The 144179-nt window shown below is 45.4% G+C and overlaps 1 protein-coding gene across 1 annotated transcript; it reads right to left on the bottom strand.

Annotated features, from left to right (window-relative positions):
* Positions 1–31355: 31355 nt before the first annotated feature.
* Positions 31356–127823, bottom strand: LOC138283202 (olfactory receptor 2G3-like). Its single transcript, XM_069221255.1, has 2 exons — positions 127732–127823; positions 31356–32400 (listed from the first exon to the last, which is right to left on the bottom strand). The coding sequence occupies exons 1-2, from the start codon at positions 127773–127775 to the stop codon at positions 31446–31448; spliced, it is 999 nt and encodes a 332-aa protein (XP_069077356.1). The 5' UTR covers positions 127776–127823; the 3' UTR covers positions 31356–31445.
* Positions 127824–144179: the final 16356 nt, after the last annotated feature.

Below are 144179 nucleotides of genomic sequence, written 5' to 3'. Positions count from 1 at the left end.
AAGTACTTGCCAAGCCTAGAACCCCCCTTTTACTACATATAAGTCATCCCTAATGTGTGCCCTAGGTAACCCCTAGAGCAGGGTGCGGTGTAGGTAAAAGGCAGGACATGTACCTGTGTAGTTATATGTCCTGGTAGTGTGAAACTCCTAAATTCGTTTTTACACTACTGTGAGGCCTGCTCCTTTCATAGGCTAACATTGGGGCTGCCCTCATACACTGTTGAAGTGGCAGCTGCTGATCTGAAAGGAGCAGGAAGGTCATATTTAGTATGGCCAGAATGGTAATACAAAATCCTGCTGACTGGTGAAGTCGGATTTAATATTACTATTCTAGAAATGCCACTTTTAGAAAGTGAGCATTTCTTTGCACTAAAATCTTGTTGTGCCCTTCAATCCACGTCTGGCTAGGTTTAGTTGACAGCTCCTTGTGCATTCACTCAGACACACCCCAAACACAGGGTACTCAGCCTCACTTGCATACATCTGCATTTTGAATGGGTCTTCCTGGGCTGGGAGGGTGGAGGGCCTGCCCTCACACAAAGGACTGCCACACCCCCTACTGGGACTCTGGCAGACAGGATTGAGCTGAAAGGGAACTTGGTGCATTTCTTAGAGACTCTTTGAAGTCACCCCCACTTCAAAGGCACAACTTAGTATAAAACAGGGCCTCTGCCCTACCTCATCAGACACTTGCTGGAGAAGAAACCTGAACCAGAAACTACATCCTGCCAAGAAGAACTGCCTGGCTGCTCAAAGGACTCACCTGTCTGCTTTTCTACAAAGGACTGCTGCCTTGCTGTTGGCCTGCTGCCTTGCTGAACTCTTGCCTGGCTGTAAAAGTGCTCTCCAAGGGCTTGGATAGAGCTTGCCTCCTGTTCCCTGAAGTCTCAGGACCAAAAAGACTTCACTCTTCCTCTTGGACGCTCCGTGCGCCGAACTTTTCGACGCACAGCTTGTTCCGCGGCAAGAAAAACGCCGCACACCGACGCTGATCAACGCGACGCCTTCGGGACGACCGAAACTTTGACGCACGGCCTCGCAAGGACAACGCCGCCCGACTTCCCGGGAGAAATCGACGCGACGCCTGCCGTGAGATCAAAACTTTGACGCACGGCCTCGCAAGGACAACGCCGCCCGACTCCGCAGGAGAAATCGACGCGACGCCTGCCGTGAGATCAAAACTTTGACGCACGGCCTCGCAAGGACAACGCCGCCCGACTCCGCAGGAGAAATCGACGCGACGCCTGCCGTGAGATCAAAACTTTGACGCACGGCCTCGCAAGGACAACGCCGCCCGACTCCGCAGGAGAAATCGACGCGACGCCTGCCGTGAGATCGAAACTTCGACGCGCAGCCCCGCAGAACGACGCGCAGCCGGAAAACAAGCAGGAAAATCCACGCACAGACCCGGGACATCTGGTAATCCCCGCGACCCACAGAAAGAGACTGTCCGCGCGCCAGAAAACGACGCCCGACTTCCCCGCGTGGAAAATAACGACGCAAGTCCGTGTGTGCTGGGGAGAAATCGACGCACACACCCTTTTTCCACGCACCTCTTCCTTTGTGGCCCTCTGAGGAGATTTTCCACCAGAAACCAGGTACTTTGTGTTTGAAAGAGACTCTGTTTACTTTCTAAAGACTTAAGACACTTTATATCACTTTTCAGTGATATCTTTACAAATTCATATTGCAACTTTGATCGTTTTGACCTGAAGATACCCAGATAAATATTATATATTTTTCTAAATACTGTGTGGTGTATTTTTGTGGTGTTATGCTATGGTGTTGTATGATTTATTGCACAAATGCTTTACACATTGCCTTCTAAGTTAAGCCTGACTGCTCGTGCCAAGCTACCGGAGGGTGAGCACTGGCTGATTTTGGATTGTGTGTGACTTACCCTGACTAGAGTGAGGGTTCTTGCTTGGACAGAGGGCAACCTAACTGCCAACCAAAAACCCCATTTCTAACATTGGTGATCAGCGGTGAGGATAGGACTTGTGTTTGTGCAGTGACATACAGTAGCTAAGTATTTCACTACCTACCCACAGTTGAAGGTCAACTTGATTTTTCATCTTTTTTGGCTCTTGGTTCTCTGATGTCCTCCTGGATATACTATTGATATTTTGGACTTTGGATTTTGGTTTTTGCTGATAAGATCTTATCAAAATGGGATTGTGTACCTACTCATTCTTTGTTCGTACTGACCACCTCACTAAGGCTGACCTAAGGAAGCTTTGCAGACAATGGGGCCTTCCTGTAGCAAGGAGATCTACTAAAGCGGAGATGCTCCATCACTACATAGTCTGGGGGGAGGAAAGATGGGCAGAGAGAGAGGCAGCAAGAAACCAAATGACTAAGTACCCCTCAGATGCGGAGGAGGACTACGCACATGAGGAGGAAGACTACTCAGATGAGGAGGAAGACTACTCAGAGTTGGACAGTGACCCAGAAATAGATGAATGGCTCCGAAGTCAAAGGCGACAGGAGCAACAATTAGAGGAGTATCTTGCAGAGGTTGAGGCAAAAAGACTCTTAGCCCTGGAAGAAGAAAAGATTGCAGCTCAAGAGCTGAGCTGTAAAGAGCTGAAACTGGAGGCCGGAAGGGCTGAGTCCAGTTCAGATGGTGGCAGCAAAAATCTTGCATCTAGTACTGCTGAAGAAGGGCACAAGCCCAGAGATGTGGTGCCCAACTTGAAGAAGGGAGTTGACACACCCCAGGCAGTTCAAGGGTATGAGGTAGTTCCCGTTATGCACAGGGTCCCTGAGAAGGATTGGGGAACTGGCACAGGGAGTCATATTCCTACTGGGGGGAGGGACACTTTACTGACTCTAGCAGAGAGTGACAGAGAAAAGGGTTCCCCCCTGGTGGACGTCCTGGATATAGAGTGTAGAGACATCCCAGAAGAGTTTGGGTTGAGTGTCAGGGACAGACAGATACTGTCTCACCAGTCTCAGGAGGGTGAAGTAGAGTGCTTTTCCAAGGTTGAGTTACTGGGTGGTTGGGTGAAGGGTACTGTGGTTAATACATGTGAAGGGCAGAGTGATGTAATTGCTGGAGAGCATATGTCTGGTCCTTATTTTCCAGAGCTACGCCAACACCAGGTGGAGTGTGAGTTCTCTGACCCCAGGGAACTTACAATGGAGGCAGACTTCTGGGTGAGTACCAGAGAGTCTGAAGAGGCATTTGGGGGTGCTCCTGAAGGGAGTGGTCTAGGTGGTTCCCAACCGAGTGTGGTGGGAGAGGATTGTAGTGTCCCAGGTAGGTCCCAGGTCCTAGAGGGTTCCATGAGGGAACACCAGGAGGGAAGCCTAGCCTGTACCGTAGGGCCACCTTTTGAGGGAAGCCCTGCAGTGTCAGAAGAACTTGGGGGGGTGACTGTAGCCAGCATCCCAACAGTTCTGGTGTCTGGCAGTACCCCTCCTAGTGAGGGGGTGCAGAAGTCCAGACATAGGGTTGAGAGGGGGTTGCAGACCCCAGTGGAGAACCTTGAGAGTCAGGGGACAGCTCTGAGAGCAGAGCCCCCCAGGAATGACCCAGGTGAAACCGTTTCTGGTTTGGGGGAAACCCAGACTCTGCCGGATGGGCAGAGGTCGGGAGACCTGCGCCAACCAGACTCTTGTGTGGCCCTTGGGGACGGTGTGTCCCTTGTGGGGGGTGAGAGTGCCCCCCAGGAAGTCCTGGCATGCCAGGCAAAGATCCAACCTCAGGGTGGTGACTCTGGGTTGGATACCCAGGTTCAGAGGTTAAACTCTGACCTGGTGGGAGGTAGATGTGCCTCCCAAGAAGTCCTGCTGTGCCAGGCAATTGTCCAACCTCAGGGTGTTGACTCTGGATTGGATGACCAGGTTCAGAGGTTAAACTCTGACCTGGTGGGGGGTAGGTGTGCCCCCCAGAAAGTCCTGGCGTGCCAGGCAATTGCCCAACCTCAGGGTGGTGACCCTGGGTTGGGGAACCAGGCTCAGAGGTTAAACTCTGACCTGGTGGGAGGTAGGTGTGCCTCCCTGGAAGTCCTGGCCTGCCAGGCAATGGTTCATCCTCAGGGTGGTGACTCTGGGTTGGCTAACCAGGTTCAGGGGATAAGCTCTGACCTGTTGGGGGGTAGGCGTGCCCCCCAGAAAGTCCTGGTGTACCAGGCAGTGGTCCAACCTCAGAGTGCTGACTCTGGGTTGGATAACCGGGTTCAGAGGTTAAACTCTGACCTGGTGGGGGGTAGGTGTGCCCCCCAGAAAGTCCTGGCGTGCCAGGCAATTGTTCAACCTCAGAGTGCTGACTCTGGGTTGGATAACCAGGTTCAGAGGTTAAACTCTGACCTGGTGGGGGGTAGGTGTGCCCCCCAGAAAGTCCTGGCGTGCCAGGCAATTGTTCAACCTCAGGGTGGTGACTCTGGGTTGGATACCCAGGTTCAGAGGTTAAACTCTGACCTGGTGGGAGGTAGGTGTGCCTCCCAAGAAGCCCTGCTGTGCCAGGCAATTGTCCAACCTCAGGGTGTTGACTCTGGGTTGGATGACCAGGTTCAGAGGTTAAACTCTGACCTGGTGGGGGGTAGGTGTGCCCCCCAGAAAGTCCTGGCGTGCCAGACAATTGCCCAACCTCAGGGTGGTGACCCTGGGTTGGGGAACCAGGCTCAGAGGTTAAACTCTGACCTGGTGGGAGGTAGGTGTGCCTCCCAGAAAGTCCTGGTGCGCCAGGCAATTGTTCAACTTCAGGGTGGTGACTCTGAGTTGAATGGCCCAGTTCAGAGGTTAAACTCTGACCTGGTGGAGGGTCAGTGTGCCCTCCAGGAAGTCCTGGTGTGCCAGGCAATTGTTCAACTTCAGGGTGATGACTCTGAGTTGAATGGCCAAGTTCAGAGGTTAAACTCTGACCTGGTGGAGGGTCAGTGTGCCCTCCAGGAAGTCCTGGCGTGCCAGGCAATTGTTCAACTTCAGGGTGGTGACTCTGAGTTGAATGGTCAGGTGCAGAGGTTAAACTCTGACCTGGTGGAGGGTCAGTGTGCCCTCCAGAAAGTCCTGGCGTGCCAGGCAATTGTTCAACTTCAGGGTGGTGACTCTGAGTTGAATGGGCAGGTGCAGAGGTTAAACTCTGACCTGGTGGGGGGTAGGTGTGCCTCCCAGGAAGTCCTGGTTTGCCAGGCAGTGATCCAGTCTGAGGGTACAGACCCTGGGCTGGAAGACCAGGTTCAGGGTGTCCCCCCGGACCTGGAGAGAGGGGCTACTGATAACAGTGCCCCTACCATGTTGTCTTCTGAGGAGGCCACACCTAGTTGGAGGGTGCTGGACCCCAGAAGGGAGGGCAGGGGGAGGGAAGCCTCACCCCGGGCCCTAGTCCAACCTGAAGGTACAGGCCCCAGGTTGGATGGCCAGTTGCAGGTTAACAGCCCTGCACTGGTGGAGGAATGGTACAGGGTGACTTCTGTAAGCACCCTGACCATGTTGGACTCTGGGGGTACCGCTCCAGGAGGGAGGGTACAAAGCCCCAGAGGGGAGGACCAGGTTCAGGCTGTCATCCCTGACCTGGTGGAAGGGAGAGTGGTTAAAGGGTGCCCAGCACCTGGGGCTACCGCCCCCCACTCTCCACAGCCACAGTGGTTGGAGAGCTTTGAGAGGCCTGGGGCCTGGCTCTCATCCCTGGCAGCTGTCAGTAATCACTGTGGCTTGCTGTCCGGGTGGACAGAGTTATCCCTGGGGAGGGGACAAGTGTCACACCCCAGGGGTAGAGTGGGCAACACCACTGTGTTGGTCATGGTGGTACTATCCTGCTCCTGGGATACATCTGTGAGCAAAGTAAGATTAGGTGCTGCACAGATGGGATCCGCAGGTAAGGAGAAAGGTTCCCCATGGGTTGGCTTAGTGGGCCCTGAGAGTATGGACAGAGTGATCCAATTGGAGTCAGGAAGGCGAAGAACTGGAGCATGCCCCTGCTGTTGTGGGCCTGGGTCCTTGTTCTGTCGCCTCAAACAGGGAAGTACATCAGGATAGTGATTGTTCTCCCCTGGCTTTAGGCTGGTAGGGGGTCATGTTGGACCTGGCTTTTTGACAGGGACATCCCCAAACTTTTTGCCTCCTTCCTCCTATTTTTTCTGACCTGTTGTTGTTGGCTTTTGACCTCTGGGCACTTTACCACTGCTAACCAGTGCTAAAGTGCATATGCTCTCTGGGTAAATTGTACTACTGATTGGTTTATCCATGATTGACTATTTAATTTACTTGTAAGTCCCTGGTAGAGTGCACTACATGTGCCTAGGGCAGGTAGATTAAATGCTACTAGTGGGCCTGCAGCACTGGTTGTGCCACCCACCTCAGTAGCCCCTTAACCCTGTCTCAGGCCTGCCATTGCAAGGCCTGTGTGTGCAGTTTCACTGCCACTTCGACTTGGCATTTAAAAGTACTTGCCAAGCCTAGAACTCCCCTTTTACTACATATAAGTCATCCCTAATGTGTGCCCTAGGTAACCCCTAGAGCAGGGTGCGGTGTAGGTAAAAGGCAGGACATGTACCTGTGTAGTTATATGTCCTGGTAGTGTGAAACTCCTAAATTCGTTTTTACACTACTGTGAGGCCTGCTCCTTTCATAGGCTAACATTGGAGCTGCCCTCATACACTGTTGAAGTGGCAGCTGCTGATCTGAAAGGAGCAGGAAGGTCATATTTAGTATGGCCAGAATGGTAATACAAAATCCTGCTGACTGGTGAAGTCGGATTTAATATTACTATTCTAGAAATGCCACTTTTAGAAAGTGAGCATTTCTTTGCACTAAAATCGTGTTGTGCCCTTCAATCCACGTCTGGCTAGGTTTAGTTGACAGCTCCTTGTGCATTCACTCAGACACACCCCAAACACAGGGTACTCAGCCTCACTTGCATACATCTGCATTTTGAATGGGTCTTCCTGGGCTGGGAGGGTGGAGGGCCTGCCCTCACACAAAGGACTGCCACACCCCCTACTGGGACTCTGGCAGACAGGATTGAGCTGAAAGGGAACTTGGTGCATTTCTTAGAGACTCTTTGAAGTCACCCCCACTTCAAAGGCACAACTTAGTATAAAACAGGGCCTCTGCCCTACCTCATCAGACACTTGCTGGAGAAGAAACCTGAACCAGAAACTACATCCTGCCAATAAGAACTGCCTGGCTGCTCAAAGGACTCACCTGTCTGCTTTTCTACAAAGGACTGCTGCCTTGCTGTTGGCCTGCTGCCTTGCTGAACTCTTGCCTGGCTGTAAAAGTGCTCTCCAAGGTCTTGGATAGAGCTTGCCTCCTGTTCCCTGAAGTCTCAGGACCAAAAAGACTTCACTCTTCCTCTTGGACGCTCCGTGCGCCGAACTTTTCGACGCACAGCTTGTTCCGCGGCAAGAAAAACGCCGCACACCGACGCTGATCAACGCGACGCCTTCGGGACGACCGAAACTTTGACGCACGGCCTCGCAAGGACAACGCCGCCCGACTTCCCGGGAGAAATCGACGCGACGCCTGCCGTGAGATCAAAACTTTGACGCACGGCCTCGCAAGGACAACGCCGCTTGACTCCGCAGGAGAAATCAACGCGACGCCTGCCGTGAGATCAAAACTTTGACGCACGGCCTCGCAAGGACAACGCCGCCCGACTCCGCAGGAGAAATTGACGCGACGCCTGCCGTGAGATCAAAACTTTGACGCAAGGCCTCGCAAGGACAACGCCGCCCGACTCCGCAGGAGAAATCGACGCGACGCCTGCCGTGAGATCGAAACTTCGACGCGCAGCCCCGCAGAACGACGCGCAGCCGGAAAACAAGCAGGAAAATCCACGCACAGACCCGGGACATCTGGTAATCCCCGCGACCCACAGAAAGAGACTGTCTGCGCGCCAGAAAACGACGCCCGACTTCCCCGCGTGGAAAATAACGACGCAAGTCCGTGTGTGCTGGGGAGAAATCGACGCACACACCCTTTTTCCACGCACCTCTTCCTTTGTGGCCCTCTGAGGAGATTTTCCACCAGAAACCAGGTACTTTGTGTTTGAAAGAGACTCTGTTTACTTTCTAAAGACTTAAGACACTTTATATCACTTTTCAGTGATATCTTTACAAATTCATATTGCAACTTTGATCGTTTTGACCTGAAGATACCCAGATAAATATTATATATTTTTCTAAATACTGTGTGGTGTATTTTTGTGGTGTTATGCTATGGTGTTGTATGATTTATTGCACAAATGCTTTACACATTGCCTTCTAAGTTAAGCCTGACTGCTCGTGCCAAGCTACCGGAGGGTGAGCACAGGCTGATTTTGGATTGTGTGTGACTTACCCTGACTAGAGTGAGGGTTCTTGCTTGGACAGAGGGCAACCTAACTGCCAACCAAAAACCCCATTTCTAACAAGATCGTAATAGTTTATTATTATATGACAGCTACCATCCCAAAGCACTCAGAGACAATTTGCCCTATGGCCAGTTTTTGCGGTTACGCCGCAATTGCAGTAGCATCCGCTCTTTTGACATACAAGCTACAGAATTTAAACACAAACTGTGCGACCGTCACTATCCCACCAGAGTGGTCAATACCGCCTATAAGCGAGCTAAGTACAGTGACAGAGACTCACTACTACATACGGTACCCAGGTGTTCAGAAAATAAACTGACCTGTGTTACCACCTTTACACCATTGTCTAATACCATCAAGGAAATCATTAACAAAAGATGGGATATCCTCTGTAGTGGTGGTGAGAATGTCTCAAAACCGTTATTTGCCTTTAAAAGGACCACCAATCTAAAAGATATATTGATCCACACACGACCCAGACCTTGTGCTTCGCCCAGTAAACAATGGTAATTGCAACGTTTGTTCACTCACAAAACAAATGGATACATTAGATTTAGCACCCATTGGAAATTGGCGGCTACTTAAACACACCAACTGCAACACCAAAAATTGTGTATAATTGATTACTTGCCCTTGTGACTTACAATATGTAGGGATGACCACGAGAGCAGTCAAATTAAGAATCAATGAACACCGCAGTAATATTCGTTGCGGTAGAACTTCGACAAAACTTAGCATTCATTACATTGAAGTACAACACAGCCCTGATGACATGTGGTGGGTTGTATTACAGACATGTGCCCAGAAAGATACTAGGTCCCTCTTCGAATTGGAACAGTGCTGGGTATTTAAACTTGGAACCCATCGCAAGGGACTGAATGATGACATCCCTTGGACGAGTCTCTCCCCTTGATTTAGTTATCAACACTTAATAGTCATGGTGGTTCACTGGACATTAAAGTGCCTCTGAGATAACTTGATTTTATTACCACAATATATGACTACTGACAGCATGACGTTTGGTACAAGAAACAGCTGATAATTGACGATACACGATGAGTCAGGACTCTATTCCTCTTTTCCTTTTCATTACAGTGTGTAAAGAGACTTGCTTAAGCCGTCTGGATTAGTTTCCTGACAGACACTGTTTTAAAATTACTTCGCTTTAAGATGGCCGCCGCTTTGTTCCTTTTACATAGCCAGGACCATCACGAGCCCGTCATCTGTTTTTATTGTCATTTTCTATGAGCGCCGTGCCCGGGACGTATTTTTGTCTCCTAGCAACGCACGCTTCATATGCTGATCACGATTTCCGGACGTATCAGTATTTCTACCCCTGGGTTCGCGCTTCCCGTCTACCTCCGGGAGCGCGTCCAAGGTTAGGTTTAACCGCCCTCCACCAGGTCTATACAAGTAAGTGAACCGCTACGCAGCGCTGTAGCGAGGCTTTGATTGCCGTCAGAACCAGGGTATACTTACATGATCAAAATGCGGCATGCCTGCCCCCTAGGTCTGACCTCCGTTTATGTTTTTTGCTAATGTAGTGGGTTCGGCGGTTTTAATCGTCAATTTACCAGATTAAGTCAAAGTCGACAGGCTCCTGTTGCCTGTGATCAGTTAGCTTTCCGGACCATTCCTATTTAGTAACATCATAAGTGGGTACACAGCAACTGTCTCCACTCCACAGAATTCCCACATATTCGGTCCTTTTACTAGCAATAATGTTTTCTTGCATGTTACCATTAAATGACTATGATGGCTGCATTTTATAGGGGGAAATGACCTTCTGACACTGTGTTTTTCAGCATTTATAAATATCTTTTGAAGTATCTCCATTCTTGGAAGGGTGTGATCTTTGAAATTTTTTAACATTTATATTTGTTCCCTCACTGTATTTTCTTATATATGACAAAGAGTGTGTTATGCGGATCTGGCTTATGGCCCGCGTGATCCCATGAAGCCCTTACTCAATTTGGGAGGGTAAGCATATTTTTGTTTACTTAGCATGGCTGTGTTATCACCAACACTATCACCGTGTGCCACACAGTTTATCGTACGTTCTGCTTTGATTGACTCAAGAGTATTTTGAGACACAATTTATGTTTTGATATTTTCCAGGGTGACGAATAGGAACTAAATACAGGGTCACAATGGACTCGTGTAAGTGACTGACGATACCCTTTTGTTGACTGTCAGCCTTGATATGCAATAGCTAACTTAGCTTGGAATTGGAGAAGTTTTTTTTACATTAGGTCCTGAGGAAGCGTCATTGGATCCATTTTGGACCGCTGAGACGCGAAACATGTCGACCCGATTCTGAGGTGGGTCTTGGAGTTTCCTGAACCCCCGTTATTAGACATACAGTTTGAGAGTGGTTGAGCATCATCTCTATCTCACTCTCCTTTTTTTTATATTTTAACCTTGGCCTTCACCCTACATAGACAGAATAAAGTTAGTACTCAGTAAGGGTCCTGAGCCAATTTTATTTTCTTTCTTTGAACTCTCCCTGTTTTTCTTTCTCCCTACTCATTTGCGGGATAGTGTGGCATCATCGAGAAAAGATCTCCGGCAAAGAGCCCCCCGATGGGTGGTGCCCGTCAGACATTGCAGCGCCGGTCTGACGAGGAGCTTGTCCGATGATGAAGCATGACACCCAACTGTGTGTGTGAGGACTCTTGCTCCTACTAAATAGGATCCTAGAGTACTTTCCCTGTCTCTCCTTGGTCTCTTAGGAACAGTGTATTGCATGAGTAGTATGTTTAAGGTAGGACATATAATAATGTGTTTTACATGTCCTAACAGTGAAATACTGCCAAATTCGTTTTTCACTGTTGCAAGGCCTATCCCTCTCATAGATTAACATGGGGCTGCCTTTAAATATGATTAAAGCATAGATTCCCTTTGGGAGCGGATGGACATGTGGAGTTTGGTGTCTCTGAGCTCACAATTTAAAAATACATCTTTTAGCAAAGTTGATTTTAAGATTGTGTGTTTGAAAATGCCACTTTTAGAAAGTGAGCATTTTCTTGCTTAAACCATTCTGTGACTCTGCCTGTTTGTGGATTCCCTGTCTGGGTCAGTTTGACAGTTGGGGTGTTTGCACCTCTCTATAGACAGTGACACAAAGGCAGCTGGGGTGTAGCCTGCATATCCTGATGGGCCATCTGTGTTAGGAGGGAGTGGAGGATTGGTCACTCACACCTGTAAGCCTACTTCAAAGGCCAAAATGGGTATAAGAAGGGCACCCAAAACCACAGACTTTAGATCACTTCTGGACATCAAGAGGAACCTCTGCCTGGAGGAGAGCTGAAAAACTGAGGAGAAGTGCTGCCCTGCTTGTGACTGTGCTTTGTGGAGCTATCCTGCAGCTGCTGCTTCTGCCTGTGCAAGGGGACAAAGACTGGACTTTGTCTGCTTTCCTGCTTGTGAAGAAATCTCCAAAGGCTTGTCCTGAGCTTGCCTCCTGTTGTTGAAGTCTCAGGGCCATCAAAGACTTCTCCTGCCAGGACCTGGACTCTCTGCTGAGACTCTTGCCCTGCCAAGTGGTGCCCTATCCTGTTCCTGGGGCCTTGGAAGGTGAAGCTGGCAGCCCAAGAGTGAAAATCCACACACAGACTGCCGTGCGGGGAAAATATCAATGCACCTTCTGAGACGCGGCTGAAAAACAATGTGCCACTGGCTTTGCGGCAGAAATCAATGCTCCACCGGCATCGCGACTTGAAAACCGATGCACGTAGCTGGAAGAACGACACGCAACACCTGCTGACGGAGGCTGATAACGTTGCAACCCTTATTGCGCGGTTTTGCTGATACCGTGCGGCAGGATTTTCGACACAAACCTTGCTTGCCGTGGAAAAATAATGCAACGCCTGCCCGGACCCAAATGCTGCCTGGATCCACGCACCACTCCACTGAGGGGAGAAAAAACGACGCACGGCGACCCAACCGGAGAAGGAGAAAAGATGTACTATTTCGCTTGCGGGTGAGAAAGCGACGCACGGCTTACCTTTTTCGACGTACACTGGCCCGTGCATTTTATTTTGACGTTACCCAGTTACTTTTCAATGCTAACAGTGTTTTTACTGTTTTTACAAGGATTTAAGACCCTTTTGCTTTTAAAATTAATATCTTGACTTGTGTATGTTGGATATTTGTCGTTTTGGTCTTGTTTTGATTAGATAAATATTTTCTATTTTTCTAAACCTGTGTTGTGTCATTTTGTAGTGTTTTCCTTCAGTTACTGTGCGTATTTGTACAAATACTTTACACCTAGAACTGTGAAGTTAAGCCTGTCTGCTTGTGCCAAGCTACCAAGAAGGTGAGCGGGGGTTAGCTGAGGGTGATTCTCCTTTACCCTGACTAAAGTGAGGGTCCTTGCTTGGACAGGGGGTAACCTGACTGCCAACCAAAGACCCCATTTCTAACACTGGGTATTCTAGTTTATATTCCAAAAAATCTTGAGTTTGTAATTTGGGTCAAAAATGTAGTCTATATCAGTGGCTGTCAAAGACATTGCCCATTGAATCCAACGTGGATGTAATGCTTTAGCGTTTGGAACACTGGCTTTGGTAACAGCCTCAAGGGCTGGAATTGGAGAGTGGGAGCAAAGCGTTGTTCTGCTGCTGAATACAAATGTGATTTGTATACAATCGGGACTGTCTCAGCCAAGTTGAACGTTACATAGGTGAAACCAATTGAACCAGCAATTACTCTGATGACCAGATGTGTTTTGGTGTCCCTTGTGTGTAGGTGTTGTGCTGCAAGCATGTCTGTTTGCAAAGCTCTGAGAATGCGTGTGTGTTCGACTGTCCAAAATTTATTTGAAAAGTCAGGACGTATCAAGTCATATAAAGGTTTTATACGTGATGCATAATCAGGAATGTAAGTTCTGGCAAAATTTAGAAAACCCAAAAGGGATTGGAGTTTTTTAATGGTGTTTGGAGGTTGTAACTGTGCGCATTTTTCCAAGAATTGTGGCGCTAGGGTCTTTCCTTCACTTGATAACTCATATCCCGGAAAAAGGACGCTAAGGAAGGCTATTTTTGTTTTTTTTCAATTCTATTTGTAGCCGAACTCGGCAAATCCCACAACATTGCGGGCTACTCATCTTAAATGTTGGAGCAAATCATCATCCGTGAGATGAATATCATCTACATAGGACAATGCTTCAGGGTCTATGTTGTGCAATATTGAGGTCACACAAGCTGTGAACAATCCTGGACTGTTCTGGTACCCCTGGGGTAAACTACTTTCTGGGAGCCTAGTGCGCTGAAACTGGTTAAGTCTCTACTCTCAGGTGCTATATTTTGGCAGAAGAAACCATTGGAAATGTCCAGTGTTTTGTATTTTTTGCACACTATGTTGTTTATGAGTGATGTGCTATGTGAGCTTTGTATAGCATATGTGTGTGTGTGACTGTTTAAATGTCGGTAGTCTAAGACTATTCCATATGAATGGTCCGGTTTAGCTACTGAGAATAATGGATTATTCATGGGTGAGACACAGGGTTCGATTACGCCCTGGTACTCCAATTGTGTGAGGATTTCCCTCACGGGTGCTTTAGCATCGTGTTTTATTAGATATTGGGGTTGATTTTTAATAGGGATTTCATGATGGGGGAATCTTTATCCCACCCTACGTGGTTGCGATATAACACGGGTGCCTGCGCCAATGCCCAATCAATGGCGTAAGATTCTGCGAGCTCCTTGGGAACAAGAGGTGAGAAAGAAGGTTTGATAACATCTTCCCCATATGGGCAAGTATGGACAAATTCAGATGGCCAATCCTTTTCGGTCATGAGATTATCATATATGTTTACGACGCGGTCCCAAAAGATTGCATCGATTGTGCGCTCAATGTCTCCTTCTAACTATAACTTTACTTTGTTCACCCTATCAGGCGTGGAGATACGCATGTCCGCAGTTTCTACTTGTAGGAAGTCATCAGTTGCTTTCACCTCCATATGCTCTAGAAGATTCCAGTGAACTATTGGGACCTTTGCCGTGCTATCTAATAGTGCTAGTGCCCACTTCTTGTTCTTCAAGCGAGCCCTCTTCTTGAGTGGCATGTCGAACTGCAACTGCTGCCACCTTTTTCTTGTGAATTGTGTTTTTTGTTGGGGAAGTTTCTCTTCTTTTTTAACAGAAACTTCTGTTGAGCATTGTGATTCCTGTCTCGGTTTTATTTGCTCAGTTCTTCGCTCTGACCGCCCACCTCACTGCGTTTTTCCGATGAGTCCTGAAAGGAACAAGATTGGTGTGTATCAGTATATTGATACCTGTCAGGCTTTTTTATATTATCTCTATTTCTGAGATTATATCTATTCTGTGGGGTCTCCGGAAGCGTAGATTCTCCCCTTTCATTTTAAGGTGTTTGTTGTTTTTTATTCCAGCATTTCTTACTACCCTCAGGAGCTTGCTTGGTAGAATCTTTATTAGATTTACCTTGAAATTGTGGTTTGGTTGGTCTAAATAATTTTGGGCAGCTCGTGTTCTTGAACCTGTGGAGGAACATACCAGAGCTGCATGCGCACTGCTAGAGCGATCGCTTCCCCTTTAAGGTTACTTAATATAATTGAGGATACTGTGGCAAATTTGCCCATTAGTTGCATCCCGAAGTCCAGGCCCGGGGAGCCCGGTATTCATCTTGAATTTGTTTCAACACTTCCGGTAAGTTGGCAAGTGTCGGCGTACCATGTACGGTAGAATAGAGCGTGGCAAATACCGTGCCCCATGTATTACAGTTATCTACTGTGGGAGCCATTCCAAATGGCAAGTACATTGTTAATATTCTATGTTTATCCTGAGGTCCCTTGTGGGGAAATACTGCTTCCAGCGCGTTTATTTTTTGGAGCTAAACAAAACGGAATTTCTTCTCGTTTGGCGGGTACTTTACCCATGATCGAATGTACAGTTGTGGGGTTAATGCCTGGTGTTACTGCATGTGGTTGTGCTGGTGCAGCACGAGCTGGGTTTGTGTTTAATGTTTGCATTACAAACTGTAGTAATCATCTGTATATTGCTGTCAGCTCAGCATATAAGCAACGGACTTCAGCTACCGTTAGGTTCACTGCAGCAAGGTGAGGTGTGTAAGTGGCCAATAAAGGCCAGGTACGACCATTACTACTTAGAGGACCTATCCTAACGTGTAAAATTGTGTGTGGTAGGGCACCATCAAGCCAATTGTTATGTTCTTGATAAGTTAGAGGTATTTATAGATATGAATATGCTCTGTACTGTGCTGGTATGTTTGCAGGTGTATAGTGATGAAATGTATTTATGTTTCCACCAACTGCTGGAAATGTGACCCAAGAATTAAAAAGTTCTGTTCTATAGGCTGGGTGAGCATCAACAACAAATGTGACTGGACCCCCCTGGGCCATTAGGCCATGTGCCAGTAAATGTGCAGAGAGGGGTGGTCTCATATTGACTGCAATTGCTACCTGTTGTGGATTCACCATAATGAATGGTAAAGTTGTTCAGAGATAAAAACACCAAATGGGAATTATCCTTTTAATGGTTCAAGCTTGAACAGCCTACAGTGTTAGTTAGGTACTCTCTACTTAGCTGAGGAGGAAAGTCCTCAATACCACGGATGTCTTCGGCTATAGTACTGAGGTGTCTTTGTATGTAGTGAGACAGAGATACTCAGGAGGACCTGAAAATTAGAGCCTGACCAAACGTTGGCGGCGCCATGTCGTGTATGCTCGCAGAATCGCCTGCGGTGTGGGACACTGAGTCTAACCCACTACAGGTGACATCTGTCACCCCAATCCAGGTTTTGCTCCGGCTAACTAGCAGTGCCTCATCTCTACCCAAGAGTGGGGGCGATTGGGCAGTTGAGCGCATGACACAATTGTCTCCTCAGAGAAATCGTGGTCACTCAGATATCATCCGTTTCTCTCAGTTATGTTAGTCTTACATATACAATGACAAGCAGAGGCAGTATATGTTTCAATGAGGTTTTAATGAAGCAGCTGAATCTTAGATAATAAAGCATGTACTGCAATAACCAGGACGATAAAGCATGACAGGATTAAAATTGTGGCAAGGAGAGTAAAGCATAGAACTAACACTACCATATTGTCGATAAAGTCAATAGACTAATTCCTACCTAGGCTATATTAGAGCACAGCATGTTAAGCTCTAGTTCTGCCCTTCAGGTTCCCCTTGGAAGACATCATCCCCCATACCTGAGCAAAGCCTGAAGTCTGCATAAGCAGCTGTAGCAAAGCGTTCAGCACTCAGCATAAAGTCGTGGTCATCTGGCTGGAATCTCCCTCTAACGTGTATGGGACAGGGAAGTGTTTTTATAATACGTATGGATGTGTATGTTTCTATGAATACCAGAGACAAAATGTTACCCCGTTTACTGGCAACCTATCTTACTGCAGCCTTGAGAGAAGCACAGAGTGAAAGAAATGTCTTGTTTTAAAAGCACAGTGCTGGCCTAGGCAAAGAACAGCTAGCTAGAGAGAAATAAAACAAGACTGCATATATGGCTATTGTTAAAATAATAAACAAAGTTGAATAAAATATATCTAGGTTTAAGTGCACAGCGGGGGCCTAGTGTTCTATATTAACATGCATGCAGCTATAACTAAAATGGCTACACAACAGGGGAACTGTTAAGGTTTAGGGTGGGCATGGGTTTTGGGGTGGTAAGGAAATATTTATGGTTTATAGTGGGCTTGGGGTTTTGAGTGGTAAGGGGATTTTTAAGGTTTAGGGAGGGTATGGGTTTTTGGGTGGAGGGGATTTTTTGTAGTTTAGGGTTGGTATGGGATTTTGGGTGGCAAGGGAATTTTTAGGGTTTAGGATGGGTATGGGTTTTTGGGTGGTAAGGGAATTTATAGGGTTTAGGTTTGGCATGGGGTTTGGGTGGTAAGGGAATTTTTAGGGTTTAGGGTGGGTAAATGTAATCACTTCCTCAACCATAGTTCACTAGCTAACAGATCGAGGCGGGATACAACATTGAAAACCCACTGTGATTTTACATATCTTCCCTGCTAACCATTCTCCAATCCCTTTGAACGCATCAGGACATTTGTACTATTACCACAAGCAAAGTCAGTGCTGCCTGAAGCATTGTGCTGTTCCGGGGGAATCTGGCAATCTTGACAGGACCAATGAAAGAAGAGGGCAGATGTCACTGTTTGAGCATGACATCAGCTTGAGAAGGTAAGCTATTGTACACAATTGAGGGATAAATGGGTGTTAGCCAAACAGCGTTCAGAGTAATTGCAATATGGATTCCATAACAACTGCTTTGAAGCTTGGGAGACTTGAAAATTCAGAAGAACATTATTAAAGAATCACCAGAGTGGTAATTCTATTCTGCAAGACTTGATTGTGCTGGGGTAGGCAAGGTCCAACCATTACTGTCTGCTGCTGGATGATTCTAAACCGACCCCTTCATTTTACCATCAATCCCATCTGTCACTCACATTTTGCAGGCTGAGAAAGAGAAGCAGTCACTGCTGTAGAACACAGCAATCTTCGGGTCTGCATGTGCTAGATGTGCCCACTCACTGATCCATCCCATATCGGCCGACAGTTCTCAACATACTCTGACAAGATTGTGCATTTCATTAGGCAGCATCAGAGAGACCGATTGGAAAGTGGCCAACTTCCTCAGCAACCAAGCACCAACATGTCCCCACCCTCTCTCTGAGCACAACACTAAAATATTGAAAGCATTGTAAAAAAAAATTGAAAACCTTAAACATTGAAGAAATTATGTCAGAAATGACAAAGAAAACAAACAATGAGTTACCTAGAAATGGACTGAACAACAAAATGGCTTTTCAAAATGTTTACATTCTGTGTTTAAAAAAGGAACAGATGACTGGAAATACAATTTTTTAAATTAGTCAAATGCCATCTAGACATCAAAGTGAAAATTTAGGAAAAGCATCTACATTTTAAAAAACAGTAGGCAAAAGTAGTACACAGGCCAGCCCAGTATTAGGATATTGCAGGAAATATGTTTTTCACATTTCAAGACCTTTCTAGAAAAAAATGTGTTTGAAATATCAGTGGAGAAAGGCATTCCACAAGCAAAAAATACTCAATAGGCCAAGAAAAGGATCAATGAAAAATCTTATGTATCCAAGAATGGCGTGACATTCAAAAGGTCATGGCCACAAAGGAGATGAGGATCCTTGTTGAGGTGGGAGGTGCCACAAGACCTGCACTGGGTGTTAGCCCAAAGGAGTGGCCCAAAAGGAACAGCTTGGATGCTAAAGTTTAAGCTCTCTGTAATCTCCTGCTGCAGGATCTGACAATCATGCTTCTCCCAAGGAAGACCCTTGCAATCACAATTGAGAGCTGAAGCATGCTATAAGCAGCTGACCGACAGATACCCAGAAACCGAGGCCAATGGACAAGGAGGGAGACTTTCAAAGGCTGTAGGGAGTGAAGCTGGTGCCTGTTGTGACTAGTATGCTCATATCTGCATGTTGGCCACACAAATGATAGCCATCAATATCAGTCATTAATGTGTAGGTCAGTTTTTTGTGGTACATTGCATCAGAGTTACTACATCACAAGTTTTTCAACATCAATTGATTTTAAATCTGAAATGCCTCTACATCCTTTACATCACTATTAGGTTGGTATTATTTCTTTTATATGTAAATATATATTAGCTACTGGCGGTTGCCAGTAGGTAGTCATAGTTAGGACCTAGTTTTCATAGGAAAAGTGTTTTTTTTGCCATTAACTTTGGGGACGTTTGAAGAGTATTCACAAAATTGCCAAAATTAGTACACCACTCACTTTAGCTGCTGTCTTGAACGTTTTGGGGTGATTTGTCAAGCAGGAACTGAGAACAAGGCTGGGTCACAAAACGATTTTTCCACATGCAATTCCAAAAGGAGTTTTAGACATGACTGCAGACCTAACCACTGAACAGAATGACACCAAATTTGGCAGAAAAGGTAGCTCTTGGTCGAGAAAGAGCCCTTTTTGTGATTTGGTGTAAATCTATTCAGTAGATTTTGCGATATTGAACAAAAAGAAATATAGTTATTTGAGGATGCAGATCCTCAGCTAATCCAACTGTCCAACTATCCCATGCAGATATCTGATTGGCTGCCAACCCTTTAACCAGGAAGTGTTGGCAGCCATTTTGGGACTTAAACTGAGCCGAGTCCCAAAAATAAAGTTAAAAAAAAAAAGGGGGTAAGGTGGGAGGATAGGACTTTCCTGAATATTCATAGAAACCATGGTGGATCTGTGGATCTTGTGAAAAATAAATATAAAAAACCCCAAGCACAAGTTCCCGCACTTGTTTTTTAATCTCCTGGGTGAGCCAGGTCCAGGAGCATGCTTAATATGAAAAAAAGTTGGATGTGGCACACTTGTGGCCCTCTCCTTAGGCTCTTTTGAGCCCTCAGGACCACCACCTCCCCAGGGCTAAATAGAAAAGATTGGGGGGGACATGCAGACCCACCCCTCCTATGGCACAAAAGAGCCCCAGGGACCACAACTTCCCTGGGGCATAAGAAGCATATTAGAGGGAAGCCACACAGACCCCTCCTCTAGGGTCCTGTAGGACCTTGGTGACCACCACCTCCCCAAGGCCAGAAAACCAAATACAGGGGAAAGAGGGGGCCTGTGTGGTCCCCCCACCCTCCTGGGCCATATTCAGCCCCGGGGTCCACCACCTTCATGAGGCTGGCCCATGTCCATGCAACGTGAAAGGAAAGGGGCTGCGCAGCCCCCCTCTGGAAGCCATCATTGGCCCTTGTGACCCCCACTCCAGGGCCTGCTCCCTATCTCCCAAGGCACCCATCTTAGAGATAGCAGTTTGCTTTCACTTGGTTGAAAGTTTGTCAGCTTCTGCCAAGCTAGAGCAAACTGTAAGTCTGCTCCAAGCAGGCAGGAGCAAGAAAACTGATGTTGCCTCTTGGGAGTGGACTTTGATGAAAGGATTGCTCCTGTGGCGAACATTTTTGCTGCCGCCTGTGTGTGGGGGCAATGCCAACTCCTGCTGGATGCAGGGAGCTGGCAGGGAAAGCAGGGGGCTTGAGGCTCCCCTTACAGTCCCTAAGAGAGCAGCACAAGATATTGTGACTATCATGAGTGGCTTAATTCTTGTCATCTCCTGTTGAGACCAGAGCTCATCGCTGTTTGATGTATCCGCTAAGAGTATGAAAAATGGCTTCAAAGCCTGCCCGTTTGGGCCTGTCATATATACATTAGTGGTATGAAACTTTATTCCGCCTTTTTCAAGGATGATGGACAGCCTACTAAAAGACCCCTCAGTACATTTCCAACCGATTTTAGAGATGTGTTCTTAATGCAGAAGAATAAGAGCATGTCTCCACCACATAAAGAAGCACTTACTACATCTAATTAAGAGGAAGTACCATTGTTTGGTGGAGCGGCAACTCTTTGTAGTCTTGTCGTCTTCGCTACATGAAGATTCATGTTATTGCAGATTTCTGCTTAAGAAACAATCATGTTGCCAAACTTACAGACACAGAAGAATACTGGAGACATTATTGATGGGTCCTGTTTGTGGCTGTCATGTGGCATATGAACTATACAGTTACCCAATAAGTAGCACTTACTAATTAGGCAGTAGAAAGTACTCCAGTTGGGTAGACATCTCGCACAAAACTGGAGGCTCTTTGTGGGTAAATAAGCAGGTCAGGATGCATTCTGGCACCGATGCTCATTTCACAGAAATTATACCGGAACGTTCTCCTAGGGTGCATGGGAGGTTGGCCGCAGGGTTTGGCTGCAGGCCAGGCCCTGCGGCCAACCCCCGTGGTGTGGGATGGATGCCAACTTTGAGTGGCCAGGCCCTGCAGCCAACCCCCCCCATCCGCTCGGCCATGCATGGCGTGGGGTAAGGTGGCTCTGGCGGTTTGGCCACAGGGCTTGCGCTGTGTGACGAGGGGCTAGATGCATGCCAGGCCCTGTGGCTAACCCCCCGCTGCATTAAGAAAAACATTGAAAGTCACTGAAAAATACAAAGGTTACAGGGACGATACTGTTAGGAATTAGCATTTAAAAACCTTTAAAAATTCACTGAAAAAAACAAAGGTTATAGGGGTGTTATAGTTAGTTTCTGAATTTACATGCACAAAACCATAGAAATTCAGCTGTTATAATTAGAGTTATTTCAAGTAACTATAACTAGTGCCCCAAGGTAACTATAACTCAAGCCCTTGCCATGCACAGCTAACTACCCCACATTTTACATCATTTATGGCATCTTCTATGGCATTATTGATATTATCACTGCAACATTTGCAATAAAATTACTGATGAGAAAACTGTGCATGGGGGGCACGAGTTATAGTTACTTGAAATAACTCTATGACAGCTGAATTTCTATGGTTTTGTGCGTAAAAATTCGGAGCCTAACTAGGAAGTCCCTGTAACCTTTGTTTTTTCAGTGAATATATATATACATATATGATATTCAAATATATGCGGAATGTACGTTTACTGTTGCCTATGCATGTTTATATCATTTGAGATATATTACATACCTTCTGATTACGAGGTAATTAAATTGATTATTTTGCCATGGACGATACTCTTTTCAGTCTTTGAGAGATGTTGGTTCATATTCTATGTGATTAGCGATGGTGAATATTTTACTAAAGCAATATATTGTACCAGGTCTTTTATTACCAAACTAGAAAAACTGTTCCCGGTCTTTACTGGTGTACATTTCCGTTGGTGCACCCAGTGCAGACTAAGAACTTCAGCCCAAATCTCATAATGAATTCCATCCCATGCCAAGTCAGAGAGTTTTTACTTATAGTGAAGAGGCCTCAAAACTGAAAAATGGAGCAGCAGTATCAAACCTTTGTTTTTTTTAAAGGTGGCACACAGGCCTTCCTTTGGAGATGTTACTAAATTTGCTGACACTATCCTAGACTGCACCAGTGTGCATCAGTGCACTGAGCACATCCAGACTGTGGGGGTGATTTTAACCTTGGCGGACGCCGGAGGCCGTCCGCCAAGGTACCGCCGTGAAATGACCGCACCGCGGTCAAAAGACCGCGGCGGCCATTTATACATTTCCACTGGGCCGGCGGGCGCTCTCCGAAAGAGCGCCCGCCGGCCCAGCGGAAATGCCCCTGCAACGAGGACGCCGGCTCAGAATTGAGCCGGCGTAGTTGCAGGGGTACGACGGGTGCAGTTGCACCCGTCGCGTATTTCAGTGTCTGCTTTGCAGACACTGAAATACTTTGCGGGGCCCTCTTACGGGGGCCCCTGCAGTGCCCATGCCATGGGCATGGGCACTGCAGGGGCCCCCAGGGGCCCCACAGCACCCCCTACCGCCATCCTGTTCCTGGCGGGAGACCCGCCAGGAACAGGATGGCGGTAGGGGGTGTCAGAATCACCATGGCTGCGGAGCGCGCTCCGCAGCCATGGAGGATTCTGTAGGGCAGTGGTAAACCGGCGGGAGACCACCGGTTTACCCTTTCTGACCGCGGCTGAACCGCCGCGGTCAGAATGCCCTCGGGAGCACTGCCAGCCTGTTGGCGGTGCTCCCGTGGTCGGTGACCCTGGCGGTCACCGGCCGCCAGGGTCAGAATGACCCCCTGTGTGCCCAGTTATGAAAATAATGTTTTTCCAGTGCAGATGCCTACTCAGACAGTACAAACAGCACTGTTGCAAGCACAAAAGTGAAAAATATAGCTGCGGTTTCAAACTCCCTCATTGTTTTCTCCTCAGGTCTTGCATTAGCCAAGACCATTAAATTTTACTAAAATTCTAATTTACATACTTAAAGGGGACCATAATGGACCTTGTTAGGGGCTTGAGGGACCACCAGCCCCATAATTCTTTGGCAGAACCAGCCCATGTGGAGAAGGCAGGGCATTTACATCACGCCAAAAGTGTGCTGCATCTCCTACATTGTGGGACCACCCAGACCTTGTTGTGGGCTTGAGGGACCATCAGTCATATAATCCCTTGGCAGCACCAATCCCCACAGAGGAGGCGGGACCCTGATATTGCACTAATAGAGTACTGTGTCTCCCGTGTAATGGGATGCCCCAGACAGCGCCTGGGCAAAGTCTGGGCCCATCCTGCCCCCGTCAGTGACAGGAAGAGACAGGACAGGGCCACCTCTCTTGGTTTTACCATCAGGTGAAGCATTTGCTGTAGTAGGAAGGGCAAAAACTGCTGATCACAGTGAGTACTCCACAGGTGGTTTTGCAACATGAGCAAGGGGAAGGCAGTGGGTCTTGTACAGGGTGCTGGGAAGGAGCCAAAGCTCGCAAACAGACATGCAGCAGAAAAATGTAGTGCAGAGGATATTGACAATCTCATTGAGGAGATAGAGGACATGATAAATAAAGGGAGCAAACAGTCTGGGACACAAGGCTCCAGGCCAAAAATAGCTCAGTGTTCTAAGGGCAAGGATCATAAGGTTCAGCCTATCCTGAAAACCTCCCACCTTGTTGCAACCCCTGATAGCAGAGGCCTTGCCAGTAAATAACACCTTGCCCCATTAACACTGCCTGGCAATTGGCCACACTATGTTAACAACCAACTTGCCCTAACAACTACCACGTCTAGTTCAACATGCCTCAATTGATATGCGCCACTGGCTAGTCCTACTGGTGAGAAGCCCCAACGTCCTAATTCTGTCACAGCACTGGATGAGTTTAGAAGCCTTCATAACATTGATTAGTAATCTGAGGAATTAACTCAGTAGTATGAAATTAGCAGTCCAGTCATTGAGGCAAATAGTGATGGAGCTTTCAAAAACAAAATGATAGCTTATCCCACAGACTTTTAGACCATCAGCTTAGGCACCCCATGGAGCAGTCTAGTTGCCAGTAAAGATTCATGAATCTGGAGGGGGAAGCATCAGGTAGTCGATCAAATGCTTGTAGTGCTACCTCTTGAACTGTGCTCCTAGGCCCCTGTAATATTCGTTATGATCATAGCCATACAGGGGAGTAGAGTGTCTATGTTGCAAAGCCTGAGATACACACTAATTCGGGAGCACATACTCTATTCCGGCATTACCCTAGACCTCCTCTTTTTCCACCTAACAATGCCAGATGCACACAGTGTTTAGATACATCAAGATCTAACATTTGGGTCAATACAACCCTGATATCTGATAGAAAATGTTTTCCCTGCCCAAATCAACAATGAATCCACTAATTTATATGATCAATGTCCCAAAATTAAAGGTGGGCCTAAGGGAGATAAATAATTCCTTAGTTAAAAAAATGACACATTGGATTTGTTTCCAGCAGCAGTGTTTTTCCTTAGTACCTTATGATATTGTACATGCACAATGTTTGTCTATCTGCACTGATGATCATGATACCGATCATGAGAAATCATTTCATTGCCGATGGACTGCTAGTGTTGGATGCATCATCACTTTCTCCCTTTGGTTCTAAAATACCATTTAAAAGTACCTTAGGTATGCAAACCCTTAGTCCACAATGCCTTGGGGGTTCGCACTTGACAAGTAAACCTGCCCAGATAGTTGCTCAAATTTCCACAGTGACATGGATCAAGTCAGCTCTGTAGCACAGCTGACCCCTTCCAAAGTCATGAGACCTGTACTATCCCCTCTTAAAGAGGTTGATTGACTACATCATGCTCTGACTAACAATATTTGCAACTGCACTCCTTGAGCTGCAGATTACATGTTTAATATGACATATCACGTCATTAGTCTGCAGGAGGAATAAAACAATAACTAGCCATGATAAATTACTGGAACCATTACTGCCTTTGAGAGACAAATCACCTACAGAGGCAGTGAAAGGAGAGGAGAGCTGAGAGAACAGATTTTTTTATTATTGTCTGTAAAAAAGATAGAGCTCCAACTTACTTGTATGCAGGGTTGTCTTTGGCATATTTATGACTTGAGGTCTTCAGGTCACACTCCTGTCTCCCAGAGAGCCCTGGATGGAGTTTTTTATTGTATTTATTCCATTTCTCTGCCACAGACTGCTTGTAATGCAGGAAAAGGGGATTTTCTTTGTGCAATGCCATATTCTTTTAATAAAATGTGACCTCTGGTACGTAGACCCTTCTGATCACACCCCACCATTTGAGTAAATAGGAAAGGGTGGAGAATAATATCGGAGTGACATGAAGTTTTCAGAAACCCGGGCTGAACAAAAAACGCTCCAGGCTGTTTACTATCAGGGCTTCTGGCGGAGGAGGAGATAAGCCAGGGACGTCACTGCGTTCTGAGAAAACATAAGGGCTTTGCGTGGGCAAGCCCTGTCAGCCCTACTGTGCAGCTTTCAGCCACATACTGACGCAGGCGCAGTGGGGCTTTTCAAAGTGCACAACTTTCACTCAGAAAATGTTGTGCAGAAAATGTTTTACTTTCATCATGTAATTAAATATATGCTTCACTAGAGTGGCCAGGCGTAGCCCCTTAGCCCTTGAACACCAGCCGCCCCTGATAAAAGTATTTTAAAAAAACTAGAGATTGATAGCAAAGACATCTTAGGTCTGACCAGAAGGGGAAAAAAGGTTGTAAGATAGACCTATATAATGTGTATAACCGTAATGTGCAGAGAAACAAAGAATCCCCCACATTAAAATTGCTCGTCCCTTATCTTTCTGGAAGACTGGACAATGCACCACTTTTTATTGCTGGATATTTTAATACCACATTCAAGCCATTAGATGGCTTCACTTCAGCCACTGAAATGGAAGCTGAAGCCAGAGGTATCCATATGTTGAAGGCTGAAACACAACAATCCTGGTCAGCCTCCACTATGCAGCTATTGACCATCACTCTGACCTATGGCTTACGAGCCTGTAACAGGAGATTTGATAGAATCTGTGCCTGTACATTTGCACGTGGTGACAGCCAGAGTAGAATAGACTATGTTATCTTAGATACTGATCTCTGACATGCCATGCCACAGTTTGAAATTCTGCCCATATCAGATAGTGACCATAATGCCCTCAAGTTAATATTGTAGAGTAACTTGTTCATGGATGCCACCAGTTGAGTGCTCATTTAGAGACGGCTCCAACCATAGGGAACAACAAGAAATCTGTTAAATGGTCAAAACTATGCCTTAAAACTGACACATTTTTGCAAATTGATAACAAATGTAGTAATGTTTTAGATCCATTCACACAGTATCCATCTAACATGATTCCATTACTCGACCCTCATGATGTCCTTGTATCATCTATATACAAAAGAACTCTAATGCACTAAAAGGTCAGATCACCAGCCATGTGCTTGGTATTCGAAAGAGTGTCATAAGGCCAAAGAAAAACTAATCAAGGCTGTCAAGCAAGGGTTCAGTGAGGCAATTAGTGAAACTTGTACAAAGTATAAACAAAATATAATCTCTTCCAAACAGACATGGATCGACACCAACTGGTTAGCCCTGGTCGAGGCATTGAAGAAAAGAGATTACCAGACTTTGTGGCATATTCTTGCACATGGCAGCCCCAAAACATTTAGTTCCCTAGAACCTTCTGTGCAACTGCAACAGTTGGTGGAACATTTCATAAGAATGTGTGCACAAACTAATCTGGGGTTGTGTAATTGACGCTAGATGCACAGGTCCCGGGGAGTGACAAAGATGATGATTTTATTCGAGTTTCACCAGATGACACCCTTAGGGCCATTCAGTCTCTGCAACCAGAGAAAGCACCGGGCCCAGATAAAGTACAGAGCGACCTGTTTCGTTCTGAGCCTGCTATATGGGACCTCTATATAAATGCAATGTCAAACAGGATTATGGCAGGAGCAAAAATTCCTTATTCATGGCATGGCACTGAGATAATTCCACTGTTCAGAAAAGGTGATAGAACAATCCCCAGTAATTAATGGCCTATTAGTCTAATCCATAACCTAGAGAATATGTTTAGTTACCAAGTCCTCGCTAAATTGCTCGATTGGACAGAAGCTAACATCCTCTCTTCTCTTCAGTTAGGTTTTCATACTGGGTGAGTACAACTGATCAGATCTTTCGATTCAACCTTGTTGTCTGGAAATACTTAAAGTTTTCCAAGGATGACCTGTTTCACGGCCTTCATGGACTTAAGGGCAGCATTTGATTTAGTCCCTAGACAGCAATTGTGGTCTACTTTTGCATCAATTTTGAATCAATCTTGTACTAGTAGACGTTGTTATTAGACACCATGAGAACACTATTGCGCAATTAAGGTGGGGAAAAGAGGGGCGAGCTGACGCATCGCATACCAGTTGAGCGTCGGTTGTGCCAGGGATATGTCCTTGCCCAAACCTTGTTCTCACTTTACATAAATCATATAATTAATCATTTAAGTGCCTGTGTTCATGACTCTCGTAGACTGGGTGGTTTTCCTGTTCCAGACCTGCTTTTTGCAGACAGCAACCTTCTGTCATCCTGCACTCCGTCTGGGCTTCAAAACCTGCTCAACAATTTTGTTGATTTTTGCAACCTTCACGGCCTGGAAGTGAACACCTCAAAGACCAAGATCATGGTGGTCAAACCTCATGAATCATGTAGAAGCAGGTTCCGTATGAAAGGGTCAATCCTGCAAAAAGTCGATACATTTGACTACTTAGGAGTTAGAATTGACAAACCATGAAACTGGAAATCCCATACACAAAAATTGAATTGACACTGCTTCACCTTGCATCAGCGATAATCAGGAAATATAAAGCAACCTCTCCCAAATTAATTTCCGCAGCCATTGAGGTATGTAGGGCAAAGGTGCAGGCAGAGACCCAGTATGGGACCGACATTTGGGGGGGTAAAAAACACCAGTGGGTTGACTTTTAAAACAAAGCAGCTTCTTAATATCTCTATTTAGTTTGCCTCACAGCACCCCGATGATCGTTTTATTTCTTGACATAGGGCTTGAATGGATTGGCGAATTAGCTACCTTAAAATCCCTTCTTTATTGGGTTAGGTTGTGGTCGACTCCTGAGCTATAGCAATATAGACTTATCGCAAAAGAAGTTTTGAACTCTGGCCAACCACACCTCTTCCCATGTTTTAAATACATTAAATCTCTTTTAGCAATTTAGGTTCAAGCACATATTGGAGCAACCCCTCATCATTTAATAATTATACCAAGACTATAGTAGAAGCAGCATTCTAGAATCGTAAACATAATGCCTATCATTGTAATGCGCAATCGGGGGGGGGGGTTGTTGGTGGTGTTTTTATCTATTAAACCTGCACCTGTTAAGGAACCATACATGGATGCAATCCGACCACCTCACCTCAAGCCTGCACATTGTGTATAAAATCCAAGTTGGCCACACTGTTGGTCAATAACTTCATCTGCAACAGGAAATCTAACTAAACCAAATCTCCACTTTGTGAAAATGGGAGTGAAGATGTTGAACATTTGCTATTATTTTGTCTCGTGTATGCAAGGCCGATGCGGACCTGGATTGTGAATTTTTATTGCTTTAGATGGGAGAAATTTTAAAGTGGTATATTGAAACCTTTGGACAGACAATAGCCCTTTTATAGTCTTCAGACGTACCCGTTATTTGTATTCAGTCTGACTACTAAGGAGGACTTTGGGCATCTTGAATTAACTGCTGCTTACATAAATGTCTTGTCCCTTTTGCCTGTTGCCTTATTTAATTCCATGTTGGTAAGGCTTGAGACTATATGGATTTATGTAAAATGAACATAGTGTGCTTTTTACAATCTGACTCTGGGATGCCTGGAGAGTGCGGGGCACTGTGGAGGTGACCAAGGCTTGGGAGGCTTTAGTGGATCTGCTACAACACCCAGACCCCTTTGGAGAGCTAGCAGGGATAGGCCCAGAAAAGGAAGGTATGAACTTGTGCATTCCATGGCTGTGATCTCCTTGGAAACGATATGGTGGACTGGGTTTCTCACATAACTGTGTATGCAGTCGTTTAATGAATCATTAGGCACTTAGGGAAACACACCACAAGGGGTTAAGGGCTGGGGGGGGGTAGTTTGGGAATTAGGGGATGGTTGGGTGAGTGATACACTGGGTGGTGGGGGACCTAGCACCCTCATACCAGAAGCTTTGGTCTTCTTCATGTATGGTGCTGGCAAGCATGTGATGTTTTGCACGCTGTGAATGCAGTTATTTTTCATGAATTGCTATGCCTACCTGATTGATCATTGTTACACTAAAGTACCCAAGGAGATTACATGCATTTACTATGTTGAAAACCTAATAAAGTTTTTAAAAAACAAAAAAACTTAGTGTGCCCTTTATCCTATTAATAATTTTATGATTTTTTGGGGGCTAGAGTCTAGAATGTAATTCTAGACTCTAGACCGAAATATGTTTAAAATTGTTTTATATTCATTGTTTGCTGAAAGTATGTGCTTAACTTTTTATGTATGACATGTTTTATGGTCTAGTTCCCCGAAATAAACATATACTACTGCTACTTACTTAAAGGGGCTTTCAGCCAGCTCTCTTCATCCATTGTTTTTTTGTTGTGAAATTGTGCTTCTGCAGACTACAGCATACAGCATGGGGCAATGGGTCAACCAAATTAAGCCACTATTTAACTTCACTTTGAGGGACTGCATTTTGCTGTTTCAAAAGGAGAACATCCACACACAATGTAGTTACCTTCAATGCCAGTGTTTTTGTTTTTACTTTATAATTACTGTAGTGTTGCCTTTGTGCTCCAAGCCTGATGTGTTAGCAGGTTACTTTTGACGTAGCCAAGGCGCATTGCAGGCTTAAACATTCCTGTCCCCTGGCAATGGTGTTGTAAATTGCTTTTGGAGTTGCTTTTGTTTATCTGACTACTTTTATTTCACATCATACCAGACTGTGCCCATTTGAAGTGTTCTGTATTAAGATATGCATTCTTTCTTTCTTTTGTTCATTCTCTTTCCTTCTTTTATTCTTTCTTTCCTTATTCTTTTGCTGTTCTTTTTTCCTCCTTAATTTCATGCATTCTTTCTTTCTTTCTTTCCTCCTTTCTTTCTTTTTCTTTCTTTCTTTCTTTCTTTCTTTCATTCTTTCTTTCTTTCTTTCTTTCTTTCTTTCTTTCTTTCATTCTTTCTTTCTTTCTTTCTTTCTTTCTTTCTTTCTTTCTTTCTTTCTTTCTTTCTTTCTTTCCTTCAAGAGGCTAGCATCCAATACCAGACAAATTAGCTTTTTTAGGTCTGGTCTGTGTTAGCCAAAACCTTTTCTTTTTACTAAAACAATGTAAGTAATATAGGGCCTGATTTAGAGTTTGGTGGACAGGTTACTCCATCACAAAAGTGATGGCTATCCTGTCCACCATATTAATATCTCCCTAGGCTGTAACGGGATCATAATATATGGCTGAGAAATCCATCATGTTTGTGAAGGAGTAACCCCCTCAACCAAACCCTAAATCAGGCCCATAGTTACTTATAGGTCTCTTGTTGCGTAATTCACATCTGTCAAGGGTCAATGAGTCAATCCACTATAGGCATTGGTTGGCTTTACTACTAATCACACCATGCCTACCTTTAAGAGGAATCACATCCAGACACAAAGTAGTTCCCTTCATGAGGCGCTATGGTAATGCTTGCTTTTTTGACACCAGGAAACATTTTTGCCTCCAACCAATGTTTTATTTTACATTAATGAGGGCCCATCAGCTTCTCAAATAATAATGTTTTGCAAAAACCATGAAAAAAACCCACAAATTGCCAAAATACTGGCAGTCAGTGCCAGACATATTGGCTTTGCCAATGCTTATGTTTTTTTTTTTTTTAACTGCTGCAGACAACCATGTCTTCTTAGAGGGTCAGAGGTCAACCCAACCACCCACATCCTGTGCAATGCAAATATCTCTAAATCTTTCTGCAATATGAAAGTGACCTAGGAGTGCAAAATGTGGACAAAGTGCCTCCTGTGCTCCCTTCAACAGTGGTAATCTAGCCCCAGGATTACTGGGGTTATGTGTAATTTTGTGTGTATTTGTCATTATTAAGAATGACCGGCACCTCAGGTAAAGAAAATCTGCAAGTTAATTCTGAAAAACAAACTATGCATGTATTGCTTACATGTTAAATAAAAAATGTACAGTCTGTATAGTAAATGTATAGTTTATTTAAAGCAAATGCTCCCTGTGTGATATTTTTTTTACTTTACTGAAAAAGTTAATAAATCATACACTCCTCACAATTTATATATCTTTTTCAATCAGTCATATTTGATGTTCCGTACCATGACATTTACTACAAATGTATTTTTCTACCTGTGATTCTGATCAGAGCTCCTTTGACATCTTTGTTTCTAAGACTGTAGATCAAGGGATTTAACATTGGAGTCACTACACTATAAAAGAGAGTAGCCATTTTGTCCTGATGCAGTGAGTGGCTTGAACCGGGTCTCATGTACATAAAAATTATTGTGCCATAGAATAAAGAAACAACAGTGATATGGGAGGCACAGGTTGAGAAGACTTTTTGCCTCCCATCCGCCGAGTGGATTTTCAGGATGGTGGATATGATGCGAATATAAGTAATTAGGATTAGGAAAAAAGGGATCATCACCACCACTATTGCACAGAGAAATATTACGGTCTTGTTCATTGTGGCATCAGTGCATGCCATGCCCAGCACAGCCGGCACTTCGCAGAAGAAATGGTCAATTTTGTTTGGACCACAGTAGGTCAACTGCAATGCAAAAACAGTGTGGATTAATGAATTTATAGTACCACCAAACCAGGAACACGCTGCCAACTTAATGCACACTGTCCTGTTCATGATGTTGGTGTAATGCAGTGGTTTACATATGGCTACGTAGCGATCATAGGCCATTGATAACAGAAGATAACACTCTGTCCCACCTAATGAAAGATGAATGTACAATTGTGTCATACATGCATTGAATGAAATACTCTTTTTCTCCACTAGGAAGTTTTCCAGCATTTTTGGGACAATGCTTGATGTGTACCAGATATCCAGAAAGGACAAGTTGCTTATGAAAAAGTACATAGGGGTTTGAAGATGGTGATCCATTCTGCTTAACAGGATGATTAGAGTATTTCCAATCAGAGTTATCATGTAGATGATCAAGAATATCACGAAGAGAACAATTTGTATTTTGGAGTGGTTAGAAAATCCAAGCAGAATAAATTCAATCACAGCTGTTTGATTCTGCCCTTCCATTGTATTCTGAATTCTTGATCTGGTGAGATAAAATTAAAAAGATGTTTTAATTGAACCTGAATGGATCACTGTCCTGAAAGATAAAACAGACATCTAGTTTGTGCAGAATGGTTTAATAAAGCTTTACTTCCTTAAATGTTTAGCTAGAGGCAACATAAATATTCTGAATAGGAGAATACAGATTTTGATCAGAGTATTAAAATAACAGGTGAAACTCTACCCTTTTATCTTGACTGTTGTACCATTTGTCATCAATTAGGTCTGCACTTTATTACTCTATAGGCAAACGTAATTGTTGTTCTATTACAGTTACCCACAATCCCATTCAGTACTCTGAAAAATGGTCCTGCAGACGTCAACCTTTCACTGTTCTGTCACCCAGCTCGAGGAGCAGCACCGGCTTATAGGATTGTACATTTAACTGGTTATTTCATATTGTACCTTACAACACAGCATAAGGGCATTTATTGAGTGATGGGGAGCAATAACACTGAACACCTTCCAATGTAACTATAGTTCTAATTTTGTGCAACAGCCAGCACATGTTTCACTGTACTAAATAAATTCTTCTGGAAGCTTAAATATTAAGAAGAAGAAACTATTTGCACGTTTTCCAAGCCAAAAAGCCGTCTAATTATAGCCGAACACAGCAAGGCAATCAAGAATTGTTGAATTAGGTCAAATGCTGAGTTTAACGGAAGAAACAATAATATCAGTCGATCAAAAAACACTTTGACTTTTACAGGGATCTCGTATCCCAGATTAAGCACTGATCCGTAGATATAGTATTTTTTACACTGAACTTAATATTTGTCTTCAAAGTCATTTAATCTTCAGTATCCCCCATGATGCGTCTAATGTAGTAACGCTGATAGATAGGATCTACCGGTTCACCCAGCTCCGTACAGTATTCGACGAGTCGTGCCAATTCATAATTTATAGATTTCAATTAACATCTTGGATTAGTACAGTATTTTTCCTCGTATAATGCCCTCTTTATGGAGCCAGATGAAATCCATTAACCTTTTTGTTTGCAAACGTGCTTTTCAACGTATTAATAACGCATACGTTTTCTTGTTTCTGCTAAGAGATATTTTGTGGTGTATTTTCCCCTAAAGCAATCTGTAGGCTAAACGACAAATAGGGAACATCTGTCAAAGGGTGCTTTTGCCTGATGAATTCTACCATATCTCTTTTGCTAACTCAGTAAAGCCTCAGTCCTTCTTCCCCGGCCTTCACAGTGACTTCTGCTTTGGATATGACCTTGTAGTGGAAGAGGTGTAATTGACAAGAAATGAGGGCAGAATTGGAAGTAGGTATGGTGCTTAGATAGCCCCAAACCCAATCTGTTGGGATGTGAGAATGCGACATTGCTGATAAGGGTGTGAATAAGCCACCCTAGCAAGAGGGCAGGACTGGTGCCTTTACGATTTGAATGTTACAGTAATATTCTTATAGATGTTGTCATAAAAATATGCAAGCTGTGAAAATACATCACAAATCAATTTTAGATAGAGGTGTCTTTAGAACCTGGAGGGGCGTAAAAGTTAATTGTTAAATTGTCTTTGGATTCACCTGCCAAGCTGTGCTGTGATGGATGAGCTGAAATGGATGGAGAAAGGGCTCCTGTTAAACAGCCCCCGCCCACCCACACCCAATGCAGACTCAGACAAACACGCTCTCTCACACAGACATGGACACACACACACACACTCTCTCTTTGTCTGTAGTAGTGTAATTGGGGGCTGACAGATACGGTAACTACCAGGAAAAGGGCAAAAGGCACAGGAACATGCATGACAGCTAGACTAAGAGTCCTCACTAGTACTGCGTGAGTTTGCGAGTCCGCCAGCTCAAAAGAGTGCAATATCTGTGAAAGTCTGCAACTGCAGTAACTCCTCCTTAGTCCCTTGCAACTTGAGCCAGCAAGTAATACATAGGTATGGGTAGAGCCTACACCCCAGAGCCAGTGTACTCAGCTCCTAGCTCCTGATACTAGTTGGCACTTTGCTGATCCTGCCCTTGGTTACAGCAGTGAGTTCTCTAAGCAGGCAAGATTCAATTTACTAAAACCCAGTCATGTTCCACATGTGACATAACCACCATGGCTTGTGCTATAAGGGTGACAGAGACCCTCTCCTTGTACATATGTAGTTACACCTCTCCCAAAAAACACGTGCTCAGACAACTAATTTAAAATCATGATGCAAACATTTGTGCTGCTTAGCTGCTTTTGTATTCTAACCATGCTTTTCTCCTCCCATGAATGGTGGGGCTGCACCCCTCAGCCCATAGACATAGATACCACCCACCAGAGATTTTAGAAGAGCTTAGAAAGAGGCCCAGACCCATGCATAGAAGGAAGGAGAGCTTGTATCTTTTGCCCAATATCCTGTTGAACTGTAGGTAGTCACCAGCCTGGTCATATCATTTCCCTTACCCGTTGGCACAGCAGATAATCCAGCCTGCTGTCAGTGCCCTGTTTGTCTTGATGCTTCAAATCATGTGTTCTGTGCCTGATAGCTGTGAAGTCCTCTAGGGCTAATGAAAAAGGTTGATGAACCCAGAAACCACATAGGAACCTTGAGAGTGGATGTTATTCATTCATTCCTCAATGATGTTTCAGCCTCCGGATATCTCTAAGAAAGGATTGGTGGCTTCATTGACATGTAAATAGGTGTGGGTGTCATCGTCATCACCATAAGAGTGGTATCTGAGTCCCGATTTTTTCCAGTCTATTTCTTGAAAATCAGCTCAACCATGTTGCAAATGGCTAGGCACAGAAGAGAGCCTTGAGGGTTGTAACATGGAATAAGAATAATGCCAGAGATAAGAGCCAAGCCTGACAGGGAAGATTTTAACCACTTGAGGACAGTGGAGGGATTTAAAGGCAGCAGAGTGAACAATCATGTTCAAAATTGCTGACAGAATAATGGGAATGAGGAGGGTACCCACATCAGATCTGGCTATACTGTCATCACAGATGACAAATGGAATAGTTTCAGCTCAGTCATTAAGGCAGTGTCTGGATTAACAGGAATCTAGGATATGATTAAGTATTGGTTGGCCTGAAGTTGGACCAGCCACCCATTTCTTGAAGATTATCAACATTATGGGGAGCCAGCTAGCAGATCTGTTGGTGGATAAGACCAAGTTGTCTTAAGAGGATTTCTTGAGCAATCGGATGCAAATTGTGTCTCGGAGATATTGGGACCACACTATCAGTTACTAGATAATTAAGGAATTGCTTATAAGGACAAATAATCAAGCCAAGATATGGGCAAATTAGTTGGCAAAGAGTGAGAGAGTGGCTTTTTCAAAGAGGGGGAATTAACATAGCAGTATACCCTTGCCCAGTTCTTCAAAAATATTGGTCATAAGTGATTACTTCATTGGAAGAGTGTCACTAGTTTCACAACAGTGCTTGTCTATTACTAAAAAAACGAAAATGTTTTTCTTATAGTCTTAAATATGTCATTTCGCAATATCCTCTGAGTACTATTTGGCTTACGCGTATAAATTCTCAGTTGGTATAGGTTTGTGTATGATGTTGCATGAGAACTATAATATGATAAGTTCACAGTGTCCTATGTTTGTGGTAATGGTGATATGTGTGGTCTCAATAGTGGTGCATTACATATGTCTGACCATCTACATGAATGTCTCTCTGAAATGTGCATTAGATTGACACCTACATCTCCCGCTGATCGTTTTCAACCACAGTCTTCTGTCCTTCGGCAACTGCATCCAACATCCCTTTGAGGTGACTATGGTGGTGCTCAATAAATGTCACCTCTTAGGCAGTATTTTCTGTCCTTTTTTTCTTAACTTTTCCTAATATTGTCTATAGGTCTGGGCAGAGAATCACACCTCCCCTCATCATTGTCCATCTATTCTGGAAAATTCGGTCTGCATGTCTTGTATCTATGCCTTCTTATACTGTTCATCCCTGCCATTCCCATGAGTGTTTTTGTTTTTTGGCAGTTTCTTCCTGACTGCCATCTTTTTTGATGTACTTGTAACCTCATGTTTATTAATGCCATAAATTAGGAAAGTGGCTACTTTGATGCATCATCCTTTCTTTCCTAGTCTGAAAAGGCACTATGGTTGCACCAGGCACCTTTCATGTTGCTGTTCCATTGAATATCTGGTCTTGTTCACATCATAGATCCTCATGGATCATTCGTGTTCTGACACAGACAAACCAGCAACAAGATATCAAGTTAGCCTACGTACAAAGTTAAAAAAGCATTTTAAGACAAATCATAGCCATGCAAGTTCCCACTGAGATCCCTAATACCACTCCCGGTGCCCTCAATGTTTATGGAACTCAAAAATATTAAAACAATTCTTAGATGTATTTTTGATGTTTACTTGTGATACTCACCCAAAATAGATCTAGGATTGGTTACTGGATAAGCTGTTTTATTGATGTCACCTCAACCCACCTCTCTCCACTTGTGATAACTTCAGTCCTTGTCTTGGCAATTTTGTTGGGAGCATTTGGTGAATGTTTGAGGAGCTTAATTTTGAGTGCCCTTTGGATTCAACTGTGATATTCGGAAAGAGTTTCATGATATCTTACTGCATACTACATGATTCAAATGCCTACCTTCAGAAAATACTTGAGTGGAGCAAACCCTAAATACTATGTTGCTGTGGAGACTAAAAAAGATATTAAAGATGAATTCTTGTTTAATTTTCACCAGGTGTCTCTGACAGTATTAATTGATAGCACCTTTTTTTTTTATTGAGCATCAATTTTCTGGAAGTAAGAGGAAAGATTTGCCTGCTCACAGTTTACCTAAGACAGCCACAGCACATAGAATGGAACCTATTTGCATGACACTGCCTAATCTGGAGGAGTCTATGCAGATACATACCTGGTGAGCCTATTTTAGAGAAGGATCAAATCATTTTTCATGCTAATAGAAATGTTCTTCTCCTATATGCAGTAAAACCTAATGAACCATCAGAAAATTCCAGAGCCAATCCTTTATGTGTAAGCACGAAATACTAACACACGAAATAATTAATACATTTTATTTGATGATTAATTAAAATCAGTACAAATGTGATTAAGTATTAAATCAAACATAATACGTTTTGGGTAACCCATATCGATACAGGTAATAAAAAACATCATTGCCTTATGATAATATGTTAAATGCAATGCATAAACATTTTTGAAGCTCTTCTACTTTTTTTAGAACAATGTCAAAATATTTAACCAATCTTCAAAGCAGCTGTCCTTTGGGCTTTTAAGACAATACGCTAAAGCACATTTGACGATTAAAACATAGGTTTCAAACAAGTTGTCCTATATGACAGCTCCTAAAATATAAAGACAAAGCTCTAAATTGTTAGTTTCGCCCATATCATAACCCTACACACTACATCCAAATGCAGCTTTGTCATTAATAGCATACATAGATGCCACTTGTTTTCTCAGGTATATTGATGATATCATCAACTGTCCCGAATGCTGGGTGTAGTTTGAACATTTGGGAATCATTTTTTTTATCATTGGCCCACTCTTGCAGTTCTGTCAGCAAAATTCTAGTATAGAATTTGGTTTCAACATCCCAGAGGGCAGTGGGATTTTCTTTTTAGTTCTGGCGTTAGCCAAAACTTTTATTTCTACGAAAATGTATGTATACTATTCTTACTTAAATGGGCTTTCAGCCACCTCTCTTCATCCATTGATCTGTTGTTTTGTCATTCACATTTTGCATCCTCCAACTACACCATACAGCATGGGTCAGCCTATTTTAGCCACTGGTTAACTTCACTTTGAGTGACTGCATTTTGCTCTTTCCAAAGAGCGCATCCACGCACAAGGTAGTATCAATGGCAGTGTTTTTTTTTTTTTTTAACTAGTTAAGGTTATGTTTGTGTTCAGAGTCTAATATGACAACAGGATGCTTTTGATGTGACCACAGGGCACATTCCAGCTTTATCACACCCCATCTGCCTTTGGAATGGCCTTTTTTTGCTGATTGCTGCTATTTCACATCATCTCACAGAAACTCTGTATATAAGCTAACCAGTGTGCTCTATCTATATTTGCAAACCTGTCTTTCTTTCTTTCTTTGTTTCTTTCTTTCCTGCCTTCCTTCTTTCTTGCCTTCTTCCTCTTATCATCTGTTTCGTTCTGTCCTTCATTATTTTTTTTCCTTTTCTGCCTTCTTTCCTAATTTCTTAATTTTCTTTTTTTCTTTCCTTCCTTTCTTCTTTCCTTTATTCATTCTTTTTAATTCTGTCTTTCATTCTATTCTTTCCTTCCCTTTGTTTCTTCCTTTCTCTCCTTGTTTTCTTTCTTTCTCTTTTCTTTCTTTTTTCCTTCTTTGTTTGTTTATTTCTTTCTTTCATTTTCCCTCCTTTTTCTTGTCTTTCCTTCAATCCTTCTTTCCTTACTTCTTTTTGCCTTCTTTTTGTCTTTCTTTTTCCTTCTTTCTTTCTTTTCTCCCTTTTCTTTCTTTCTTTCATTCTTTTTTCTTCTTTTCTTCTTTTACTTCCTTTGTTTCCTTCTTTATTCTCCTTTTTCATTCTATTTTCTTCCATGTCCTTTCTTTCATTCTTTCTTTTCTTCTTTCCTTCTTGATTCTTTCTTTCTTTCGTTCTTTATTACATTCAGCTTGCATGAACCCTAATTATATGCTAACCAATGTGCTCTATCTTTGCAACCATGTGTTTCTTTCTTGGCTTCTTTTGTATTTCTTTATTTGATTAGTTTGTATGTTTGTTTCATTCTTGCCTTCTTTCTTATCTGCCTTCTTTATTAAAGGCAACATTCTAGCAGCCAATGCCAGACCAGCTGGCTTTTTTTGATCTGTATCAGCCAAGACCTTTTGAATTGACTTCAATTATGTGTATACCATACTTATAGGGCTTTACACCCAGCCTTCATCCATTAGTCTGTTGTTGCATCATTCACATTTTTCTTCAACCCATTGCAGCATGCATTTAGTGGCAATGCATCAGCTCATTTCAACCACTGGCCGACATCACTGTGCCTTGCAGCATGCTGCCCTTTCCCAAGGAGCACATATTCACTCTAAGTAGTTCCTTTCAGTTCCAGGGAGAAAAAATATTAACGTCTGTTTTTTTAAACCAAAAACATTTTTGCCATTAGCCAATGTTTTTTTTTTGGATTGATGAGGGCCTGCAGCTTCTTGAACAACAAAGTTTTACAAAAACCATAACAAAACAAGGATTCCCAGAAGGCTGGTGGCCATTGCTAGATCTTTATGTTTTGTCAATGCTTGTTTATGTAATGAGTGCAGGATCGAACCTTTCCATGGGGGTAGAGTAAACCCTGTCTCCAAACCAAATTGAAATTAAAGGTGAAGAAGCTTGGCCTGAAACTGTTTGTTATCCTTAAACATTGTTGGTGGCAGTCCATTTGGACTCAGGGCTCCCTGTGAACGGCTAGCACTGATCACTTTGGCCCTTGTACTGGGGTGATGTTAGATTTAGAGTTATCTAATGCATGAATTGTTTGAACATAATGGGTTGGTCGTGGGTTTACCACATAAATTGACTTAATGTGTGATTCCCAATCAGGGCGAAGAAAGAATACTGTGCTCAACTACTATTGCAGTGTAGATTACATAATGGCAAAATGTACTACTGTCTAGGGTTTTTGATAACTCTTAGTAATTGACACTGTTTTTCGTAAAACATGTTTTGATTTGCAAATTTAAATTAGATGCTGTTTCTACATGCACATCTAGATTCGGAAGGTTTTTGGTGAATTGCCTTAGTTTGATCTTCTTTTTGTGGGTTAAATCTAGAGTGTTGGTGCCAAAACGTTTAACACTAGTTAACGCATTATTGCTTTACCAAAGATTCAGGTGAAAAGCCCCAGGTAATAGGGTTCATATACAATAGTGGGTCATTTACAGCATAATTACGTATATTGTCTTTCCATTTTCTGGTGTGATTGCAGCTATGTGACATCATGTAATATATTTTGCTGTTACCCGTAGTAGGATGTGGGTTAGACTGTATATAACTAAATCTATTTCAAAAGTTAATGTAATGGTAGGCTCATCTTGCAGACCCTGCAATACTGAAATAATTGTAAGGACGTAAAAACATAATCTAAAAGAGCTCTTCTTTGCAGTGCAATATATGTAAAATGTATGGGGATGCCACAGGCTATTTAAGATTCGCAGGATCATTGTGTGGAGACGTCACCCCGTAAAATTCACCTGAGTATGTTTTGCCAACGTTTCGTATACAAATGGCCTCACCGCGGACCCAAAATGTACCCTTGCTTCTCTAGACGACCTCTGGCTTTTTACACAAATTCCTCTTCCTTTTCACAACTTTCCACACTTCTGAGCCGTTCACTTACAGGAAGCAGCTCTGTCGGAATGCAAGTGGCATACGATTGTTCTCTTTATCATCAGCATGCCAATTGCCACTAGCACGCAGACACCTCAGGGTCTTCCAGTTATCTATTTTCAAAAAAGCTAACCTGGAGTCCACTATTCGTGTCCAGTAGTATTTAACTATAGGACATTCACATATTGTGTGAAAAAAGTGCCTATTGTTATTTTGCATCGCAGATAGTGAGGGCTACAGTTCCTATCCATTTCCTGAGCCTTTCTGCATTGTTATAGACTCTATGAAAAATACTTGGCAGGCCATTTTGACCTCATTTCGGGCCAGATGTATGAAAATATTTTGCACTCGCAAACGGTAAAATCGGCCGTTTGCGAGTGCAAAATAGTGGTCTGCAATGCATGAAAGGCATTCGCAGACCACAAAGTAGAAATCGCTAAAATTGCGATTTTTAGCGTTGCGATCTGGATTTTGCAAATCGCAATTTGCGATTCGCAAAATCCAGGTCGCAAGGCAATGCTGCAAAAAATCGCAAATTGCGATTTTTCACAGAATGGCATTTTGCACATGCAAAATACCATGATCTGCAACCAGGTGGCAAAATTTAAAAATGCAGTAAAGCTGCATTTTTAAATTGAACATGTAAAGCACACATGCCCTTTTGGCATGTGTGTACCTTACATGTTAAAAAAAAAAATTGGGGTGCAAGAGAGTGGGCCTTAGGCCCCCAGCACCCTGGCCTTTTGCATTTCCAAAATTGCGATTTCTGGTTCAGAAATCGCAATTTTGGAAATGCAAAAAATTCGCAGCTATGGGCCATTAGGCCCATAGCTGCGAATGGGCCCGGTATCGCAATTTGCGATTCGGTAATAGCATTTGCGATTTTTTAGACATCGCTATTACCGATTCGCAAATGTCATACATGGCCCTTTGCCAATCGGTAATAGCGATTTCTTAAAAATCGCTATTACAGAATCGTAATGGGCCGTGATCATACATCTGGCCCTTCGTTCTTTCTCCTCCAAATCTCATCAGTCTTGTTCTCTTGTAGCTCACAGGTGTTTCAAAGGATTGGATATTCAACATCAGCACGATCTGTAGGTCCTGCAGGTTGCTATCTTGCTAGACTATTTTATAGGCAATCTTAGTTCTAAAGGATTACATTTGGGTACAGTGTGTGTCTCTGTATGCCTTGGAATGCATAGCATAGTACTGACAATATCGGGACATTTGGAGGGAGAATTCTAATGTCAACTCCTCCATTTTTTTTAATGAATATCTTCTCATCTGTCCCAAAGTTTTGATATCCCTATCAAGTTCCAGGGTCAAAAACACTACAGATGTGATAAATTGGTTAACCATGTACCATACCACAGGTGGGTTTCACAAATTGAAGTGTAAGTGTAACTTGTGCCCCAAAGTAGTTATAATTCGTGCTCCAACCATGCACAGTCTTGTCATCAATGATGTAATTCAAATGTTGTAGTGATGTTATCAATGATGTTCTGGAACATGTTTTTGTGATGTAATATGTGGGGTAATTAGCTAAGCCTATCCAGGGCTATGACTGGTGAATTTCATTGTCTTGTTTAGTTTAAAATGTTACATTGTCACTGAAAGTTTCACCTAACTACAGCATTACTTTAACCTTTGTTTTTATCAGTAAAACCAACCCCTTGCCATGCACTGCTTTTGGCCGTACATGGCATGGAGTTGACTGTAAGACCTGCCCGCCCTGTGTCCAAACCCTCACAGGCATGCAACCCCATGCTTTGCATGGACTTTGGCCATGCACAGCAAGGGGTTGGCCGCAGTGCCTAGCCTGCCAGCAGACCCTCACAGGCAAGGAAACCAACACCACTCACGGCCTTTGACGATGATTGAGGTTGGCTGCATCCAACCCTTGTGAGCAGCCAACCCCACTCAGCACATGACCTTCCAGCATGTGCAGTGTGCGGTTGGTGTCGCAGGTCCTGGCTACACTCAGACAGACTTATTGACTTTGTGAAAGAGTCACAACAGGAAAATATAAAAAGTGAACCTATTGGCTTTCTGTTTAAACTTTCAATTTAAAAAAATCTGTAAGTCTTTTTTTCAACAAGTTTTTAATATTGCATTTTGTTAGCTGAAAAATGTCAAAAGATAGACTCAGAGGCATTTTTTTAATTAAATAAAACCAACATGTCTCTTAGTCTTTCCTTCAACATTTTTGAGGCCCAGAAAATGCATTCAATAAAAACTACCAGAAGAGGGCCAGTGTTAGAAATGGGGTCTTTGCTTGGCAGTCAGGTTACCCCCTGTTCCAGCAAGGACCCTCACTCTAGTCTAGTATTTGCACCAAGACACACAGTAATACAGGGAAACACTACAAAATGGACACCACACCAGTTTAGAAAGATAGGCAAAATGTATCTAAATCAAACAAGACCAAAACAACACAAATCATACACAAGTTAAAATATGATTTTTCAAAAGAATAAGAGTCTTACTCCATAGAAAACAATGGAAACGATGATTTTGCACAAAGTACCTGGTTTGCATAAAAATAAAGCCACACAGGCGAGCGTGTGTTGGAAAAGTCAGCAATGCATCGATTCCTTCCTCTCAAGGGAGGCTGTGCGTCGTTCCTTTTCCGGTTCGACTCTGCGCAGATTCGGGATGCCTTTGACACCCAGGGACGATGCGTGGAAAATCCGGTCACACATCGTTAGAAAACGGCACTGAGTGGGGTTTGCATCATTATCAGCAGCCGTAAGTGGGTGTTGTGTGTGTTTTTCTCCAGCCGCAATACATCAATCTCCCAACTGCGATGCAGGTGGAGCGTCGATTTCAGCCGCAAAGCAGGCAGCATGTCACTTATCAGCCGTGTTGCAGATGGTGCATCCCAAATTTCCCTGCACGGCGTTCTGTGTGTGGATTTTCAGCTCTTGTTCTGCCAACTTCACCTTTCAAGGGCACAGTGACTGGATAGGGCACCACTTGGGAGGGCAGGATTCTTAGCAGAGTCCAGGTGCTGCCAGAGGAAGTCTTTGATGGCCCTGAGACTTCAAATGAGGAGGCAAGATCAGTTCAAGCCCTTGGAGATTCTTCCCAAGCAGGAATGCACAACAAAGTCTAATCTTTGTCCCCTTTCACAGGCAGAAGCAGCAACTGCAGGATAACCCAACAAAGCACAGTCACAGGCAGGGGCAGGGGCAGCACTTCTCCTCAGCTCTCCAGCTCTTCTCCTTGGCAGAGGTTCCTCTTGAATCCAGAAATCATCTAATTTTCAGGGGTTTGAGTACGATATTTATACCCCTTTCTGCCTTTGAAATTGGTAAACTTCAAAGGGAAGTCTCTCTTGTTTGCAAGATCCTGCCTTGCCCACGCTAGGCCCCAGACACACACCAGGGAGTTGGAGACTGCATTGTGAGCGGGCAGGCACAGCCCATTCACGCCGGGCTGCTACCGCGCCACCCCGAAACGAACCCACGGACCCTTCACCTGCAGCAGCTGCCGCCTCACCTGCCTACGGACTCACACCGCTCCCGTCAAGAACGACTCCCCCGGAAGCAATCTCCACTGCATCCTGGTCAACACCCGATCCGTCCACAGACACGCCATCAAACTGTGGAACCTCATCAACTCAACGAACCCGGACATCGCCTTCCTCACCGAGACCTGGATGAACCCCTCCTCGGCACCCGACATCGCCATAGCCATCCCCGACGGCTACAAAATCATCCGGAAAGACCGCACCAACCGCATCGGAGGAGGCGTCGCCATCGCACACAAAAGCTCCATCCGTATCTCGACCCACATCGACGACTCACTCCCCAACGCCGAACACCTCCACTTCGCGATCCACAGCGACCCCAAGACCACCCTCAGAGGCACCCTCATGTACAGACCACCAGGACCACGCACCAAGTTCAGCGAAGACATCGCAGACTTCATCAACCCTCATGCACTCTCGTCCACCGACTACATCCTCCTAGGGGACCTCAACTTTCACCTGGAGAACCACACCGACAACAACACCACAGCCTTACTGGACAACCTCGCCAACCTAGGACTGAAACAGCTAGTCAACACCCCCACCCACTACGCCGGACACACGCTCGACCCCATCTTCTCCTCCAGCAAACACATCTCCTTCAGCCACACCACCGAACTCACCTGGTCGGACCACAGCTGTGTCCACTTCAGTTTCAAGAAGACCACCATGCACCACCACACCCAGCAACCACCAAGAAGACACTGGAATCGAATCACCACAGAACAGCTCGCATCGACCCTCTCCCAGAACCAACCCACCAGCACCACTAACCCCAACGAAGCCGCCAACAACCTCACGAGCTGGATCTCAGACTGCGCCAAACTCCTGGCCCCCCTGAAGACCCAAGCTAACACCAACAACCACAAGAAAAACTTCTGGTTCACCCCCGACCTCAAGGACTCCAAAAAAGAATGCCGCACCCTCGAGAAGACTTGGCGCCTCAACCAGACCGAGGAGAACATGTCAGCCCTCAAGAACGCCACCCGCCAACACCACCAACGCCTCCGCGCCGCACGAAAATCAGCCTACCAGAACAGACTAGACAACAACGCCCACAACAGCAAGGAACTTTTTGGCATCGTCAAAGAGCTCTCCAACCCCGTCGCAGAAAACAACTCCATCTCTCCCTCACAGGACCTCTGCGACTCCCTCGCAGCCTTCTTCCACCACAAAATCGCCGACATATACAACAGCTTCACCACTACCAACACGAACCCTCCCCCAGAACCCGCCACCAACATCACCACCATCCTCACCTGGAACCCAACCACCACCGAGGAAACCACCCGCGTCATGAACTCGATCCACTCTGGATCTCCATCCGACCCCTGCCTGCACCACATCTACAACAAAGCCGACAACATCATCGCACCCCACCTCCGAGACGTCATCAACGCATCTCTCACCTCCGCCACCTTCCCAGAGAGCTGGAAACACGCAGAGCTCAACGCCCTCTTAAAGAAACCAACAGCAGACCCCAAACTTCCGGCCCATCTCTCTCCTACCGTTCCCCGCCAAAGTGATTGAGAAAATCGTCAACGCTCAACTCACCACCGCCTTGGAAACCAACGACTTACTCGACCCCACACAGTTTGGCTTCAGAGCTAACCACAGCACCGAAACCGCCCTCATCGCAGCCACGGACGACATCAGATCTCTGACCGACAAGGGAGAAACCGTGGCCCTCATACTCCTGGACCTCTCTGCAGCCTTCGACACGGTCTGCCACCGTACCCTGATACACCGCCTCAGCAACGCCGGCATCAGAGGCAAGGCCCTGGAATGGATCATCTCCTTCCTCTCCGGAAGAACTCAGAGAGTCCGCCTCCCCCCCCTTCAGATCTACAGCCACGGAGATCATCTGCGGCGTCCCCCAAGGATCCTCCCTCAGCCCCACCCTCTTCAACATTTACATGACCCCCCTGGCGAACATCGCACAAAAACACGGACTCGACCTCATATCCTACGCCGACGACACCCAGCTCATCTTATGCCTCACCAACAACCCCACCTCAGCAAGGACCAGACTACACGAAGGCATGAAGGAAGTAGCGAACTGGATGACAGACAGCAGGCTGAAACTGAACACAGAGAAGACGGAGGTTCTCATCCTCGGCCCTACACCCACCGCCTGGGACGACTCCTGGTGGCCTCCCGCCCTAGGCAGCACTCCCCAACCCACCGACCACGCACGCAACCTCGGCTTCATCCTGGACTCATCCCTCTCCATGTCCAGACAGGTCAACTCGGTGACCTCGGCATGCTTCAACACCCTCCGCATGCTCCGCAAGATCTTCTGCTGGATCCCCACCGATACCAGAAAGACCGTCACCCACACCCTCGTCACCAGTCGCTTGGACTATGGGAACACTCTGTACGCCGGCATCACCATCAAGCTGCAGAGGAAACTTCAACGGATCCAGAACGCTGCCGCACGACTCATCCTGAACATACCCCCCCACCACCACATCTCCGGACACCTGAAGAAACTTCACTGGCTCCCAGTCAACAAGAGGATCACCTTCAGACTCCTCACCCATGCACACAAAGCCCTTCACAACCTCGGACCAAAACTCATCAACCACCGCATCTCCTCCTACACTCCTCCGCGCACCCTACGCTCGACCGGACAAGCCCTGGCAGCCGTACCCCGCATCCGCAAAGCCACCGCCGGAGGAAGATCCTTCTCTTTCCTGGCAGCGAAGACCTGGAACTCTCTGCCCAGCCACCTTCGCACCATACCTGATCACCTCTTCTTCTGGAGGCAGCTCAAGACCTTGGCTCTTTGAGCACTGACCCCCCCCCCCCCCGCCCAGCGCCTTGAGACCCTTACGGGTGAGTAGCGCGCTTTATAAATGCGAATGAATGAATGAATGAATTCATGTGTAAGTGACCGCTCCTTCTTCCACTCTAGCACAGATGGCCCATCAGCATATGCAGGCTTCACTCCAGCTCCCTTTATTCCACTGTCTAGAGGGGACTCACAAACAGCCCAACTGTCAAACTCACCCAGACAGGGAATCCACAAACAGACAGACTCTCAGAATGGCAATAAGCAAGAAAATGCTCACTTTCTAAAAGTGGCATTTTCAAACTAACAATCTAAAAACCAACGTCACTAAAAGAAGTATTTTTAAATTGTGAGTTCTGAGACCCCAAACTCCAGATTTCTATCTGTTTTCAAAGGGAATCTGCATTTTAATAATATTTAAAGGCAGCCCCTATGTTAACCTATGAGAGAGATAGGCCTTGCAACAGTGAAAACAGAATTTAGCAGTATTTCAGTGTTAGGACATGTAAAACACATCTGCGTATGTCCCACCTTTAACAGACACTGCACCCTGCCCATGGGGCTAACTAGGGCCTACCTTAAGGGTGCCTTACATGTGTGAAAAGGGAAGGTTTAGGCCTAGTAAGTGGGTACACTTGTCAGGTCGAAATGGCAGATTAAAACTGCACACAGCCATGGTTGCAGGGCTAATAATGTAGGTGGTACAACCAGTGCTGCAGGCCCACTAGTAGCATTTGATTTACAGGCCCTGGGCACCGCTAGTGCACTTTACTAGGGACTTACTTGTAAATAAAATATGCTATTCATGGAAAACCAATTACACATACATTTTACACAGGAGCACCTGTGCCTGGAGTATCAAAAACAGCAAAAACAGAGTCCAGCACACATCTACAACCTGGGAATCAGAGGCAAAAAGTTAGGGGAGACCACGCCAAGGATGCCAAGTCTGACAGCTGGCCTTGCACTCCAGCTGAAGAGCAAAGCACTCCACCTAGAAGTGCTTTAAAAATATGGAAAGTTCTGCTCAGGTGGTGGATTTAATGACCCAGGAGACTTACTATTTTTTTTAAATACACTGCTTGTAGCCCCCCACAACATTAATAAAATGCTTGGTAGCAGAGCACCACCAAAGTCTAAAAATGAAATGCAAATAGCCCTTGCAGGGTTTTATGGGGTGCTCCATCGCCGAGCAGTGATAATAAATAGATGCTGCTCATTAATTATTCATGTTTTTTAAAATACATTTTTGTGGGTGTCCTAGTCCCACCTGGGACAGTCACATCTTTCATGTTATTTGGAGGCTGTGGTGGGAGCCCCAGGACCTGTAGGGCCCATAGGATGTGTCCGCAGAAGCTGGCACATCTTTTATATGTGGGTGCCCACCCATAGCACCTGTAATTTGGGGGCCACAGGTTCCTAACCGGCTCCTCTTCCGGGATCCAGCCTATTAACTTTTATAGGTGGGTGCCCCAGCATGCTCCCCAGCCAGCACCATACTGCCTTGGCCCTTCCTTTGCTTTCTCCTGGGCAGGAGAAGCATTCTTTTACTGCTCTTGATGGGAAGGGGCAAAGTGGGTTCCCTACCAGAATGAGTGAGGGCACGGTATGCCTGCACTATCCTGGGCACGGAATCACAGTGTTCTGGGGTGGGCACTGTAATGGGGCCTCAGTGCTAATACCCGTGGACGTGGATTGGAAAATTGCCTCCGGGGCTCCTGAGGCCTAAAACTACCTTGTGGAGTGGGGCTGCATTCTCTCCCCCCCTTTTTTTAAGGAAATCTGCCCTAGGGGATGTGGTACCTGGGGCACAATGGAGGATTGGGGAAGGGGGCTGCATGCGCCCCTCTCAATATTTACTTATCGGTCATGGGGGATGGGATCCCCAGGGCATATTAGTGGCTCAAGGAGGGGGGGCATATGCTCCCCTCCCAATTATTTACTAATCAGCAGTGGGGAATGGGATCCCCGGGGCCCATTAGTGGATTGAGGAAGTGAGGCAGCTTGCTCCCCTCCACTGTAGTTATTGTTCAGCTCAGGTGATGGGTACCTGGGGCTTATTAGTGGTTGGTGGAGCGGCTGCATCAAGCACCTTTCCCCTTAATTTAGTATTCCAACCTGGAGTTGGGGTCCCCGAGGCTCAACAGTGGCTCAGGGAGGGGGGCCCACTCAATCCCCCTCCCCAAATATTTAATATTAATGACCCCGAGGCCCTGGTCTACCCTGGGAGTCAAAGTCATAAAATTGAAAATGCTAGTTGGTGTTATTTTTTTTTAATGGACGATCCCACTAGCATCTCACAGGATCGCAGCTTTGAAAAAATTTTTTGTCTTATTTTGGCCACAGGAGGGGACCCCTACACAAGAGTTAAATGGGCAGCGTATCCCTACCCTGGCCTCTTATATTTCTTTTCTATTTTAGGTCACATTGTCCTGTGATGGCTTACAATCCCTGGTGTCCTGTAACGGCTACCTGCAACCTTTCACTGAATATATATACTTATATATATATTCACTGTTCACTGAAAAAAACAAAGGTTAAGGTTACAGGGACGTTATAGTTAGGTTCTGAATTTACTTCCACAAAACCAGAGAAATTCAGCAGTTATAGAGTTATTTCAAGTAATTGTAACTCACAGCGTAAGGTAACTATAACTCACACCCCAGCCATGCACAGTTTTTTCTTCAAAAAGTTGTCTTCTAATGTTTTATTGATATTTTTATTGATGTTATAAAAATTGTCATGAGTGCACTAATATCTGGGGTAATTAGCAGTGCATGGTGAGGGCGCGAGTTATAGTTACCTTAGGCCACGAGTTATAGTTACTTGAAATATCTATAACTGCTGAAACTCTGGTTTTGTGCAAATAAATTCAGAACCTAACTATAACATCCTTGTAACCTTTGTTTTTAAGTGAATTTCTTTGTTTTTTGCTAATTCTATTTCCTAACTATAATGTCCCTGCAAACTTTGCCTTTTTCAGTGAATTTCTATGATTTATTTAACGTAAAGTCATTTTTATTACTGTATGTTAATCCAACCACCAACGCGCACGCCCTTTGGCCAGGCTCTGCGGCGAACCCCTTATAACCACCCAATCCAGTGCCACACATGGCCTTGGACCAATGCTCAGCAGATGTTGGCTGCAACCAACCCCCCGTACCACCCAACCCCACGTGCAGCGAGAGTTGGCTGCAGAGCCTGTCACTCTGGATATGAGAAAAGGTGTGTCTGGGTGTGAAACTGTGTAAAGAAATGGCTCCCTGTTGCAGTTACCCCCCACTTTTTGCCTGATACTGATGCTGACTTGACTGAGAAGTGTGCTGGGACCCTGCTAACCAGGCCCAGCACCAGTGTTCTTTCACCTAAAATGTACCATTGTCTCCACAATTGGCACAACCCTGGCACCCAGGTAAGTCCCTGGTAACTGGTACCCCTGGTACCAAGGGCCCTGATGCCAGGGAAGGTCTCCAGCTTGTGTGTGCTGGTGGGGAGAAAATGACTAAGTCGACATGGCACTCCCCTCATGGTGCCATGCCAGCCTCACACTGCCTGTGGCATAGGTAAGTCACCCCTCTTGCAGGCCTTACAGCCCTAAGGCAGGGTGCACTATACCACAGGTGAGGGCATAGGTGCATGAGCACTATGCCCCTACAGTGTCTAAGCAAAACCTTAGACATTGTAAGTGCAGGGTAGCCATAAGAGTATATGGTCTGGGAGTCTGTCAAAAACGAACTCCACAGCTCCATAATGGCTACACTGAATACTGGGAAGTTTGGCACCAAACTTCTCAGAATAATAAACCCACACTGATGCCAGTGTTGGATTTATAAAAAAATGCACACAGAGGGCATCTTAGAGATACCCCCTGTATTTTACCCAATTGTTCAGTGCAGGACTGACTGGTCTGTGCCAGCCTGCTGCTGAGAGATGAGTTTCTGACCCCATGCGGTGAGAGCCTTTGTGTTCTCTGAGGACAGAAACAAAGCCTGCTCTGAGTGGAGGTGCTTCACACCTCCCCCTGCAGGAACTGTAACACCTAGCAGTGAGCTTCAAAGGCTCAAGCTTCGTGTTACAATGCCCCAGGGCACTCCAGCAAGTGGAGATGCCCGCCCCCCTGGACACAGCCCCCACTTTTGGCGGCAAGTCCAGAGGAGATAATGAGAAAAACAAGGAGGAGTCACTGGCCAGTCAGGACAGCCCCTAAGGTGTCCTGAGCTGAGGTGACTCTGACTTTTAGAAATCCTCCATCTTGCAGATAGAGGATTCACCCAATAGGATTAGGGATGTGCCCCCCTCCCCTCAGGGAGGAGGCACAAAGAGGGTGTACCCACCCTCAGGGCTAGTAGCCTTTGGCTACTAACCCCCCAGACCTAAACACGCCCTTAAATTTAGTATTTAAGGGCTCCCCTGAACCTAAGAATTTAGATTCCTGCAACTTACCGAAGAAGAGGACTGCTGAGCTGAAAACCTCTGCAGAAGAAGAAAGAAGACACCAACTGCTTTGGCCCCAGTCCTACCGGCCTGTCTCCTGCCTTTCAAAGAAAACTGCTCCAGCGACGCTTTCCCTGGGACCAGCGACCTCTGAATCCTCAGAGGACTGCCCTGCTTCCAAGAGACCAAGAAACTCCCGAAAACAGCGGCCCTGTTCAACAAAGACTGCAACTTTGTATCCAGAGGAGCAGATTTAAAGACCCCTGCAATCCCCGCAAGAAGCGTGAGACTTGCAACACTGCACCCGGCGACCCCGACTCGACTGGTGGAGAACCAACACCTCAGGGAGGACCCTCCGGCGACTCCGAGACTGTGAGTAACCAAAGTTGTCCCCCCTGAGCCCCCACAGCGACGCCTGCAGAAGGAATCCCCAGGCTCCCCCTGACCGCGACTGCCTGACTCTAAAATCCCGACAGCTGGAAAAGACCCTGCACCCGCAGCCCCCAGCACCTGAAGGATCGGAACTCCAGTGCAGGAGTGACCCCCAGGAGGCCCTCTCCCTTGCCCAGGTGGTGGCTACCCCGAGGAGCCCCCCCCTTGCCTGCCTGCATCGCTGAAGAGACCCCTTGGTCTCTCACTGAAACCTATTGAAAACCCGACGCGTGTTTGCACACTGCACCCGGCCGCCCCAGTGCCGCTGAGGGTGTACTTTTTGTGTGAGCTTGTGTCCCCCCCGGTGCCCTACAAAACCCCCCTGGTCTGCCCTCCGAAGACGCGGGTACTTACCTGCTGGCAGACTGGAACCGGGGCACCCCCTTCTCTCCATTGAAGCCTATGCGTTTTAGGCACCACTTTGAACTCTGCACCTGACCGGCCATGAGCTGCTGGTGTGGTAACTCTGGGGTTGCTCTGAACCCCCAACGGTGGGCTACCTTGGACCCCAATTTGAACCCCGTAGGTGGTTTACTTACCTGCAAGAACTAACATTACTTTACCTCCCCCAGGAACTGTGAAAATTGCACTGTGTCCACTTTTAAAACAGCTAAATGTGTTTTATGTAAAAAGTATATATGCTATTGTGATTATTCAAAGTTCCTAAAGTACTTACCTGCAATACCTTTCAAATGAGATATTACATGTAGAATTTGAACCTGTGGTTCTTAAAATAAACTAAGAAAGGATATTTTTCTATAACAAAAACCTATTGGCCTGGAATTGTTTCTGAGTGTGTGTTCCTCATTTATTGCCTGTGTGTATGTACAACAAATGCTTAACACTACTCCTTTGATAAGCCTACTGCTCGACCACACTACCACAAAATAGAGCATTAGTATTATCTCTTTTTGCCACTATCTTACCTCTAAGGGGAACCCTTGGACTCTGTGCATACTATTCCTTACTTTGAAATAGTGCATACAGAGCCAACTTCCTACAGACTGGCTTTGAGAGTATCTGGCTGTGAGAGTGTCTGATTGCACTCCAATATATGAAAGATCATGGATTAAACACACTAGCTTGCCTTCACCAAGTCCAGGAGTTAGGATCATTTGTCCTTTCCACAACTGGAGCTCTAACTGGGGCACCTTCTACGTTTATATTTGTAAATTCTTCCTGTTGAGGTTAAATTTCTGTGAAATTAGCATCATGGCCAGAACAGCCCAGTCTTCTTCTTTCCTTTTTTTTTGTTTTTGTTTTGGGGGGGGAGGGCCACATTGCCCCCTCCCCCAGCTGATTTCGTCCCCAGGTACCCCATTCCTGGGGCCCGGCCTCACCATTTACTCTTTTTTTTTTAGGGGGAAAGGGGGCCGCGCAACCTCCCTCACCCAGCCAATTTGTGAGAGTGGGTTTGATGGAGTCTGAGTGGATCTGTGAGTGGGTGTGTGAGTGCCTCTGTGGGTCTAAGAGTGGGTGTTTCAGTGATCGAGTGGGTCTGTGAGTGGGTTTGATAGTGTCTGAGTGGGTCCATGAATACCTGAGTGGGCCTGCGAGGGACTACATGAGGGTCTGAGTGGGTCTGTGAGTAGGTGCATGAGTGTCTGAGTGGGTCTGTTAGTGAGTGCATGAGTGTGTGTGAGTGAATGAATTTTTATTGTTGCCAATATTCACAAATTTGTTGCAATGTTACACTGGGGGGCGTGCTGACCGTCGCGATGTATTTGTGAATATCATGAGGTATGAAAAAAAAATGTTTAAAGTCATTTTTTTAAAGTCAAGTTGATTCTTAAAGACCCCTATATCACATCACTGGGCTTAGGGTAACTCCACTCTGACCTCTTATTCCACTTTTCATTTTTGATTTCCCAGCCCCGGGGGCCTTGTCCCATTACCTAAAATGGCTATTGCAACTTTCTGGCCAGGTTGCGGCCAGCCAATCACAGCATTCCTGGTGGCACGTACATTTACGAATACACCATGATCGTCGCAAAGGATCTGCAGCTCTAGATATACAAATGTATTTTCCCTCTAATTTCTTGAAAACTACTGCATGGATTTACACCAAACATGCAAAAGTGCAATCTACGTCCCAAAACCTAGTGTTCTGCCAAATGTCGTGTAATTCTGTCCAACAGTTCGGGCTGTAGTCTCATTCAAGCTCCTATGGCAATTAACATGGGAAGCACATGTTTTTTTAAACCCCCCACCCCCTCTTTCTCTGCCCCCACTTGACAGAGCACCCCAAAACTTCTCATGAGCAGCAAGAATCACTGGCACACTTTTTGTGGACAATTTCATGAAGATTCATCAAACGGTGTCAATGATATAGGCAAGCCAAAAAATGCTTTTTCTATGGAAACATGGCCCTAACTAACTACCTACTGGCAAACGCCAGAAATATAATATAAAAAAAAAACAAAGGTTACAGGGACGTTAAATATATATGTATTTTTTTACACACACATGCAATGCATGGTAAAGAAAGGCATTACATGGTGAAGATTGCGTAGAAAAGAATGTTTTTTCGTCAACTGGCTTAGCCAGAATCTTACTATCTATAGTGATAAGTGATATAGGTCAGTAAAAAGAGCCCTTAGTTTGGGCCTTCTCAGGTTTAAGTATAACCATGACAGTGGCTCCCTGTAGGTCGTAGAGCAGGTTATCAGTAAGGAGAGCTTCTTCCAAGGCTAAAAGCCCAAAAGCCGGAATTTCTTTTGGGAAATTCTAAGGGGAGTCTATTAGGTCCAGGTGTCTTTCCTTTCCGCATTCCACTTTTTGCTTCTTGTATTTCTTCTCTCGTTAGAGGAAGGTCCCACCCAAGTCAGTCTCCTAAAGTAATCGTACTAACAAGTCTTTTATTTTTAGTCTTGCGCATCAGTGGAAACTGCATTTTATAAAGGCATCAGTAACGCTTGCCAAATGTGTTAACAATCAACAGTGTATTCATGAATAGGACTCCATAAGTGTCTCAGATTTCAGTAATTCCCCTGGCCTCCATTTCTTTGTTAGCGAGCCAATAGAGCAGTGTACTACCTGTATCTTCTGCTTCGTAAATTCTTTATTGCTAATCCACTCTGGTTGCTCTGGTCAATTGAACCAGGAGACTTACTATGGGGTCCATACCTGCAGTGGTACTGAGCCACTCGGCTCTGACTGAAGAAAGCATGAAAGACTAAAGACTGACTTCCATCCTACTATGACAGCAGGTGCAAGAACCTAAGTAAACAGTGATTTCATGTGCAGTTGCCTCTTGCGAAAACATAAACTACACCTGAGCCTTAATCATGCTTTAACCATAGTTTTGCTGAGAGACAGATCCAAATATAGTCACCTACATGGGAGAGAGCACCTACAGAGAGAGGGCAAGGGTTGCATCCATTCACACAGGATACCACCCTGTATGTTAGATTGAATTGTGTAATATTCAGTTCAGCTGTGGAAACATAAATTATTTTCCTCATTCAAAAGACAGCCACTGGGCTGGACATTAAAGTTATTATGTCTATTGGTTGATTGTTGAGTTCTGACCTTATGCCTACCCACTACACTTCCTCCCTGAGAAACCTATGACTGCTCGCCCTTGGTATCATGAGAATCAAGTGCAGACATGACTTTACTTGGCCCAGTTTGCAGAACCTCAGCCGGATGGACCCCAGGACACCAGTCACAAATGACCTCAACTATCACGTTTGGGGCCCACTAGCGTCTGAATGCCCTATGGACCCCACCAAATGATGTCTGAGGGTTGCTCAAAAACTTTGAAGAAGTTAGCTACTCTACACAACCGTTAAAATGTGGCCTTCCTTTATGTCAATCACCTCTTATGGCTCATATTGTGACCTACCTAGGCACGAGATTTAGCACTAATGGCACAGAATTGAATACAGTGAATTACCTACCAGCACTAGTTTAAGGAAGTGTGTTAATGCCTCTGCACACTCTCTCATGCATTGGACAATTATTTGACATCCACTCATATCTTTATTTTGCTCCACTTAGCTCTACTATTATATCATTAACATAGGGCAGGAAAATGCACTTATAGTTTTAGAGTACTCGACTTCGACTTTCAGTAGATACATTCAAGAACACAAAAGCTTCTTGTCCCTGCCATTCCATTTATGCAGCTGATTCTTAGAAGTTAGCATATAAGCAAGAACATGTTATTTAAATGCTCCCACCCCTTGTTTTTGAAGAAAATTAACTAATCCCCAATGCCTTCATCTTTCTATGGATGAATTAGTGGAAGAATTTAACATCCATTGTAATTTTAGACTTCCAACTGTGTTATTGTCTCTGACATTACCACCCATTGGTCACATCTTGCATCATTAGTCAAGTATTTGTATTTCCTCTTTTTCTTCTGATGCTTCCAGGAAGTGATCAAAGTTGTCCAGCTATTCTGACCAAGTGAGGCTCGTACAGCTGCTAGGGATGATGATGAATTGGTCCGGGGCTCTGAGGAATGATGTGGATTCTTTGTGTGGTTACTGTTTCGCGGACATTGTCAGTTTTGTTTCTTTCTCCCTATTTGTTTATCCACTTGTTACTTTTACTGATTCTCCTTTGTTGATTTTCTCTCCTCTAAGTTAGGTTGCCTGATTCTAGTATGGCTGCTACCTTTGCCTTGTGGTTCTCCTTCTTCCTTGTTTATTTTGTCTTTGTTCAACTTTCTTCAGTGCTGCCTCATGATGCCCACTGGTCCTGCTTAGAATTAGTCCTATGGTATGTCTTAGAGTTGTCTGACTCTAAGATGGGCACCGTGCTCAAAGATGCTGATACTAAGGAGCAATGGCCATCTTTGTTCAAAAATATAGCCCTGTCCTCATTCTTTGTTTTTGAACAAAAATGGGTGCCATTCCCTGATATCTGCATCTTTGTGGTATTTCTTGGGTAAGGCAAGTGGAGGTTTGTGTTTGCTGCTCTCCTTTTACTTTGAGTCTCTTTAGCAACTGTAGCTCTCTGTCCTGGGACCATGTTGGGGCAGCAGGCATATAGGGCCTCTCTTTGTTGAGCAGCATCCTGCGTGGTGGTTATTCCCTCTTGTTGGGTGAGAGTGCACCATGCTGGCTCTCTGGAGGCTTGTCTCATCTGTTGCTTTGCTCTTTCACACTCCTTGGTGTCACTCATCTTGCATGGAGCACATGTTGGGTATGTCAGTGTTCCATGGGACTTCTTTTCACGTTTTGGTGAATCCCACCTTTGTTCACCAGTAGCCATATTGCACTCTCAAACATTGGCAGCAGACAGGTTGGTGTGTGTTATACTACTTTATTGTTGGTACAGTGTGTGACCTCACTGTTCCCTCATCCTCTTGCCTCAATTGTGTCCTCTTTGCCTCCCTGTTCCTTTTAGCCCCTTTCTTAGCCCCATTTCCCCACTTGTCCCTCACATGTTTCCTGTCCCAGGTTGTAGTGTCCTTAGTCAGCGCTGACCAGCAAAGTTAGTGCCCTTTACGCTGTCTATTACATCACATGACCAAGAATGCATTTGTGTTGTTTAGCAATGGTTTAAAACATCTATTAGCTCTGAGTATGCTTCCTAATTTTCATGGTTCAAGTAGGCACAGAAGCTATGGTATACACTTGCACATTTCTAAGAAGCACAACTTTGCTTTCAAACATGGCAATTGAAAGCAGGATTCTGGGATAATAATGCACCCAGAATTGTATTTATGAATGATATCTCCTCCTCAAGGATGCCTTGAGCTTTCTTAGGGAGAATATCCTGACACTTTCTCATTAGGTAAGTTTTTGCAGAAAGTAACTGTTGGACTTCTTTTGCTTATGCAGGGTCATCCCCAATCTTTTTGCTTCCTGCCTCCTATTTTGTCTGACCTGTTGTTGTTGGCTTTTGAACTCTGAGCACTTTACCACTGCTGACCAGTGCTAAAGTGCATATGCTCTCTGTGTAAATTGTATGTAATTGGTTTATCCATGATTGGCATATTTGATTTACTAGTAAGTCCCTAGTAAAGTGCACTAGAGGTGCCAGGGCCTGTAAATCAAATGCTACTAGTGGGACTGCAGCACTGGTTGTGCCACCCTCATAAGTAGCTCTGTAATCATGTCTCAGACCTGCCATTGCAGTGTCTGTGTGTGCAGTTTTAACCGTAAATTCGACTTGGCAAGTGTACCCACTTGCCCGGCCTAAACCTTCCCTTTTCTTACATGTAAGGCACCCCTAAGGTAGGCCCTAGGTATCCCCAAGGGCAGGGTGCAGTGTATGGTCAAGGTAGGACATATAGGGGGTGATTCCGACCCTGGCGGTAAAAACCGCCCGGGCCGGGGTCCGCGGGAGCACCGCCAACAGGCTGGCGGTGCTCCTTTGGGCATTCTGACCGCGGCGGTACAGCCGCGGCCAGAAACGGAAAGTCGGCGGTGTACCGCCGACTTTCCGCTGCCCAGGGGAATCCTCCATGGCGGCGCAGCTTGCTGCGCCGCCATGGGGATTCCGACCCCCATACCGCTATCCTGTTCCTGGTGGTTTCGGCCGCCAGGAACAGGATGGCGGTATGGGGTGTCGTGGGGCCCCTGGGGGCCCCACTTAGAATTTCAGTGTCTGCTTAGCAGACACTGAAATTCGCGACGGGTGCTACTGCACCCGTTGCACCCCTTCCACTCCGCCGGCTCCATTCGGAGCCGGCTTCCTCGTGGAAGGGTGTTTCCCGCTGGGCTGGCGGGCGGCCTTTTGGCGGTCGCCCGCCAGCCCAGCGGGAAACCCAGAATGACCGCCGCGGTCTTTTGACCGCGGTACGGTCTTTTGACCGCGGTACGGTCTTCTGGCGGTTCCCGCTTGGCGGGCGGCTCCTGCCGCCTGCCAAGCTCGGAATCACCCCCATAGTAATGTGGTTTATATGTCCTGACAGTGAAATATTACTAAAATAGTTGTTCACTGTTGCAAGGCCTGTCCCTCTTATAGGTTAACATGGGGGCTACCTTTCATTCTGATTAAAGTGTTGATTCCCTTTGGGAGTGGATGGACATGTGGAGTTTGGGGTCTCTGAGCTCACAATTTAAAAATACATCTTTTAGTAAAGTTGATTTTGAGATTGTGTGTTTGAAAATGCCACTTTTAGAAAGTGAGCATTTTCTTGCTTATACCATTTCTGTGACTCTGCCTGTTTGTGGATTCCCTGTTTGGGTCAGTTTGACAGTTGGGCTGGTTGCACCTCACACTAGACAGTGACATCTCTTTACTTTGAAGTAGGCCTACTTCAAAGGAGAAATTGGGTATAAGAAGGACACCCAAAACCACAGACTTTAGAAACACTTCTGGAACCAAGAGGAAACTCTGCCTGGAGAAGAGCTGAATAGCTGAGGAAGAAGAGCTGCCCTGCCTGTGACTGTGCTTTGTGGAGCTATCCTGCAGTTGCTGCTTCTGCCAGAGTAAGAGGGCAAAGACTGGACTTTGTGCCTCTTCCATCTTCAGAAGAAATCTCCAAGGGCTTGATCTAGAGCTTGCCTCCTGTTGTTTGAAGTCTCAGGGACAGCAAAGACTACTCTGTGCCTGCACCTGGAGTCTCTGGAGAGACTCCTACTCTGCCCTGTGGTGCCCATCCAGTTCCTGGGACCCTGAAAGGAGAAGCTGGCAGCCTAAAGACAAGAAAATCCACGCACAGAGCGCCGTGCGGGAAAAAGATTGACGCGACTCCGATCTGCGGCTGAAAAAAGTGCACTCCGCAGCTGAGAAAATGATGCTCGCAGGAAACGCAACCGAAGAATCGACGCACAGAGCAGGAGAAACGACGCGCAGCTTCGCTGACGGAGGCTGGGAGATCGCAACCTGCGCTGCGGGGATTTCGGATCATCGTGCGGCTGGATTTCTGACTTGCGTACCGTCGTGCAGAGTTATTTTGGACACACACCCGCCCGTGCGGAGTTATTTTTTACGCACACCCGTCCGTGCGGGGTTATTTTTGACGCACACCAGGTACATTTTCATGCCAGCAGCGCTAGTGTCTGTTTAAAACTACTTAAAGACTCTTTTTGCATTTTTATTGATAACTTTACTTGTGTATGGTGGATTTTTGTCGTTTTGGTCTTGTTTTGTTTAGATAAATATTTCCTATTTTTTCTAAACTGGTGTTGTGTCATTTTGTAGTATTTTCATTAAGTTACTGTGTGTGTTGGTACAAATACTTTACACCTAGCACTCCGAAGTTAAGCCTACTGCTCTGCCAAGCTACCAAGGGGGTAAGCAGGGGTTAGCTGAGGGTGATTCTCTTTTACCCTGACTAGAGTGAGGGTCCTTGCTTGAACAGGGGGTATCCTAACTGTCAACCAAAGACCCCATTTCTAACAGTAACATGTTTCTGTCACATTATTAGGTTTTTTCTCTCTCGCTCTCCTCTCTCTCTCTCTATATATATATATATATATATATTTTTAGCATTATGTCCCAACTTTAGGGCAGTGGTGGCTCCTCCTCTGATGCATAGAGGCATAATCCCCCTTAACCCACAACCCCCTTTTCCTCAGCAGTGAGACACCAGTGAATAATTAAAAAGTACCAAACATGGTGGTGTTCAACACTGGCAATGCTGTTTTCTAGTCATGGTGGCCTATTGGGGCGATATTATCTTTAAGGCAAGGTGTGGCTAATCCTCATTATTGGGAACGTTTTCCAGTGAGAGCCTTAGTCAGCTAAAAAGACAGTTAGTTATAATCATTTTGTTGCTCTGCTTGCTTTTTGCATTAAACGTTATTTGGACTTAGGCTTCATGACATGTTGTATTTTATTTTTTTAAATTAAAAATTTATAAAACTCCACTTGTTCACGTTTTTCATTCAGCAACCACCAAGCAAATTAAAGACTCTTGCAAGCACAAAAAAACTGTTTTGTTTTTGATTTATTAATAGTGACATTTTGTTTGAAACACCATCATTTTGTAGTGCAACCAATTCACACTGAATGTTAACAGGTTTCCAGTGCATAGTTCAAAGGTTGTCCGCTTAAAGTAAACAGAAAATGTGAGGTGCTCCCATTTTGTGAAAAAATGACTGTGTGCCACATAGCCCTTTTGGAAGATCAGCAAAATACAACCCAGAAATTACAGGTGCCAAAACACATCCTTGTTTTAGTCTGTTGTTAATTGGAATAGAAGCCAAAATGTTTTCTTTTAAATCTATTTTCACTAGGGCCCAGTTATCAACATGAACCCTCTGCAAGATCACAAGGTGACCTGTAGGGATGTTCCAACAATGTAACTTGCTCCACAATGTTCCCTAGTATGTTGGATTGGAAATAGACTAGTACTCCAAAAGGCTGAAGCTGATACCAGCTAGACTGACCTTCCATTGAGGATCCAAAGGATTTTCCCTTCCTGCTGAGATGTACGGACTAAAGAACCTGTGGGCTTTATGCCTACAAAGTGCTATAATTCTTCCAAAAGCATAGGATTTTTTACTAATCTCTATCTGTCTCAGAGGATTAATTCTGGCAACCACCAGGAGATGTGATATTGTTGCATTTATTAGATTCGTTAAGGTCAAGAGAGGAAGCAAGCCATGGAGCTTCATCATTGAGGGTTTGATGGCCTCGCATTCACAATGTAGTGAAATGTAAAATTGGAGTAGTCTACTTATGTTCCACAATACACATATTTATTAGTTAGTCTTCCAACATAGGTTGTTTCTCCTCGTCCTCTGGTCTCATATAGATGTGGCCAAAGATGATTCTCTGGCTGAACTGGTGTCCTGAAGAAGGTGGATGGTCCTGTGACCATTATTTACTAAAACACATGCCTACACAAATATATTGAAGCAATTCACGAATTGAAAGAAGACACCAGTGCTTTAGAGTTTTATGTGTGATTCAATTTTATGATAACAACACTTATTTATATGGGTTTATGGATGAATAAGTATGTTTGGGCATGAGTGACAGAGTTTTAATCTGATTGTGGGATCTGAGAGGAAGGTTATTAGGTCACTTGTAGGATTGTTAAATCATGTGTTTATATTGATGTAAATGTTTAAAACAGAAATTAATTTTTTATATATGTGACAAAACAGGACGTTTTCCAGTGGCCCCACTTTTTCCCCCCATTTCTGGACTAATGCTGGTGCTTTCTTACTCTGATTCTGCCCTGGGCTTTGCTAAGCAGGCCCGGGCCAGTGCTCTGTTTAAAAGGTATATGATAATCAGGCATAATTATAATTAGCTCTGACAACCTACGTGTAAGTCCCTAGCATATGGTATTGCATGTAGGTTTAGGGACCCCAGTGGAGTTAGGGCACTTATAGGTGCACTGCATTTGGTGTCTGTTGTCATTTTAAAGGCTGCTCTGCCTTGCAGGCTGCTTTTAAAATAAAAGTAAGCCCAAATTCACATTTGGAATAAAAAGTACTCCCAAAATCTGAAAGTACATTATTTTTACACATAAGTCACACCTAAGGTTTGCTCTAGGTGCCCCAAGGGTAGGGTGCCTTGTAATTATATGCAGGGACATCATGAAAGTTGTTTTATTTGCCCTGGTGAGAAAAACTGAACATGTAGTTTTCCCCGTTGTAGAACATTAGCTCCATTGGCTAATATGGGAAAGCTTTATTTAACACTAACAAGGTCTAACTTTTGATAGGAGTGAGCTTAAAATATGATTCAAAGTGTCAAAATAATAATTAGGATAATTCCAACAACTTGTCAATGTTAAATATATGATAACTATTACAGGGAAAGAGTTTTAGAATACGTTCTTAAAGTTACCCAAAGTTAGCCCTGTAGCAGCCTCTCCTGAGTGGTCAGCCTTTGAGGTGTGAAGTGACCTGGGCTGAGACAAAGAAACCATCTGGTGGGAGGAGAACTGCAATTGCAGATTCCAGAGCAGGAAGGGGACTGAGGAGCCAAAATTGTCTTCAAAAGGGGAAAGAAAGTTGGGACAGAAACCAGACCTCCCTCATTTCCTGCACCCAGGTGGGAGCCTCTTTAATTAGATTAGGAGAGGGACTGGAAGGGGAGTGTAGGTGAAGGTCATCCACACCTGTGGGTGGGCTTAGCCAGACATGAACTTCCAGGAGAAATTTTCTCTCTTGAATTTTGGTATCCCATTGCCCAGGGTGTCCCCCTGCTTGCCATCCCAGAAACCTGGATACAAGTGGGAAAGCTGCACAGCAACTCAGATCCCTGCCTGGAAACAAGAAGGACTGCTGTGCTGACTCTCTGGTCTGCACCAAGAAGGACGGCACTTATAAGGATTGCCAATGCTGCATAGACAAGGCTTCACAAAGAGAAGACTTTGCCGTGCTTCAAACGACTCAGGATTAGACTCCCTGTAAGCAACAGGTACAAAGGGGCTACCAAGGCTCACCTCTATCAAGTCCTACAAGAAGATCCCAGCTGACCAGCATTCAGTGGACTTTTAAGGATTTGACCAGATGTATTGTGGGAATTGTAGTCTCAACTCTCCAAGGAGTTAGTCAGAGCTTAATGGAACCTTGGCTGGTGGCATGGCCCCTTAAGACCTTCTGGACAAAGACTCAGAGGTTTGTAGACATTTGGACCATTTTAGAGAAAAAAGCTCCATAAGGTGACCGACCTGTCGTTGAGAGTCAAGCCACTGGCGCCGAAACGCGACCTGGCCTGGATTTCAGGTGCATCCTGCTGAAAGCTTCGGACGTCCAGGAGCTCTGTGACTTCAATGAGGCCTTGCTAAAGCAAGCTGCTGTCGTTAACTTGAAAGCTGGCCTGCTGAGGAGACCTGTTCAACGTTGAGGAAAAAAAGAACCAAAAAAGTTATCAAGTGCAAAGGTAAAATTTTGATCGAGGCCTACAGCTCAGCATATCTGACTTGGAGTCACCTGACCAGGAAGCCATCTCCCAAGTCCTGGGAGCATATCAACAATCCCAGGGTAGGATGGGCCAGATAATTACCATGTTAATGGGGAAACCAAAGCCTACAGAGGGAATACCACCAGGAGGTAATGCAGCAGTGGATGGCCCACAATGTCACCATGGCCTCCACTGTAGGGGAGCTGAGTGACATTAACACCACCCTGTGTGCATCCTCCACCCACAGCAGGTCCCTTCCACTAACCACATCACATCCGAGCCCTCCACGTCTGTGAGAGCTAGTGGAATGGAGGCCCTGCCCGGGGAACCACAGCCCTCAGGCACCCCTCCCTCTGTAGCTGAAGAACCACCCCCGCAAATGTGGACATCCACCCAGACATCTGGCTGCAGCAGATGCCAAGACAAAACCCACTACCAGGAAGTGAACCTCTCCTGATTTTACTCCCTTGTGTGCCACTGAGACACCCGGTTGACTGTTCAATGGCATTTCTCCATTTTTCCATGGCCCTTGGTCTCTGGACCTGTGCTTTCCTCATGAGCCTCCTCATCACTTTCCATGTCTACATCACCAGCCACTGGACCAGCTGCCTCATCCTCATCACCTAGTAATGGTATCTGATGTCTCAGGGCTAGATTGTGGAGCAGGCAGCAGGCAACTGTGATCTGGCATGCCTTTTGGGGAGTGTAGAGGACGGCACTTCCAGAGACATCCAGGCACCTGAATCTGGCCTTCAGTAGGCCAAATGTCCTTTACGTTACACGCCACGTCTTTCTGTGGGCCTCATTGGAATGGATTTCCCCTTCCGTGGCAGGGTACCTGACTGGTGTCAACAGCCAGGGAAGGTTAGGATAGCTAGTGTTACCTGTGTGCTCAGAGGTGGGACCTGTTCCAATACAGGTACAGACACAGGGAAGAATGTGATGACAGGTGCCGTAACAAAAACACACAACCAAATGCATACATACCAATGAGCCAAGCCGTCTCTCTCTGTAGATGTGCCATCATGTGGGGGACATTGCTGTTCCTCAGAATGTAGGAGTCATGCACAGATCCTGGAAATGTGGCTGTCACTTGGGAGATGTACTGGTCTGCCACACACACCATCTGAACATTGGTGGAGTGGTAGTTTTTCCTGTTTCTATACACCTGTTCATTGGCACTGGGAGGGACCAAAGCTATATAGGTGCCATATGTGGCCCCTATCACATAAGGGATGTGTCCCATCTCATAGAAGTCTGCTTTCACATAGGTCAAATCCACACGTTGGGGGAACCTGATGTAGCTGCATCCTTCAACACAAGACTGAACATGGGCTGTGACATCCAAGCTGCCAAGCCCACTGTATTCTGAAAGGAGCCTATGGAAAGAAAGTGTAGCACTGACAACTTGGACTGAGGGAGGAATGTCATAGGTATAACGTATGGCAGGCAATAGATCTGGCTCCAACTGGGTACAAAGATCCATGATGGTCTAATGATTCAGACGATTGGTCAGGATGATATGCCTGTCCTCCAGGGTTGCAAAGTCAACTAGCGGACGGTACAATGGTGCATGTCTCAATCTTCCCCCTGACAGGGCATCTAGGATAGAGAGGAGAGAATATACAAAGTGATAAGCACTCCACACATGTCAGCTGAACATTTCCTCATTGCACACACCTAACACTGTAGACATGCCTCGCACTGCTGACACACACTATATTAGGCATGCTGAAGAGGCATGGGAACCATCCTTGCTGCACATTGCTGCCCCTGATCAATAATTTGTGACACACATTACATGTGTAATGTTGCATGTGTGGTACACTGAGCTGTCCTGCACTGAGCATGTATGTAGTCATGCTATATGGTTAAACCGCCTATGAGGCTCCGAGTATCAGGACATGCTTGTCATCTGACAACTGGCCATATGACGTCACTGTGTCATGCATGCCACATGTATCAGCCTAACCATGATGGCACATCACAGGCCTGCTCGGCATTCTGGTACAAAAACGTGTATGACGCACTTATGTAGCTGCAGCAAGGCATGATATGTGCATATAATGGCAGCCACCTGTCCTGCTGCACAGGACAGTTGGAAGTGACCTAAGTCAGCTGGCGTTATGTTGTCATGGCGTTAGGCAGTCGCAACCGGCGCGCAACTTTTCATTGGTTAACATCGCTGCCTATGGGGGACTGGGGCGAAAGGTAATCACAGCAGGCGGTGATGGTCCTCTATGCGGCGGCCGTGACCGCCATTTTCTGCAGCCCTGCTCACGTGACTCCTGAGACTCTTGCAAGCTAGAACTCCAGGATGTCAGCTGTTGTGTATTGTCTCTGGGAGCCATCATACCACACCCTGCATGTGATAGGGCTCCAGCCTTCACCCATGAAGAGCTGGAAAAGCTTGTGAAAGGGTTTCTGCTTCTGTATGGACAGCTGTATGGGGCACCAGGGGAGCAGGTGAGCCCAATGCCATAGTCATGTGTGATGGGGTGTGTGTGAGGGTGAATGGCGTAAGTGTACCTGTCAGGGAGTACATGCATGCAGAGAGCATGGAGTTAAGGCATGTGAACTGTGACAATGGGTATTTGTGGCCATTTGGTGAGTCTGATGTTTATAGTCCACTGCTGTTGGTATGGTGCCAGTCTACATGACTTTCTCCATCTGTCTGTGTCACACATGCTGGTAAACGGCCATCAGAAGAAGGGAAAATGGCGTGCCATCGCCAAACAAGTGCGGACCCTGGGGGTCCATAGCCGATGGAGAACCCATTGTTGCAAGTGGTGGGAGGACCTGAGACGCTGGGCTCGGAAGACCGCGGAGGCCCAGCTGGAGATGTTCTCCCAATGAGGGAGGGATGCCCATCAGCCCCTGACCCCCCCAAATAGGGCGCATTTTGGCGGTGGTCTACCCTGGGGTGGATGGGCATTTGAGGGCAGCACTGCAGCCACAAGGGTGCGAGTAGTGACTGTATCTTTGGACTAGGCTGGCCTTAAATAGGAATGGGTGTCTCACTGCAGGCAAAGTGACATTGTCGTTTATCTTGCATGTTTATCGTCAATTGGTAATGGGTATTAGGCACCTTTGCAGAGTATTTTTAGTCTATGTGTTTCCATGCTTTACTGTCAGTGGATGTACATCTCACATTTCCATACCTCTCCATGTCTGTAATGTGGAGATGCACTGAATACATAGGCACATGTCTGACTCCATCCTGGTCATACAATGGATGTGAGTGTTTGGATCACCCTAAGCATTGTGTATCACCAGCTCCATCCATCTGCATTAGTCACTCTGAGGTGTCAGTCCACTCCCATCTGTGTAGCCTACCTGTATATGCTACTGTGTGTCTCTCCTTTTATCACTGTGGCTATGCATCATGTACTGTATTTGGTATTGGCAGATTGTGGGGCTGGCATTACAGTTCCACCACAGAAACAACCCTCATGGAAAAGGAGTGTAGGCCTGATAGCTGACTATGCATATATAGGTGACCTGTTGACTGTATGTTATGTATAGGTAGGCTAACTGGGATACTGAAATATGTAGAATATACGAGGCCTGATTGCACACATCATGCATTGCTAGGAGCTATACTTTGGGATGTGGCCTTCAAACATATTGGATGGTACTAGAGGTGGTCAGTGCCCTGGAAGGTCCCTTATTTGTCACCATGGTAACTGTCTACACCATGTCATAATGGATATTTGGGGGCACATCTGATAGCCTGTGACTATTACAGCTTGACTTGGGCAATAGGTAGTGGCAGATTAGGAGTGGTTTGGGTATTGCATGACCCATGCCATGTTGATGTGATTCAATATTGGATTCAGTCTCCTCAGGCTGTCTTATGTGGTAGTGGAAAGTGTAATTCATGTACAGCCAGCGGTGCTTGCCCATGTGTGCCTGATGAATCCTTAACTTTCCCCTCTGAAATGTGTGTTGTCTGGGCTCTGTGACAGGTTTTGCTATTTGTGGAATGGTGTGTGTGAGGCTGGAGTTGTCATGGTGCACAGTCCAACTGGTGTACCTGCATGTGTGGTGACATTGGAAGTGGTCCGTGGTGTTATATGTGTGTTCCAGAAGTACATCTGTTGTGACACTGCACTCAGTGGATGTGTTTGGATGTGTTATATGTGGTACATGGCCCATTGTTGGTGCACTTAGCAGTATGCTGAGTAGTGTTACAGGTGTTGGGTGTCAGGTGCACTGGCTCTGTGATAGGGTCTGACCGATCACTTGGCTATACCACAGATTCACATAGTACACATCAGATGTGAACTTTTTGGGTGTCTGACTTGTATTGGCTAAATCAGAGTTGTTCTCCATAATGGCATTAATGTACTGGGTGGGCAGCCATGTAATATGACAGGTGGGTGCAGTGTGGTCTGTGAGTGGAGTTGTCTTCACTGTGATTGACATGTCACAGAGGATATGGACTGATCAGGTGTTGTTACTGTAGAGGCCTTAAGTGATGTGTTCAGCCAGCTGCACACTCAATGGGTGAAAGGGGTATGGAGAGGTAAGATGTGTATTTAGGCATACTAGTGATACTGCATCCAGGGCATGCCGTGCCAGCTAAAAGGGCTTTGGTTGGCATCATGGGGATGACTGTAGTAGTGCTGTCCTACTTAGGTATTGATGTAGGTGTGAGGGTTGGCATACAGTTGTGGGTAGTAGTGACATGTAAAGACATGATGTAGATAATGTGTAATGCCAATTGCCATTGCCTAGCTATGATATGTGTTGTCACAGATTAACATGTTTAGCCCTGTCTATGGGATGTATATGTTGACCCTCTCCCCCCCATCTGTCTCTCTCCCCCTCACTCTCTCTTTCTTTGTGTGCATCAGCATTGTCTGGAGAAGGAGAAGGAAGGGGCATAGGCGAGTGGGGAGCAGCAGCACGGGACCCAGGATGCAGCAACCAGTGAGAGCAAGGGACCCAATGGTACGGAGGTCGAGGGCAGTGCCATGGGGGAGACCAGATCTACCACCTTTTCTTCAGAATCCTCCTCTGGTGGACACTCCCTGGTGGGGGCGGTCCCATCTGGAACCACCCCAGCACCATCTTTGTCCGCCACCACCTTACAACCACCGCCCTCCCAGTTGCTCTCCACCCATTTGCCTGTGCCCGCTCACCCAGGAGGGGGGCATCTCCTGTGCTGCAGGCATCTCTGCCCCAGCCCCAGTCAGCCCTGCTGCTCTCAGTGAGGAGGCTAAGGTCCATCTCTGTGGGTCAGTCCACCATCGTGGATGCCATCCAGGGACTGGCAGCTCAAGTCCAACAGAGCAATTTGTTCCTGGAGGGCATTCACAGTGTCATGGATGGCCTACAGAGATCCTTTCAGGCTCTGGCCTCCACTCTGATGGCAGCCAGTCTCCCTTTGTCTCCCGTCCCCCCCTCCAACTACCTCTTCCCAATCCCAAACCTCTCTCCCCATACCCATCCAAAGCACCCGTACACACAAGCATGCATCCACCTCAACAAAGGGTAGCTCAGACAAACACAAGCACCACAAGACCCACCACCGGCATGCACACAAACAACAACCACCTGCAGACACACCAACTTTCACTCTCTGCACTGAGTCCCCCGCCAACCCCTCCTTCACAGACACTACACCAGACACACCTGCAGCCACCACACCATCATTCACGGATCCAGCCACCAGTCCTATCTTACCCAGTCAGCACAATAGCAGATCTGCAGACATCCACCCCAGTCGCCACATCCACACCCACCACAACCACTAACACACCCACATGCAGCACATGTACCATGCTTGCAGGCACCACCCTGACAGTCACCCATCCACCATGGTGTGAGAGAACAGGGCTGATTGCAGAGGCCCACTAACGTTTTGCCCCCATTTTCCACTTTTTGCTGGTGTGTTCCTGACTCTGATGGTGCCCTGGGTACTGCTAACCAGTCCCAGGTCCTGTGCTCTGTGTAAAATCAGTATGCAAATTAGGCTAATTATAATTGGCTAAGTCAACCTACCTATAAGTCCCTAGTATATGGTAAGGCATGTAGGTTTAGGGACCCCAGCATAGGTAGTTCACCCATAGGTGCACTGCTGAGGTGCCCAGTGTCATTTTAAAGACAGGCCTGCCTTGCTGGCTGCTTTTAAACTAAAGTTATATGTAAATTCGACTTTGGAATTAAAAGTAGTTCCAAAGTCTTAAACTACCTTATTTTTACATGTAAGTCACCCCTAAGGTGTGCCCTATGTGCCCCTAGGGCTGGGTGCCATGTAACTATAAGCAGGGACCTTATAAAAGTAGTTTTATAAGCCCTGGTGAGGTAAAACAGCCAAATTTATTTTTCCCTCATTGTAGTAAATGGCCTCCATAGGCTAGAATGGGGATACTGTATTTTAATTTTTAAAAGTCCCCTTAAGTAACAGATACCAGAAGTGTGGTATCAAATTAATTGTTATAATAAATCCCACAACTTCCAGTTGTTGGATTTAATATAACTTGTTCAAGTAAAGAGTTTTAAACTTTACCTGAAAAGTTGCCAACTTCAGCCCTGGAGTATTTTTGCTGCTGTGCTCTGATTGGCCATCCTCTGGCAGCCTGGCCAGGCTGCCTTGATGAGGTGTGAAGTGGCCTGGCTTCACACAAAGAGATGTGCCTGTTGGAGGAGATCTCCCCTCAGCAGACGGTGAGGCAGGAAGGGGGAGGGCTGCCAAACTGGTCTTCAAAGGCAAAGAAGGACATTTGGAGCAACCCAGCAACACCCCCACATCCTGCAAACCCAGACAATTAGGTGCCCCATTGATTAGATTAGGAGAGGGCAGGAGAGGGGTGTGTTTAGGAGTTTTAGCCACACCAGTGGGTGGGCTCAGCCAGATGTAACCTCCAAAAATCACTTTCAGCCATGATGGATTTTTGAAGAATGTTGCCTCATGGGATTGATTTTTGCCACACTTCCCAGGAAGTGGTCATCACAGGGGGAAGGACCCTGCACTTGATTGGAGAACCAGGACCCCCCTGTTTTTCACCCAGGAGCAAGGATAAAACTGGCAGACCTGCACCCACACCTCAGATCCCCATCAGATTCCAACAAGGCAGAACCACAGGAGAAGAAGGACTGCCCTGCTGGACCCCTGGCCTGCTCCTGGACCCTGCACTCTGAAGGACTGCACCAGCTGCACACTTGGGCTTCACCACAAGAAGGACTTTGCCTGGCTTCAACTGGTTCGAGGAGGGACTCCCTGTTTGCTACAGGTGAAAAATTGCTAACCAGAGTCCCTGCACCAACTCCTGAAGAAATCAACCAGCTGACCACTGTCCAGTGGCCAAAAAGGAGTTTGCGCCAGATGCATTCTGAGAGTTGTAGTCCACACCCCCCAAGGATCATCTCAGAGCCTCTAGAACCTTGGGGTGAGCTGTGGACTCCAAAAGAACCTTAAAGGAACATCTGGAAGAAGATCCAGAAGTTTGGAGAAGTTTGGAGAACTTTTGAAAAAAAGCTCCATAGAGGGACTGACCCGCCGCGGCAACTCTAGCAGGCTTGCCTCAACCGCGACCCGGCCTGACTTGCAGGTTCGCCCGGTGAAGAAAATGTCCCAAAAAGAGACTACGTCCGAACGGAGGAAGTTGACCCTGACCTCCCAGCCAGCGTATCCGAGAAGGGCTCTAAAGACGTCGAATCAAGATCCAGGTTTGCCCCGGTCGAAGGATTTTCACCTCGAAAAAACGACCGGAGGTAAAAATCTCCACGAAGGGCTCCCGTGACGCGTATTCGGAGAAGAGTTCAAGGAGGTCAGATTGGACTGACAGGTTCGTCCCGCTGAAGAAAATCTTCAGAAAAGCGACTAAGTCCGAAGGTAAACTTTTGACAAGGGCCTCCCGCGGGCTGTAGCCGAGCCGGGCTCCATCACTGTCGGCCTTAAACTTTGACTTTGCCCCGGTCGAGGTGCGACCAGATGACCAGATTGGCGCTTTTTGTTTCTAGGCGCTAGAAAATAATCATTCTTTAAAAATTCATATCTCCGGTTCCCCTTATCTGATTTTATTCGTTTTTGTGGCATTTTAAAGATAAAAACATAATCTATTTTGTAAAAATTGGTTTTGGATTTTTATACTGTTTCCTGTGATTTATTTAATTACTGTTTTGTGATATGTTAATGCTTTACACTCTGTCTCCTAAGTTAAGCCTTGTCGCTCGTTGCCAAGCTACCAAGGGTTGAGCTGGGTTTAATTTACTGAGACCTAACTGGACCTAAGTGGAGGTTAGTGGCCTATTGCTAAGTGTAGGTACCTACCTGCCCTTACCAATAACCCATTTTCCAACACACGGCATCTCCCAGAACCTCCTCCCCCCTCCTCCCAAGACATCTAAACACCCGCACTCACCCACCCAACAGACACCCTGCACCCACAAGCATTCCACGCAATCACTTGCACCCAAGACATCCACAAAAACACATCTCACAACCACTCCCTCTCCCTCCACTCCCAAACCCTTTTGCCATGACCGCCCCTGTGTATCTAAAAAACATTTCCTCTCTGAGTTTTCCCTGTTTCCTATACCTCTCCCACCCCGTGAAACCCCCAAGCTCTCTGTGTCCCTCCTCAAGTCCAGCCCTTCCTCCTCCAAGTCCTCTGCTGCCCCCCGGGTAGTGCCCATGGCCCTCCCCTGCCAAGAAGTCTGCTCCTCCCATGCCCAAGCCCATGGACCCCCCCAAAGCCCAAGGACCCCCTCCCAAACCCAAACAACCCCCCAGCTCCCTCCCTAACCCTGAGGTGCCTGCCTGCCCTCTTGAAGCCACTACCCTGTGGATGTCATTCTGCAGTCACGAGTCAAGTAGGGGCACAGTGAAGTGCATCTGTGCCTTTGGCAGCATGAACATTAGACTGGCCAATGACCTTATGATTGTAAATAGTTATTTTTATTCAATTTCACCTTCTTAATACATCTGGGCTAACCTGGTGTTGGATTCGATGGAAACATACTTGTCCTGCTTTTCTTCCTATATGGCTTAGTGTTTGTAGGCTTAGGTTTGTGTGTGTGTGACGTGTGTGTGTGTTGGTTGTGCTAGCTGTTGTGCCTGGGCTGCATGTGTGTGTGTTGCCCTGCCATTAGTCCCGCTGTCACTGCTGTGTATTGTGTGTAGGATATTTTTGTGTTTGGCACATGCATGTGTGTAGCTAAATTGTGTATTGTTTGTGTTGCCATGTGTTATGGTAGTGTTGTGTGCTCTTGTGTGGGCATCTGTGTGTGTGGTAATGGCGAGGCCATATGCGTTGTGTGTTGTGTGGGTGTGGTGTGACATATGGAACTTAGGGACAGATGTAGGAAACGATTTGCGACTCGCAAACGGCAAAATTTGCCGTTTGCGAGTCGCAAATGTGAGTTTCCTATGCAGAAATGCATTTTGCGAGTCGGGACCGACTCGCAAAATGCATTTCCGACTCACAAATAGGAAGGGGTGTTCCCTTCCTATTTGCGAGTCTGAGTGGTATGCAATACCATTTGCGACCGCGTACGCGGTCGCAAATGGCATCGCAGTTACCATCCACTTGAAGTGGATGGTAACCCACTTGCAAATTGGAAGGGGTCCCCATGGGACCCCTTCCACTTTGTGATTGGACCCAAAATTATTTTTTCAGGGCAGGGAGTGGTCCAAAGGACCACTCCCTGCCCTGAAAAAATACCGAAACTAAAGTTTTTTTTTTTTTTTTAAGTGCAGCTCGTTTTCCTTTAAGGAAAACGGGCTACACTTAAAAAAAAAAAACTGCTTTATTTAAAGCAGTCACGAACACGGAGGTCTGCTGACTACAGCAGGCCTCCATGTTTGCGAGTGCCTTGACTCGCTATGGGGCCGCAATTTGCGACCCACCTCATTAATATTAATGAGGTGGGTCATTGCGACCCCATACCGACTCGCAGACACCGTTCTGCATAACATTTTGCGAGTTGCAAATAGCGAGTCGCTATGACTCGCTATTTGCAAGTCGCAAAATGTTTCTTTGCTACATCTGGCCCTTAGTATGGCAGTGTGATAGTGTTGATTGGTTGTGTGGTGTTACGTGTTGCTGTCAGTATATGTTGTCATGTGTAGGTGTGCAGTGGAATTGCTTGCTGAAGTGTTTGTGTGGTTGTGATGTGGTTGTGTGACTCGTGGTGTTGTGTATGATTGTGTTAGATAGTGCTGGTGATGTGTGTGTGCCGGCTGGTGTGCTTATGGCAGGTGTGTGTTGGCCGTGGTGTGTGTAGTTTGTGTGTACATGTGTGTAGTATTTGTGTACGTGTGTGTATGTAGGTGTGTGTTCATATGGGTGTGTGGTTACATGTGTGTGTGTGTGTGGGTGTCGCAAGCCGTCCTGGCTGTGTATGCTTTGTGTTCATGTGTACTAATACCTTTCTCTCAGTGTGTGCTAGGTGGGCGTACTTACAGTTGTTGTCTTCGTCGCCGTTGCTGGTTCTGGAGTCATTGTGTGAGCAGGAGCAGTGGGAGGACTTCGAGTTCAGGTTCCATGGTGCCTCCGAACGGATATGGCTTACTGAAGGTGAGTGTCTTCTTTTATTCTGTTGGTTTCCGCCACGGTTTTGGTGGTGGTGTGACCGCAGCGTAAACCTTGGCAGTATGCAGCCTTGTAATGTGTCTGGCAGAAACATGGTCCCCACAGGTACGACCGTCACTGTCAAGATGGTGGCCCTGAGACCACCAAAGTCGTAATGAAAGTGTTTGAGGAAATGAGAATATTTGTAATAAATGATCTCTGTATAATAATGTTTTCTTTTTTATTATGAGCATAAGTTATTGTGCATTCATGCACTTGATGCATTCTGAAATGTAGTGAAGGATAGACAGGTTGGTCTCCTTCTTTTGATAAGGTTCCCTGTCTCGTAACCGTTATTCAGTCCAGGATCCCTTACTTTTGTATTGTGCTTTTTTAGTATCATTAAGTCCTACTCACACACTTGTAGGTTTCTTTCATTTTACTCTATCACTGCATGCATGTAGGTATTCCCAAAGTACAGGATTCTAGTACTTCATTTACAAGACAGTGGTGTAACAATAGCCCCTGCAACCCCCATGGTGTGGGGGGGGCTGAGCTCCAGGGGCTCCCTCTGCAACACACAGTCATGCACCGTGCACTGGCTGGTATTGCGAATGGCAGCGGGCCCCTGGACTGAGAGCTCCCGACTGGGTCAGGGGACCCCTCAATGTACTTTGCAGGGGGCCCCCCTCAAGTTTTGTTACACCACTGTTACAAGAGATAGTTCAGTCTTGCAAACCGGTATCCAATCACCCTTTGTTCCTAGTTTGCAGTGCTGATTTAACAGAAGAAGTGGAAAGTGGCCTAAATAGGCCGTCTGATGGGTGCCTTCCATTTTAAATATGGCATGTATATAAAAGGTCATAAACCCATCAGTCTTAATGATAGCTTGCAGCCAGGTTTCTTGTAATATCAAGTTTAGATTATTCTCTAATAGAGCTGCTAGCTTCCCGAGCCACTGTACAGTGTTGAATCCATGTACATTCCAAACAAGGATACCAAAATTAGAGATATGCGCTACTCCCTATTAGTAATTGCTAAAAACAATCATTATTAGAGAAACTTATTCTGTTATAAGTGTAATGCAAACCGAATGGACAATATTATTAGTTCCTTTGTGTAACAGTGTAACCTTCAGGGGATATTTCCTAACAACCGTTCACATTGGTTCAACTGCCATATTCCTATTTGACTATAGGAAGTACTTCAATCCTTTATATTGAGAACTATTGTGATCTAATGTGTTGCTGAAATCTAACTGTAGTCGGACAAAATCTGAATGACGTATGGGTCGAGTACATTTTATCTTCAGTGGGATCCAAGATCTCAAAAATCTTACCCTAATGCTAAAATCATTGATGTAGGAAGCTGGCCTGGTGTTTGGTGGGTACCTATGATACTTACACCTTATACGAGGTCCAGGTATACCCTCTGAGTGAAGCGTAGTCAGTGTCTAGAAGCCAGGCTCTCTAGAGGTAGCTGTGGATGAGCAGCCCAGGCTTATCTAGGAGACATGCAAAGCTCATGCAATACCACTACAGTCACACAGTACTTACTCACAAGAAAGAAACCACTTGGTTGTACAAGAATAAAGGTACTTTATTTTTGGGAACACAGTATCGAAAAATACTAGAGAGGCAACGCCCCCAATAGGAGAATAGGAGGTAAGTAAATACACTATAAATATATATATATATACATACACACACACACACACACACACACACACGCATAAAAAGAAAACAGTGTAAAATAGCAATAAGGAATAGTGACCCTATGGGGAGCCCAAACCACACACTAAGAAAGTGGAATGCGAACACAAGGCCCCTACCTAGGTAAGTAAATCGTGTAGAGGGGAGCTGGGATTACTAAGAAACCACACGGGTAAGTAATACAGTACCCCCAGCGACCAGAAATGCAGGAGTAAAACACTGGATTTCCCCACAACCACCCCAAAGGGTGAAAAGAAGAAAAAGAAGACACCAGAACAGCCTGCAAGAAATCAGCAATGGATTACCAAAGATGGAGACCTGTGGAGAGAGGGGACCAAGTCCAGAAGTGTCTGTGGGTCCAGGGGGAGTAAGAAGTACTACCCACCCAGAGGTACCTTTTGGTGTTGGTCAACAAAAGAAAGGCAGTTCAGCACTGCTGCACAGAAGCTGGAGAAGAGTTCCTGAGGCATGCAGAAGGTGTCCCACGCTGGAAGCTGGATTGCAGATGGGTGTCAGTGAAGGATTTCCACCATCAAGCCTTGACAAATGCACATTCACATATGGAGTGAAAGAGATGCTGCCAGGGACCAGCCAGGTCCAGGAGGACTCTACCCAGGAGGGGGAGTGTTAGAAATGGGGTTTTTGGTTGGCAGTCAGGTTGCCCTCTGTCCAAGCAAGAACCCTCACTCTAGTCAGGGTAAGTCACACACAATCCAAAATGAGCCTGTGCTCACCCTCCGGTAGCTTGGCACGAGCAGTCAGGCTTAAATTAGAAGGCAATGTGTAAAGCGTTTGTGCAATAAATCATACAACACCATAGCATAACACCACAAAAATACACCACACAGTGTTTAGAAAAATATATAATATTTATCTGGGTATCTTCAGGTCAAAACGATCAAAGTTGCAATACGAATTTGTAAAGATATCACTGAAAAGTGATAGAAAGTGTCTTAAGTCTTTAGAAAGTAAACAAAGTCTCTTTCAAACACAAAGTACCTGGTTTCTGGTGGAAAATCTCCCCAGAGGGACACAGGAGAAGAGGTGCGTGGAAAACTGGTGTGTGCGTCGATTTCTCCTCAGCACACACAGGCTTGCGTCGTTCTTTTCCACGCGGGGAGTCGGGCGTCGTTTTCCGGCGCGCGGACAGTCTCTTACTGTGGTTTGCGGGGAGTACCAGATGTCCCGGGTCTGTGCATGGATTTTCCTGCTTGTTTTCCGGCTGCGCGTCGTTCTGCGGGACTGCGCGTCGAAGTTTCGATCTCACGGTAGGCGTCGCGTCGATTTCTCCTGCGGAGTCGGGCGGCGTTGTCCTTGCGAGGCCGTGCGTCAAAGTTTTGATCTCACGGCAGGCGTTGCGTCGATTTCTCCCGGAAAGTCGGGCGGCGTTGTCCTTGCGAGGCCGTGCGTCAAAGTTTCGATCTCACGGCAGGCATTGCGTCGATTTCTCCTGCGGAGCCGGGCGGCGTTGTCCTTGCGAGGCCGTGCGTCAAAGTTTTGATCTCACGGCAGACTTCGCGTCGATCAGCGTCGGTGTGCGGCATTTTTCTTGCCGCAGAACAAGCTGTGCGTCGAAAAGTTCGGCGCACGGAGCGTCCAAGAGGAAGAGAGAAGTCTTTTTGGTCCTGAGACTTCAGGGAACAGGAGGCAAGCTCTATCCAAGCCCTTGGAGAGCACTTTTACAGCCAGACAAGAGTTCAGCAAGGCAACAGGCCAACAGCAAGGCAGCAGTCCTTTGTAGAAAAGCAGACAGGTGAGTCCTTTGAGCAGCCAGGCAGTTCTTCTTGGCTGGATGTAGTTTCTGGTTCAGGTTTCTTCTCCAGCAAGTGTCTGATGAGGTAGGGCAGAGGCCCTGTTTTATACTAAGTTGTGCCTTTGAAGTGGGGGTGACTTCAAAGAGTGTCTAAGAAATGCACCAAGCCCCCTTTCAGTTCAATCCTGTCTGCCAGAGTCCCAGTAGGGGGTGTGGCAGTCCTTTGTGTGAGGGCAGGCCCTCCACCCTCCCAGCCAAGGAAGACCCATTCAAAATGCAGATGTATGCAAGTGAGGCTGAGTACCCTTTGTTTGGGGTGTGTCTGAGTGAATGCACAAGGATCTGTCAACTAAACCTAGCCAGACGTGGATTGAAGGGCACAACAAGATTTTAGTGCAAAGAAATGCTCACTTTCTAAAAGTGGCATTTCTAGAATAGTAATCTTAAATCCGACTTCACCAGTCAGCAGGATTTTGTATTACCATTCTGGCCATACTAAATATGACCTTACTGCTCCTTTCAGATCAGCAGCTGCCACTTCAACAGTGTATGAGGGCAGCCCCAATGTTAGCCTATGGAAGGAGCAGGCCTCACAGTAGTGTAAAAACGAATTTAGGAGTTTTACACTACTAGGACATATAACTACACAGGCACATGTCCTGCCTTTTACCTACACAGCACCCTGCTCTAGGGGTTACCTAGGACACACATTAGGGATGACTTATATGTAGTAAAAGGGGAGTTCTAGGCTTGGCAAGTACTTTTAAATGCCAAGTCAAAGTGGCAGTGAAACTGCACACACAGGCCTTGTAATGGCAGGCCTGAGACAGGGTTAAGGGGCTACTGAGGTGGGTGGCACAACCGGTGCTGCAGGCCCACTAGTAGCATTTAATCTACCTGCCCTAGGCACATGTAGTGCACTCTACCAGGGATGTACAAGTAAATTAAATAGTCAATCATGGATAAACCAATCAGTAGTACAATTTACACAGAGAGCATATGCACTTTAGCACTGGTTAGCAGTGGTAAAGTGCCCAGAGGTCAAAAGCCAACAACAACAGGTCAGAAAAAATAGGAGGAAGGAGGCAAAATGTTTGGGGATGTCCCTGTCAAAAAGCCAGGTCCAACATGACCCCCTACCAGCCTAAAGCCAGGGGAGAACAATCACTATCCTGATGTACTTCCCTGTTTGAGGCGACAGAACAAGGACCCAGGCCCACAACAGCAGGTGCATGCTCCAGTTCTTCGCCTTCCTGACTCCAATTGGATCCCTCTGTCCATACTCTCAAGGCCCACTAAGCCAACCCATGGGGAACCTTTCTCCTTACCTGCGGATCCCATCTGTGCAGCACCTAACCTTACTTTGCTCACAGATGTATCCCAGGAGCAGGATAGTACCACCATGACCAACACAGTGGTGTTGCCCACTCTACCCCCGGGGTGTGACACTTGTCCCCTTCCCAGGGATAACTCTGTCCACCCGGACAGCAAGCCACAGTGATTACTGACAGCTGCCAGGGATGAGAGCCAGGCCCCAGGCCTCTCAAAGCTCTCCAACCACTGTGGCTGTGGAGAGTGGGGGGCGGTAGCCCCAGGTGCTGGGCACCCTTTAACCACTCTCCCTTCCACCAGGTCAGGGATGACAGCCTGAACCTGGTCCTCCCCTCTGGGGCTCTGTACCCTCCCTCCTGGAGCGGTACCCCCAGAGTCCAACATGGTCAGGGTGCTTACAGAAGTCGCCCTGTACCATTCCTCCACCAGTGCAGGGCTGTTAACCTGCAACTGGCCCTCCAACCTGGGGTCTGTACCTTCAGGTTGGACTAGGGCCCGGGGTGAGGCTTCCCTCCCCCTGCCCTCCCTTCTGGGGTCCAGCACCCTCCAACTAGGAGTGGCCTCCTCAGAAGACAACATGGTAGGGGCACTGTTATCAGTAGCCCCTCCCTCCAGGTCCGGGGGGACACCCTGAACCTGGTCTTCCAGCCCAGGGTCTGTACCCTCAGACTGGATCACTGCCTGGCAAACCAGGACTTTCTGGGAGGCACACCTACCCCCCACCAGGTCAGAGTTTAACCTCTGCACCTGACCATTCAACTCAGAGTCACCACCCTGAAGTTGAACAATTGCCTGGCACGCCAGGACTTCCTGGAGGGCACACTACCCTCCACCAGGTCAGAGTTTAACCTCTGAACTTGGCCATCCAACTCAGAGTCACCACCCTGAAGTTGAACCATCGCCTGGCACGCCAGGACTTCCTGGAGGGCACACTGACCCTCCACCAGGTCAGAGTTTAACCTCTGAACTTGGCCATTCAACTCAGAGTCACCACCCTGAAGTTGAACAATTGCCTGGCACGCCAGGACTTCCTGGAGGGCACACTGACCCTCCACCAGGTCAGAGTTTAACCTCTGAACCTGGTTCTCTAACCTAGGGTCACCACCCTGAGGTTGGACAACTGCCTGGCACACCAGGACTTTCTGCGAGGCACACCTACCTCCCACCAGGTCAGAGGTTAACCTCTGAACCTGGTTCTCCAACCCAGGGTCACCACCCTGAGGTTGAACAATTGCCTGGCACGCCAGGACTTTCTGGGGGGCACACCTACCTCCCACCAGGTCAGAGTTTAACCTCTGAACCTGGTCATCCAACCCAGAGGCACCACCCTGAGGTTGAACAATTGCCTGGCACGCCAGGACTTTCTGGGGGGCACACCTACCCCCCACCAGGTCAGAGTTTAACCTCTGAACCCGGTTATCCAACCCAGAGTCAGCACCCTGAGGTTGGACAACTGCCTGGTACACCAGGACTTTCTGGGGGGCACACCTACCCCCCAACAGGTCAGAGTTTATCCCCTGAACCTGGTTAGCCAACCCAGAGTCACCACCCTGAGGTTGAACCATTGCCTGGCAGGCCAGGACTTCTAGGGAGGCACACCTACCTCCGACCAGGTCAGAGTTTAACCTCTGAGCCTGGTTCCCCAACCCAGGGTCACCACCCTGAGGTTGGGCAATTGCCTGGCACGCCAGGACTTTCTGGGGGGAACACCTACCCCCCACCAGGTCAGAGTTTAACCTCTGAACCTGGTCATCCAACCCAGAGTCAACACCCTGAGGTTGGACAATTGCCTGGCACAGCAGGACTTCTTGGGATGCACATCTACCTCCCACCAGGTCAGAGTTTAACCTCTGAACCTGGGTATCCAACCCAGAGTCACCACCCTGAGGTTGAATCTTTGCCTGGCATGCCAGGACTTCCTGGGGGGCACTCTCACCCCCCACAAGGGACACACCGTCCCCAAAGGCCACACAAGAGTCTGGTTGGCGCAGGTCTCCCGACCTCTGCCCATCCGGCAGAGTCTGGGTTTCCCCCAAACCAGAAACGGTTTCACCTGGGTCATTCCTGGGGGGCTCTGCTCTCAGAGCTGTCCCCTGACTCTCAAGGTCCTCCACTGGGGTCTGCAACCCCCTCTCAACCCTATGTCTGGACTTCTGTACCCCCTCACTAGGAGGGGTACTGCCAGACACCAGAACTGTTGGGATGCTGGCTACAGTCACCCCCCCAAGTTCTTCTGATACTGCGGGGCTTCCCTCAAAAGGTGGCCCTACGGTACAGGCTAGGCTCCCCTCCTGGTGTTCCCTCATGGAACCCTCTAGGACCTGGGACCTACCTGGGACACTACAATCCTTTCCCACCACACTCGGTTGGGAACCACCTAGACCACTCCCTTCAGGAGCACCCCCAAATGCCTCTTCAGACTCTCTGGTACTCACCCAGAAGTCTGCCTCCATTGTAAGTTCCCTGGGGTCAGAGAACTCATACTCCACCTGGTGTTGGCGTAGCTCTGGAAAATAAGGACCAGACATATGCTCTCCAGCAATTACATCACTCTGCCCTTCACATGTATTAACCACAGTACCCTTCACCCAACCACCCAGTAACTCAACCTTGGAAAAGCACTCTACCTCACCCTCCTGAGACTGGTGAGACAGTATCTGTCTGTCCCTGACACTCAACCCATACTCTTCTGGGATGTCTCTACACTCTATATCCAAGACGTCCACCAGGGGGGAACCCTTTTCTCTGTCACTCTCTGCTAGAGTCAGTAAAGTGTCCCTCCCCCAGTAGGAATATGACTCCCTGTGCCAGTTCCCCAATCCTTCTCAGGGACCCTGTGCATAACAGAAACTACCTCATACCCTTGAACCGCCTGGGGTGTGTCAACTCCCTTCTTCAAGTTGGGCACCACATCTCTGGGCTTGTGCCCTTCTTCAGCAGTACCGGATGCAAAATTTTTGCTGCCACCATCTGAACTGGACTCAGCCCTTCCGGCCTCCAGTTTCAGCTCTTTACAGCTCAGCTCTTGAGCTGCAATCTTTTCTTCTTCCAGGGCTAAGAGTCTTTTTGCCTCAACCTCTGCAAGATACTCCTCTAATTGTTGCTCCTGTCGCCTTTGACCTCGGAGCCATTCATCTATTTCTGGGTCACTGTCCAAATCTGAGTAGTCTTCCTCCTCAGGTGCGTAGTCCTCCTCCTCATCTGAGTGGTACTTAGTCATTTGGTTTCTTGCTGCCTCTCTCTCTGCCCATCTTTCCTCCCCCCAGACTATGTAGTGATGGAGCATCTCCGCCTTAGTAGATCTCCTTGCTACAGGAAGGCCCCATTTTCTGCAAAGCTTCCTAAGGTCAGCCTTAGTGAGGTGGTCAGTACGAACAAAGAATGAGTAGGTACACAATCCCATTCTGATAAGATCTTATCAGCAAAAACCAAAATTCAAAGTCCAAAATATCAATAGTATATCCAGGAGGACATCAGAGAACCAAAAGCCAAAAAAAGATGAAAAATCAAGTTGACCTTCAACTGTGGGTAGGTAGTGAAATACTTAGCTATTGTATGTCACTGCACAAACACAAGTCCTATCCTCACCGCTGATCACCAATGTTAGAAATGGAGTTTTTGGTTGGCAGTCAGGTTGCCCTCTGTCCAAGCAAGAACCCTCACTCTAGTCAGGGTAAGTCACACACAATCCAAAATCAGCCTTTTCTCACCCTCCGGTAGCTTGGCACGAGCAGTCAGGCTTAACTTAGAAGGCAATGTTTGTGGAATAAATCATACAACACCATAGCATAACACCACAAAAATACACCACACAGTGTTTAGAAAAATATATAATATTTATCTGGGTATCTTCAGGTCAAAACGAACAAAGTTGCAATACGAATTTGTAAAGATATCACTGAAAAGTGATAGAAAGTGTCTTAAGTCTTTAGAAAGTAAACAAAGTCTCTTTCAAACACAAAGTACCTGGTTTCTGGTGGAAAATCTCCCCAGAGGGACACAGGAGAAGAGGTGCGTGGAAAACTGGTGTGTGCGTCGATTTCTCCTCAGCACACACGGACTTGCGTTGTTCTTTTCCACGCGGGGAGTCGGGCGTCGTTTTCCGGCGCGCGGACAGTCTCTTACTGTGGTTTGCGGGGAGTACCAGATGTCCCGGGTCTGTGCGTGGATTTTCCTGCTTGTTTTCCGGCTGCGTGTCGTTCTGCGGGACTGCGCGTCGAAGTTTCGATCTCACGGTAGGCGTCGCGTCGATTTCTCCTGCGGAGTCGGGGGCGTTGTCCTTGCGAGACCGTGCGTCAAAGTTTTGATCTCACAGCAGGCGTCGCGTCGATTTCTCCTCGAAAGTCGGGCGGCGTTGTCCTTGCGAGGCCGTGCGTCAAAGTTTCGATCTCACGGCAGGCGTCGCGTCGATTTCTCCTGCGGAGCCGAGCGGCGTTGTCCTTGCAAGGCCGTGCGTCAAAGTTTTGATCTCACGGCAGACGTCGCGTCGATCAGCGTCGGTGTGCGGCATTTTTCTTGCCGCGGAACAAGTTGTGCGTCGAAAAGTTCGGCGCACAGAGCGTCCAAGAGGAAGGGAGAAGTCTTTTTGGTCCTGAGACTTCAGGGAACAGGAGGCAAGCTCTATCCAAGCCCTTGGAGAGCACTTTTACAGCCAGACAAGAGTTCAGCAAGGCAACAGGCCAACAGCAAGGCAGCAGTCCTTTGTAGAAAAGCAGACAGGTGAGTCCTTTGAGCAGCCAGGCAGTTCTTTTTGGCAGGATGTAGTTTCTGGTTCAGGTTTCTTCTCCAGCAAGTGTCTGGTGAGGTAGGGCAGAGGCCCTGTTTTATACTAAGTTGTGCCTTTGAAGTGGGGGTGACTTCAGAGAGTGTCTAAGAAATGCACCAAGCCCCCTTTCAGTTCAATCCTGTCTGCCAGAGTCCCAGTAGGGGGTGTGGCAGTCCTTTGTGTGAGGGCAGGCCCTCCACCCTCCCAGCCCAGGAAGACCCATTCAAAATGCAGATGTATGCAAGTGAGGCTGAGTACCCTGTGTTTGGGGTGTGTCTGAGTGAATGCACAAGGAGCTGTCAACTAAACCTAGCCAGACGTGGATTGAAGGGCACAACAAGATTTTAGTGCAAAGAAATGCTCACTTTCTAAAAGTGGCATTTCTAGAATAGTAATATTAAATCCGACTTCACCAGTCAGCAGGATTTTGTATTACCATTCTGGCCATACTAAATATGACCTTCCTGCTCCTTTCAGATCAGCAGCTGCCACTTCAACAGTGTATGAGGGCAGCCCCAATGTTAGCCTATGAAAGGAGCAGGCCTCACAGTAGTGTAAAAACAAATTTAGGAGTTTTACTCTACCAGGACATATAACTACACAGGTACATGTCCTGCCTTTTACCTACACAGCACCCTGCTCTAGGGGTTACCTAGGGCACACATTAGGGATGACTTATATGTAGTAAAAGGGGAGTTCTAGGCTTGGCAAGTACTTTTAAATGCCAAGTCGAAGTGGCAGTGAAACTGCACACACAGGCCTTGCAATGGCAGGCCTGAGACAGGGTTAAGGGGCTACTGAGGTGGGTGGCACAACCAGTGCTGCAGGCCCACTAGTAGCATTTAATCTACCTGCCCTAAGCACATGTAGTGCACTCTACCAGGGACTTACAAGTAAATTAAATAGTCAATCATGGATAAACCAATCAGTAGTACAATTTACACAGAGAGCATATGCACTTTAGCACTGGTTAGCAGTGGTAAAGTGCCCAGAGGTCAAAAGCCAACAACAACAGGTCAGAAAAAATAGGAGGAAGGAGGCAAAAAGTTTGGGGATGTCCCTGTCAAAAAGCCAGGTCCAACAGGGAGTCACAGGGGTCCCTCCGCATCACAGAAGGCCCACAGGAGAAGAGGCAGAACCCACAGGTTTCTCACAGGACAGGGACACAGAAGTTGCTGAAGCAGCCCATGTAACACCACAGAAGTTGCTCCCACTTTGCCAGAGGACAATGCAGAGGCCCAGGAGTTGCAGGAAGGAGCGCTGGGGGCTGGAGCTACACGTTGTCTGAAGTTCCCAATGGAGATGAAGCAAACAAGTCTTGGCAGCTGCAAAGGTTGAGGTGCAAGGGGTGCTGTCTTGCGTGAAGTGGAAAAGACTTACCATGACCAAAGTGCGACAGCTGGTAGAGAAGACCAAGGGGTACTCTCTGGACCACCATCCATGATGCAGGATCCCCGTCACTCAGGGTGAGGGTAGATCCACGCAGGCAGTCGTCGATATAGCCAGGTACCTGCGGATGCCAGGGAGTGATGCCTTCACCCCAAGAGAGATTCCTCCTTCTTCTTGTGCAGTCTTCTGAGGATGCACGGCCAGGGAAATGTTGCAAAGCTGGCAGGAATGCTGGATACAATATTGGAGAAGAGTCTTCCTCGTGGATCTGAAGCTTGTAGGATCCTGGAGGGTCCAGTTGTGGTTCCGGAGGCCAGAAGTTGAAGCAGAGGTTGCAGAGGAGTCCTGCTGGAATCTTGCAAGCTGAATCTGAGGACCCGCCCCAAAGGAAGACCCTGTATAGCCCAAAGAGGGGGCTTGGTCACCTAACCAGGTAACTACCTATCGGAGTGTGCCTCTGACATCACCTGCCTGTCCTGGCCACTCAGATGCTCCCAGAGTTCCCTGCCAAACTTGGGATCAAGATGGCAGACCCCATGGACCCTCTGGAGGAGCTCTGAACACCACCCCTGGGGTGGTGATGGACAGGGGAGTGGTCACTCCCCTTTCCGTTGTCCAGTTTTGTGCCAGCACAGGGACTGGGGCCCCTGAACCGGTGTAGACTGGTTTATGCAAGGAGGGAACCAAATGTCCCCTTCAAAGCATTACCAGTGGCTTTGGGAGGCTACCCCTCCCAAGCCTGTAACACCTATTTCCAAAGGGAGAGAGCATAACACCCCTCTTCCAAAGGAAATCCTTTGTTCTGTCTTTCTGGGCTTGAGCTTCTCAAGCAACAGGAGGGCAGAAACCTGTCTGAGGGGTGGCAGCAGCTGGGCTGTCTGGAAAAACCCTGTAAGTCTGGTGGTAGCAGCGCTGTGGGTCCTATAAGGAGCCCCCAGAGTGCATGGAATCTAATTTCCAATAATTGCAACAGTATTGGGGTATGATTTCAACATGTTTGATACCAAACATGCCCAGGTTCGGAGTTACTGTTATGTAGCTGGACATAAGTACATATATAAAATGACGTCCCCGCACTCACGAAGTCAGAGTAAAATGGGGCTGGATTTCGTGGTGGCACCTCTGCTAGTGCAGGGGTGCCCTCACACACAGGTACCTGCACCCCGCCCTCTGGGCTGAAAGGGCCTATCACAGGGATGACTTACAGTGACCTGGTGTAGTGACCTGTAATGAAAACGGGTGCATGCACCCGTTTCACGCAGGCTGCAATGGAAGGCCTGCAGAACACTTTGCATGGGCTCCCTATGGGTGGCAGAATAACTGCTACAGCCCATTGGGATCCCCTGGAACCCCAATGCCCTGGGTACCTAGATACCATATACTAGGGACTTTCATGGGGGGGCCAGTATGCCAATTGTGGGAAGAAAAAGGTGCAATTTAGAGGAGAGAGCAAAACTACTGGGGTCCTGGTTAGCAGGAACCCAGTAGACACAGTCAAACACAGTCAAACATACTGACAACAGGCAGCAAATGGGGGTAACCATTCCAAGAAAGAGGGCACTTTCCTACAATTGAGAAACTAAACTTGAATAGAAAATTGTTTTTGGTAACTCCACCACTCATTCAAGAAGTCCACCTGATCTAGATCGTTTGAAAAAAGGCATCTTTGAAAATTCTTTTAAATAACATGCTTCGATTTAGCAGGCAACATTTTGCTTCATCTTCATATCCTCACGTAAATCAAAATAAACGGCAATTTTTTTGTCTTCAGCTATATAGGTTTACAAAAATACATGTTCCTATAACCTGATTTCTATATAATTAGTATATATTTTATATGGATTAGGCATAATATTTTGGCCTGAAATAGTTGCAAATTGGAAGGACCTGCTGTATATGAGAAGTACCTATAGGTGTGCATTTCATTTTCTTTTTTCTTTCTGAATATTTTGTGGTTTCTTGCGTCTCCCTGGAACCTTAATACAATAGGCACCCCTCTTTTTCTGTTTGTTTGTGCATTTAACATGTTAGTCAAGCGTTCAATGGAAGCTGCTGTCTAGCCCTTTCAATTGCAATCTTGTGTGAGCTTGGACAGGGGGTAAACTACCAAACATAGCGAGGGAGATCTGTCAATGAAAAATTTTAAAATGTAAACTGAAGCAATGGGTTCCCCTCAGGTAATGTAATTTCCTCATTCTGCTTTGTGCTGCGATTTAAAATGTTTGTTGAAAAACGAATGTATTGAGGTCGCTAGAGGCAGACATACTGACTGAGGGAGATAGACGCTGTTGGACTAGCAGAGTTTCTCCCAAATTCCATACTTTGTGGATCTTAATGCTCTGTGAGTAAGTTCTTCCATTACCTATTAAAATACATTCTGATTCACAATTTACATACAAATGTAAAAAATAAATAAAAATCGAGCAGTGTTTTTGGTAACTGCTTGACCCTCTGCTTCACTTTGCAACTCCCAGCGCGGGTAGGGCTATGTCAGTTGAGCTGGTATTCAGTTAGCGAGTGGCACCTCATTCTGGTCTCTTCTTGCCACATGACACCATACAAAGTGCTACATGTCAGAATCCAAGGAAAACACAATCTTCTCCGTAACGCACCGGCAGCATCACATACCTGGTCACATCATATCACCCTCAGCGTTGACTAGCGTCGCTTTGAAGATGCCGATGCGGAAAATTATACTTCAGCTTGGCAGATGTCCAACCAGAAAGGTACACCACGCTCTGTCCCCTGGTATCTATTAGTTTCACTTTGTAGAAGACTAAATAGGACTGTGGGGCAGATGTAGGTAGAAAACATTTTGCGAGGTGCAAATTGCGAGTCCCAGCGACTCGCAATTTGCACCTCGCAAAATGTTATGCAGAAAGGTGTCTCAGACACCTTCTGCGACTCGCTATGGGGTCGCAAAGACCCACCTCATAAATATTTATGAGGTGGGTCGCAGTTTGCGACCCCATAGCGAGTCTAGGCACTCACGGGGATGGTGGCCTGCTGGAGACAGCAGACCACCATGTCCGTGACTGCTTTTCAATAAAGCAGTTTTTTTTTTTCTCTTTTCAGCCCGTTTTCCTTAAAGGAAAACGAGCTGCAAATAGAAAAAATACCGAAACCTTTTAGTTTTGGTTTTTTTCAGAGTAGGCAGTGGTCCATAGGACCACTGCCTGCTCTGAAAAAATATTTTTGCGAATGAGTTACCATCCACTTCAAGTGGATGGTAACTGTGAGTTGATTTGCAACCGCTTTCGCGGTCACAAATCAACTCTACATCGCGGTGCGACTCGCAAATAGGAAGGGATCACCCCTTCCTATTTGCAAGTCTGAAACACATTTTGCGAGTCGGTGCCGACTCGCAAAATGTGTTTCTGCATCGCGTATGGGCTTTTGCGCCTCGCAAACGGCGTTTTTTGCCGTTTGCGAGGCGCAAAAGCCTTCCTACATCTGGCCCCCAATTCAGTGGGCAGGCATCCAAACAATGAATGGCGTCATACTCACTTGATCTCAATCCGCTCCCTCTAAACACTTGCAGTATGTCCGTGAAAATGCTATTTGCAAGAATCCCAAAAAATTAAACTTCCTCAGTGGGACGAATAGAACTTCCTCGGTAGGACATGAGCAGCTCCGCTTACTCAGTCTGAGCAACTAAAACGAGCATTTGCAATGATATAGGTCTCGCATTTGCTTGAGTTAGAGCTATTGGTGTTGTAAATTAATAACTGGACATTTCTTGCCACATAAATTGGTCAACCCTGCCTCATAATTTGGCCTTTTTCTGCCACATAATTCCAGGGCCCTGCATATAACTAAAGCACTTCCATTTACCTTCTTCCTCTATCTGCAGCAAAAAATGCAAAAGTTGCCATTTTGCATCCTAATTTAAATTTGCCATGCTTATGCCCAAACATATCAAACAGTCAGAGTGTAATAAGGATGTTAAGTTGGCCTGAATCATGGTCATAATTGCAATAAGGAGAGACTGATAAAACATATACAATTATCATATAAACCCAATAAAAACCTTTTTCAGAAATAAACCTTTGGCATTAGACTGCAATTTTATATTAAGCACTGCAAACTAAAGGGGGTAAAAGTGATTGTACATATTAAAAATGCCTGAGATGGTTTTAGAATAATGGTGCTTCAGTATTCAAATTGAACTGCAACATCTGCATGTTGGAAAGGAAAACTTTAGGCACCTCAATGTGATTATTTACAAATTAAGCTCTGAGTGAGCTAAAGGCGTTAAAAAAGCGGCTATACTTCTATAAAAATGGCAGAGATGGCTTTAGAATAATGGTGTTTTAATATGCACATTGAACTGCAACAGACGCGCATTACAAAAGCTTTAGCCACCGGCATGTGATTATTTACAAACTAAGCACTGCAAGAGTGAGCTAAAGGGGCTAAAAGTGGCTGTACATATATTAAAAATGGCTGAGATGGCTTTAGAATCATGGTGCCTCACTATTCACATTGAACTGCAAAAGCTACACATTGGAAAGGAAAGCTTTAATAATTAGAATTATAATAAAAATATAATCAATCAACACAGGTGAAATCTTTTCAACTAGAACTGAACTAATTAGATTTATTATGCGTAAATTTGTTCATTCAAAGATCGCTGTTTAAACAACCCATACCATACAGCTTTCACAAAATTACTCACCGACTGGAAAACTAACTATGTTGCCACGAAATGCCAGCCCAACAGCGCCATAATGTAGCAGAACTTTCTTGCGCATAAAAAAAACAATCTCAAAAGAAAGCACTGCGTTTTATTACGGTTGCTACAATATAAAATTATATATGTTGTTTGATGTCACGTTTGTGTAAATGTATTTTTAAAAGCAACCTTATAAGTGTTTATTTGCTTATTGTTTCACCACACAGCTTAATTAAGCACTGCACTAAATGAGTTATATGTGGCTGTACATATATTATTAATGCCTGAGATGGCTTTAGAATAACGCTGCTTCAATATTCACATTGAACTGCAGCAACATTGCGCTGCACAGGAAAGCTTTAGGCACCTGCACATGATTATTTTCAAATGAGGCACTGTAAGATTGAGCTAAAGGGGTTAAAAGTGGCTGTACATATATTAAAAATGCCTGAGATTACTTTAAAATACTGGTACTTTAGCATTTGCATTGAACTCCAAAAGTCGCGTGCTGCAAAGGAAAGCTTTAGGCACGGCACATGATTATTTACAAATTAAGCACTACGCTAAAGGGGTTAAAAGTGGCTGTATATATATTATAAATGGCTGAGATGGCTTTAGAATAACACTGCCTCAGTATTCACATTGAACTGTAGCAACAACAAGTTGCAAAGGAAAGATTTAAGCACCGGCACTTGGTTGTTTACACAATCAGCACTGCGAGCTAAAGGGGTTAAAAGTGGCTGTACATACATTATAAATGTACGAGATGGATTTAGAATAATGGTGCCTCAGTATTCACATTGAACTGCATCAGCCGCACATTGCAAAGGAAAGCTTTAGGTACCAGCACATGATTATTTACAAATTAAGCACTCTGCCAAAAAGGGCTTAAAAGTGGCTGTACATATATTAAAAATGTCCGAGATGGCTTTAGAATAATGGTGCCTCAATATTCACATTGAACCGCAAAAGCCATGCATTGTAAAGGAAAGGAAAATTTTAGGCACCGGCATGTGATCATTTACAAATTAAGCACTCTGTTAAAGGGCTTAAAAGTGGCTGTACATATATTAAAAATGCCCAAGATGGCTTAAGAATAATGATGCCTAGTATTCACATTGAGCTGCAACAGCTGCACGTTGCAAAGGAAAGCTTTAAGCACCGGCACGTGATTATTTCTAATTTAAGCACTGCGCTAAAGGGATTAAAAGTGGCTGTACATACATTAAAAATGCGGAGATGGCTTTAGGATAAAGCTGCCTCAGTATTCACCTTGAACTGTAGCAACCACAAATTGCAAAGGAAGGCTTTAGGTACCAGCACTTGGTTGTTCACAAACTAAGCACTGCGAGATTAAGTGGTTAAAAGTGTCTTTACATATATAAAAAATGCCCGAGATGGCTTTAGAATAATGGTACCTCAGTATTCACATTGAACTGCAAAGGCCACGCTTTGCAAAGGAAAGCTTTAGGCACTGGCACATGATTGTTTACAAATAAGGTACTGTATTAGAGGGGTTAAAAATGGCAGTACATATGTTAAAATTCCACAAAAAGGCTTTAGAATAATGGCACCTTAGTATTCACATTGAACTGCAAATGCTGTGCTTTGCAAAGGAAAGCTTTAGGCACTGGAACGTAATTATTTACAAATTAAGCACTCCACTAAAGGGCCTGAAAGTTGCTGTACATATATTGAAAATGCACGAGATGGCTTTAAAATAATGGTGCCTCGGTATTCACATTGAACTGCAACAGCCGAGTGTTGCAAAAGGAAAGCTTTAGGCACCTACACGTGATTATTTACAAATGAAGCACTGCTCTAAAGGGGTTAGAAGTGGCCTGAGGTGGCTTTAGAATAATGGTACCTCAGTATGCACATTGAACTGCAGAAGCCGCACATTGTAAAGAAAAGGAAAGCTTTAGGCACCGGCATGTGATTATTTACAAATTAAGCTCCATCGTCATATATTATGGTTAATGGTAATAATTTGAATTATAATAAAAATATAATCAAGTAACACAGGCGGAATCTTTTAAAATAGAACTGAATTCATTTGATTTACTTTGTGTAAATGTATTAATTCAAAGATCGCTGTTAAAACAAGCCATATCATACCACTATCACAAAATTACTCATCAACTGGAAACTAACTATGCTGCCACAAAATGCAGCCCAACAGACCATAAAGTGCTATAATGTAGCAGCACTTTCTTGCATGTATAAAACCAATCTCAAAAGCAAGCACTGCTACATTAGAGTGATTTATTACGGTTGCTACAATATAACATTATATATGTCAGGCTCCGCATAAATATATTTTTTAAAGCAACATTTTCAGTGTTTATCTCCATGCAGCTCCAATTACCGTATAAACACTCAAACATTTGTTGTTTAAAATGTATTTAAACACCACATCAATATGTAGTGCTTTATTACTTGTGCTACCACCTGGACAAAACCAGTGTTTATATTCAGCAATGTGAGTGCAAAACATGGACAAGTACATGTTCCAAAGTAACCTCAAAATAAAACGCTGCTACATTATGGCGCTTTATTACAGTTGCTATGTGTTATATTATAATTTTATAATGTGCAGCTGTAATAAAGCGCTATAATATAGCAGCACTTTCTTTTGAGATTATCTTTGGAACATGTACTCGTCTATGGTGTCCACTTATGTTGTTGGATAAAAACAGTGGTTTTATTCCAGGTGGTGGAACAAGTGAAAAGCGCATAAAGCGCTATCATGTAGCAGAGCTTTCTTTTGTGTACCAAGGCAATCACAAAAGAAAGCACTGCTGCATTATAGTGGTTTATTACAGTTGCTACATTATAACATTATATTTTGTTTGATGTCTAGTTCCACGTAAATTTATTTTTAAAAGCAACCTTTTGTGTGGTTATCTGCTTATTTTGCCACTACGCAGCTCCACATACCATATAAACACACAAAATGTTGTTTTCAAAAAATACATTTACTCACAACTGCGACATAAACAACCGTGCCATAAACAAAAAAATCAAACACTGCCTAAAAGCAATGTAAAAACAACAACAAACATGAGCAAAGACACACGAGCAATCATATGCTTTTAAAAATGCATTTACGTTCATCTGTGACAAAAACAACAAAAACCAGGAATAAACAATTGAAGTAAACTGGTCGGCATGCAAATAGCTCCAATACTGCTGAGCGCGATCGTGCTGTGTAGGGGATAGAAAGAAAAAGTAATCCAGAAACCATGCTGAAAACGTGAAAATGTTTTCAGTAGTTGGCTGGTGCTCTCAAGGAGGGCAAAACACCGTAAAAGGCATGACGTTTGCATGCCTTTCGCATGCCTTTCACAAATGAAATCAAGAGGATTTTAAAAGGCAAGCCCACAAACGAATGGAAGTGATGGGCGTGACGTGGCCGTGGTTAAAAGCCCACATAGCTACCAGCACATTGGAAAAGCAGCGCTTTCGTGCTGCTATGCTCAACCTAAAATCAGAGGAAGGTGTAGCTTGAGAAAAGGTAGACTAAGAATTCACCACACTTAGAAGGGGTAGAGCACATGAGAGGTGGTCCACGCTCTACTCATACATGGAACTGGTACAGCATAGATAGCAACAGGGAAAAGAAGACTCCCACACAAATTGGTTATAGCATGGAATCAGCAGTGCATGCTGTCCTCACATGCACAATCGTTGCGGCACAGGTGGCAGCACTGTAAATAACTGAGAGAGTAGACCCACAGAAGACTGCAGCAGTGCAGTTTTCATTCACATGCAGCTTAACTACCAAGCAGCGCCATCTCTTGTACAACACGTTCAATCAGTACAAGGTAGAGGCCTGAATGCTGGGAGCTTTATGTTTATTCTTACAAAGTTAAAGTGCAGAATTATAGGTTCCTGAGTGTAAGTTGCACTAAGCTAAAATGTCAGAACTGGTTTCAGGGGTCATGCATGACACTGGGACACTTAACAGCTGTGGAAGCACAACATAGGAAGCGTGCATTGGGCTCATACATTATAGCCAGTGTTGGAAAATGGGTTATTGGTAGGGCAGGTTGGTACCTACACCTAGCAACAAGCCACAAACCTCCACATAAGTACAGTTAGGTCTCAGTAAATTAATCCCAGCTCTACCCTTGGTAGCTTGGCATCGAGCGTCAAGGCTTAACTTAGGAGACAAAGTGTAAAGCATTCAAATATCACAAAACAGTAATTAAATAAAATACAGGAAACAGTTTAAAAATCCAAAACCAATTTATAAAAATAGCTTATATTTTTATCTTTAAAATGACACAAAAACGATTAAAATCGGTTCAGGGGAACCGGAGATATGAATTTTTAAAGTATTATTATTTTTTAGCGCTTAGAAACAAAAAGCGCCAATCGGGTCATCTGGTTGCACCAGGACCGGGGCAAAGTCAAACTTTCAGGCCGACCGCGATGGAGCCCTGCTCGGCTACAAGTCGCGGGAGGCCTCGGTTAAAAAGTTACCTTCTGACTTAGTCTCTTTTTTGATGTTTTTCTTCCCCGGGACGAACCTGCCAGTTGAATCCGACCTCCTGGAGCCCTTGTCCGGATACGCGAAGTAGGTTTCCTCGGTGGTGATTTTTACCTTCGGACTTAGTCGTTTTTTCGAGATGAAAATCCTTCGACCGGGGTAAACCTGGATCTTGATCCGACGTCCGTGGAGCCCTTCTCGGATACGATGGCTGGGAGGTCCCGGTCAACTTTTTACGTTCAGACTTAGTCTCTTTTTTGGATGTTTTTCTTTACCGAGACGAACCACGAAGTCAGGCCGGGTCGCGGTTGAGGCAAGCCGGCTAGAATTTCCGCGTCGGGTCGGTCACTTTATGGAGGTTTTTTTCAAAAATTCTCCAATCTTTTCCAAACTTCTGGGGCTTCACCCAGATGTTCTTTTAAGGTTCTTTTGGGGTCCACAGCTCACCCCAAGGGTCCAGAAGTTCTGTGATGGTCCTTGGGGGTGCGGATTTCAACTCCCAGAATGCACCTGGCGCAAACTCCTTTTTGGCCACTGGACAGTGGCCAGCTGGTCGCTTTCTTCAGGAGTTGGTGCAGGGGACTCTGGTTTAGCAATTTTTCACCTGTAGCAAACAGGGAGTCCCTCCTTGAACCAGTTGAAGCCAGGCAAAGTCTTTCTTGTGGTGAAGCCCAAGTGTGCAGCTGGTGCAGTCTTTCTGAGTGCAGGTTCCAGGTGCAGGCCAGGGGTCCAGCAGGGCAGTCCTTCTTCTCCTTGTAGTTCCTTCTTCTTGAAATTTGGTGGGGATCTGAGGCGTGGGTGCAGGTCTGCCAGTTTTATCCTTGCTCCTGGGTGAAAAGCAGGGGGGTCCTGGTCCTCCAATCAGGTACAGGGTCGTCCCCCTGTGATGACCACTTCCTGGGAAGTGTGGCAAAAATCCATCCCAAAAGGCAACAGTCTCCAAAAATCCAACATGGCTGAATCTGATTTTTGGAGGTTACATCTGGCTGAGCCCACCCACTGGTGTGGCTAAAAATCATAAACACACCCCTCTCCTGCCCTCTCCTAATCTAATCAAGGGGGCACCTAGCTGTCTGGGGTTGCAGGATGTGGGGGTGTCGCTGGGTGCTGCAAATGTCCTTTTCTGCCTTTGAAGACCAGTTTGGCAGCCCTCCCCCTTCCTGCCTCACCATCTGCTGAGGGGAGATTCTCTCCCCCAAGCACATTCCTTTGTGTGAAGTCAGGCCACTTCACACCTCATCAAGGTAGCCTGGCAGAAGCTGCTGCAGGCTGGCCAATCAGAGCACAGCAGCAAAAACAATGCAGAGCTGAAATTGGCAACTTTTTAGGTAAAGTCTAAACTTTTTACCTGGACAAGTTATATTAAATCCAACAACTGGAAGTTGTAGGATTTATTACAACAATTAATTTGATACCAAATTCTTGGTATGCAACATTTAAGGAGACTTTAAAATTTAAAATAAAGTCTGCCCATTCTAGCCTATGAAGGCCATTTACTTCAATGAGGGAAAAACGAATTTGGCTGTTTTTACCTCACCAGGGCTTATAAATCTATTTTTATAAAGTCCCTGCTTATAGTTACATGGCACCCAGCCCTAGGGGCACATAGGGCACACCTTAGGGGTGACTTATATGTAAAAATAAGGTAGTTTAAGACTTTGGAAGTACCTTTAATTCCAAAGTCGAATTTGCATATAACTTTAATTTAAAAGCAGCCAGCAAGGCAGGCTTGCTTTTAAAATGACACTGGGCACCTCAGCAATGCACCTAGGTGTGCACCACCTATGCTGTGGTCCCTAAACCTACATGCCCTACCATATACTAGGGACTTATAGGTAGGTTAACTTAGCCAATTATAATTAGCCTAATTTGCATATCCATTTTACACAGAGCACAGGCCCTGGGACTGGTTAGCAGTACCCAGGGCACCATCAGAGTCAGGAAAACACCAGCATAAAGTGGAAAATGGGGGCAAAAAGTTATGGGGCCTCTGCAATCAGCCCTAGTTTCTCACACAACCCCCCCCCAGCCCACACGCCCAGGAGACTCAGCCCAACCCTGGGAGAGTCTTCCTGGCTTGTTAGGCGAGGAAGACAGTGAAGAAAACTGGCTGTCCCTTTGCAGGGCCTACTCTGCCTTATATCCTCCTGTCAGGGTCACTCCCTCTGGGTAGTGAAGCCATCCCAACAGTAAAAGGACCCAACTCAAACTGAAACTTCCCTCTAGGGGGGTCTTCCTCCTCTCTCTCTGCCAACTTGGGTAGTGAGGTCCCCACCTCCCCTACTCCAAACTTTGCTAGGGCAACACCTAGCTTAACCAAAGAGGTCACCCAACACTTGAGCAACCCCACCATGACCAATAGGGTCAGGGGGCCTACTTTGCTATTGGCCCTGGGGTCTGCCTCCCAGACCAAGTACAGTGCTGCCAGGAAGGCTAGCACCCAGCAGAGGCTACTGACAGCTGTCAGTTCCCAGAACCACACCCTAAGCTCTCCACTGACAGGTGGCTGAGATGCTTTAGGGGCATCTTTGGGGTCCTGGCACCCCTCTTGCTGTCTAGAGTGGGGGGCTACCACCTCCTGTGGCAGACACCCTCCTTCCACTCTCCCTTCTGTCAGTGCAGGGGCAACACCTTGCATATGGACAGCTGCCTGACTACTCAGGACTTCCTTAGGGTCAGGGGAGGCCTCACCAGTGCCAACTCTGGGCTTCCCCCCTACTGGGGCAGAAGGCCTTTGGCTCCCTGGAACTCTCTTTAAGAGTGGCCTACCCTTCCTTTTCTTCTTTCCTTTTCTTGGGGACCCCTGTCTCCTAACTGTAGGGACTGATTCCCCAGGACTTTGGGTTGGGGGGGCACCCTGGGCGACCACCCCATCTGTGACCAGACTCACCTCTGGGAGGTCATTGCCCAGGATACAATCTAGGGGAAGGTCAGCACTGACTACCACCCTAATCCAGTCAAGGATACCCTCCCTCTCTAGGGGCACTATGGCTACAGGTTTGGAGGTGACCTCCCCTGTGGCTATCCTGACTTTCTTTGTCTTTCCTGGGACATACATGTCTGGGGTCACTAACCGGTCACTCACTATAGTGTGACTGGCACAGGTGTCTCTCAGGCCAGTGGTAGGGATCCCATTCACTTGAATGTGGTGGAAGTGCCTACTCCCACCCTCAGGGATCACCAGCTTACCATCTGGTCCTGTCTCCCAGCACAATGCTAGGAGGACTTCATCATCTGAGGAATCCTCCTCTATGGCTACACTGGACAGCCCAGTGCTAACCACCTTCCTTGGACAGGCTGCATCTCCTCTGAAGTGACCTGTCTGCTGACAGTCAAAGCAAGCCCTACTGTCCAAGAGTTTTTTTAACCCTGGGTTTCCCTGTCTCTGCTTGTCAGAGTGGGAGTGGGATTTACTCTCCTCCTTCTTAGGGTTCTGGGGTACAGAGGGAGTCTCTGTGGTGGGCTTACCTCCTTAGGTTTTTGGGGACTTGTCCCCCCCTTCTTGGAGTCTCCCCCCTGGGACTTGACAACCACCCTGGTTCTCAACCACTCATCAGCTGCCTCCCCTAGCTCTCTAGGGTTGGTCTGCTTAGAGTCCACTAGATGCTGGCGTAACCTTTCTTGGGTACAATTGGTCAAGATGTGCTCTCTCATGATCAGATTGTATAACCCCTCATAAGTATCTACTTTGTTACCAATAATCCAGCCCTCTAGTGCCTTTAGTGAAATGTCCACAAAGTCAACCCAAGACTGGGTACTGACCTTTTGGGTGTCCCTGAACTTCATTCTATATTGCTCTGGGGTCAGACCAAACTTCTTGGCTAAGCACCTCTTCATACTAGGGTATGAATCTGCCTCCTCCCCCCTTAAGGTCAGAAGCCTATCCCTCCCTGAGTTGGGGACCAACTCCCACAAAAGGGAACCCCAGTATTGAGGCCTAACCCTTCTCATTTGGAGTGCCCTCTCAAAGGCCCCCAGCCACTTATCTATGTCATCCCCCTCTATATAAGCAGGAACTACCCCCTTGGGTAATCTGGGGCAAACTCCCCCACCCATGGACACCTCAGCTTCTTTATCGCTGCTTCCATCTCTTTTCTCTTTATATGCCCACTTTTTCTTTTCTAGGGCCAGCTTCTCTGCTTCCAAAGCTATGTATGCTAGCTGGGCCTCCAGCTCTCTTTCTCTGATGGATGGGTTCTCTCCTCCTGAAAGGACCCCCTTCCTACCACTAGCTTTGGGTCTGCCCCTAGTGACTGTATCCACTGAGGACCGTTCCTCCTCTTCCTCACTTAGGCTCGGATGCCTTCCCTCCCCTGAGTGGTTAGAGTTAGCATCTTCCTCTTTTTCTTCCTCCTCTGGAGCTTCCTCTGTCTCTACCTCTTGGGCCTCAGCCCATGCTGTCAGGGATTTAATCAGGATTTGCTTCCTGAGATCAGTGGTTGCAGGCAACCCTCTCTCAATACACAACCCCTTAAGCTGGACTACTGTCAGTGTGGGTAGGCTAGCCAGATCAAGCTCCATGGTTCCCTAGTTTTGTGTCAACAAAAACTTTTTGCAAAAATTGGTAACAAGAATTTAGAAAAATTACAAAAATTCAATAATTGAAATTAATCCAAATTAATTTAAAAAAAATTAAAATTAAAAATTAAAAACAATTTTTGCACTAGGACAATTTAAAGGATTTTTAATTTGTTTTATCTAAAACTGTAACGTGATATTGAACACAAGTACAGTAACTTAGGAGACAAAGTGTAAAGCATTCAAATATCACAAAACAGTAATTAAATAAAACACAGGAAACAGTTTAAAAATCCAAAACCAATTTATAAAAATAGCTTATATTTTTATCTTTAAAATGACACAAAAACGATTAAAATCGGTTCAGGGGAACCGGAGATATGAATTTTTAAAGTATTATTATTTTTTAGCGCTTAGAAACAAAAAGCGCCAATCGGGTCATCTGGTTGCACCAGGACCGGGGCAAAGTCAAACTTTCAGGCCGACCGCGATGGAGCCCTGCTCGGCTACAAGTCGCGGGAGGCCTCGGTTAAAAAGTTACCTTCTGACTTAGTCTCTTTTTTGATGTTTTTCTTCCCCGGGACGAACCTGCCAGTTGAATCCGACCTCCTGGAGCCCTTGTCCGGATACGCGAAGTCGGTTTCCTCGGTGGTGATTTTTACCTTCGGACTTAGTCGTTTTTTCGAGATGAAAATCCTTCGACCGGGGTAAACCTGGATCTTGATCCGACGTCCGTGGAGCCCTTCTCGGATACGATGGCTGGGAGGTCCCGGTCAACTTTTTACGTTCGGACTTAGTCTCTTTTTTGGATGTTTTTCTTTACCGGGACGAACCACGAAGTCAGGCCGGGTCGCGGTTGAGGCAAGCCGGCTAGAATTTCCGCGTCGGGTCGGTCACTTTATGGAGCTTTTTTTCAAAAATTCTCCAATCTTTTCCAAACTTCTGGGGCTTCACCCAGATGTTCTTTTAAGGTTTTTTTGGGGTCCACAGCTCACCTCAAGGGTCCAGAAGTTCTGTGATGGTCCTTGGGGGTGCGGACTTCAACTCCCAGAATGCACCTGGCGCAAACTCCTTTTTGGCCACTGGACAGTGGTCAGCTGGTCGCTTTTTTCAGGAGTTGGTGCAGGGGACTCTGGTTTAGCAATTTTTCACCTGTAGCAAACAAGGAGTCCCTCCTTGAACCAGTTGAAGCCAGGCAAAGTCCTTCTTGTGGTGAAGCCCAAGTGTGCAGCTGGTGCAGTCCTTCTGAGTGCAGGTTCCAGGTGCAGGCCAGGGGTCCAGCAGGGCAGTCCTTCTTCTCCTTGTAGTTCCTTCTTCTTGAAATTTGGTGGGGATCTGAGGCGTGGGTGCAGGTCTGCCAGTTTTATCCTTGCTCCTGGGTGAAAAGCAGGGGGGTCCTGGTCCTCCAATCAGGTACAGGGTCGTCCCCCTGTGATGACCACTTCCTGGGAAGTGTGGCAAAAATCCATCCCAAAAGGCAACAGTCTCCAAAAATCCAACATGGCTGAATCTGATTTTTGGAGGTTACATCTGGCTGAGCCCACCCACTGGTGTGGCTAAAAATCATAAACACACCCCTCTCCTGCCCTCTCCTAATCTAATCAAGGGGGCACCTAGCTGTCTGGGGTTGCAGGATGTGGGGGTGTCGCTGGGTGCTGCAAATGTCCTTTTCTGCCTTTGAAGACCAGTTTGGCAGCCCTCCCCCTTCCTGCCTCACCATCTGCTGAGGGGAGATTCTCTCCCCCAAGCACATTCCTTTGTGTGAAGTCAGGCCACTTCACACCTCATCAAGGTAGCCTGGCAGAAGCTGCTGCAGGCTGGCCAATCAGAGCACAGCAGCAAAAACAATGCAGAGCTGAAATTGGCAACTTTTTAGGTAAAGTCTAAACTTTTTACCTGGACAAGTTATATTAAATCCAACAACTGGAAGTTGTAGGATTTATTACAACAATTAATTTGATACCAAATTCTTGGTATGCAACATTTAAGGAGACTTTAAAATTTAAAATAAAGTCTGCCCATTCTAGCCTATGAAGGCCATTTACTTCAATGAGGGAAAAACGAATTTGGCTGTTTTTACCTCACCAGGGCTTATAAATCTATTTTTATAAAGTCCCTGCTTATAGTTACATGGCACCCAGCCCTAGGGGCACATAGGGCACACCTTAGGGGTGACTTATATGTAAAAATAAGGTAGTTTAAGACTTTGGAAGTACCTTTAATTCCAAAGTCGAATTTGCATATAACTTTAATTTAAAAGCAGCCAGCAAGGCAGGCTTGCTTTTAAAATGACACTGGGCACCTCAGCAATGCACCTAGGTGTGCACCACCTATGCTGTGGTCCCTAAACCTACATGCCCTACCATATACTAGGGACTTATAGGTAGGTTAACTTAGCCAATTATAATTAGCCTAATTTGCATATCCATTTTACACAGAGCACAGGCCCTGGGACTGGTTAGCAGTACCCAGGGCACCATCAGAGTCAGGAAAACACCAGCATAAAGTGGAAAATGGGGGCAAAAAGTTATGGGGCCTCTGCAATCAGCCCTAGTTTCTCACAGCCAGTAACAGAGCAGTACACATGCATACATTCCCCCATACACACAGGTATAGCTCAAGAAGTATTTGAGCAAGCTACCATTACATACAGATAAGGTACAACACGGGCAGCAACAGTATAATCTTCCTCCCTATGCAGAGCTGATAAAGGACAGCAGTACTACTAACTTATATTGCGAATTGAAAAGGTGCAGAATACAATAGGCTTCAGGAAAGGAAAAGCCACTGTCACTTTTTCTTTATTTATCCTCTCGCATCTTGGGTGCCTCAGTGATTTTGTTGATTACATTTGTTTTGGAAGTGGGGGAAACCATTCCTGTGCATCTAAACATTTATTTCTCAAACTTATACATTTAGGATGTTGATATGCCTTACTCTGAATATTCTACCTTTACAATATGGCCCAATCCCAAATTTACACTAAAGAATAAACACACACATAGCAAGAAATATAGCAATAAAAGTTTTCACCAAAAAAAAGCAACAGCCATGCTTGTAATAATAAAAATAAAAACAACAAGGTGATGGATGGAATGCTCAAACTAATCTTGGCCACTGACAGTTGTTGGGGCTGCTTCCCAAATCATAATTTTACGCCCACTATGCGACCTCAGTTTGAACCCAGCCATATTCCCGGACCCACGTCTGAGCATACCTGGTGCACTTAGGGTGTCAAAAACAAAAGCAACAAGGTGATGGATGGAATGTTTGAATGAATCTCAGCCTCTGGCATATCACTCGGGCTATATCCCAATCCATTGTTTTTCAACCACCATGCCACCTCAGTTTGGATCCAGACATATGCAATTCAGCTTGACCCTACTCCTTATGAGTAACAGTCCAGCCTGACCTGCCAGGCCAGATCTTCCCAGAACCAGAATGAGAACAAGAGCAACCTAAGACTGTTTTCATCCTGGGTAGGATTTTTTCACGCAGGTATAGCTTGATCCTAGTGGCACAATGAGTCCGGGACTATGTCTGGTCTGGGCATACTCAGTGCACTTAGGTGTCAAAAAGAAAAACAAGGTGATGGATGGAACGCTTGAATTAGTCTCAGACAATGGCAGTCACTCCAAGCTACATCCCCCTCCATCGTTTTTCAATCTCCATGTCACCTCAGTTTGGACCCAGTCATATGCAAATCAGCTTTACCCTTCTCCTCATTGGAACAGTCCAGGCTGAACTGCCAGGCCAAGACCTCCCTCAACTGGAACACATGCAAACTAGGACCGGTTTTGCCCTAGCTAGGGCACTTTAGCCAGGTATGGCTTGGTTCCAGTCAACATAGAAGTAGCTATCCCTTCAAGACAATTAACCGACAATGCACTACCATAATTACATGTACTTGTAAATGCATCATGAGGCTTAGGCTACAAAGTGTTTTGGGCTTTAAAAGAGGCAATGTGAAATGTAATGAGTTGGTCAAAGCAGAACTAGCTCACTGACACTTCAGTGGAAATTGGAAGTCCCCAAAACAATGCTAGGTGTGAATGAAAATCAAGTAGCTGTGGTAATAACTGAAGACCCAGCCCATAAGTGGCTGGTGGGCTTCTGAATAGAAAGCTAGCCCAAACACCAAAATAAAAGTGGTCCCCATTAGGGAACTGGTAGTATAAAAAATGGTAAATCAAGCTATTCTACTCCTTGCTTAAGAAATGCTGTCTGAGTGGTCTGTGCTGGCAATGTTTGTGGTAATATTGATGAAATTCAGCAGTGGTATCACTATGTTACTTCATAACATAAAAACATTGACACATATCACCTTTTTTACTCACAAAGTGCTAGTAAGGCCGTCCTTCCTCACTTTTGGTCTCACGTTACCACCTCTGTTGTCCCCATTAGACCTTTAACTGTTACATCTTACTCATGATTTGAAAATGTGATTGATAGGTTGCATGACATGTTTTACAGCAAACCCATAAACCACTGTCAATTACACACAGAGCAGGTGCATTAGCAATCTGAGATATATATTGGAAACATTATGCCAAGATGTGCGGGATGCACACAGATCATCTCAGCAGCAGGTTCCTTACACCCCAATCAGCTAGTCTTCCAGTAGATACAGTTTCCCAGAAGGTTTAGTTGATACCTTAGTGGTCAATGTTCATGGTCTGTTTAACTGAGGGCAACCGGGAAGTGACAGGTGAGGCTGGTGATATTTTAATTATGTTGGCAAAATGTGAGTAATTCTGAATTTTGCGCTATGTGAAATTCACAAAATATCTCAGAATTTTGCATTACCCAATTTGAGAAATCAGTTGCAATTATGCACACCTCCAAGACTGATTCCAAACTTGTTACTGCAAAATTATCTTTTCATTCTTCTAAACTTAATAAAATAAGCACCAATGAGTTGGGTACTGATAACTTTTATTAACAATGCCACACAACTGTGTTAACAATTAGTAAGTGGAAATCCAGGCAAAAGCAGGCGTTTGTGCGTTTCTATATATGAACCTACTTTTGCAATAAAAAAAAAAACTGGTGAGGCAAATGCTGGGTAACTTTTGGGAGAGCAGAGCTTAAAGCCAGCTTTGTCATTTCTGGATTAAGCAGAAATGGCAAAGCTGACAAACACCCTGGAAGTACTTCCAAGACGGAGAGTTCTGCCACATGGCCCTGCGTTCTTGACAAGTGCTTTGTTTCTATTGCCTAGCATGGTGGCTGTGGTTGAGAGCTGGCATTTGACATTATTTCTTATATGCTTCCTATGATCAGACCCCTAACACTCTCTCATCTAAGTCAATAATTAAGAATTACAATCTGGTGGGTGAGTTACTGACACCTGGTGTAATTTCAAGAAATATTACTTTGTATTGACTCCATATAGACTAAATAATGCCCTTGAAAACTGTCTGCTAGATGATACAGCCTGTGGTGGAGGGACCAAGGAGACAGTCTGGTCTGGAGACTAGGTAGATTTGATCTTCAGAAAATATTGTGTGGGCTGAAGCTGGAGCACCTCCTCATAAGACTTATATTCATCGAAAGGTTCTGCATTATGTTCTGTGGTCACGGCCTCCAGACAATGGTAAGTAGCAGAAATGGGGAGGTGTACCTAGCCCTGGGCAACAGCAATGCAAGTATTGCACTGCAGCAAGTGACAAAGTTGTCATTCATCTTATCTTATATGACTGTGAACAGGAACTCAAGACATTTGAAGCTCCTGTGGCTTCTCGAGTCTCTTTTCTCAGCATAGGTATCCCACACCAATAACATGACCATCATATTCAGGCTACCCAAAAATAGGGAGTGGATAGCAGAGCATTTTACTTTTCTCTCCTTCATTTTCCATCTCTAGTCTGTAGTCAAAGCACTTTTGCTTCAATATGAGTATGAATGAGTGGAATAGAGAGGCAAAAAGGGAACCTGAGGCAGTTGACCAGCAAGGAAGATGGGCAGAGAATATTGAGTAGAAGGAATGGAGATATAAAACATGGAAGAGGGTTGATGTATAAGGGTGAGGCAAGGCATTAAAAGTAGGAGTGGGTGGTGAACTGCGCTCCGCTTACTGAGTTTGCAGAGTTTTTCCCACTCCATACTCAGCTTAGAGTGCGGAGTTAAGAAAAACTCTGTGTAGTGGAGTTATTTTCCTGGTTTGCACTCGCCAATGTTAAGTTGGCAACTACAAGCAAGGAAAATCTTACTCCAGACCTCCTCCTGGGGAGATTTCTCAACACAGGCAGTCACAGATGGCCACTACCACTTGCATTGAGAAACTTTTCGTTCTCATTGAGGAAGCTGCCACTTGAGTAGAAAATCTACTCGATCGGCCGAAAGAAGCAGCACCCTCTTGCGCTGTGCATGGGATGTTAGTCCTGATTATACAGTGCCTAACACCCAGCATTAAAAATCAGTGTGAACAACGTGACCTAATGCATTTCACTGCCTGCAGAACTCTATGCTGCATGCAGAGTTTTTTGGCCACTTTCCACAAACTCATCCCAGGCATAATTAAAAGAAAGTGTTCTAATGTGCTGTTCAGTCATTGGCTTATCTGGAAGAATACCTTTCTTTCACTAAGGCCATGGCAGCCTTGCTTCACCTCTGTACATTTCAGTATCAGTCAAGTGTGGCATTACAGTGGTAGGCTTTCATGGTTTGCCCATTAGTGACTATATGAGCAGATGATTCTTCCAACCGCAGCAGTCAAAACATCACTCCACTTCTCCCAAATTGTCAATGTCCTAAGTCATTATTAAGGATGCTGCCTCAACGTATATTTAATGATTACTGAACTCCTCTTTATTGACTCCCAGTGATTACCCTGGTCAGACCATAGATTAACTAACTTCTACTTCTTCTGCAAAAAACCTAATTGGTGCAAAAAAGTATTCTTTCTTTCGCCATAGATAATTATTTTCCACAGAAATTTTGGGCATTCTTACTAACATTTCAGACAACACTGCATTGCTTGAAAGGGAGAGAGAAGAAAAGCATCATATTTTCAAAGATATGTCACAGTTCTGCTCATCTTATTGCTAGTACACTTGTGGTTGCCCATTGCCAACACAGGCAGCCTTGCAGGTTGGTGCAAGGCTGCCTGCATTGTGGTCAGGTTAGTCTTTGTGCAGGAAGGGATACTTCTAGCACCAAAACTATAATTTGAGTTATTTCCCCTTTGCATGTCTGCACCATTTTGATGCAAAACCATGTTTACAAATCTTTATAACTGTTGGTTTGCATCAAAAAACACGGGTGAGTGCACAGGAACACTCATGCACTACCCATCTGATTCAAGATAATGCAAGGCAGTGTCTGTTTATATTTTTTATTTCTTTACAAAGCCCCGCATATTAGGAGTTGCATGGCTTTTTAAATCCATAAATGGAATTAGTGTTTGGGCTGCACCAAAAAAATGATGCAACGTCTTTGAATTTTTTTTGTAAATCTGGGTTTTAAAATCTAGACTTCTATTTTCACAAAATTGCTTCTGTACTCACCAGACCCTATTTGAAGCCCCCATACAAAATAAGAGTGCTTCTTAATTATTATTATTAAATCTTGCATAGCGCTCAGCTACACAACAGGGTTTCCCGGTGCTTTAGTGAGAGGTAGGGTCTAAACAGATCATGGTGACTCAAAGCATCCAATGACTGGATGATTGTCCTTTGAGCTGAGAATGGGAGTATCCATGAGGCTTTATAGACAGCTTTTTCTCCAGCAGAAAACTGTGGTTCTTAACCTTGTGAACTGGAACAGGAAGAACACCCAGGGTTTCTGGCCAGTGCTGTGGGCCCCAGAGGGATGGGTTCTTTCCTAGTACCACTTCCTTGGTCTTTTCTTCATTAGGTCTATGCGAATCATTATTCACCCATGGGGCAACCAAACCCAAGCAGGAGTTTAGGGCTTCAGAGTTGTGCTCATGGGTGATGCCAGAGAAAAGATGATTTATGTGTCATCCTCGTAGGAGAATAAGGTGAGGCCACAGCTTTTAATCAGGTCAGCCAATGGGCAGAGGAAGATGTTAAATAGTGCCAGAATTAAGGCTGATCCTTGGGGATTCCTTGAAACGAGGGCGTTCCGAGAAAACTGTGCCATATCTTTGAAGGACGCTGGCTGAGGAAACCTTAAAACTTCAATCCTTTAAAAAGGATGCCATCCAGGATGAAGCCATTCCTTGGAGTCCCAGATTAGCCAGTCTCACTACAAGCGTGTTGTGAGGCACAGTATCAAAGGCAGCGCTGAGTTTCAGTAGAATTAGAGCTGCTGTCTTGCCTTCATCCAGGAGCTGCCTAAGATGTTCAGTGACTCCTAAAAGAACAGATTCTGTGCTGTGTCCTGCTCTAACCCCTGACTGAGAGGGATGTAAAATGTTTTGGGACTTTGGAGTTGTTTGTTAACATGTGCATGATTTTAGACAGAATAGGGAGCATAGAAAGTCTATAATTGGACCAGTTGGAAGGATCCAAATTAGGTTTCTTCAGGAGGGGCAAGACCATGGCATGCTTCCCTGGCTATGGAATGTGCCCCTCCTGTAAAGAGAAATTGAGGAGTTCCACCAGAAGCTGCATTGTATCCAGGTTCAGAGTGCTGAGCTTAGCTAGGGGAAGCAGATATTTGGAGGAACCAGATCTTATAGACTGTGTCAGTGACGTAAATAGAGGTTGAGCCAGCATGTCCTTTGATTTTAGTTTCTGGTGGGCTAGTTGATGACAGGTATGTTCAGGTCTTCAGAAACAGAAAAATGTCAGACTTATGTTAAGCTGGGAGGAATTCCTTCCATCCACAGTGAGTGAGAGTTGGATGTCCTACACCTTTTTAACAGAGAAAAGTGCCAAATCTTAAAGAAATGTTCTTGTGCATTGGATAGTTTTGTCCCTTTGTCCCCTGGCAAGCCTAGTCCCATGAAGAGCAACAAATGGTCCACATATAACCTTTGTCGATTGAAGACTCAATGCATAACACTGGAAAGGCATTAGAATATAATAAAGGTACTGTTAGATCTGGCATTCTTGGTGTGGTTTTCCCCCTAACTTTTTGACTTCCAACCTCCTGTTTTGCTAACTTTGGTTTTGTTGGCCTTAGGACTCTGCACAATTGACCACTGCTAACCAGTGCTAAAGTGCTTGTGATCTCTACTTAAAACATGGTAGAATTGTCTTACACCCAACTGGCACATTTAATTTACCTGTAAGTCCCTTGTAAAGTGTCACTAGCTGTGTTGGCCTGGCAAAATAAACATTTTGCCAGGCCCAACCCTTCCTTTTTAATACATATAAGTCACTCCTAGTGTAGGTCCTGGGCAGTCCAGAGGGAAGGATGCAGTGTATTTAAAAAGTAGGATATGTACTTTTTATGTTTTTCATGTCCTCATAGTAAAAAAACTCTTAAATTCATTTTTCACCACTTCAAGGCCTACCTTTCCCACTGGATAATTTTGGAATTACATTATTACATTTAATAAATGATACTTTCCAAGTGGGAGCAGGAAACCAGTTCATGTTTGGAGTCTTTGGAATTGTAATGGAAAATCTTCTCTCACAGTGGTCAGAATTTGAATTACAATTTTGAAAATGACACTTTTAGAAAGTTGGAATTTCCCAGCCTGTAGCCTGTCTCTTGGTCAAATGGCTGGGTGTAACTGACAGCTGGGCTTTGTGTATTCCTCCTAAATAGGCCCACACTATGGAAGCTTATGTGTGCCTGGATGGGCCATCGCTGACAGAATTGGGCGGGCGCAGGGCTGGGCACAGCCCTACCTGCACTTGTTTAGGCTCTGTACTGCCTCCACATGAAGGGCTGCATACCCCCCACCCCAGTAGTTAGTCGGGATGCAAGGCAGGGAACGGCAGTTCACTTCAAAGTGAAACCTCTAGAACTCCTCTCACTTCAAAGGAAGGCTCAGGTATAAATATTGAACCTCAGACACCCACTCTTCAGTACACACTGGACCTGTGGATGCTCTTTCAGGAAGAAGGACTGCTGTGCTGCTGAAAAGACTGTTACTCTGTTGGACTGATGCTCTAAAGGATTGCTGCCCTGCTGTGCTGACCTGTTGCCTACTGTCCTCTTGCCTGGGTGAGAAAGACTGGACCTGATCTGTTGAACCCAGGACCCCAGAGTGAGTCTAAGGGCTAGTTGTCTGGTCTCCTGACTAGAGTCTCAGGGACATAAGGCTCCAATCGCCTAGAACACAACACATTGACTCTGCCATCTGTGAGCCGTTCCCTGCAAAGTGGTGCTACCCTGGACCCTTCAAAGTGTGCCTCAAGGTGCTTTACCAGCTTATCTGTGAATCCTGCAGAACCAATGCATCGCCTCAGCTGTGCGGTGCAATCCCAAGCAGAACCAATGCATTGCTCTGCTGCGAGGGTTTCCTCAGCGCAAGGGCTTGGCATTAACTTTGCAGCCTGCATCAGAACCATCACTGTGAGAAGCTTCTCTGAAGCAGGCCCTCACATCGTAAATCTCTATTCGACTGCAGCCTCAACAACAATGCAGGATCTTGCATCGCAACCTCGCAGCTCCAAGGACCTGACACACCGCCTTGACTGCAAGATGCATCCTCAATGTGGAACTTCCCATTGCAAGCATGTATTGATGGGATTCTCAACGATGATGCAGGACCTCGCATAACAGCCATGCAGGTCCTTAGAACCAACACATTGCCTTAGCTATGCATTGCATCCCCGATGTGGGACCTTGCAATTTCTGCAACCAGGTCTTAAGATACTCTTGTTCAGTTTGCCTAACTGGGTCCCTGTGGCCGGGCTATACTCTATCACCATTGGCCTAAGCTTGTGACTTTGTCCCAGTCCGGACCAGATATACAAGGTTGACGCTTTGTAATTTTTGGTCCTGTTTTCACTGAAATCTGTAAACTTTCATATTTTTGGTTCTACTCATTGGAGTTTTGTCTTTTTGGTCTTGTTTTATTAATCAGAATGGACTCTATTGTTATAAATTGGTGTGTGATTTTCCTTATGTGGTGCTTTCACTTTCTTACTGTTTGAAGTGCTACATAAATACTTTACACATTGCCTCTAAGTTAAGCATGATTGCTTTGTACCAAACTACCAGATGGGTGAGTACAGGTTACTTTTGGGTTTGCTGATGTCTCACTCGGACAACGATTGTGGTTGCTGCTTGAGTAGGGTTTCACCTCCACACCAGTAACCCAATTTCCTACTAATTTCTTTCTTAGAGTGCACTTCAGGGGTTACAAATCCTCTCACACCAGAGCCAAAAATACTGCCAAGCCTGGATTACTGAGAAAGATAAATTAGTCACAGAACGTGTCCATACCTCCAAGGAGATGATATCCCAGTCTAATGACAACAGCTTTGTCTTATCTACCAACATAATTGTTGCATTAAGAGAGACGATCCCTTCGACCACCCCTTGGTCTAATGACCCTCACCTAATTGCACCTGCCTTCTCTATCCCTTTTTCTACATTCATGGTCATCACTGATGATGAATTAAAAAAGAACCTTCTTGTTAAGGGATATCTGTAATGCAAATTGACTCTTCTGGGTCTCTGTAGCATTGTGACCAGACTAATCAACACCACCCTTTCTACAAAATCAAGACCAAAAACCTGCTATCACCACCCCCTTTTCAAAAAAACGTTTAATGATCCTAAATAATCTTTAGAACTCCCAACCTATTTCAAACTTATCCTGTGTTAAAAAGTCAGTTGAAACAGTAGGTCAGTCTCATGCTTTGAATCAATTGGCTTTCTCAGTTACTTTCACTCGGGTTTCTGACACTTCAGAGTCACAGAGTCAACATTTCTAATTTCCAGGGAAGACTACTCGATTCTCGTGCCCAGGGCATATCCTGATCCTTTATAATATTATTTATTATATCAGACATCTTGCACTCTTTTCAACACCATGAACCACAAGATGGTTCCTCGACAGCCTGTCTCATTTAGTTGGCAACCGCAATTTAGTGCTATTTAAGTTTACTTTCATCCTGTGTATGTTGCTCCTGGTTTTAGGCTGACAGGCCAGAGGACAGAAATTGAAAAGAGGCTGGTGTGGCCAAGGGTAGTCAGAAGTCAGTTTTAAGAGGTTGGTGTTTAACATTAGTCTTAATTTTTAGAAAGACTGATTTGATGTGTGCAGAGGTAGGGAGCACCACAGAGATAAGCTTTGGGCATCAAATGCCATCCCTCCGAGGTTCTTGTAGGAAATTGGAAGAATGAATAGTACGTTATGAACGAAAGACATTAGACATCTGAGGGACAAAAATGCACAAACACCTTTGACAGGTAACTTGGAGCTTAGCTGTATTTTAGCTGTATAGAACGTGGAATTCTGCATTAATTCATTATAATCAGAACTGCGTGATGCAACCAGTTGCCAATATAAAGAAAAGATGTCAGAAGTAAACTGTAATAAGAGCCTGCAGCCAAGGAGAAAAGCAGGTCAAGTCTCAGAGCAGCTTTTTAAAACAACATAAATGAAACATTGTCTTTATTTCTTCTAATCTATTTTTCTAGTTTACAGTGACACATACAAAGAAAATGTTTTTGAACTCCTTAGATAATTATATAAAAGTTAGACTTTGTCAGCATGTTTCTACACATTCTGAGCTACTGCAGCTATAAAGAAAAACTGACTTGCAAAGATCTGTTTCTCATATATTTTTGCAACAAATATCTGACAAGTTTTTGATGTGTTTAATTTTGCACTATACAAGATAGATGAACTTGAAATTTCCCTATTCATTTATAGTGAGTAAGTGTATCCATGATGTGTTCATTTTGCTTCAAGTCGACCAGGAAGGGAGCCGGGTGACTCTGGACTCTTTTGAGTTAGGATAAGGACTTATTAGGTGTCAATTGCTGAAGCTATTGTACTAATTAAGGTGAAAAAAGTGTGATGAAGAGCTGGGGAATGTTTCACTTCCACTAGACACTAAGGTATTTTTTCCAAAATAGATAAACACGTTGGCCATGATAGGAAGAGAATTCATGCATATTGGTTGTCTGCCTGGCTAAACAGCTACTCCTTGACGGTGTTAGGCATCTCTATAGAATACTGCATGACAGAACCTCACAGCCAGTTAGAACATCTCTCCTCATATCTCTGTCCTGCATGTGGAAACAATCCCTGTCCAGTTGACCACTGGAAGACTCATCCACAAACAGCCAGGTAGTTGCTTCTGGCTCTTCCGGTGGAACCGGCCAATAAGCATTCATGGGCACATTGAGTGCCTGCTCGTCACAGGGCAGGATAGATTTTAAGAATGAGGAACTTGGTGAAGTTGTATACAGTGGCTATGGGGGTTGGGCATTTGATTGACCTCTAAAGTGGCACACAAAAAGTAACATGATGCACCTCCTTCTATACCATTGGCTATATCCAGCCTTCACTGCTTTGTGCTCTCATATGGGACATTCTATGTTCAAGCTATCATAAACTGCACTAGATGATTTGTCTCCACCCTCCCTCCCCCATTTTGATGGTAGTGATAGCTGTCCTATTCTTGTAAAAATGTTTTTAGTTTTATTTCCACAAATGGCTGATTCATGAATATATGAAGATTAACAGTAACACTGTCTCCCATTCGTTTTAAGTGAGAGTCGGAAGTCAGATTATCGCTAATTTTGTAAGCATTACCTTAGATAATCTTTTTGGTACAGTGTAAGCATAAGACCTCTTGTATACTTTTAAGTATACTTCTTCTGAGGGCTTAAAGACATTTCATTTGCTTGTTTGACTGTCCTTTAAAAATCCTTGCTTGCTAGTGGTCAGTCATGCCACTTAGTCCCTCCTTTTTCTCTTTGGGAGCGGGAATGAAATACTGTATAATTATGCTTTGTCTTGTTCATTTGTTCTTAGGAGGACTTTGTTTTTCCTTGGCTTCCTGCTTGTGTTAGGCAAAGCTTTCCTTTTAATTTGCAGCGCACTCTTGCTCTCATCTTAGCTTTGTCACATTCACTTGGCCATCTTTGGCCATCTGTTGCCTCCCGCTTGCACCCCCTCCTCCCGTCATTGCTGCAGTCTTTCCTGTGCCACTGCTTGTTTCTGACAACTATTACCATTGCACTTCTTATAAACACTCCTTTGTCAAAAAGATCGGCAGAATTTTTACGCAGTATGCTGCCAAGCACTGACATTATCAAAAATGTGCCTGCAACTCGGCCTCTTCTGTCTCCAAGCATCCTTTGCGCTTGCGTTTCTCCTTCCGAGCCAATGTTTACGGAAGGAGACCAGCCGAGGCTGAAGAGGAGAAGACTGATGTGAACTCTTGTGCTGGGCACAGCGAAGCCATGTTTAACCCTTGGGATTCCAGAATGTACAGGAGGGTGAAAGGGTTAAAAGTTGTTTTAAAAAATCTTCTTTGAAGTTGGTGGATCTACATTGCGGGGGCCGTTCAGTTGCGGTGTGCAGCGGCAAATAAATGTTTGAGTACTAGTATTGTTTTCATTGGGAGAGAGTGTTCCAAATATACCAGCCTTCATGCAAGCATCAATGAGGTGGTAAATTAATAACTCACTTGGTTTGACAGAAATGTGTTGCATGTCCATGTTTGAGCAACATCGGGATTAGGTTTTGGGTGTGCAGTTTTGTTGAACTGCTAGGGGACAGATAGACAATGGGTATTCTATGCCAACTTGTGAAGAACAGGTTTATGGCTAAACTTTCATTGACAATTTGTTTGCTTAGGCATAAACCTCTGAGCTATATTTTTGGAGATGAGACAGTCTTTAGGACAGATTGTTTTTGTGGGTTAAACTTTGTGGGGAAGATGGTTTTGTGACCAGTTTTAAGTACTGGAATAGAGCTGTGTAATACAAATCCTTTTGTATTGACTGTGTAACTACTATTAGGAAATGTGATAACTTCACAATAGCAGCCAGTCATCTTCGTTGCTGATATTTGCACAGTATGGTCCGCAAGCTTATTAGTGTTTTGTGCTACTAATGAGTAGCATTGCAATTAGTATCTGCATGGAATGTACTTCGGTGATTGGATCAATTCATGACACCTCGATACTGTTTCCAAAGGCTTTCTCTTATGTTTTACAAATTGTAATGGGGGTATATCGAGGGAATGACGAGTCAAACCCACAGTTGTGATGCACTAACTTGGTAATTTCTACTCTGCTATTAGAAACACGGTGTTGCAGCAACGACTGCCAACCCCAGACTTGTCATAATAGTAGCACGTTCCTATCTACGTTGATATTCCATAATATTGAATGTCAGCACCAAATCTGTTTTAAATGCTTTGAGCTTGAAAACTTGAGCACCAGGCATACTTTACCATGTGTCTTAGATTAATTTATAGTGAGGTGTGGTACAAAAGAGTGAAACAGTCGCTATTGTTTAATAAAGTTAGACCAGTTGTTGCACCCCATACATTAAGTCTAAGCTTTTTGACTTACTGTCAGTGCTCGTGTAGTATCAACAAGAAAAAAGCTGGGCTCAGCCTTGTGGTCACTAATGTAAAAATGGATGCAACTGTTCTCATACAATTTTCCGGGTTGATAAATATTTGTCACCCTTTGATGCTGCTTGTCTGGTGCATGATTTGTCAAGGTATGAATATGAAAAGGGATGCCTACCAAAGCGTACAGCATCATACTATAAAGTTGGGCTTGTATAAAATAATTTTGTATGGCACCTGCAGTGGCTTTTTAGGTTGAGCATAGCAGCAATCGCTGCTGAAGGTAAATGGAAGTGCTTTAGTTATATGCAGGCCCACTGGAATTATTTGGCAGGAAAAGATGAAATTTTGAGGCAGGGTTGAACAATTTATGTGTCAAGAAAAGTCCAGCTATCAATTTACAATGCTAATAGCTCTACCTCAAGCAAATGCAAGACCTATTGCATTGCAAATGCTTGTTCTGTATTGTTTTGTACCTTAACCACTAATCCCCTCAGGATACACATGCATCTGCACCAAACATCTCTTCTGCCTGTGCAAAACACGTGTGCTATGTGGAGCATTAGATGACTGACATTAGGCCCTGCATCCCCTTTTTGAGTACTTACAGTAATTGGGGAAGCAATTAACCTTCACTGAGCACCCACATCCTCTTTCAGCGCTCTCACAGTACTCACAACAACGGTGCACCTATACTGAGCACCCATTTCAGACCATGGGTGTTACTTGGAGCATTAATGCACGTCGCTAAGCACGCACATCAAAGTTCAAAGCCAGTGGCGTAACGAAACTGGAGGGAGTGACCCTGCAAAACACATGGTGGGAGTTTCCCTCTGGACTCACTCATGCCAGGTGCTGTGCTGAGGGGGACCCTGGAGCACGGGTCCCATGCACCGCAGGGGCTTTTGTTACGCTACTGTTAAGAGAACTCATACTGGAGCACAAGGAGCACTAGTGTATTAGCACTGAGCACTCCCATACAAATTCTAATAGGAGTGCTCCCATAGCCATGTTCAGAGCATTCATGCTAACATGGGTACTGCCTTGTTGACTCTCAGGACCCAAATCTGATTTCAGAGCACGCACACTACTAGGAGCACTAGTGCACATGCACTGAATACTCACATCCAAGTTCTGAGCATGATTTTTACTAGAAGCTCTGACACACCATTCTGAGGAATCTCATCCACGTTTGGAGTGCTTTCACCATTGAGCATGACTTATTGGCTAGCTCTGGCTTACCCATGGGTGTTTAGGGAACATCAAGTGTGGGTTCCTGGCAATTGTAACGCTTAGTGTAGGGATGCACATTGATCTATAAAAATGAAGTGCCATAGAGCAATAGGGTATCATCCCAGAATACATCACAGTCTTGTCATTGTAGCATGCATCTTATCCCATTTATGACACTGGATTTTGACTGCGAAAGATCATCATTGAAATTGTACCTCCAGCTTTGGGTGAAATGCACAACATTTGCACTTTACCGAATTGGAAAGCTTGCATGTCACCTAAAGTTTTTTTTAAGCAATAAAATTCATAGGTTTAACTTTGTTTTTCTACTGCAGTAACCGACTAAATTGAGATTATTTTCACTTCTTCTATTTTCAGTTAGCAAACGTTATGAAATTCACAAACTTTGCAACTTTTTTAGAAGTACTTCTTGAAGTTAGAGTTGGTGAAATTACATTACGCTGCTCATGCAGACCAACACATCATGGCTGCCCCTAAGCACGCCTCTTCCTTTAAGGCGCCTGCTTGTCTCCATTTTGTTTGCAGGTAATGGGAACTCGTTGTATGCACCACTGTATCCTTCCGCTGGTGTCTGCTCTAATTCAATGCCATGCCCAGGGTGTGCATTCAGCCAGTGCTGCCAGAATCAAAAGCAAAGACATGACCCCCCCGCCATATGGATTTTGCTGTAGCTAGGCCTTTTGGTATGTGTCCTGTGGAACAAGGTGCTAGAAGAACAGCAATTGATCAGGAGTAGGTTGCCGTTGAGAGAGAAACACTGATTGCAAATATTAAAAACAGTCTGAGGCTCTGGTTGCTGCTTCTATCTAACGCATCAGTGTTCCAGCAGCCGAAGAGAAAGTTACATCCAAAGAGGCCATAAGTCCCTGTTAACTGGTATCTATTACCAACCTGCCCCATCCTCTTTAGTGAATGGTCACACTTTAAATACCACTTTACCAACCAAGTAGAACTAAATGGAATGTTTCTACCTGGACCCCCCCCCCCAAGAGGCTAAGGGCCCTCAACAGAGGCGTGATAAGCTTTACAAACGTAGAACACAATGGGAACCCTCCTTCCAGTACTCCTGAGGCCAGCTCATGATCCAGAGATTCCCTGGCCTCTGTCTCTGTCTTCAAAACACCAGAAGGAATGGGACAGGGTCCAACTCCTGGAGATTAACATTCACAAGATCTACATGGTTTATTATCTAAAACTATCATGGCTACTCTCTCCATTATGGTGACCTGTACTGCAGTGTCATCCAGCCCTGATTTAGCAACCGCTTGCCCCACTGAGTTTCAATATTTTCTATCTGACAAGAACTGAGAAACGGGGTGGGAGGTCCCTCAATATACACAGTATGGACCTGAAAACCTTAGCCCATTAAGGCATGTGGAACTGTTGGGTTTCTGTTATTTCACTCAAAATAATTATATTTGACATTCTCTTGCTATCAGTCTCCTGACTTTGGCAATAAATGTTCAGATGCAATAGTAGGCTTGCTTTCTCCACTGTTCATATCATATCATATCACTGAGCCCTACTCTTGATGGGTGATTTTAATGTTTGCGCTCAATCACCTAACATGGATTAGTCCTAATCATTGATCACTTTCATGTCTGCACTTGTCTGTTTTAACACATACCTGGGCCCACACACAATGCCAGTCCCACCTTGAACTTAATTTTCAGTGAACGCTATATGACGACGATAAAAAATGTCACCCCAATGGCTTGTAATGATCATTCTCTAGCAGCTTTACACTTGATAATAAAGAAGCAATCTATAATAAGTCATCAGCTATGACCCTTAGACCCCCTATGTGCCACTGGACATCATCATCTTTAGAAGTGTTTGAGAGAATTTTAGCAGAGCTCAAGCATGGCAAACAATCAGCTACTATTGAAGGCGTGCATCTCAACTTCTCTAACTGGATTAACTCTGCTGTGGAGCACATACATCCATTGCTGACACCTTGGGAAGGGTGTATTGTCCTGACAGTCCTGTGGAACAATTCCTCTGTTAAAGTGGCTAAAGTGAGCTGTAAAATGCTTGAGCATGTATTGAGTGTCAGTTATGATGTTGAATCTAAGGTCAGTATTAGGAAATCCTAATACGAGTACAAGAAGGTAGTTCCTATAGCTGAGCTTTATGCAAAATGTATCTTAGTAGCGCAACACATCAAAAAAGCTATTTTTAAAGTTGTCATTGACTCTCCATCCTTGTGAAACGTGATCTGTAGAGCATTCCTGTTTGCTTTGTGATATTCTTTCTACCTTTTTAAAGAGAAGATCCAAAATGTTACTTCCTATTTTACTACTCCTCCTACAGGTTCAGACTGGGACACAAGGAAGTTGCCTGTTTGTAATCAGAACTCTGTCTAACTTCTAACTCATTTCTTCAGGACTAACTAACCTGGTTAGAAGTACAGATTTCCGTTCTCCATTGGATCCTGTTCTATCAGCAGTTGCGAAATTGGCTTCAGCTCCCCTTCTTCCATCCTTGTTGGACATCTGAAATGTATCAATCATGGTGGAGACAGTTTTCTCACCATAGAAGGAAGCTATGGTGATACCTTTGCATAAAAAGCCCTGGGCCAAGCTCCCTTACCAGCTATTATTCTACCTCCCTGTTGCCTTTTCATATAAAAATTCTGGAGAAAACTTTAAACAACAGCTCTTGTCCTGTTTTGGGAATAATAAGCTGTTAATTGGGTTTTTGACCCAGGTGTGGGTCCGAGACAGTACTGAGACATCATTGATATCAGTTCTGGATGACCTGCATTTTCCTGCCAACTAGGGCAGTTCCTCTGATTGGTTATATTAGACATCTCAGTAGCATTCAACATGGTCTTGCATGACCGCCTAATTGTGAAGATACAAGAAATGGGGATCACTGGGCATGTGCTAAATTGGATTCAATCATATTTCCAATCAAGGCATCAGGGAGCCTATCTGCCCCTTTTTCATTTTTCTTCAGTCACATACTTAGGGAGATCCTCAGGGTTTGTCCCTTAGTCGCACCTTGTTTAATGAGTGTGTCTGCTGACTGGCCAAATTGATTTAACCATATGTGTTATTCTTTCATGTGTTACCCCGAAGATACAGAATTGGTCATTTATGTGAAAGATCCGCATCTTCCGTAGCCACCAGGTTTCAGAAGTGTATGATGGCAGTGGCCTCCTAGCTCCTATCAGATAACTCTTTCAAATTCAATCGTGAAAAAAATGAGATTATGCTACTTTCAAGATCATGTTCTGTTCTGACACCTCCTCTAGATTTCTGGCTTGCTACTCTGGGACCAACGCTCGACCCATTCCGTTTTGTCAGAAATCTATGCTTCCAATTTGATTCTTCTTAGTCACTAATTAGCCAAGTTCATCATCTTTCCTTGACCTGTTTTTCTTTGATAAGGATATTGCGGAAAATCCTTCCCCCACTAGCCTGAGACATTTACTTATAAGTAATCAAGACTGCCATTCTTAGTCGCCTGGATTATTGTAATGCACGTTTCCTTGGTGCAGCCTCTGGGCTGCTAGGCTGGGTGGGAAGTATTCAAAATGTGCCCGCTAGATTGTCATTGGACCTGCTGTGTAGTGCTTTCACAGCGTAAGCATTGGACACCCTTTGCTGGCTCCTCATTAAGAAACAAATGTTTAAATCACTCTCCATAGATTAGCTCACATTTCATCATAGGTGTCCACTATACCTTCAACAGAAGTTTCACCTTTACATCTCACGGTGATCTCTAATGCCTGGATGGACTTCATTGTTGTACCCAGTTTTCGCCATCAAAGACAAGGAGGTTGTTCTTCCTCTGTTAAGACTACGAAGCTTTGGAATTCACTCCCAGGGCCTAAAGGGCTTTTCCAGACCTCATGTAATTAAGAAAGAATCTTAAGACCTGGTTGTACCCTCTGCCCTATGCCACTGTTTACAGCAATCTCTCAGCTGATTAGCCTTTCAATGCTAGAGCACCTTAGGTAGAAGTATGCTTTACAAGAGTTATTTACATTACATTAAATAATCTGCAGCTTTGGCATGTAAAATCTCTCATTTTATGTTTTAAATAGTATGGCTATAGATAGTGCACGGGGGTCATCATGAAGGGTGGACGCAGGGTTTGAGAGTACCATCCGTATGTGGGAGCAGTATTTTGGAGAGTGATTAGAGTGCAGGAGTTGCATCAGTATGTGGGAGCACATTTAGAGCGTGTTCTAACGTAGTGTCATTTTTCACATACCTTTTATAATATCATCTCCAGAACATCGACTACCATAATATGGTGAAGGTATATCTATATATATATTTACTATATTTAATTTCACATCTGAGTACTTTGACTATGGCTATACCTTTATACTCTCAAGTTCAAGGTCTGTAGAAATATATACACTGTGATATAAATATACATACATACATGATATGGTAGTATAGTTCCCCCACTGGGGTGCTACCTTGGTTTCTCTTTCCCCACTAGGGTGGAAATATAGCAGTTTGCACACTAGTATTATTTTACGCATATATATTTTTCCGCAGCAACATTGGATTCTCATGGTCCACAATTGTATGTTCAGTGGGCCCATAATTGTAAGTTTTGCAATACATATGCTTGCCATGTTTTTGGTTCACTCTCCTTAAGTATGGCATTTACCAGGATATTTAACATTTTTTAGATGATGAGGACAACAATTTGTAACTGTTTTTTCTGCGCCAACCGGGACAAAGCTAATGTATTAGGCGTTGCTTTGGTTTATCAGTGGGGACATGCACATACGATGTACAGTACTATTTTTTTTACAACGAATACGCACTTGTTGATCTAATTGATACATTTAAGACATCAAGTGAAATAAGTAAAAAAGTGTTAGGATGTTTAGGCAATCATGATATTACTTGATGAAAATGTATACTGTATATTTTACTGCCTTCTGATGAGATTGGTATATATTCGATCCACCCGTCACCATCAAACCCTACAAGGACAGGCATGGACACCATTTCTTAAAGTTTATTTAAAATCACAATTTTTTAGTGCAACATGAGTCGTTACGTATTCATATATATATGTGTGTGTGGATATATATATATATATATATGTATATATATATATATATACATACATATATATGTGTATATATATATACATGTGTATATATATGTATGTATATATATATATATATATATATATATATATCAATATCAGTGGAAGTCACCACTGGGTAGATATAGTTAGGATTGTGCTTCCATAACAAATGCCTTTTTTGTGTTGCTAATACATTTGGTACAGTTTGACGAATCTCCACCAAACTTTCCAAAAAGTGCTAGTTTGTGCATGAAAACATTTGAGAGGGGGAGATCTGTCAAGCAGGACCAGAGAAAAAGTTAGGTCCCAAAAATGCATTCTCCCTATTCATTTTTCCATAAGAAATTTCGGTACTACTACAGATCAAAACACTGAACAGATTTACATCAATTTGGAAGAAAGCTAGGTCTTCATCTAAATAAAGTGCTCTTTGTGTTTTGGTGTGAATCCTTTCAGTAATTTTGAGCAATGAATGCTTAAAAACTTTGTATATTTCATGCCACAGATGACCCGCAGGTTCAACCGATCTTGTGGAGAGATCTGATTGGCTGAAATCACAACAAAAAGGATGTAGTGGCAGCCATATTAGGACTCAGGAATCAGTACCATGTCCTCCGAAAAATGGTTTAAAAAAAAACATAAGGGTGCTGGGTAGGGATACCCTGACCATGTAAGCTTGGTGGTGTGGTTCTTTTTTTTTGTTGTGAAGTTGCAGCGGATCTGCAAATCCAGGCAAATGTTAAAAAAAAAAAGCTTCTTTAAAAAAAGAAAAAAAAAGAAGAAAAAAAACGGTTGGGCCAAGTCTTGGGGAGTTGACAGAAACTATTTATTTTGGGGAGGGTAATGTGTGCTCCCTTCCCCGAGTCTCTGTGAGGCCCCGGACTCCATCCCTCAGGGCAGAGATATAAAATGAGGGGGGAATAGGCTCTAGGAGGTGGGGCTCTGTTGCCCCCTCCCCTTTTGAATGAAATGCAGCCCCGGGAGATGGGATCTCTGGAGCCTAATAAGGCCCAGGGAATGGGGTGGCCAAGAGGCTCCTCTTCCTTTTACTGTGGCAATCAGGTCCCGGGGAATGAGGCCCCCGAGGCATACAAAGGCTTGGAAAGTGGGGTCTTTGTGGTCCCCCTTTCCATTTTAATGTCATGTAGCCACAGGGGATCGGGTCCCTGGGCCACTATTGGCTTAGCGAGGGGACTGTGCACCCCTCCCTTTAAAGGCCCTGGTGCTTGGGACAAGAGGCACATGCCCCTCTCCCCTCTACAAATGTCTCTTGGTCCAGGGGGTGGGATGCCCCCTCTCCCTTAAAAAAAGGCCTTAGGGAAAGGCTTCTCAAGGGCCCAAAGCAGCGTGGGGAGTGGGGCTGCACTAATGGGCTGGATGCAGGGCTGGGCCCTACATCCAGCCTCCTGCCATACACTGCCTTTGGTCTGGGATTTGCTGTCTGCAGGGGGCACTGGACATAGAGCGTGGCTGCAAGCTAGACAAAAGACTGTGGCGGTCATTCTGACCGCGGCGGGTGGCGGTTGCCGGCCACCATGCGGTCACCGCCATTTGGCCGCTCCGCGGTCAAAAGACCGCGGAGGCCATTCTGGCTTTCCCACTGGGCCGGCGGGCGGCCCCCAAAAGGAGCGCCCGCCGGCCCAGCGGGAAAGGCTCTGCAACATAGAAGCCGGCTCCGAATGGAGCCGGCGGTGTTGCAGGGGTGCAGTTGCACCCGTCGCGATTTTCACTGTCTGCTATGCAGACAGTGAAAATCATGCTGGGGCCCTGTTAGGGGGCCCCTGCACTGCCCATGCCCCAGGGGCCCTACGACACCTGTTCCCGCCATCCTGTTCCTGGTGGTAAAAACCGCTAGAAGGGGGTCGGAATCTCCATGGCGGCGCTGCTTGCAGCGCCGCCATGGAGATTCAGCCCAGACAGGGGAAATCCGGCGGGAAACCGCCGGATCCCCTTTTCTGACCGCGGCTTTACCGCCGCAGTCAGAATGGTCAGGGAAGCACCGCCAACCTGTTGGCGGTGCTTCCGTGGTCATCCACCCTGGCGGTCGATGACCGCCAGGGTTGGAATGACCCCCTGTGTTTGGTGTGGGTTTGACTACCTCAGGGGGAGGTTTGGCCACAGGGCCTAGCCTCAGACCAGGCTCTGTGTCCAAAACCCACCGTATATGTCCAAAGGCAGTGCGCAGGGGTTGGCTTTACATGTGGTAACAAAACATTACTTTATGTTAAAATAACCCTAGATATTCACTGAAAAAAGCCAAAGGCTAAAGTAACGTTATAGCTAGGTGACAATTTCAGTGACAGTGTAATGTTTTAAACATACAAAACAACTGAAATTCACCAGTTATAGTTGTCTTTGGTAACTATTAACTCTTGCCCTAAGGTATCTATACTGCCCTCGTCATGCACTGCTAATTGCCCCACATCTTACATGACTCATGACATCTTCAAGTAATAGTTACCTTATGGCACGAGTTATAGTTACAGAGATAACTAAAACTGGTGAATTTCAGTGGTTTTGTATGTTTAAAATGGTCCATTGTCACTGTGACATATATAAATAACTATGGCAGTCATTCTGACCGCGGCGGGCGGCAGTAGCCGCCCGCCATGCGGTCACCAGTAGCCGCCCGCCATGCGGTCACCACCATTGGGCCGCTCCGCGGTCAAAAGACCGCGGAGGCCATTCTGGCTTTCCCGCTGGGCCGGCGGGCGCCCGCCAAAGGAGCGCCCACTGGCCCAGCGGGAAAGGCCCTGCAACATAGAAGCCGGCTCCGAATGGAGCCGGCGGTGTTGCAGGGGTGCGACGGGTGCAGTTGCACCCGTCGCGATTTTCACTGTCTGCTATGCAGACAGTGAAAATCATGCTGGGGCCCTGTTAGGGGGCCCCTGCACTGCCCATGCCAGTGGCATGGGCAGTGCAGGGGCCCCCAGGGGCCCCACAACACCTGTTCCCGCCATCCTGTTCCTGGTGATAAAAACCGCCAGAAACAGGGTGGCGGGAAGGGGGTCGGAATCTCCATGGCGGCGCTGCTTGCAGCGCCGCCATGGAGATTCCGCCCAGACAGGGGAAATCCGGCGGGAAACCGCCGGATCCCCTTTTCTGACCGCGGATTTACCGCCGCTGTCAGAATGGGCAGGGAAGCACCGGCAGCCTGTTGGCGGTGCTTCCGTGGTCATCCACCCTGGCGGTCGATGACCGCCAGGGTTGGAATGACCCCCTATATCTATATATAATATGGTATGGTATATATATAATATCTACAAGCGATAGCCCATAGTTAGGACCAACTATTGCCATTGGTGAAGGTTTTTTTTTTGCTAAATATTTTGCCACCATTTGATGAATCTTCACGAAATTTTCAAAACTAGTATGCTGGTTAGTTCAGCTGCTTTGGCTGCCTTGAATGTGCAATATTTTTTTTTGGCCTATCCGAGGATCCACGGATCCCGCTGCAGTGCTCAGCGTAACCCCAAGTGTAACTTCACCATGGATCCATAACACATGAAAAAAAATGTACTCAGTCACACACTATACCCCAGCCGTACACAGCAAAAGGCTGTGCACCGTGTGGGGTTGGGTGCATGCAGGGCGGGTGGTTGGCCACAGGCCATGCATGGCAGTGGTTGTATTAACATATAATAATTATATATTACTTTACGCTAAAAAAATTCACTGGAAAAAAACAAAGATTACAGGGACATTATAGTTAGGTTTATGTCTTACCCACACAAAACCAAAGAAATTCAGCAGTGTTACTTATACTTATACTTATGTTAAGAAACTGTAACTTGTGGTTTTAACTTTAGACCAAGAGTTACATAGTTTCTTAACATAAGTATAACTATAGCTTCTCTGAGAAGGCAGACGTTCAGTAGGGCAAGACTGTAGGCGGTGTCCAAGGAAGAATGATCATTGTTGGGAAGCCGATGGATGAAGTCACTGTGAAGATTTCTTTATTGAGACTTACAACCAGATTGAGAACACGGTGGACTGGTTACTCTGTCACAACAGTGACAGGTATCCCATCCGCCAAAATCGAAATCCGCTAGGACATAATGGGATTTAGATTTTGGCAGGCGGGATATCCATCACCGTTGTGCCTGAGTAATCTGTCCACTGAGTTCTAAATCGAGCCCTCAGTCTCTTTTTTGTCCAGTGGGGTGAAAGTTCCACGAGGCCAGATACCCTTTTGATGAAGGACTGCTGAACAGGATTTTTTGCTGTGGAGAAGAATGTAGCAGGAGCTGCAGTGAAGTCACGCCGGCCAGCAATGCACCTTGGGCGGATAAAACAGGTTGGTCCAAGATCACTTTTAGGCAAAAATGTTTTAAGTCCCAGGTTTTGGCTTGTGCCTATCTGGGCACATTTAGCACCACAACCAAGAGTCTACGACTGGAGGGGAACCACTTGCGGGGTTAGGACTTACTCAGGCTGGGTCCATGTACTGGTTCAAGATGGTTTGAGCCTTTTCCTTCTCTGAGGCTCTGATGAGGAGGCCAGCCTACTGGCCCTTGGAGTCACCCTGGTAGTCCTGGTTTCAGCAGTAGAATAGGGCTCAAGCAAAGGGGCAGGCCTCTGAGGGTTCAAGGCAGGCTCCAGGCAGCAAATCAGTCCTTCCAGGTGCAGCAGAGCACACAGCAGGCCACAGCAGCAGGCAGTCCTGTGAGAGTCCTTCTGCAGGTCCGGAAGGTGACCTGAAGAGTTGGGTCTGAGGGTCCAATATTTATACCTTGTGCCAGCTTTGAAGTAGGATAGTATTCTGGAGGTTTCCATCGAAAGAAGTGTTTGGAATTTCCTGTCTCCCTGCTCTTAACCCAGCTTGTCTGGGGGCACAAAACACTAGTGTCAAACCCTTTGTGAGTGTCCTGAGGTAGAGCGTTTGTGATGTGGAAGTGTGGTAGGTGACAGGTCCGCCCCCCTATAAAATCAGACATAGCCCATCCTGCCAACACCCATTCCCCCTTTGTCTCACTGTCTGGGAGCAGTACAAAGAGACCAACTGCCAGCTACATCTTGTCATGTGACCCAGAATACAGACTGTGGGCACCAAATGATTGGGAGAAGAAAATGGCTACATTGCAGAAGTTACATTTTCAGAACTGGGACTTAAAAGCTGACTTTACGTTAAAGAGGGTTTTAAAGTACAATTCTTTAGACACCAAATTCAACTTACTGACTTGCTTCCAATGAAAGTTATCACTTATTAAACATAATACCGTAACCTAATGTTATCCTATGGGAGAGGTAGACCTTGCAATAGTGATACACATATTAAAGGGTTTTTCACTGTAAGGACATTTAAAAGTTGAAAGTACATGTCCAACTTTTTCAACACACTGCACCCTGCTCTATGGGCTGTTTAGGACCTACCCTAGGGGTTATATATATATATATATATATATATATATATATATATATAAGTGATTTAGGCCAGGCAAAGGTTTATCTTGCCAAGTTGAAATGGCAGTTTAAAACTGCACACACAGGCTGCACTGGCAGGCTGGAGATGTGTTAAAAAGACTACATAAGTAGGTGGCACATTCGTGCTGCAGGTCCACTAGTAGCACCCACATGCACAGCCCACACTCACACAGCAACACATAGACATCCTCAGTCTTGACCTTGCATCCAGGGTTTATGTTTCTCTTCTAGAAGGGGTGGTCTACAATAGAAAATAATTGAGGGCATAGACACAAAATAGAACCCCACTGGAAATAATGTTAAAATAAATTATTTAAAAAGGGAAAAAAACTATAAATACAACTTTTTTATTTTATTTTGCTTGAACAAAAAGTAATGACCTTTTTAAATTTAACATTTACTGTAACATAATTTTTTTATTAAATGACATATACATTTTTCTACATAATTCTATACATCACTTTGATAATTAATAATGCATATTCAAAATATATATTGTTTTACTTTGACTGGGATTTTTTGCTTCTAAGTCTTTAAAAAAAGGTTTTCTATTTTCAAATGAATTAAATATTTAGAACAAAATTAAGTTAATAGTCCTGTAGCCCATTGCTCTACATTTAAGATTAATGTATACAATTAATTTACATTAACATTTCACATAAATTTTTTTTTACACATTTTTCAAGTTCAATAAATGTTTTTATATTCCCAATTCTATTCCACTGGGAAATCTCTATCATGTGATTAGGCTTAGGGAAAAGTAAATAGGTTTATTTGAAAATGATTTGGTATCATTATTTTAAATGTAGAGCATAGTAAAAAAAAAGTTACATCATTAATATTGTAAACGGCACCGCAACAGGAGAACCTGAAGGAGAGGTGCCCCGGGGGGACCGCGCTCGTCACCCCGGAAGAGAAAGTCCCAGGAAACCCGGAAGTTCAGGTTTCCCTCAAGACAAAAGAGGGACTAACGACGCGTGCCGCATCGAGAAAAGAAGAAGAAGAGCCGTAGGAGAACAGAGAGAGAGAAGACACCAGACTTCGACAGCGTGAGCCAGGAGGATACCGCGATGTGGGCAACAGAAGCCCCAGGAGGCATACAGACCGCCACGTCCCTGTAGAGTTATGGCTAAGGCAGGTACGTTCGTGTCTGCAGACTGGGCCCTTTTGGGAAGGGAGGAGGAAGCGGGAGGCGGAAAGGAGTAAAAAGGGGACGACCCCAAGAGGAATGGAAGCGTAATACTGAAAGAACAGGCTCACATCGAGTTGCAAGAGCGTTCTTTGAATAATTTCTATTTTTTTTCTCTCTTTCTTCTTTCTTCGATTCTTCCCTTTCCGTCTTCCTAATTCCTGCCTTATCTTCTTCGCCCTGATTTAGAGGGAAAACGACACAAAAGAAAAACTTGGGGCACCACCCTGTTAACCCACTGCACACCACGCAAAAGGGGAGGAAGGGGACTGTTAAAACAACAGACCCTTTGAAAACTGATCAAGATTTCTTTATTTATACAGTTTTTTCTTTTCTCTTCTTCTTCTGGCTTGTTGGATTTGGGGACAAACTAGAGTAAAATAGGACTATACACTGCACAAGGGGGAGCACAACCTGGGCAAATAAATCACACATAGGACGGGTGTAACCCCAAGACCCATACCACCTCACTGCACCCTTCCCTTACTAACTGCCACCCAAGCTCCATAATCCAGAGACTTACCTTTCCCTTTCTTTTCTCTGTTTTGCTTCGCCTGCTATCCACATCACCGACCTTTCACCCGAGCAGAGACGCCAGAGGCTTGCATCTGGAGGGACACCTGAGAAGAGAAACAGAGAGGAACTTAAAATAAGAACTGTTGGGATTTAGACATAATAAACTGTATCGCCAAGGAGAGTCTTCCTGAAATTATAGAATAAAGTCACCTTAAAGCACTAATTCCCTGACCTGGTTCTATTCTATCCGCACCGCTACACCCACACTCCAACAGTGGCATCAGAAGTGGGATATTAGTAGCGGCGAACATATAACCCAAGCCCCGCAACCATGGAGGCAAAACCCACAATCGAAGACATGATCCAGCAGTTAGCAGAGAGACAACGCCATCTGCAAGTAATTTGGGAGGAACATCAAAGGGAAGCTAAAGCCGATAGAGAAACACTCCAAAGTGCCCTTAAGAGCCAAGCCACGATAATGACAAACAACCAGCTGAGCTGGTACATGAGACGGCGCTACGAAAACTTACCGACACTATAGCCGCCAGCAAAGTCCACCCCAACATCCCCAGCTCAGTCCTTTAAAAATATCAGGAAGGAGAGGACCCCGACGCGTTCTTCACGAACTTTGAGCGGGTGGCTTCCTCTGCTGCTTGGCCGGAGGAACGGTGGAGACAGTATGTGGCACCGTTGCTAACCGACAATCTTCAGGCTGCCTACCAAGCGGTTAATTCAGCTGGGTCTACTCCATACAAAGAAATAAAGAGAAGCATATTGGAGCGTGTTGGGCATGATAGCGAACATTACAGGCTTTGGTTCAGAAAGGTTAAGTGGTCTCCTACAGAGGACCCCAGGACTCTATATTACCGGGTGAAGGATGTAGGACTAAAATGGTTGGGCCCTATTGGGACTGAGAGGGAGGATATCATCAAGACTATACTACTAGAACAATATCAAGAAGCCCTACCCACCATTACCCGCAACTGGATCAGGCAACATCCCAATGTGGATATGACCCTGGCTATCGATCTGGCTTGCGCTTATCACAGGTCGGTCGATTTCAAACCGGGTACCTCAAAATCTGTTACCCTGGCCAACCGGCCCATAGGGGTACCCTATCGACAGACTCCTCGAAGAAACCCGGAAGAAGCTCCTATCCCTCGGTCTAGTGAAAGACTCCTGATGCAACAGCCCCAGTGTTATAGCTGCGGAGAGTGGGGACATATCCCCCGACTATGCCCCCACAAAGAGGACAAAGTCGAACCCATTGAGATTGGGATTACCCGGGGTAGAGTCTTGTATACAGGGAAGGAGAGCTCCAAATACGTCAGAGGGGTAATGGCCAATGTTCGCAAGATCACTGCCTTGGTAGACTCTGGTTGCAGTCAATCCATTATTAGGGCCGACCTGTTACTCCCAAACCTCCAAGAGTCTCGGAAAGTTGTTTCCATCTGCTGCATACACGGAGAGCTAAGAGACTATCCACTCGTCCCTGTTATCCTCGAATGGGAGGGGAGAAGAGACATGGTGAACATGGGCATAATAGAACACCTAGTAGAAGAATGTATTGTGGGTACAGACTATATACATTTCCCCGACCTGTTGCAGAGTGTACAAGGAAAACCCCAAATGGAATTATAATGGGAAGAAGCCCCTTTTTCAGAGATCCCTATAAAAGGAGGAAAAGAGAGGAGCAGGAGAGAAAAGAGGGAGAGTAAGAAACTGTACCGATTAAGAGAGAAAGGAGAGGAGCAAATGAAGGTATGGAATTTAACAGTCCCCTCCCTACCCCCTTTCCGAAGTAGCCAACGGGAGGATCCCACCCTCCAGAACGCCTGGAAGACAGCAAAATCCGACATCACAGGCAAAGTGGGTCCTTATTTTGTAATACAAAAGGGCCTCCTCTAAAGGATCACAAATCATAACAACCATGAAAAGAAACAGTTTGTCATTCCCGAACCGTACCGTATTCAAGCCCTCCACTTAGCCCATAGCCAAATGGGAAGGGGTCACTTCGGTAGAGAAAAAAAAAGGAGCGTATCTGCTATGCCGATTTTATTGGCCAGGGGTATATGCACACATACGACGCTTCTGTATCCAGTGCCCCAAGTGTCAGATGAGAGACCCAGGACCCCAAAAGAAAACTTCCCTACAGCCATTGCCGATTATTGATGTACCCTTCTCGAGGGTGGTAATGGATTTAGGAGGGCCCCTCCTTCTGTCGACCGAGGGATATACCTATATCCTAGTCTTGGTAGACTACGCGACCAGATATCCAGAAGCCGTCCCCCTCTCCAGCATGACTACTAAAAACGTAGCTCATGCTATGGTCGGCTTCTTTTCAAGAGTAGGTTTCCCAAAAGAGATTCTGACTGACCAAGGAACTCCATTCATGTCCAATTTATTGGCACAGATCTGTCAGATCCTGGGTGTCAAACAAATAAAAACCTCTGTATACCATCCACAAACAGATGGCCTTATAGAGAGGTACAACCGTACCCTCAAGTCCTAGTTGAAAAAGAACATTTCTGAGTCGGGGTGGGATTGGGATAAGAAACTACCTCTACCGGTCACAGCCCCTTTGAGTTGGTGTTTGAATGCCAACCAAGGACCGTTCTTGATTTGGCTATCGAACTATGTGAAGAAGAAGAGGGAGGCGAGAGACAGCTATTAGAGTATACCCAGCAACTAAAATCCCAACTACAGACGGTCTGGGAAGATGTCCGCACACATATGAAGAATGCCCAAGAAAAACAGAAACACTATGATGATCGAGGTACAAAGTTAAGGCAGCTATAACCAGGTGACTAGGTCCTCATCCTGATCCCTAGGTCAGACAATAAACTGCTTGCTAAATGGCAGGGTCCACATAGGGTAGTGAAGGCAGTCACACCTGTTACTTATCTAGTCGAGCTATTAAAAAAATGGGAAGACCCCGAAACAACACAGTCAACAGTATCCACGGGGTTCCTGATGACCCCAACCAAAACCTTAGATATAGAGCTGTGCCCTACCACTTTGGACCTAACCAAGGGATACTGGCAAATACCATTGGCCCTTGAAGATCGGGAGAAAACAGCCTTCTCCATGCCTTCGGGTCTGTACCATTTCACCATACTCCCATTCGGACTACACGGGGCCCCGCCACCTTTCAGAGACTTATGGACCAGCTTTTGAGACCTCATTATGGATATGCTGGTGCATATTTAGATGACATCGTGGTCTACAGCGAATCCTGGGAGGATCACCTCATACACCTTGATACAGTGTTCCACTTGCTATATGACGCCGGCCTCACGGCCAGCCCCTCCAAATGTCATATTGCTTACAATGACATAGCGTATCTCAGGTATCACATAGGACAGGGACACATTAAGCCTCAAAGAAACAAGATAGAAGCTATCCTACAAGTACCTGTCCCTTCCACTAAAAGGGAACTCCGCTCCTTCCTCAGACTAGTTGGATAATATAGGAGATTCATACTCAATTGCTCCACCCTAGCAACCCCGCTGACTGTTCTGTTACGGAACGGTCAGCCAGCAAGAATATCAACCTTAACACCGGCTCAGCTGCATAGTTATCACAGCCTAAAACAATGTCTCACCACCAAACCCGTACTGCGCAGCCCTGATTTTTAGAAGCCTTTCCACCTCCAGACCGATGCTTCCGATGTGGGTATAGAGGCTGTACTCTTACAGAAGGTAGACTCAGACAACAGTCACCCCACTGTGTTTATCAGTCGGAAACTCCTACCACGAGAACAGCAGTATCCTATCATTGAGAGAAAATGCCTGGCCATCAAACGGGCAATCGAAAACCTTCAATACTACCTTCTAGGGCACCCCTTTACTTTGTATACCACCATGCTCCCCTTACTTGGTTATCCCAACACCAATTCCCGCATCCTCCGTTGGTTCATGGAACTTCAACCCTTTTCTTTTCAGCTGCAACACATCCCAGGAGAACAACAGTGTATGGCCGATTATATGTCTCGAAGGGAAGGGATGTGTAACCGGGTGATACCCTCCCTGGCTACACCGCAACAGGAGAACCTGAAGGAGAGGTGCCCCGGGGGGACCGCGCTCGTCACCCCAGAAGAAGTAGTCCTGGGAAACCCGTAAGTTCGGATTTCCCTCAAGACAAAAGAGGGACTAACGACGCGCGCTGCATCAAGAAAAGAAGAAGAAGAGCTGCAGGAGAACAGAGAGTGAGAAGACACTGGACTTCAAAAGCACGAGCCAGGAGGATACCAAGACGTGGGCAACAGAAGCCCCGGGAGGCATACAGACTGCCACGTCCCTGGAGGGGCGTGGCTAAGGCAGGTACGTTTGTGCCTGCAGACTAGGTATCTGGCCCTTTTGGGAAGAGAGGAGGGGGCGGGAGGAGGAAAGGGGTAAAAAGGGGACAACCCCAAGAGGAATGGAAGCATAATACTGAAAGAACAGGCTCACATCGAGTTGCAAGAGCGTTCTTTCAATAATTTCTATCTTTTTTCTCTCTTTCTTCAATTCTTCCCGTTCCATCTTCCTAATTCCTGCCTTATTTTCTTTGCCCTGATTTAAAGGGAAAACGACACAAAAGAAAAACTTGGGGCACCACTCCGTTAACCCACTGCACACCACGCAAAAGGGGAGGAAGGGGACTGTGAAAACAACAGACCCTTTGACAACTGATCAAGATTTCTTTATTTATACAGTTTTTTTTCTTTTCCCTTCTTCTTCTGTATTGTTGGATCTGGGGACTGTTAGAAATGGGGTTTTTAGTTGGCAGTCAGGTTACCCTCTGTCCAAGCAAGAACCCTCACTCTAGTCAGGGTAACTCACACACAATCCAAATTATCCTGTGCCCACCCTCTGGTAGCTTGGCAATGAGCAGTCAGGCTTAACTTAGAAGGCAATGTGTAAAGTATTTGTCCAATAAATCATACACTAACACAATATAGCACCACAAAAATACACCACACAGTGTTTAGAAAAATATATAATATTTATCTGGGTATTTGCGATAAAAGATGCAATATGAATTAGTAAAGATATCACTGAAAAGTGATATGAAGTGTCTTAAGTCTTTAAAAAGCAAACAAAGACTCTTTCAAGCACAAAGTACCTGGTTTAAAGTGGAAAATCTCCGCAAAGGGCCGAAGAGGAGGAGATACGTGGAAAAATGGTGTGTGCGTCGGTTTCGCCCCTTCACACACGGACTTGCGTTGTTATTTTTCACGCGGGGAAGTCGTGCGTTGTTTTCCGGCGTGCGGACAGTCTCCTACTGTGGTTCGCGGGGTTACCAGATGTCCCGAGGTCTGTGCGTGGAATCCTAGGCTTGTTATCCGGCTGTGCGTCGTCCCGGTGGGCTGTGCGTGGAATCTTCTCCCTCACGGCAGGCGTCGTGTCGATTTCCACTCTGGAAGTTGGGCGGCGTTGTCCAGGCGAGGCCGTGTGTCGAAGTTCCGGTCGCACCGCAGGCGTCGCGTCGAGCGGTGTCTTTCCGGATCGGCGTGCGGTGAATTTTTCAGCACGGAGCAAGCTGTGCGGCGAATTTTTCGGCACACAAGGCATCCAGTTGAAAAAGAGAAGTCATTATGGTCCTGAGACTTCAGGGAACAGGAGGCAAACTCTATCCAAGCCCTTGGAGAGCACTTTTGCAGCCAGTCAAGAGTTCAGCAAGGCAGCAGACCAACAGAAAGGCAGCAGTCCTTTGTAGAAAGCAGTCAGGTGAGTCCTTTAGGCAGCCAGGCAGTTCTTCTTAGCAGGATGCATGTTCTGGTTCAGGTTTCTTCTCCAGCAATTGTCTGAGGTTGTAGGGCAGAGGCCCTGTTTTATATCCAAATGTGCCTTTGAAATGGGGGAGGCTTCAAAGAGGGGCTTAGAAGTGCACCAGGTCCCCTTTCAGTTCAATCCTGTCTGCCAGGGTCCCAATAGGGGGTGTGGCAGTCCTTTGTGTGAGAGCAGGCCCTCCACCCTCCCAGCCCAGGAAGACCCATTCAAAATGCAGATGTATGCAAGTGAGGCTGAGTACCCTGTGTTTGGGGTGTGTCTGAGTGAACGCACCAGGAGCTGTCAACTAAACCCAGCCAGACGTGGATTGTAAGGCACCGAAGGATTTAAGTGCAAAGAAATGCTCACTTTCTAAAAGTGGCATTTCTAGAATAGTAATATTAAATCGAACTTAACCAGTCAGCAGGATTTTATATTACCATTCTGGCCATACTAAATATGACCTTCCTGCTCCTTTCAGATCAGCAGCTGCCACTTCAACAATGCATGAGGGCAGCCCCAATGTTAGCCTATGAAGGGAGCAGGCCTCACAGTAGTGTAAAAACTAATTTAGGAGTTTTACACCACCAGGACATATAAACAGGTACATGTCCTGCCTTTTACCCACACAGCACCCTGCTCTAGGGGTTACCTAGGGCACACATTAGGGGTGACTTATATGTAGAAAAAGGGGAGTTTTAGGCTTGGCAAGTACTTTTAAATGCCAAGTCGAAGTGACAGTAATCAAATAGTCCAATTGGGTGTGATCCAATGTTACCATGTTTAAATGGAGAGATCATATGCACTTTAGCACTGGTTAGCAGTGGTAAAGTGCGCAGAGTCTAAAAGCTAGCAAAATTGAGGTCACAAAAAGAGAAGGAGGAAGCCAAAAAGTCTGGGGATAACCCTGCAGAAGGGCCATTTCCAACAGGGACAAACTAGAGTAAAATAGGAATATACACTGCACAAGGGCGAGCACAACCTGGGCAAATAAATCACACATAGGACAGGTGTAGTCCCAAGACCCCTACCACCTCACCACACCCTTCCCTTACTAATCACCACCCAAGCTCCATAATCCTGAGACTTACCTTTCCCTTTCTTTTCCACGTTTTGCTTCGCCTGCTATCCACATCACCGACCTTTCACCTGAGCGGAGACGGCAGAGGCTTGCATCCGGAGGGACACCTGAGAAGAGAAACAGAGAGGATCTTAAAATAAGAACTGTTGGGACTTAGACATAATAAACTGTATCGCCAAGGAGAGTCTTCCGGAAATTATAGAATAAAGTCACCTTAAATTACTAATTCCCTGACCTGGCTCTATTATATCCGCGCCGATACACCCACACTCCAAGAAATTCCTAATAAAAATTAGAATTATTTTGGATGTATTAAATTAAAATTCTTTTTCTGACATTTATATTAAAATGTAAGTCCCACCTAAAGTAAATCAATATATTTTAATAAGTAATTATTAAGTATTAAGTATTAAAACTAATACATATAATTCATTAAAAGTATTTGAATTGTATTGTTTAAGTTGCATTCATTTTTTATCCTAAAAGAGGATAAGTTAAAAATATGTTTTCTTTTTAGGTAATTATTTTACCCTTAAAATAAATGTATTTATATTTTCTATGGGAGGGTTTTGCAATACCAGTGGTTGGCCATGTGTGGAAATGGACGCACTCCAACAGTGAGCTGGATTACTACTACTTTTTTGGGTCCTTTCGGCTGTAGTAACTTTATAAAAACAGTTTGTGAATGGAAGTAAAGGAATGGGATTACTCTTTTTGGGGTGGGTGCAAGTCCCTCCCCAAACTGCCCCTAAACCACCGTAATTTCCCTACTCCCTACCCTTTAGTGGTATGTATTTCTCATTTTCCAGCCACTCTGCTCTCTCTCTCTTTCCCACATTGACTACAAAAACGTATACTTCCATGTGGAGACTCCACCAGGAGTGGCTCGCGGGTTGTGGAAGGGGCGGGCCTGTGAACGAGGGAGGGGTTGGGGTGTGGGAGTAATAAACTTTAAAATATATTTTTTTCAAAAAGCACCACTTACCTTTTCAACGCCGTCCCGCGCTGTGCTCTTCTTCCCTGCTGGCTGGCCGCATGCAGGCACAGGCTCCCAGCCTGCCCTGCGGCCAATCCCGATGCTGCTGAAAGCAGCATCAAGAGTGTCTGGGAGCACTCAGCCAGGGCGCTCCCAGGCAGATTGGTAGCCTGTGCAGGCTCTCTGCAGCCCGGCAACTGTGTTGCTGGGCTGCAGCAAGCACACTGCGCATGTATGTTTGGCTGGCCTGAGACATCTGGCCAAACATACATGGGCTCTGAGGGGTAGTGCTGAGCACTCCCCCTAAGTGCACTCACAGCCTGTGGCCTCACCCCTTTAAAAGAAAAGGATAATAAACAGAGTTTATTATCCTTTTCTTTTAAAGGATTTGCAGCTGCCGCTGCTGGCGGAGAGGCAACACTCCTCTGCCCTTAAGGAGGAGTCGCCCCTGGACTCCACAAATGGGGTGGATATCTTTGCACCAAAAAAGTAGGAGAGACAGAACCTATACACATAGGTTTGTGAACAGCATTTTACAATATGGTAGTAATACTATTGCCATACTACTAAACGTACTAGAAAATACAGTTTGTGAATAGGCTCATTTGTGTTTTATGTAACTCCCTTCAGATCAAAGTTTCAAAAAGCATTCAGAACCCACGAATATTCTGCATGTATATTTAAAAAGGAAAACACTAATACTTAAAATTTCAACTGTGTTACACTGATATGAAACTGCACTTGAATATTACTGATTTAAAGAGCAAACACAGCTTCGGTATGCCATATGTAAAACAAATTTCAATGTTTCAATCTTAATATGGAAAAACATAGACACCATAAGGTAAATCATGGACAATCTTAGAATTGAAAGCTCAATGAATAATGTGGAATCTTCTGTACAATTCCAATCTCCCCATAGCAAAGTATAGCGTTGTAGTTTTAGCTTTCATTTAATTGCTGTGGGTTTCATGAGAGTCCACAGTAGCTACCCAGACCCCCAAATAATCGTATCCATGGATGGCCCTGAGGTTAACCTTCCTCAAATTCCACTGAAATGTAATTTTCCTGCACACAAACATGACTAGTTTTGATACTCGTTTCTATTTTTGCGATCTCATTTCACTTAAAATGAGTTGCCATTTTATTGGCAACTAGGCATATGCAAAGCAGTAATTGCTGATGCTAAGATTGAAGTAGGGGTGTGTGAATTTCACGTAAATTCATGCCTTTTGTGCCATTACATGAAATCTAAAAAAAAACACAAATTTAAATGATTTGCTAACCCCACACTTGGCTCTATTTCTGAGCGTTAAACATGTCACCTCTGTCTTGAGTTGTGAGGACACATTTTGTGTTAAAACAGTAGCCCTACATTGCACCTGGTGCGAAGAGCAGCCGCTAACATTGTTTGTGTTGACATTATTCCTGTCATTCCATGAGACGATTTTCCATGAAAGGACATAAATTATGTGTAATGGCATATTTGTGTGCATTTCGTTTAGCAATTGCAATGTGAAATACCCGAAATTATGCAAGATTATGCCAGTTTAGTTAACATTTCTCCCAGGCTGAGATTGAAGCTGTTATTTTCATTTGGAAAGGTCTAGACATTGGGCATTATAGTTACTCATTACATTTATGCTTAATAAAATACTTTTCAGCACCAACTGACTTGAATAGAAACCACATAACTCTTTAAATTATTAAGATGAATTGCCCTGTTTAAGAAAACGTTGGAAAACTACGAGTGATGATCTCTGCCTCAAAGTACTTTTCCAATCTCTTGCTATTCACCAACATTCTTAGGAATACACACAGAGAGCTCTGCCACACCAGGTTTCCCGGAGACCTCCTGGGAAGGTCAGGTGAAATCTACAGCAAGTACTAGGAAGCATGCCTGGAGACATGGTTTACTGTTCAAGGCTCTGTGAGTGCAGGGGAGATATACTCCATCTCAAGGAAGGAGAAGCTGGCGGGTCTGGCAGAATTTGGTGCTGTTAAGAAAGAGGTTTTGCATGCATGGAGAAATCAGTATGTGGCAGTGCCCTGATGATGAATTACATTACAGTATAGCATGAATTCCGACACAGGTTGGAGATGTGGTGGAAATCTTGGATTTCTGGCCATAACATCTTTTGTGGCCTGTAGTGTTTTTGATAAGCAATTATGATACTATGTTGCTGCTCGTGGAACCTTATTAGGCAGAACTATTTTGAAAGACATTGGAATTACAAAGAAGTATTCTGACTGCAATGCCATGTTAAGAAAATAAACTTTGAGATATTTATAACAGTCAAATTGAACTTTTCTGATTATTATTTCCCAATTAAGATTATCCTGTGAACAGGTAGGATTCTTAAGTCACCACTATGCTTCATGTGGAACGATTAATAATAATTTATGCTAATTACTTTGAAATGACACAATGGGGGTCATTCTGACCCCGGCGGTCTAAGACCGCCGGGGCCAGGGTCGGCGGGAGCACCGCCGACAGGCCGGCGGTGCTCCCAAGGGCATTCCGACCGCGGCGGTAAAGCCGCGGTAGGACCGGCAACACTGGCGGTCTCCCGCCAGTGTACCGCCGCCCTTTGGAATCCTCCAAGGCGGCGCAGCTAGCTGCGCCGCCGAGGGGATTCCAACCCCCCCTACCGCCATCCAGTTCCCAGCGGTCCGCCCGCCGGGAACCGGATGGCGGTAGGGGGGGTCGCGGGGCCCCTGGGGGCCCCTGCAGTGCCCATGCCACTGGCCCCCGTAAGAGGGCCCCTACAAGTATTTCACTGTCTGCTTAGCAGACAGTGAAATACGCGACGGGTGCAACAGCACCCGTCGCACCTTCCCACTCCGCCGGCTCGATTACAAGCCAGCATCCTCGTGGGAAGGGAGTTTTTCCCTGGGCTGGCGGGCGGTCTTTTGGCGACTGCCCGCCAGCCCAGGGAAAAACTCAGAATACCCTCCGCGGTCTACTGACCGCGGTGCGGCATTTCGGAGGGGGGAACGACCCCCAATGACACAAGAGTTGAAAAGAAACTATAACTCATCTTCAACAAAGAGTGCATAGTTTTGATACTTGTGGAAGTTATCCAACTCACAGAAAGAAGCATTGATGTATATATATTTAATGTATACACCTCTGTTATATTGAGTGTCAGGACAAACAGAGGACAGAAGAGTGTATCACTCCTGTTAGCCCCTCAATACAAGGTTAGAGCTCGCTGACAGTGGGCTCCTATTTCTGCCATTCAGATTTCTCCATGGAGGAATATCTGCACAGTGGGAATAAGATCCCCTGTGCAACTGAATAAATATTTTTCCACATGGAGAAAACCCTTTTCTTGCACCTCCCCAAAATGAACGATCAATTTGTTTTACCACCCTGGAAGGTGAGTTAATCCCGACCTGTGTTGGAATACATATTGGACTATTCCCAGAGTGGAAAAGGATTGGATTAGAATTTGACAATATTCGCAAATTTACCTATGTGAGATTTACAGCGGTGGAGACCTCCATACTCATGGCAGAAATTTCCACCCTCCAAAATAGTTTTGCATATGAACCCCTTTGTAAATTCCTGGAAAAAGGTACTCTCTATCATAGGCATATACTTGTGGCTCAATTTGCCTTCTTCTCATGAAGAACCCCAGCACTGTGTAACCTTTCTGGGATACATATCAAGATGTACAACAACTTACTCCAGATTCCAGTAAAACCATCACAATTTAAGCTGTGGCAAAGCAAGAATTGTTGCATCGAACATCTCAAGCAGCATTTAGCTTGACTTGCAGTCCTGGTAACCTGTTGGGCTGGACGGAGTAATATGAGTAATAAAAACAATTAAATTTTAATTTGCTGGCCACAAAAGATTACTCAACATAGTGCGGGATTTTAGCCACTACTTATAACACAATTTGTCAACTACATTTCATCTGCCTTAAGTAATAATTTGTATGTAACTGATACTGATGTCATTTCTTTATTTGATGAATCTCCTCCTCAAGCTGCCCCCCAGGGTTAGTCTATTTTGGTTAAGTCAATTTCCTACTTTCTAAATTGTAAGTAATTCACTCATGAAAACCCCCTGACCTGTCATCTGCTTGTGGGAGTGACCATCTTGAGAAATATTAGTTTGACCTGCAATATAGGTTGCCCTGTTGAGTGACAAATATAGGTAAAATGAACAAAGAAGTAGTGTTGCTCCAGGGTTATCTGGCTTTACATATTTGTGTGAAACCTACAGGTTTTGAGGTGATCAGCCTCTACGAGGAGGTTAATTGCACTCTCTACTTAACACAGTTTATCAACTCCAACCGCCTCTATAATTTTGCTTTATATTGCAGATTGTGCAGTCAGTTCTTCCCCTATTTGATGAAGTTCTTCATGCAACATTCAACCACAGATTCAGTCTATTTTGGATGTGTTAAATTCCACCTTGTTAGTTATAAGTACTTCAGCTTCCACATCCCACCTACACTGTACTCATCTAAGGATTCCATTCTGAAGTAGGTGTACACATTCTAGTTTCACACAAATCCTTGGAGTGTTATAAACCTCCTGTATTTCCAAATGATTGTAGTATGGAATATTGTGAAGGAATATCAAGTGGTCCCAATATTGTAATCAAAATATCAAAACACAAAATATTAAGGCGGTAACTATACTGAAGTATAGATGTACTATACTTAACTCCACATCTTTTTACCTTTAAGATACACCACATCTTTTTACCTTTAAGATACAGATACTTTGAAGGTATTTAGATGTGGAGCTAGGTATAGAAAATCTATACATAATTGCTTGTGGATATTTTGACTGTCAACAATTTGGTCATGATATTGTGACCACTCACAATGTCTTCTGAAATATTCCGGACTCCCACCTTTCCAAGTCATGAGGACCTGAATTTCACAATGGTCTTTTCTCATAATGCCGTTTATGTGGAGGTCCCTGCTAAAGGTCTGCCATGCTAAGGCCCACCAAGATATAGCTTTAACTCATTTTGTTAAGAAACACATTGCTGGCAACCCAACGTCAATAACATGTAGCTTAAAAGACGGTGACATAAAAATCCTCATCTTAGTGTTCAAGGGCTAGAACAGTCTCCCTATATTTGAAATGAGATGCCCAGAAATAAGGTTTTATATCTGATAACATCCGGTCTCCCTTCTTTATGGATTACTCTACTATTTCCAATCTAATTGACAGGATTTAGAACCCTTTGTAAGAAGCCCTTATGAAATCAGGAAGTGGGCACTGCACATTATAATGAAAAATTTAACTTTGGGAGCCCAATATTTTTAATTGTTGATCCTTTTGATCAAGTGTGGATAGTCAGACTTACTAAACAGTGTTTTCATTTCTAAAGACACAGGGCTCGATTTTGAGTTTGACGGACGGAAAACTCTGTCTGCCAAACTCCCGACACATTGGCCGCTGCCTACGTGGCAACCTCCCGACGGAAGTTACGAAGAGTTCCCGGCTAGGTCAGTGGGCCGGAACCTAAGTTTCTGCCCACTGGCCTAGTGGTAAACAGGCTACAGCATTGTCACCAGCTCGTAATTGAGCCGGAGGCAATGCTGTAGCCTGCAGGGTGCACCAGCACCCTCAAAATGTTCACTGTCTGCTTTGTGAGGGTGCTTGCCAGGGGGCCCCTGCACTGCCCATGGAACATTTTAATGGCGCTGGTACCAACATGAAACCACTGGCGGAGAAGGGGGTCGTAATCACCAGGGCAGCGCAGCTTGCAGCGCTGCCCTGGCGGATTAGGACCGCCACCACCTCCAGACCACCGGGATCTCTCATCCTGGCGGAGCTGGTGGTTTTCTGGTAGCCCGGCCACCAGGGTTGTAATGAGGCACTCAGACCGCTGCACTGGTGGCGGTCCGACTGCCATCCACGAGTCTGGCAGTCTAGTGACTGCCAGACTAGTAATGACCCCCACAGTCTCAAGTATTGGCCACATCATCCCTCCAAAACACCTGGTGAGACTACACTCAAAATATTTATTCAATGATTTCTCAATATCATTTTTGATGCATTATTGAGAAGTTTGATGTTGTTATACTGAACTGAATGTTCTAATATATGCTGAAGCCCAACCAAGGTATGTTCCAAGATCAGAATGTCATCTGAACATTGCATCAATTTGATATGTAGACCTTCCAATTTTTGCAGAAGAACACAGGCCTGAATAATTGACGGGGCACTGTCCATAATATTCTAATCCAGGACCACCAGAAACACATTTTCAGGCCTCTGTTTGTCAACTCATTTTGGGATGAACTACCATAGTTACCTAAATGGATTCAAACCTAAGTGCCTTAGTAAAGTGATTGAATGACCTATTGAAATAACACATGTATGCCACACTTCCTCAATTTCAACCAAGAGTGTTACTGTCCATCCAATGAAAGTCGATGAGAAATCAATGAAGTAGGAAAGAATGGATACATATGAACAGAGATAACATTATAGACAATTATCTGTAGAGCTGTGGGGAAGTCTGCAGTTCCACATCTTGCGTTCAAAAAGTGGCGTAGCTACCACTGGTGCAGTTAGTGCAAGGCACCAGGGCCTAAAAATGAAAGGGGCCCAGCTGCACTAACGTTTTCAGCCCATATGCTGCTTCCCAGCTGAGAATAGGCCATAACACAGCCCAAACCTTCAGCAGCCTGACTGACCTAATAGCAGGAGGATGGTGTGAATATTGCCCGAATTCTGTCATAATGGCACTTACAAAGGCAATTCACAGCTATGGTTGTGTTTGCTGCAGTGCTTCATTGCGCATGCTCTCAGTTTTTTATAAGGGCTCTGTTGGACCTGGCCCTTTTTACAGGGTCATTCCCCAAACTTTTTGCCTTCCCCTTATTTTTCTGACCCTTTTTGGCTGACGTTATGACTCTGGGCACTTTACCACTGCTAATCAGTGCTAAAATCAATGTGCTCTCCCTTGTAAACTTGATATGATTGACTTATACCTAACTGGCATATTTAATTTACCTGTAAGTCTCTTGTACAGTGGCATCTCTATACACAGGGACAGTAAATTAAATGCTACTAGTGGGTCTGCAGCACTGCTTGCACCACCCACCGAAGTAGCCTTCCAAACCTGTCCTATGCCTGCTAGTTCAGGACCTGTATGCGCAGTTTGCTGCCACAGGGACCTGGCATCTAAATTTACTTGCCAGGCCCAGAACTCCCCTTTTACTACTTGTACATCACCCCTAAGGTAGGCCCTAGCTAGCCCTATGGCCAGGGTGCTATATGTGTAGAAGGCAGGGCATGTGCCTAGTAGCGTGGCCAGTCCTGCTTCTGACAAACAGCCTATTTGGTTTCTCACTGGTGCGAGTGCTGCCTTCTCATAAGATTGTATTGGAAATGCCCTGCCTTATGTCTAGGGGGTATTGTCTGATTTATGAGGGGTACTGTAGGCATGTTTGGTATGGTTGTAATGGTAGTGAGCAATGCTGCTTACTGGTGTAGCTGGATTTTTTTATTACTATTAAGGAAATGCCACTTCTAGAAAGTGAACATTTCTCTGTGCTTATGACTCTGGTGTTTTGCAACTTGACTCCAATCCACGTCTGGGCAGAGTGACAGTTGGGCCTTGTGCATACTTCTCAGACAGCCTGTACAAAGGGAGGGTGGGGGTGTCACAGAGGTGCATCTACATTTTGAATGGTCTTACTGGGCTGAGAGAAGGGGGAGGTGGGGCACACATGCATTTGTAAAGGCTGTGCCCTGGCCTCACACAAAAGGGTTGTTTACCCCCAGCTGATGTTTAGAGCTTGTGTTGGAGGAGAGAGGGGACACTCCCCCAACCAGTTGCAGCTGGTTGAAACCCCCCTCCTCTTCATTAAAAATGCTTTGCAAAACTGAGTAAAGTACAGGGGATTATTCCCCACATTTTGGGCAAGATAGGCAATTTTGAACTGGACACAGAATGCTGCTAGAGGGACTCACCAGGAACCGCCATGGACTGCTGCTGTTGAGCTGACCTGTGACCTGCTTGGTGACTAAGAGGAACTGCCACTGACTGCATCCAACCTGTGCTGGCCTGTTGCTGGGCCCTACCACCCTGTGCCCCCTTGTGCCTCCAGAGGCTGGGTGCTGTGGCCCCTGCCCTCTACAAACTTAGGTCTCTCTGCTGGGAGGAGTGCTTCAGTCTACCGATTCAGCTCGAGGAGCGCACATTCATTGGGTGCCCTAGAGCGCGAAGAGCGATTTTTCTTTTATTGAGGAGCGCGCCTTCTTTGGGTGCCCCAGCACGTGACGATTGCTTTTTATTTTGTTGAGGTAGCGCCTCAAGGGCACTTCAGGAGCCTTACCGAAGTAAAAATCACCGATGTGACCAGGCAACGTGGGATCTCGGAGTGCAGCTCTCCAAAGTACCCCCGGGGCAAAGTGCGCCGTGAAGAGCCCCCCCCCCCCCCGGGGTACAGACTGGCCCCTATTCAGGGTGCCTCATCGCAGCAGCCCAGTGTTCCAAACCCCTGGGTCACTACCCCCTGTGGGGGACCCGCCACCAAAGGCCCCTTGAGGCCAGAGGAGCTGCTGTGTCCTGGACGCACCAAGGGAGAAGCCCTGGGCCCCTTCTGACTGTGTGTGGACGAGTGTGGAGGCGAAGCAGCATTCCGGAGCCGCCTGTC

The sequence above is a fragment of the Pleurodeles waltl genome, chromosome 3_1, assembly GCF_031143425.1.
Source record: "Pleurodeles waltl isolate 20211129_DDA chromosome 3_1, aPleWal1.hap1.20221129, whole genome shotgun sequence".
Classification (NCBI taxonomy): Eukaryota; Metazoa; Chordata; class Amphibia; order Caudata; family Salamandridae; genus Pleurodeles; species Pleurodeles waltl.
This window is presented reverse-complemented; position numbering and strand designations above follow the sequence as displayed.

Bases quoted from the DNA above. Each gene is read 5' to 3' on its own strand.
- LOC138283202 (XM_069221255.1), bottom strand. From the start codon at position 127,775: ATGTGGATAGCAGGCGAAGCAAAACAGAGAAAAGAAAGGGAAAG. The intron at 32,401-127,731 runs GTAAGTCTCTGG...TTATCTCACCAG, and splicing joins CAGAGAAAAGAAAGGGAAAG to ATCAAGAATTCAGAATACAA.